At 38.6% G+C, this 123104-nt stretch overlaps 1 protein-coding gene and 1 long non-coding RNA gene across 4 annotated transcripts; one reads left to right on the top strand and one right to left on the bottom strand.

Moving 5' to 3' along the window:
- The first annotated feature begins 38948 nt into the window (after positions 1-38948).
- Positions 38949-116287, top strand: LOC141401586 (histone H2A, orphon-like). 3 transcript variants are annotated; one of them, XM_073981903.1, is made up of 4 exons: positions 38949-39204; positions 103459-103719; positions 114275-114513; positions 115810-116287. In XM_073981903.1, the coding sequence occupies exon 4, from the start codon at positions 115852-115854 to the stop codon at positions 116170-116172; it is 321 nt and encodes a 106-aa protein (XP_073838004.1). In that variant the 5' UTR covers positions 38949-39204; positions 103459-103719; positions 114275-114513; positions 115810-115851; the 3' UTR covers positions 116173-116287. The 3 variants fall into 3 exon arrangements, with proteins under 3 accessions (XP_073838004.1, XP_073838002.1, XP_073838003.1); XM_073981901.1 differs by having other exon boundaries at positions 115827-116287; XM_073981902.1 differs by lacking the exons at positions 38949-39204; positions 103459-103719 and having other exon boundaries at positions 114197-114513; positions 115827-116287.
- Positions 39982-50221, bottom strand: LOC141401587 (uncharacterized). Its single transcript, XR_012412397.1, has 3 exons — positions 49872-50221; positions 40185-40300; positions 39982-40121 (listed from the first exon to the last, which is right to left on the bottom strand). It is a non-coding gene; the product is annotated as an uncharacterized lncRNA (long non-coding RNA).
- Positions 116288-123104: the final 6817 nt, after the last annotated feature.

The raw sequence follows: 123104 nt of genomic DNA on the forward strand, positions 1-123104 counted from the left end.
AAATTTGGAGTCGATTTAGTAATGTCCGTCCCTCTGCCTGTCGGTCTGGATGGCGGGAGCGCATGATAACTCTCGAAAATTTGGCCTTCGTAATATTTTGTACCAACTTATTTTAAGTTTCAAGATGGGTCATATCGGTCAAAAACGTTCTCTAAAATGGTACGCACGACAACTCTCGAAGGCAGTAACTGATTTGTACATGTATACTTTGCACTACGTAATATTTCTACGAGACATAGATCAGATTCTACTATATACTATATCGGTCCACTCCTTTGGGGACCTCCCACACAAAATTTCGGATAAGTGCATTTTAAGAGCTCCTCTTCAATCGCTTTGATATTTTTATGCAAAAGTGTGTATTCGCTGGCCTCATTACGATGGTACAAGTACAAGGCAAGTCCATACTTCCTGTGAGAATGTTCCGAAAGTTTCAAAACCCCCTTACGGTCACCATTTGTAGAGGCTGTTGCGCACGGTAACTTTCGAACTGATCAACTACCCAACTTTGGATCTCGTAATATTTCGTGCAAACTTAGTATCAGTACCTAGATAGGCGATATCGTACCACTTCTTCATGTACCTCCCCCACAAGGGTTCAACATTTTTGTTGAGCACGGTAACTGTCGAAGGAAATAACCGTTTTGGTCCAAACTTTGACATCACAATATTTCTTTCAGACATGGATTTGATTCTAATATGCACTATATCGCACTATATCATTCCTTCATGTACCTTCCCCACAAAATTTCAAAATTTTTCGAAAATGTCCAGACATGTCGATCATTTGACATTTTGTTTCATGTAGTACATACGAGGGGAACTAGAAAACTTGCTGCAGTGTTGCCAGGCGTCATTTGACATTTTTAGGGCGCGTGCCTAAAAAATTAGGCACGAACATGCACGAACGCGGACCAAAATTTTTATGCACATTCACGCACAAACACTCACGCACGAAATTACAAAAAAGGAGAAATCGATATAGGTGTACATTTATTTGTTTTTAAAAAATATTCATATGTACTTCTAATTTTTCTATTCTTATTTTAAAACATTATTTTCTTCAAGTTAGACTTCAAAAGTCTAGTACGCCTTTCGTTAAGAATATTTCCAGATATGGAAAAAAATCTCTCGCCGGTTGCTGAGCTGACGAGTATAGCCAAAAAATTTCTGGCTATTTGTTTTAAATATTTTAGATTAGACTGTTTCCAAAAGTTTAAAACATCAGTCTGGCTAGATACGGCACTCGATAATATATATCAATTTCTGTAGCAATTGGAGACTTTTTAATTTTTCGTCGTTTTGTCATTTTTATCCAAAAACTCTGATAACACTGTGAACACAAATTTTGGGGCAGAGATAATTACTTTTGGGCATGAAATCCCTTGGTGATTATATTAAGAATCCCAAAGGACAGATCCGCCGTGAGTCGAACTTCCGCCTTATAGCGTGATGTAGTTTTTGCTAGAGAACCTCTAATGAGATGACACGTCTTCAGTCGAATCGAATGAGGATTATTTTCGACCTAAAATTTTCTGAGCGACATTTTTGCAGAACATTCCGAAGCTTAAAAACGTCATCTAGTGGTACTTTTATAGCGGCTCTTAAAATAAAGGACGAAAAAGACATTGACGGAAGCGAGTTAGAAGGTCGAAGTGCTCTACGAAAATAATCCTCATTCGATTCGACTGCAGACATGTCATCTTAAAAATAAGCTAAAGCAAGAGTGAACAAAGATATAACTCTAATTCCTGACGGCTTACAGGGTCTCTAGCAAAAACTTCATCACGCCATAACGCGGAAGTTCGACTCAAGGCGGATCAGTCCTTCGGGGTTCTAAATATACTCATCAAGGCCTTTCTTCCCCAAGAGGAATTTTCCGTGCCTCAGACTTTCATCTCCATTTGGTGCACAGTGTAATTGAATGTGAATGTGGCATTGTAATTTTCTGCTCACCATATGTTCTCACTTTGTATATCAAGTAACATTGCTTTTGCATAAGCTAATAAAAAATCATCTTTTTAAAAAACGGAAATAAAAACGTCCCTATTAGATGTGTCATTGTTGGTACAAAGCGTTTAAGCAATGATTGTTTAGTTTTAGCTTTCAAATCTTTTATGAATTAAGAGTCAATGGTATCAATTGAGCAGACATTCAAAAGTTTTTTAGACCAAAGGGCAAATTTGTGCATAGTAGGGTATTTTTCCGAGCTTAATGTATCGGAACACTCTTTTAATATTTTATGAAAACCCAATAGAAGTTCTAGAAATTAAAACTTTAAGTCAGATATACGATCCAATTCATTCTTTTCTAACAAATACTCTTAATCTCATTCTGGACTTGATATATGCTCTCAAGCATAACATATGTTGAATTCTAACGTATTCTTATATCTTGTTTTAACATTTTCGACAATTTATTATTTAGCTCCGAGTGTTTTATATATCTTACAACGTTTTTTTGGACAGTCAATCTGTTCTCTCAATTCGGGAAGAGGATGTTTTTCAATAACATCATCCAAAGAGAATATATTGCGTTAACCCTCAGAGTAGTTGTTGTATTTGCTTCTCTCATGAACAAAACAAAGGGCAAACAAACCTCATATTTTTCACTCATACTCTGGCCTCTCCATAACAAAACGGCAATAAGTACCAGACTACAAAAACGAAGCAAATAATTTTAGGAATATTTTGGTCGGTTTTATATTTCTGTTCGATGTTCGTGTTTAGTAAGGCATCTTGCACGACTTCTAAAGGTATACCAAAAATTTAGCACGATCGTGTCACATAGTGCAGATCGTGTTTAGTCGTGTCGTGCAAAACCGTGCCGAACTAAAAAACACGATCACGCACGGCCAAAAATGCATTCCGGCACGACACGCACAAACACGGCGTTTTTTGAGAAGGCACGAACACGCACTACTCACGGCACGACACGCGCCCACCTCTAACTCAGACCATGTGTTGGGTTGTTTGCAGTGGCTTGAAAAAATCACTTTGCAAAAAAACGAATTTACTTGTGAACATTTTTGTTCGATAATTTTTCACAAATTTCGATGTGGATAATTACGGCGAGAGTGCAACGATCAAATTAAATCTTAGCATGACGATAAAGGACCATCTGGTTAAATGAATTCAACCGTTGCCGACACTCGAAAAAAAACTAAGGTCGTGAGGGTCGCCCAAAATCGAACGTTGTGCTAGAAAAAAATAAAGCCGTGAGTTAACGGATAATACAAGATCGTCATGTTATATACCGTGAGATAGAGGCATCCTTGGGCATTTATTCCACCAACTGACATTTGATATTGCAAGAAAACCTGGGCGCAAAAATTGATTTTTCTCGCTAGATCCAGCAATATTGGTCAATCGCTCAAAAAAAGGCTCTTGTGGATTGGTGCAAAGAAATTGTGAATAAAAACAATCGCGGTGCTTCCGACAACATTTATAAGATCGTTACAGGCGACGAATCTTGGATCCATGCTTAGGAGCCCGAAGCAAAAAAGGAATCGACCGTGTGGGTCTTCGAAAGCGAGCAAAATCCAACGAAAGTTGTTCATGGAAGAAAACATTCGAAGTAAATGGTCGCATGTTTCTTCAGAAAAACTGACACCTGGCAACTGTGCGGCTTGAGAAATGTAGGAGGTTAAATTTAAGTGTTATTGTAGTGTTTGTTTGCATTAAATCTATTGAGAAATTCGAAAAACGAACAAGAGAAGTCGAATCGTTCTGCATCATGACAATGCGAGCTCTCACACATCAATTCAAACCAGCGCCTGTTTGACTGGACTGGACATGCTCCGTACAGCCCTGACTGGGAATCCAATGACTTCATTTGATTCCAGCATATCAAGAAAAAAGGAGTGGTCAACTATTTTCGTCCCAGGAAAATGCTGTAAAGGCGTTCAAAAACCATGTTTTGGAGGTGTCACAATCAAGCCACAGTAAACAACTCAACACATGGTCGTTTGTCGAACTGTTCTGAGTACGCTTAGGCTAAAAACTGTCAAACTTTCCAAAAAATGTCAAATTACTCCTGGCGATATTACGTGTTGCCTAAGCCAGAAAGTTTTCTAGTGCCCCTCGTATGTATGTACATATGTATGTACGTTGTTTCCTGAGATTATGAACCAAAAACTCTGTGGACAAAAACTAACATGATTGATGAGCACGATTACATATTAATTAACTATACGATTCGGCCGAAACTTTACGTATGTATGTTCGTACATTTCTTCTTCTTCTTCTTCAAACTATATTTTTCACAAAAGTTCAACATTTTTTGCTTACGTGCACTTAAGGTCAATTTCTTTTACAGATTATTTTTCCTTGGGGTTCTGTTTTCAGCGATATGTGTTTCGTGGGCAAGTCCATGTTTCCCGAGACCTTAAAATTCTACGGTAACCAACTGAATTGACTCCCAAAATAAGATCACTTCCAAGTTGATACAACCATAAAGGCCCACAACATTTTTGGGGAAAAGTAAAGGTTGTGTACCCAATATTCGGCAAAGCCGACTTATATTTTTTACTTACATATTTTCTTTTTGTAGATAGTAGATTTATAAAGAAACAGATATTAAATGAGAAGAGAATGATCCCACTTTCCTCATTCATCGACGATCTTATTCTCTTGATGTCTAACTAATCGCTCGCTACACTATACAACTGGTTTTCCAAGCCAAACTCATGTTTAAGAGGACTTTTATTATATCCGTAGTGTTACCTGGATGTAACTAAATTGTTATCATTTTTATTAAATAAACAAAACACCGCAAGATCATACCAGCTGGGCGATGTAATAAAAATCAATTGTGGAATACTCCAAATACTCCAGCCGTACTTCATGGCAAATTGTCAATGTCGAAATTCTGAACAATCACCTTGAACTCGCATTATGTCAATGGCCTTTTTTGTATTGCAAAATCGAAATTTACACTGCCGCAAAAACATTCCTTGCCAATTATTAATGAAATGTTCACAGATTTTCAGCTGTTAAGTAATCGAATCGTCATTTTTAGCATCTGTGCGCATAAACAAACCGTAATCGAAGTATGACACATTCGAAAGATGAACCCTCTGTGATTTACCAACAACAATGACAACAAATGTGGGGAAAAAGGAAAGGAAAAAACACACGTGTGTTTTTTCCAAAACATCCTACCAACTAACCAACCGACCGACCATTCATCCAGTCATCGACGTCCGTCCGTCCCCTAACATTTGTACTTGAATAATTGTTATCATCGCTCGCTACGCATATGTTTAACTGTAAAACAAAAACACAAGGACGTCTGTTCCTTCTGTGTGTGTGCGAGAGTTTTTGCGCCTGCGTTAATGCCTTTCCGTTTTATTTGCCACAAAAGTCTGTGTGTTTTTTGTCAAAAGCTGTTGTTCGGAGTTGTGAATGGTCCCGTTTGTGAAGCATGTGTCAACTTTTATAACCTCATTTGGTTTACAACCCTAAAATATGCCACATGTCCCCTTTTTACGTTATACGTACTATGTACGTTTGTATGTACCGCATGCCAACAGACAGACAGACAGTCAGTCAGACAAACACATTGGAACAAATGTAGGCATCAGCAAACGGGACTTTGTCCTCCTCATCACTAGCATATGTATGCTTTATGGTATGATGATCCCCTTTTCCTTGACATTCCAAATGCCAAGCCACATATGCTTGACACTTGGTGCACAGTGTTCGGAGGGAAGCTATTAAAAGTATTCACGGTAAAAAATACTAAAACATCCATAACTTATGGATGATAGGGGTAAGATTCGTGCTAAATTTGGCAATTGGAAATACAGCGGAATGGAGAAGAGGCGGGAGAGGTGGGATTTCAGGGATTTCTTTGATTCCTCTTTCAGTTTAGGTCGTCAATCAGGGAACTATACTTGTCATTGAAAATGTTCACCCATAAGAATGATAACAAGTAAACTGTCGGGAATCGGGAGGTACTGTTATATGGGAGCTATACCGAAACGTGGACCTATGTTGACGATTTTTAGTAAATAAGTTTCGTGACAACAGCGAACCTCAAATGTCAAATTAAATTGCTTAATAATTGTAACTAAACTCTTCAAAATGACGAAAATCGGGATGTACCGTTATTTGGGGGTTATACCAAAACATACATATGTATACCTACATACATACATATAATGACGATTTTATATCGTTATACCCTCCACCATATTATGTAACACATCGAAATATTTATCGGAGACCCTATAAAGTAAATACATATATTCTTGATCAGGGTAAATTTCTACTACTCCTAGGATGTTTGGTATTGCAAATGGGCTATATTAATCCACGTTTTGATATAGCTCCCGTTGTGGGTATGAAACTTTTCCACAGAAATTTGTCGGTATAGGTCTACGCCTTCATATAGCCCCCATAGGTTTTTGGCCTCAATATCCTACCGAAATAGCTCAAATTTGTCTTTGTTTGGGTACTCGACTTTCCCCAGAAATTTCTTGGTATAGGTCCACACCTTAATATGGTCCCCATAGAACGGTACCTCCCGATTTTCGGTATTTTGAAGTTTGTGACGTCAATATCCTACCGAAATTACTGAATTTTTACAGTGTTTTATTTAACTTGCCTTGGTGTGTGTTTAGTTCAAATCTGGTAACTCATTTTTAACACGGTTGCAGTTGACCAATCGAACTAAAACTTTGCACACTTCTCAGATTTGGATGACAATACACGAATATGAAATCAAAACCGATATTGGTCCATTTTTACACTGTTTTACAGTGTTTTATCTAATTTGCTTTTCAAATCTGGTAACTCATTTTTCACATAGTTGCAGTTTACCAAACGAACTTAAAATTTGCACACTTTTTAGATTTGGATGACAATACATGAATATGGAATCAAAACTAATATTGGTCCATTCTTACAGTGTTTTTACGGTGTCTAACTTGACCCCCTTTTCAAATCTGGTAACTGATCTTTAACACGGTTGCAGTTGACCAATCGAACTAAAACTTTGCACACTTTTCAGATTTAGATGACAATACATTAATATGAAACCAAAACAAATATGGGTCCATTGTTTCCTATAGCCCCCATATAACGGTACAACCCGATTTCCGGTATTTTGCTTTTCAAATCTGGTAACTCGTTTTTCACGCAGTTGCACGAGACCAATCGTACTTAAACTTTGCACACTTTTCAGATTTGGATGACAATACATGAATATGAAATCAAAACTAATATTGGTCCATTCTTACAGTGTTATTACGGTGTCTAACTTGACCCCCTTTTTAAAATCTGGTAACTGATTTTCAGCACGGTTGTAGTTGACCAATCGAACTAACACTTTGCACATTTTTCAGATTTAGATGACAATACATGAATATGAAACCAAAACCAATATGGGCCCATTTTTTCCTATAGCCTCCATATAACGATACCACCCGACTTCTGGTATTTTGAGGATTTTGTCTTCATTTTTAGCCCGAATTTGCTGTAACTTGGCATTTGGAGTTCTCAATAGTCCAGGAACTTCCCCACTAAAAATTGTGGACGTAGGTCAAGGCTTAATATAGCATCCATATAACTGTACCACCCAATTTCAAGCATTTTAATCTACATTTTCTGCTCAAATGGACTGTAATTCGGCATTTGGGGATCTCAGTGGTCAAAAATTGTATTTACTAAAAAGTTAAAAATAAAAAATAATTTAAAAAAATTAAGTTTCAGTGTTTTATTTAGAAATGCACTTAAAACTAAAAAATAATTTGTCGCTTAGCCTCAGTATATATATTCTTTCTCATGATAGAATCTCTCAAATAAAACGCTTGCCGTTTAATTTTGCCACCATTCATAATTTAAATGCAAGCGTTTTATTTGAGAGATTCTATCATGAGAAAGAATATATATACTGAGGCTAAGCGACAAATTATTTTTTAGTTTTAAGTGCATTTCTAAATAAAACACTGAAAGTTAATTTTTTTAAATTATTTTTTATTTCATTTAGTCTTCCATGGGGTTATAAAATATTCCAGAAGAGAATTATCAGTATAGGTCAACGTCTTCCTATCTATCCCACAGAATCGTACCTCTTGATTTCGGTATTTTGAAGGTTTTAGAAACATTGTCTTACCGAAATATCTGAAATGTGGTATTTAGTCTTCTTTCCGCCAGAAATTTGTCGGTAAAGATCGACGTTGTGATATATCCCCCATGTAAAGGTACCACCCGAATTTCAGTATTTTGAAGGATAGCCAAATTGTTTTACCGAAATTGCTGAAATTTGGTATTTAGTCTTCGTCATTGACGAAAGGAAACTAATTGTTCAATTTTATTTCAATACAACTAGTGGTAGAGGGTATAACAAGTTCGGCCCTGCCGAACTTAACGTCGTTCTTACTTGTTGATCAATATAATGTTCAAAGTCGATATAACGATGCCCGTCTGTCCGTCCGTTCATCTGTTTGGTGGAATCAACATATTGCAATTTATAAGATGGTACAGAAGTTTCTATTATTCCAAGGACGTTTTAGCCTCATTATCACGTCGAAATGGCTGAAATTTCATATTAAGTCTTCGTAAAGAGTATAAAACTTTACCCTAGAAATTTATCACTATAGGTCCAGGTTTTAACATAGCCCCAATGAAACGATACATAACTATTTTCGATATTTTCAAGGTTTTATCCCCATTATCACTAGGAAACGGCTATTAAATTAGGTATTTAGTCTATGCTAGGGGTCAAAACTTTCCTACAGAGAATGGTCGGTAAAGCTCCACGATTTGATATAGCCTCCATGTATTTTTTTCCACCTTTTTTGTGTTTCGTGAGTCTTTGCCAAATTTTCGAACCGAAATTTTGATACAAAAGTTTTACGAATATTCGAAAAATTGTTAAAGGAGTGCAATGCTTTGGTAGGCCTGAATATTTTGGTACTTTCATAAACTAGTACGTTCGATTCCGCCGAACTAAGAACATGCCATTGTTTTCCCTTACTGGAAGAATCGTCGTCTCGTTATGTAGATGGCCCCTGTTGCAGTTTCCAGAGCGGCATTCTGACAGGTTTGAATATTCTGGCACCGCGCAGCTTACCACAGGTCGATCCATCGCCTTGTATGTGTTCACGAAGGTTTTTCTTGGTACAGGTCCACACCTTAATATAGTCCCCATAGAACGGTACCTCCCGATTTTCGGTATTTTGAAGTTTGTGACGTCAATATCCTACCGAAATTACTGAATTTTTTCATTTAGTCTTCCATGGGGTTATAAAATATTCCAGAAGAGAATTATCAGTATAGGTCAACGTCTTCCTATCTATCCCACAGAATCGTACCTCTTGATTTTGGTATTTTGAAGGTTTTAGACACATTGTCTTACCGAAATATCGGAAATGTGGTATTTAGTCTTCTTTCCGCCAGAAAGTTGTCGGTATAAATCGACGTTGTGATATATATCCCATATATCGGTACCACCCGAATTTCAGTATTTTGAAGGATAGCCAAATTGTTTTACCGAAATTGCTGAAATTTGGTATTTAGTCTTCGTCATTAACGAAAGGAAACTAATTGTTCCATTTTATTTCAATACAACTAGTGGTAGAGGGTATAACAAGTTCGGCCCTGCCTGGCCTGCTACTTCAGCATTACCGTGGAAACGCCGCCAGGGCCCAACGCTTTGGATGATTTTGCTTTCCAGATGGCATTCGCAACATCATACATTGAAAATTGTCGTAGTTCATCCTTAGAATGAACTCAACAATCTTTCGATTAAAATACATAACTAGCGCACATCTTCAGAGCAGTAAGAGCAACGTCTCCAAACTTGCCTGAGGTTCTGCCGTCCTTCTTTCCATGGTCCGAGTGTCCCTTATTCGTTGCCCATTATTAACTTTTTCCGGCTCCAATGTTGCAACTCTTCACATTATTTAGCCACACGTTGCCACTTATGCTCACCGACCAACCTAAAAACGTCCAGTGTCAGCTCCCTAACTCTGGGATTACTACGAATGGGTCGACGAAGCTCATCACGCCTATTTCCTAATTCCCTCACCTCTGATGGGAAATTTGGTCTTACTTCGGCTATTCAACCATCAACTATATAGCGAGCGGCTGCAAGAGTGATGATGTTTTGGAACGTTCTCTCTGCTATACGAACATTATAAGGGTTAGGTAGAACTCTAAAGCGGTGATTAGTGAACTTTCTGAAACTAACACAATTGGCTTCCCCATGGTTGATGAAAGTGCGGCGTTCAGAGGTGATGAAATTGGGTGGTTTTCTGATGGAGATAATTATGTGGAGATGGTCTGACCCCAGAGAAACTATGGGTTACCAGGTGACGTCATTTGTCAGAGCAGGTAACACGATAATTATAAATGACGAACTGTGACACTTTCCGTTAATGATGGTAGGGGCGTTCTCATTGACCGTGCAAAACGTAGACTGTATTGGTTCATGCCTTCGGACAGCTCCCACACAAGATGTCAAAAAAGTGCAGTTTAGGGACATGTATCGGATCGTTTCCATTTTTTGCAATAGGTTGCCCTAGGGCAAGTGCGCGCTTCTTTGCAAGGCAGTGTAGTGAGGCAGCCCACTGAGTTGTTTATTCATTTGCTTCTCTCTCTCTCTCACGTACAGCCCTGCCAACATTTTTTCAATTTTTGGAAGATTGTTCGCTTAGATTAATCTTCTGTGATTCCCCACGGCGATCATTGGGTGATTGTTTACATTTTTTTCTTACCTTTTTCAAATGTTCGCCGTTGGGAATCACAGAAGACTCTTCTGGAAGAGCAACAGATGATTGTTACTAACATTTTTTATTTTGTTGCATATAATTCTCATATACACTTTCAACAGAACTTTGAACTTACAACAACAGAACTTTGCCATTTAAATGGCACGTATAATATTATGAGTATTGACAAACCACACATGTCCAGGTTTTGCCAAGTTTAACCAAAAGACAACATAGTGACTGAGGAAACAGTACTGAGTACAGTGTCTATAACAAATAACCACAACATAAAGGAATAATTAAAAACCATAACAAAGCTGAAAAGAAAACAAAAGCAGAAAACTAAACAACAAATAAAAGAAACAAAAAACAATTGTTCTATTCTTTTTTTTTAATTTTTCTTTACATGTTGATCTTCTGAAGATCTTCCAGATGATTAATCTGCGATTCTTCCTCGCGATTCGCTTCCAGGACACAGTTACTTTATGTCGGCGATTCGCAGGTTATCATTAGGCGCGCTCTTCCGCGATTGAATTGATCTTCCCCGCGAATCGCAGATTATCTTTAAGCGATTAAAAATTTGAAAAAATGTTTGCAGGGAGTGTTCGTGTACATAAACAAACGATGAACATCATGTGGTTGTTGTCTTTTTCACCCATGTATACACACATGCTTTAGTATTGATGGAAATATTATGGGCTGCGCCACCCTAGGGCCTCTACAATGACCGCCAAATTTTTTTGAACATGTTGGTATTTCTTGAAAAAATTGTTGCTAAAGCTCTACAAATCTTAACGGCACCTACTAAATTGCATAATAAGAAGGATAACATACGAATTAAGTATGCGATTTAGCCAAAACTTTGCACATCGTAAAACTCTAAAAAGCCCTACTGTGGCCAACTAAAATTGGTGGACGGTACCAAAACTTAGAAAACATTGTCCAAGGTACCTCAACCGCAAAAATTCAAAACTTTTGCGCTTTTTTGTACAGTGATAGTCGGTATTTTGCTGCAGGTAAAGTCTTTTAGAGAGAGCACATCACAACCATAAAAAGTAAAAAAGTGTTAAGTTCCACCATAAAACATTCTGAACTTAGACGAAATAATTACTTTCTATCCTGTCCACAATTTGAGGCGGAGATATTCTGTGACCACTGATACCTAAAAAAGGTAAAAACTGCATATAGAAATGTCTTCACTCGGCTGGCAACCTTATATGGGGATAAATCAAAGTGTGGACCTATGTTGATAATTGTCGGAGGAGATGTTTTGTGACCACTGTCAAATTACAGCTAGTTCGGTTAAAAATTGTAGGTAAAATTCTCAAAATACCAAAAATCGGGAGGTACCAAAACATGGACCTATGCCCGTAGCTTATGGAATATAAATTAGTTGATCACCAGGAACCCTAAATATCAAATTATAGCTAATTCGGTTTGAAAATGTGACTAAAAACGTAAAAATGCCTGAAATCGGGCGGTACCGTTATATGGAGGCTATACCAAAACGTGGACCGATATAGCCCATCATCGAACTTGACCTGCCTGCAAACAAAAGACGCATCTTTCCAAAATTGCAGCGTCCTATCTCCATTTTTGTGGATGCTAGAGTGATTACCACAGACGGACGGACGGACACGCATAGATCAACTCAGAATTTTACGCTGATCAAGAATATATATACTTTATAGGGTCGCAAATGATTATTTCAATGCGTTACAAACGGAAAAACAAAATTAATATACCCTCCATACTATGGTGGAGCGTATAAACAGTGAGTATTTCGGACATATTATGAGGAACCAAAAATACAAGTTTAAGGAAACCCCATTAGAGGAAGAAAAGAGTTAACATTACTTGATAACATCACGAAATGATCTGGTATTAGAGATGTTACAAACCTATTAAGCTTGGCGATAAGCAGAGAGACATTTGCGGATTTGCTAAATAATTTATGAAAACAAACTAAACTAAATTGTATTGGTTGCTAATATTCGAATAACGAATTTGCAAATAAAGAAAAAGAAGAAAGTTACCTCTTGTTCTTTTTTAATTGGTTTAACTTTGCTTTAAAGACAACTACAGTGCATATACATACATACAATATCCAACTCCGAAAAAAAACGTATGCCGAGAATATGTTCTCATTTTCACCGCTTGCTGGTCTGTGTCATGCTTGATGATAACCATGATCAACATCTGTACACAGTACATATCATCCTGGTTTGTAGGGTTAATCATATGCCGATGATGTTGATGATGATGACAATGATCAGCACACATGCTCTGCAGTAGTTCTTCTTATTTGCCACTGCATTTGTTCAACATATGATTGACTTGCAGCATGCACACTCTCCGCTACATACAAACATATTGCATATTGGTTTCCGCTGTATGGCATACTTTCGCTTTCAATGGAAGCGCCTACAAAAGTTGCAGGCAGGCACGACAACAACATCTGTAAAATGTTTTCCTCATGTGTTTTTACGCTCCTAATTTTACCCTTAAAATAGAAGAGAAACAGTAGCAAAAGCCGCATAAGACATACACACACACACGCATTTCCTTTTCGTTTCCTAACAATTTTTATAAAAATACACATTTGTTCAAAAAATTTCCATAATAAATCGGAAGTTGAATGATTTAACTATGGTCTGCATGCCCCTTGCCCGCCTGGCCATAAGTTCTTCTACAAAAAGGGCTTTTTATGTGATTAATGCAAAAGGCAGCTAGCTTGCAGGCCATTTTTACCACCCCTTCCCTCGCAGCAAAACTCATTGAAATGTGTTAAGTACCCGCCGCCATCGGCGTTGATGTCTTCTATGATGGTGTTCCACATGTGCGTGAAATTAAACGAATGGAAAAAAAGTTCATTAAAAATAAACTTTGCCACGACATGGCACTCTACCACAGATCGTCCCACTCTACCCACCCCACACCACTGCAACATATGTTTGCCTTAAAGGTATTGATCCGTGATAATGATGTGTGAATGTTCTTCATTATACGGGTAAACAGATTATATTTTTGGCTGGCAAGCATATTTGCTGCTTCTGGAGATTAAACAGATAATAACAATTAAATTGTTTGAGAAATATATAGACAAGACGAGGAACCAACACACAACATAGTACATTAAATTTTGAACTGCAACACATTCATTCCATAAGTAAGAAAATATTTTTATAGAGAAAAATTTGTGATCGATGGAAGACAGTCTCCTTATAATTATAAAAGGCAATTTATATTGTAGGTCTGGTCGGTTCTCACGTTATGATACAAATCAATTGGGAATCTGATTTTGTAAAGAGGCTGATGATGAAAAATGAATTCTGATGAAGAAAAATGAATTCTCCAATTGGTGACATACAATGCTGACCTAGTATCAAAGGTACTCTTAGGACGTTACTGAAATACCACTAAATAAAGGGATCAGATGGTAAAATATTCATTTTAATGGAATTATCTTCGGATTAGTTTTGAAAGATTTGGAAGTTAAAATTGTTTAAAAATATTTTTAAAATATGAAAAGGTAACAAAAGCGTTTGTCATGAAGAAATACAATTCAACGGCCAAATATCCATCCGTGAATGTATAAAAACACATTTGCATTTGAAAAACCAAAAGTTCTAGGACAGAGAAGCCATCCCACAGTCGATACGTCTGAAGACCTACTCAACTAATAGCGAAACCAGGTCGTGTAATTTGGTAACTGTGTGGGTTCGAGTCCTTGGCTTTCCTTTTTCACTTGCAAATATTGTCGATCATCAAGCTTAACTCTAAACGAGAAAATCAATAAAAAGGTAATAAACTCAACTATATGTTTGCAAAATTCAAAACTTTCCAGTCCTACCCTGTACTTGTGTTATATGGGAGCTATATCAAAACATGGCCCGATATACCCATTTTCAATACAAAACGTCGTAGGAGTAATAGAAACTTCTGTAGCAAATTATAAAGCTTCTGAGAGCTAGCTGTATAATCCCAGCAAACCAATCGTACCGACATCGTAACGAAATCGGAACAAAATTCAGACGATACGTCTGATATCTGATCCGAAATCGTAACGATATCTTAACGAAAGTTGTATGAAGTGGTTGACATAATTTCGGAACGAATGTCGTAGCGAAATCTGAAGAAAATCCTTGGGAAATTCGGAAATCGGAACGAAATCGGTACAAAATCTGAACTATTTCCTCTCCAAAAAATCGTTTAGAAATCAGAACGAAATTTGAACTACTTTGCTTCCGAAATTGTTCACACGTGTCGGTCATCAGACATTTGGTTCGCTGCGATGATTTCAACGTACATAAATATTTTGTAGGGTCTCCGAAGAATATATCGATGTGTTACAAACGGAGTGACAAATATAATTATACCCTCCATATTATGGAAGTATAACTAACAAAAGAGAGAACTGTAAAAAATTGGAGGCCCGGACCATTTATTTCTGCCACCGTTGAAAATTTGATGTTGCTTGGCCGGGAATCGAACCCGGTAATTTAGCATGCTTGACGAGCGTGCATACCATTACATCACATTTAAGTGCTTTATTTAACCAAAATAGCTGCAATTAGTATTTGTTCAGTCCCTTAAACGTTTCTCTACGTTTTGATATACCGCCATAGAGCGGTACCTTCAGATTTTCGGTATTTCGACATTATTCACATTATTCTCAGACCGTCGGAGCTATAACATATGTCTGCACAAAAATTTCAGTATAATAAATATATTGAGGTTATAATAAGTTCGGACAGACTTGACTCTGTTCTCACTTGTTTTTTAATTGTACTCCTTCTTCTTTTCGATTTTAAATTTTCACAAAAATAAATTCCAGTCTCTCATGTATTTGTTGCGTTGCCGAGGTAGGTGAAAACATTAACTAACCTGCACAATTGATCTGAGTTCACTGGACGCCCTCGCATCCATACCGTTAATTTTTGCTTATGGCCCTCTTAATTGCACTTTAGCAGATTATTTATCTAATTTTTATACCCTCAGTTAAGTTATTTTTTTTAAAAGTTCCATTCTTGTTACCGATGCGAGAGTGCATCTTGTAAACTTGGCCGAACTTAGGTCCGATTATTTTTTGGGGAATGAAATTGGACTCTCTGGATACTGAATAACCACATTCGGGCTGCAAATATTTGCAAATCTTTTGATGACTGCACTTTTAAAATAAGCGATTTTGCATGAAATTCATACAAATTTAGCTGTGCATTTGTATGGGAGCTAAATCAAAATATGGACCTATCTTGAGAAATTTTTGCAAGGAGGAGTTCTACCCCCGGAGACACTATAATACCATATTATAGCTAAATATGTTATTAAATATGGTATAACAAGTAAAAATTCAACGAATCGGGGGTACCATAAAAGGGGCTACATCTAAACATAAATCCGAATTGAAAATGTTTTGTAAGAAGATTTTATACGCAGTGAGAACACGGAATGCAAAATTACAGCCAAGTTGGTTTAAAACTGTGGTCATGATATTCAAAATACCTTAAATTGGGAGGTACGGTTACATGAGGGCTATATCAAAACGTGCGCCTATGTCCATAATTTTTGGTGGAAATATTTTGTGACCACTAGGAACCCTAAGTACCAAATTACAGCTAATTTGCTACGAAATTGTGGCTTAAATCATCAAAATACCGAAAATCTTAAGGTACCGTTATATGGGGGCTGTACCAAAACATTAGCCGATATTGTTCATATTTGGCCCATTATTACCCACAAGTACAAGCTGAGTTTGTGCGAAATTTCAGTGACGTATCTCAATTCGTTTGCAAGTTATGAATTTCGCGCCGCTAGATCAGTGCTTTCGACCACCGTGCGACGGTACAATTTTTTTTTTTTTTTTTTTTTTTTGTGGGCTCAAGTCCATACTTCATGAGATAATGGCATAAAAGCTCCAAGAAACCCTTACGGCACCAACTAAAAGAGAAAATCCGCAAGATAAGTCTCATAGCGAGTTTCTGATTGGTCCAAACTTTGTACATTGCATTATTTCATACAGTCATGTATAATAAGTGCTCCTCTCGGATCGTTTTTAGTAGGTTGTCCTAGAAGCGTGCACTTACACTTCCTTAGATTATGGCCCAAACTTACATACTTACTTACTTAGCTGGTCCATTACAGAACATTTGTTCCATAGACGGAACTAAGAAAAGATCTCCAATTCTCTCTGTTTAGTGCTTCGCTTTTTGGAATACCGCGCCATGTCATCTCTTCATCTACTTGTTTGCGCCATCTACTCTTTGGCCTGCCAATTCTGACACCGACATGTGGCTCGAATTTATACGCCTTTTTAGCGGGTTCATCATCGCTCATTCTTATTATATGGCCTAGCCAACGCAATCGTTGCATCTCGATACGTTTATCTATACGGATGTCGTTGTAAATCAGATACAGCTCGTGGTTCATACCACGTCGATATTCCATAGATCTTTCGAAGAATTTTTCTCTCAAACACACCAAACACTGTCTTGTCTGCTTGCGCAAGTACCCAGGCTTCGGAACCATACATCAGCACGGGTAGTATCAGTGTTTTGTAAAGCGTTATTTTTGTTGTTTGCATCTATTGGCCAACACAATTCTTCTTTTTATTTCTCAACTGATGTCGTTTGTTGTGTTTACGGCGGTGCCGAGGTATACGAAGTCTTTTACTACCTCAAAATTATAGGAACCAATTTCAACAGTCGGTCCTATCTCAATGGATGCATTGCGCGTCGACACCATCAACTTCGTCTTCTCGCCGTGTACCGCCAGACCCACTTTAGCAGATTCTCCTTCGACTTTCATAAAGGTATCGGTTTCTTCTTTTACTGATCGTCCTATGATGTCTATATCATCAGCATGGCTATTGGTGTAGATTGTGCCACTTCTTTTGACGTTTGCCTCTCGTATAACCTTTTCTAGTAGGATGTTGAAAAGATTACACGAAAGGCTGTCTTCTTGTCTGAAACCTCTTTTGGTACAAAACTCTTCGGAGAGGTTCTTTCCTACAAAGCCGAATTAGCTTTGCGGGGATACCAAATTCAGACATTGCTTGGAATAACTTTGAAAGTAGCGGGCTGTCGAAAGCTGCTTTATAATCGACAAAAAGCTGGTAGGTGTCGATCTGCATCTCTTGGTTCTTATTATTTCGTTGACCATGGGCTTTAGTCGTTTGCACAATATCCCTGACACTATATTGTAGGCGATAGGGAGAAGACATATGCCTCTATAGTTGGAGCATAAAGTATTCTATCCTTTCTTATGGTCGGGACACAGGATGCTCAGGCTCCAATCGTTGGGAGCTAACTAGCTGATGCATACACCTTATCAGCGTGTCGCCTCCGGTTTTAAACAGCTCAGCTGGTAGGCCATCAGCTCCTGCTGCCTTATTATTCTTCAGCCGGTTTATTGCTGTCTTTACCTCATCTTGGCCGGGTGGTATACATTCAATACCATCTTCTGGGATTGGATCTGTGGTATCTTCGTCGACTTCGCTACTATTGGATACCAACAGTTTGGAAAAATGCTATTTCCATATCCTTAGCACACTATCTGTATCAGTTACCAGATTACCTTATAGGAGGATGTGCCAGTTCCAAAGCCATCAGTTTGATATTTCACTCTTTGGTAGAATTTTCGGACTTCATTCTGTCTCCTGTACATCTCGATTTGCTCTCACTCCCGCTTTTCCGTCTCTCTCTTTCTCCTCTCTCCTTTTCTCCTGATACCTCTCTCGTGCGCTACACGTTGCTACTGATTGTAAAGTAGCCCTATATGCCGCATTTTTCTATTCGGTAGCAGCACGACACTCCTGGTCATACCAAGGATTCCTTGGTGGAGCTCTCTGGTATCCAAGTACTGATTTTGCGGCTGTTTGCATGGAGTGGGTAATCTTTTGCCACTGTCCTGATAGGTTGTCGGGACAAGGAGTGTTTTGATTAAGCAGTTGGGCCAGTTGAGTGGAATATGCTGTGGCTATCTGTTGTGATTGCAGCTTACCGATGTCCAACTTCCGTGTTGTGCCTGTTCGCACTTTGTTTGCTACGTTTAATCTGGTACGTACTTTTGCTGCAACAAGGTAGTGGTCCGAGTCTATGTTTGCACCTCGGAACGATCGTACATCCAACACGCTTGATGCATGTCTTCCATCTATCACAACGTGATCAAATTGATTTCTTGTTCTTTGATCTGGCGACAGCCAGGTGTCCTTATGAATATCGAGATGCTTAAATTTGGTACTGCTAACTACCATGTTTCTTGTAGCTGCAAAGTCTATCAGCCTCATACCATTGTCAGATGTTTCACTGTGGAGACTGAATTTCCCGACTGTTGGGCCAAAGATATTCTCCTTTCCAATTTTGGCATTAACATCGCCTAGTATAATTTGAATGTCATGGACAGGGCAACGGTCATACGTTTCTTCTAAGCGCTTGTAAAATATATCTTTGGTCTGTTCGTCCTTGTCTTCAGTGGGAGCATGAACGCAAATAAAGTTGATGTTGAAGAATTTTGCTTTTAATAGAATTGCAGCGAGTCTTTCATTCACTGGGGTGAAGCTGGAGACCAGATGTTTTAATCTCCGACCAACTACAAATCCGCAACCAAACTCATGCTTTGTGTCATGGCAGCTATAATACAGTGCGTCACCTTTAGGTGTTGTTGTGCCGCCTTTCCCGTTCCATCGTATTTCCTGTATGGCAGTAATGTCGACCTTGTACTTTTCAAGTACATCTGCCAATGCGTAAACTGCACCTTCTCTATAAAAAAAGTGCGAACATTCCAGGGGCAGATTCGCAGATCATGGTCCTTAAAACGTTCACGCGGTTCGTCAACTTTAGAGGGGTTTGTTTTTCTTTTCTTTCGTTTTTTCATAGTAAGCTGTTTTTACTAGCGGAGGGTTACTAACCCGACGCCCAAAACCAAGTTTTTTAACGTTCTTATGGGTGAACGCGCGGCACATGTTAGCTCACTACCTTTCACGGGTGTTGAAGGCAGTTCCCCAGGTGACACCACGGGGAAGTCAGTGTCCACTTGAGATGAAAGAGGAACCAAGATAAATCCTGGGCTTTACCATGTTAAAGCCGGTCAGGACCGTTCCTTGGTATCTTCCATCCCATACGTCACCCAAACAGCTAAAAAAAACCATGCCGGCACATACTAAAATGGTCAGAGATTGAAGGTATATCTCAATCAACAAAGCTGACTGATACTTTCTTCCTTGTTTAAAGTTATGATCGACCGACAATGTCAATGTCCTAAGCATAAGCTGGTTTTGTGTATAATGTGCCATTTCTATTTACCTTTGCATTTTGCAAGACTTCCTCAGGGGGGATATTGAAAATATCACACTAGAGACCATACGAAACTTCCGAATAATTTGGTACAGTCTCTCGTACTTCCCAAATTTATCTGAGGATCGGTTGGTGGTAATATCATGTAAAGTCATACGAGTTTGCGAAGATACCGCATTCTGACATGGTCATGAAGAGATAAATTTGAGTTGAGATCCAATCCTCAACTCAAATTTATCTCTTCATGACCATGTCAGAATGCGGTATCTTCGCAAACTCGTATGACCAATAGTTTGGAAAAGTGATATTTGTATAACCAGAGCGCGATATCAGTATGTAGGAGTATATTATCATGCTCATTTCTATAGGAGGACGGAATTGTGCCATCAGTTAGATTTTTCAATATTTGGTTGAATTTTCAGACTTCAGTGAATTCCTGGACAACATACCTGGACGTACAATGCAAAAAGTTAAATCATATGTACAAGTGATCTGGAAGTGCATCGAATTATGAATTTTCACTCATTTTTACAAGAGCGTGACTACTGAAGATGCACTCCATTGCACTGCATTTTAACTGACCCTCTGGCGTTGCATTTTAACCTTTGGGGTAGAGTAGGATGCAGTCCAAAGCACGTGTTTTAATACAGGCATTCTGCGGAATGTGTGCAAGCCATTACAAAATATCCCAGAACAAATAAAATACATTTATTATTTGTGTAAAACAAAAATATAAAGAATTTTATTACATTAACACAAATTATGAAAATTCTCAATCGCAACCATGCGTGTTTCCTGCGCTCTCCATTTAATCCAAGCTGAACTGTTTTTGCTTCATCTGCTAAATGGGTTTGATATTGTCTTTCCATCACCAGTTAGGATTTCGACATGTACTCCAACAGCACTCCTTTGGGAAATTTCCTTCTCTTGAGTTACCGGAAGAATGTTCACATATTAAATATATTTTTTTTATTTTATATTAACAAATTTTTGGAAATGTTAACACGCATATCTCTTTTTAGAAAATGTATGCCGCTACCTGTGGAGATGTACAAACTGATTTATGTACTTGTAGGGAACTCTAACAACTGCTAATAAAATGTAGCGAACGGAGTGCCTTTTTCACGACTCCGTTTGGACTGCATCCGGGTGCTGTTAAATTGTGAGGAATTGGACTACCATTTTCACGACTCCGTTAGGCTGCATCCGGATGTTGTTAAAATGTGACAAGTGGATGTGATTCTTTGGATGTATCCAAATGCGGTTAAAATGTGAGGAATGGAGTGACTTTTTCACGACTCCGTTTGAATTGCATTGTAACGTGACCATTACATTTATTCCTTTTCCTTTAAAATATTTTATTTTGTGGTTAACCCACCTCATTATATGCCCCACCTTAATGTGCATATTTCTACGAGTCCCGCTATCTATGAATTTACCATTGGTCAATACATGCTCTGCAATGTTCATAAAATACCCTCAGTCATAACACTCGATGTAATGGAATTGTTTTACTTCGGTGCATATAAATGAGAATCATTTCCACAGTGTGTGAATATAATTCTCATTCGCTTCCTTTATACCCACATAAGTATTTCGGTTTTGGACACCAGAGGTCGGGAAGTGCTGGAGTTAACCGAAGATATACGAAGTTGACGTGTGGCAGTGTCCGCAGTCGCCTGGTACCCAACACAACCGAAGCTTCCTGCGATTCGTTCGCTTCCGCGACTCGTTCGCTTCTTTTGTATGCACTGCGATTCGTTCGCTTCCGCGATTCGTTCGCTTCCGCGGTTCGTTCGCTTCCGCGATTCGTTCGCTTCCGCGACTCGTTCGCTTCCGCGATTCGTTCGCCCCACGAGAACCACCAACCCGACTACCACAGCCGAATCCAAAGCCGAGTATCATCAACCCGAAGACATCAACCCGAGTCTCTTCAACACGACTACCCTAAGCATAGTATCATCAACCCGAGTCGCTTCAAAACTACGCTAAGCGGAGTATCATCAACCCGAAGACATCAGCCCGAGTCGCTTCAACACGACTACTCTAAGCCGAGTATCATCAACCCGAAGACATCGGCCCGAGTCGCTTCAACACGACTACGCTAAGCCGAGAATCATCAACCCGAGTCGCTTCAACACGACTACGCTCAGTCGAGTATCATCAACCCGAAGACAGCAACCCGAGTCGCTTCAACACGACTACACTAGGCCGAGTATCATCAACCCGAAGACATCAACCCGAGTCGCTTCAACACGACTACGTCAAGCCGAATAACATCAACCCGAGTCGCTTCAACACGACTACAAAACCCAGAAGCCAAACAAGCCGAGTCATTGGGTGCGAGTACTACAGCCGAGCATCAACGTAACGACCACTACCACTGGGTACGATCAAGCCAACACCTGCCACCAGCGCTACAACTACAACTTTACCAACATCACTCTTTCTCGTGTCGCCCGAAGACGAATGACTACGAGCCCACAGTAAAGTTCCACCCAGCTGAGACGAATAACCACCATACATAATTGCATATTTCACATAAGTATCCACATGTTAATCATTAATTAAGCACCAAGGGGTGATAATAAAGAATTGAATTGTCATCACTCGTGTTTTCACTTAAGGTTTCGTGGGTCCTTGAGTTGACCCTGGCTGCGACTGAACTCACCTCAGCCTTAGACAAAACCTTCGTTATATATGCCGTGAAGGAACTAGTTCACATTGCACTACTTCCAATTTATTTTGCTGGGTTAGTACAGATTTGGTAGCCTTGTTATGTTGATGTGTTATCGAGACACAACTTTTTTAAGGGGATCTGTTCGTGTGCTGGGACGTCACGGCGTTACTGTACTATTTTTATACCCTACACCACTATGTGGGGAGGGTATTATAAGTTGGTTTTGGCCAAACATTTTGTAACGCATCGAAATAATGGTCGTAGACCCATACATACATATATATACAAAAATTAATATCTCGACGAGCTAAGTCGATCTGGCTATGTGTGTCCGTCCGTCTGTCCATCTAAACTGTAATCACGCTACAGGTCGCAATTTTAATCTGATCGTCACCAAATTTTGGGCGTTGATGAAGGTGCCGAAGGGGAAGAGGCTTATTGATTTGGGTCGGAATGGGCAAAATACCTTTTTGGATAAAAAGTCATCGTTTTATTTCAAACCTAATATAAGCTTCTATACGGGGTATATCAAAAGCAAAACCTGCTAATGAAAGTAGAAAATATCACCTTTGCAACGATGTAACGCAGGTTGTCATAGATGGTCAAACCACGAAGATATCGCAATAGCCGCTAATAGAACACAACATTTCATTTTTTCGATTTTAATAATAATGACGAATATCACAGCTTTGGATTGAGACCTGCCAAAAACAAAGTCTGACTATGAAAGTAGAAAATCCCATCTTTACAATGATGCAAAGTAGGTTAGCGTAGGTGGCCAAATAACGGAGATATCGCAATAGCCGGTAATACATCCCATTTTTTCCATTTTTTGTAACCACGCTACAGGTCGCAATTTTGATTAGATCGTCACGATATTTTGGGTCACACAGAGGAAAAACCACTTGATTTTGGTAATGGTCGGATATTATTCAAGGGTCGGAATGTGAAAAAAAAACTTATTTGGAGAAAAGTCCAACGTTTTATTTCATAGTGAATATCTCTCTTCTGTATGAGGTATATAGAAAGCAAAACCTGGCAAGGAAAGTAGAAAATATTACCTTTACAACGATGTGAAGTAGGCTGTCATAGGTGGTCAAACAACAGAGATAACGCAGTAGTCGGTAGTGCATCCATTTTTCCAATTTTTGTGCAATTACAGGTCGAAATTTAGATTGGATCTTCAGGAAATTTTGGGGGTTGATGGGGGTCTCACAGAGAAAGAAGCCTATTGATGGTTGCGTACATACCACTTTTCCATTTTTTATTTGAGTTGTACTGACGATGCACTTAAATGTGTTTCAACAAAATTGACCTCTAAAACCGAATACATTCAGAGCAAAGACGCTAAGCTATCCCAATTTTAATATTTTGAATTTTACCAGTCAAAAGCTTATGCACAGGAGAAGTGGTGTAGGGTATCACATAGACGGTCCCGATCCGACTACAGCCTTGGCTCACTTGATATAATTACACTGTGCAACACGAAAATTATTAACCATATTCTGACACCGCGCGATAGAAGACCAAAAAAGAGAGGACACGTGTCTCGCCGTTTTTTCGTATCTCATCAACTTTCACGGTTACAGGCCTCCAAAGGTTTGAGGTTTTGATGTAAAAAGGGTCATTTAGTCAGGACTATATCTTCCAAACCGTTAGGAAATTTGAATTTATCTCAGAGGGAAAGTTGTAGCTCTTGTCTTAAAGAACCAAAATTGTGAACAATTGCGGCTTTATCCTCTTTTCTCGGCTTCTGCTCCATAGATACTAAACCGTTCAAAATTCAAGAAAACAATCAACCACAATAGTGTAGCAAAGGCATCAATAATCTGGAACATGCGAAATGTCTATGAATGATTCTTAATGGTAAATATAGCAAAACTCTTTTAAAAATATTAAATTTTTACACTTTTTTCTCCGATTCTGGTCTACAGATACCGAATCGCCCAAAAATTAAGGATACCGTCAACCACAAAAATTTACCTAAGATTTCAATAAACAACTTTTTAGAACATATGAAGATTCTAGGAATGATTCTTAGGGCTGAAATTCACGAGCAAATAAATTATTTTTAACATTCCCCCTGCTCAGGTTTGGAAATAACAAACTGTTAAAAACTCAAGGAAATATGAAAGGTTTGTTATATACGGATCTGAACAGGAAACAACGATTTGAAATAATCGAATTTTGAGCTTGAAGAATCGTTCCTAGAATATTCATTTGTTCTAGAAACTTGTTTGTTGAAATCTAAGGTACATTTTTGTAGTTGGCAGTATCCTTAAGTTTTGGGCGGTTGCGTATCTTTGGACCAGAGTCGAATAAAAAAGTATAAAACTTGGATATTTTCAAAATATTTTTTCTATCTTTATCATTAAGAACCGTTCATAGACATTTCGCATGTTCCAGAAAGTTGTTTATTGATGCCTCTGCCGCACTATTGTGGTTGATTGTTTTCTTGAATTTTGAACGGTTTAATATCTATGGAGCAGAAGCCGAGAAAAGAGGATACAAATCGCAATTGTTTTGCTATTTTGACCATTAAGACCTGTTCCTTCAGGGTTCGTATATTCTAGAAAGATGTTTATTGAGATCTGAGGTACATTTTTGTTGTTGGTTGTTTGCTACAAATTTGATCGGTTTGATATCTGTATAATAAAACTTGAGAAAAATTTTAATAGAAATTTTACCATGGCGATTTTGACCTTGCAGATGAAGTTTAATGGATTATATGTGTTTACAATGTTCTTCTTTAAGACAAGAGCTACAACTTTGCCTGTGAGATAAATTCAAATTTCCTAACGGTTTGGAAGATATAGTCCTGACTAAATGACCCTTTCTACATCAAAGCCTCAATCCTTTGGGGGCCTATAACCGCGAAAGTTGATGAGATAGGGAAAAACATCGAGGCACGTGTCTTCTCATTTTTGGTGTTCTATCACACTGTGGAGTCAGAATATAATTAATAAAACATGACTCAAAAAATTACACACAGTGTTATATTAGCTTTATGACCCAGGAAGTTTTTATTGAAAAAATTATATCTAACGAAGTCCCATACTAGTTAAAATCATCAGGTATATTACATGTGACTAGGCAATTCTCAACATTTGGAACTCTTACTTAGAAGCACAATAATTAATGTATATTTAATGTACGATGTTTATAACATAATTGTATTTGAATTTGACTTGAATATCTTCTCTTTGGTCTTAACATACATATTTACCATACTGCAATTACATATATGCAATCTTGCAATTGAATAAGGCGACATTTAATAGTAGTGTAGGATTAGACGAAGAAACGTTTTTGAGACCGACATTCGCTCACATTCATGCTGTATAAAAATATTTTAAGGTGTTGAGTTTACGGTTAATACTGCAACACTTAAAACTAAACGAGACATTAATTATTCAAATAAAAAAATGTGCAAACAGCCGATGACGATTGCTGCTACAGCTGCAATTCGTCAGCTGTAGACAAACAGCAACAACAACATGTTTTAATTTGTATAATAATTACAGTACGAAAATGTGTGTGTAATTAAATGTGGCATTAAATTAAATTAGTCTCAAATAAAATTTGTGAAAATTCCCCAGACATGTGTAATTTTTCATCGCTTTGCCACTGCTGTTGTTGTTTTTTCAATATACTTCAAGTCAAAGCAACCTGCCAAAACGAACTGAAGCTAATAATGGCAAAACACACCAGTTTTATGTAAAATCAAATCCACCCATAATATGTAAATGACTGCATCGAAATCTCAACATCTTAAAAAAGCCTATCTGAATTGCCTCTTAAAAAAGTTACAATGACACTAAACCTTTGGAAAAGTTCAAGGCTTGTTGAACACATTCAACATATTGTAAATTCGTAATGATCGATGATGGTTGGTTGATATTTGAAATGCAATAATGTGCATTTTTCATAATTGTCTCTTAAACATTTTGTCACTTTTTGCTGTGATCTAATAAATTCATTACAATATTATCTATCGATCATGGCCAGTAGAAAGACATTATTAGAGTCTATCAATTGACAAGCGTAGAATGATTACAAGTCTAATATCGTCATAATCATCAGTACTAGGATTTGCCATATGTATTAATTTAATATAAATAAATACTGTTGTTGTTTTTGTTATCTGATCCATTGAAAATGTAATACAAATGGTAACACCACCTGTTCGAATAAAACATTGGCAAACATATATACTTACAAATGAATGCAATTCTTGAGCGATAATGACATAACAAATACCCTGTATCGAAATCAGTCTTCACTGAAGACTTGAAATCTTCTGCAACAAAAAGTGTTCATGTCTTCTATGAGACCTTCAAGTCTTCTATGAGAAGACCATTAAGTATTCTAAGAGTAGAATTTCAAGTCTTCTCTGAGAAGATCTTCAAGTCTTCTCTGAGCAGACCTTCAAGTCTTCTCTGAGCAGACCTTCAAGTCTTCTAGGAGAAGACCTTCAAAGCCTTCTTTGAGAAGATATCAAGTCTTCTCTGAGAAGACCTTCAAGTCTTCTATGAGAAGACCTTCAAATATTCTATGAGAAGACATTCAAGCCTTCTATGAGAAGACCTTCAAGTCTTCTCTGAGAAGACCTTCAAGTCTTCTATGAGAAGACCTTCAAGTCTTCTATGAAAAGACTTCAAGTCTTCTATGAGAAGACCTTTAAGTCTTCAATGAGAAGACCTTTAAGTCTTCTATGAGTAGACCTTCAAGTCTTCTCTGAGAAGACCTTCAAGTCAACTCTGAGAAGACCTTCGAAATCTTCTTTGAGAAGACTTTCAAGTCTTCTCTGAGAAGACCTTCAAGTCTTCTCTGTGTAGACCTTTAAGTCTTTTTTGAGAACACCTTCAAGTCTTCTCTGTGTAGACCTTCAAGTCTTCTATGAGAAGACATTCAAGTCTTCTATGAGAAGACATTCAAGCCTTCTATGAGAAGACCTTCAAGTATTCTATGAAAAGACTTTCAAGTCTTCTATGAGAAGACCTTCAAGTCTTCTATGAGAAGACATTTAAATCTTCGATGAGAAGACCTTGAAGTCTTCTCTGAGTAGACCATCAAGTCTTCTATGAGAAGACTTTCTGTCTTCTACGTAAAGGACTGCAAGTCTTCTCTGAGAAGGCCTTCAAGTCTTCTCTGAATAGACCTTCAAGTCTTCTATGAGAAGACCTTCAAGTCTTCTATGAGTAGACCTTCAAGTCTTCTCTGAGAAGACCTTCATGTCTTCTCTGAGATGACCTTCAAGTCTTTTCTGAGCAGACCTTCAAGTCTTCAATGAGTAGACCTTCAGGTCTTCTCTGAGAAGACCTTCAAGTCTTCTATGAGTAGACCTTTAAGTCTTCTATGAGAAGACCTTCAAGTCTTCTATGAGAAGACCATCAAGTCTTCTATGAGAAGACCTTCAAGTCTTCTATGAGAAGACTTTCAAGTCTTCACGACTTTATGAGAAGACTTTCAAGTCTTCTATGAGAAGACCTTCAAGTCTTCTATGAGAAAACCTTCAAGTCTTCTATCAGAAAACTTTCAAATGTTCTACGAGAAGACCTTTAAGTCTTCTATGAGAAGACCTTCAAGTCTGCTCTGAGTAGACCTTCAAGCCTTCTATGAGAAAACCTTCAAGTCTTCTATGAGAAGACCTTCAAGTCTTCGATGATAAGACCTTCAAGTCTGCTCTGAGTAGACCTTCAAGTCATCTATGAGAAGGCCTTCAAATCGTCTATGAGAAGTCTTTTAAGCCCTCTATGAGAAAACCTTCCAGTCTTCTATGAGAAGACTTTCAAGTCTTCTATGAAAAGACCTTTAAGTCTTTTATGAAAAGACCTTCAAGTCTTCTATGAGAAGACCTTCAAGTCTTCTATGAGAAGACATTCAAGACTTCTATGAGAAGACCTTCAAGTCTCCTATCAGAAGACATTTAAATCTTCTATGATAAGACATTGAAGTCTTCTATGAGAAGACCATCAAGTCTTCTCTGAGAAGACCTTCACGTATTTTCTGAGCAGACCTTCAAGTCTTCTATGAGAAGACCTTCAACTCTTCTAAGAGAAGATCTTCAAGTCTTCAATGAGAAGTCCTTCAAGTCTTCTTAGAGAAGACCTTCACTTTTTCTCTGGGAGGACCTTCACTCCTTCTCTTCTATGAAAAGACCTTTAAGTTGTCAATGAGAAATCTTTAGAGTCATTTATGTGAAGATCATCAAGTCCTCTATGAGAAGACCTTCAATTTTTCTATGAGAAGACATCTAAACCTTTTAAGATACGACCTTCAAGTCTTCTAAGATAAGGCCTTCAAGTCTTCCATGAGAAGACCTTCAAGTCTTCCATGGGTAGACCTTCAAGCTTTCTTTGAGAAGCCCTTTATATCATCTACGAGAAGATTTTCAAGTCTTCCATGAGAAGACTTTCAAGTCTTCTAGGAGTAGACCTTCAAGTCTTCTCAAATCTTCTATGAGGAATCTTACAGTTAAAATATGTGAAGACCATCAAGTCTTCTATGGGTCCTCCACACTTCATGTCTTCTATGAAAAGACCTTCAAGTCTTCTATGAGAAGACCTTCAAGACTTATATGAGAAGACCTTCAAGTCTTCTATGAGAAGACCTTCAAGCTTTCTTTGAGAAGACCTTTAGTATTCTCTGAGAAGAACTTCAAGACTTCTCTGAGAATACCTTTAAGTTTTCTCTGGGAAGACCTTCAAGTCTTCTATGAGTAGACCTTCAAGTCTTCTATGAGAAGACCTTCAAGACTTCAATGAGAAGACCTTCAAGCTTTCGTTGAGAAGACCTTTAGTCTTCTCTGAGAAGAACTTCAAGTCTTCTCTGAGAATACCTTCAAGTTTTATCTGAGAAGACCTTCAAGTCTTCTTTGAGAAGACCATCAAGTCTTCTATGAGTAGACCTTCAAGTCTTCTATGAGAAGACCTTCAAGTCTTCTCTGAGAAGACCTTCAATTCTTCTATGAGAAGACCTTCATGTATTTTATGAGTAGACCTGCAAGAAAATCTTAAAGTCTTCTATAAGAAGACATTTATTCTACCTGTTTTGGTGTCATTAAAAGGCAACTGATCAATCTGTGCTTTTCTTATTTCTTTTCACCTTTCCCTCAATGTAGGGCATCACCAGCAATATGTTGGTGTTTCCTTTTTACCTGTCGCCTGACAGTGCTGACACCTGATTTGTTTTGTCGCTTTGACAATAAATCAATGCAAAGAACATAAACTTAAGATGACAAGAACAACAAGATATTGCCGTTATTTTACAGCTGAAAAGATGTGAATAGTGAACGCGATAGCGGCAATAAACGTAGATGGCCAATGCAAAAAAAAAAAATCATAACAGACAGAATGCGACCGATAAAATATATGGCGTCATAAAACTTAACAACAAATTACCAATCATTACGCCAACAAGCTAACCAAGCGGCCGGACGACAAACCAACCAACCAGCCAACCAGCTAGCTAACTGGTCAACTAACAAACCTCCATTGCAGTGGAGGTATTCTCACTCGGTCGATAAACATTAAGAAAATCACCCGGCGAGATCTACCCCTAAAGGGGAGTAACGAAATGGCAAATATGAAGAATAACTATGATTATTAAATGGACTCGGCACACTTGTACCGGAGCGGATGGATGGATGGATATGCCATCATCTAAGTTTGTGCTAGAGGTAGGTAAGATGAAGTCAAAGTTGTTGCTTCCTCATTGTGAATGCTTTGGCAAAAAAGAAAACAAAAACACCAACAGCATCACTACAACGATGAATGTCCGGTCGATGTGCCGCAACTTGGCGAGATTCTTCTGAATGTCGTCGTCATTGTGGTCATTTTTGCACAGGTGTCAATTAAATTGATTATCGAAGTGTTTATCGTTACACAAAATTTTCCATTTGCCAAGGATGATCGTTCGAACAGGTTATCGTTTCAGTTTCTTAAGCTAGATAAGGCTGCTGCTAGTCGCCAAGACAGAGAGATAGCATTTTTTCCGATTTTGATTTTCTGTCTTCGGTTGGCGATTAAAAAAGGTACGAATGCGCAGAATCATGTAGCGACCAGATGGTTTTATAATTAATTACATCGGCATGTTTTTGCTGAAGCCGCGATTAACTCGGAATTCAATTAAAATACACTAAGTTTTAATCAACAAGAATTATATCCGCTTAATATGGTAAGTTGTTGTATTCGGGTTTTTTGATACTGAAAGGAAGATACAATTTCGAACATTTTATTTTGTAGCCAAATATGGTGGGATCGAAGAAGTTGTGGACTTGAAAATCTTGAAAAAAAAATTTATTTTAAGCCAATAGATTAATTCGTGCGACACCTGTTCAAATTTGCAACGGGTAAGAGCATATCGTTGATCTAATGAAGGATTGAATTAGAGATTAATACACAATACTGAAATGCACTGTGATTAAACTCTATGAAGAGTGCCTCAAAAATAAATTTGCCCCAAGCGAAAACTGCAAAATTATCCACAAAAATATGTGTGTAAAGTGGTGATTTTTTTCATTTTGAGATAATTTTACATAATTTTTTAGGGCATAATTGCATTTTAAAGGGAACGAAGAAACTTGTAAGCGCAAGGTCAACCAAATTCAATATTGTTTGAGCTTGGGATGATTTATGTTTAAATTGTTATACCCTCAGCATATATGCTGACGAGGGCATAAACAATGTGGACGAAATTCGTTTCAGACAATTTGAAGTCGATTTAGCAATGACGGACCCGTGTTCTGGCTGGCTGGTGCGCACGATAATTCCCGAACGGATGAACCGATTTGGTCCAAAATTTGGCCTTCGTAATATGTTGCCCAAACTTAGTTAACCCATTTCGTACTTGGTGTTCGATTTTCGGAACAGTAAAATCACTTTTTTTTTTCAAAAAAATATTTATGGCTGAAAAAGGTTAAACTTTAAACAAGTTTTGGTATATGTATAAAGTCTAATCTGTCAGCAAATAAAAAAAAATTGTTCCCTTGAAAACCCCCCTCCCCCTCTATGTTAAGGGTAGATTTTTGAAACCTATATTTTTTGATACTTTTTAAATTAGTTTTAAAAAATTGTAAAACAAATTAAATTAAAAAAGTAATCATATGGCTTTATTGCCAATATATGTAGCCGTTTCACAAAATATAGAGAACTTGATTTACATGCGCAAGCGCGACTTTACAGATGTGCAAAGTTGACTGTTCGAAATTTCGAACGCTGGTACTTAACCTACATATCTATGGGTATATCAAAACGTGAAAATTTACTTACAAATTGCGGGGAAAATTTATTATAGCACCATATAACACTAAATACTAAATTTCAGCCATTTCTAAAGGATAGTGCGACTAAAATCCTGAAATACCCTAAAATCGTTAGGTACCATTCAACGCAGGCTATATAAAACGTGGAGCTATGCTGACAAATTTCTGGAGGAAAGTTAAGTAGCCTCAAAAAAGACTAACTATGTATTAATTTACAGCCATTTCTGTAGGATAATGCAGCTAAATCCTTGAAATCTCCCGAAAATCGGGCGGTACCGTTCAATGCAGGGCAATCCAAAACGTCGACCAGCGCTGACACATTTCGGGGAAATTTTTGTAGGTCCAAAGAAGTCTCAATACCTATCATATAGTGACTTGAGAGAACCATATTTCTCGAACTGATCAACCGATTTGGTCTAAAATTTGGGCTTCGTCATATTTCGTCCAAACTTATTTTAAAAACAAGTGAGCAAAGGCTTTAGTCGGAACGGGGCCGACCATGTGATACCCTACACCACCACCCCTGTGTAAAAGCTTTTTACTGATAAACATTTCTTTTAGGGAATATATAGTCGGATACCACCAAACATAACATGCCTCTTTCTCTCTGTGACCCCCATTTGTCTCCACATGAGTTCTTCCCCATTCCCCATACGACTATCGCAAAAATCAATAGGTTACTTCCTCTGTGGGGCCCCCATCAACCCCCAAAATGTCGTGACTATCCGATCAAAATTCCAACCTGTAGCGTGATTACACAAAATGGACAAATTGGATATATTACTGACTTTTGTGATATCTCGGTTGTTTGCCCACTTACGCCAACATACTTTGCATCAATATTAAGGAGATCTTTTCTTCTTCCATAGGCGGCCTTTTTTTGGAATACTCCTACCAGAAGCGGAGACTTTTCTCCACATAAGCTTTTTGCTTATTCCGACTCCTGAATATTATCCAACCATCACCAAACTTTAGACTTCTTCCTCTGTGGGACCCGCATCAACTCCGAAAGAATTCGTGACGATCCGATCAAAATTGCGACCTGTAGCGTGATTACAAAAAAATCGGAAAATGGGTTGCATTACCGAGTATTAGAATATCTCTGTTGTTTGACCACCTACGACAACCTACTTTACATCGTTGTAAAGGTGATATTTTCTACTTTCCTTTTGATGTACCTCTTAAAGAAACAGAGCTATTGGCTTTGAAATAAACCGTTGACCTTTTCTGCAAATAAGTTTTTGCCCATTCCGACCCCTGAATATTATCCGACCATCATCAAAATCAATAGGCTTCTTCCTCTGTGACCCCCATGAACTCCCAACTCCCAATTCGTGACGACCCGATCAAAATTGCGACCTGAAAAATGGGATGTATTACCGACTATTGCTATATATCCGTCATTTGGCCACCTCCGCCAACCTACTTTGCATCATTGTAAAGGTGGGATATTCTACATTCATAGTCAGGCTTTGGGGAGCTTCCAAAACCCCAACTAAAGCTGTGATATTCGTCATTGGGTTGTATTAGCGACTATTGCGATATCTTCGTTTTTTGCCCATTCCGACCCCTGAATATTATCCGCCCATCATCAAAATCAATAGACTTCTTCCCCTTCGGGACCCTCATAAACACCAAACATTTGGTGACGATCCGATCAAAATTGCGACCTGTAGCGTGATTACAAGGTTTAGATGGACAGACGGACGGACGGTCACACATAGCCAGATCGACTCAGTTCGTCGAGACATTCATTTTGGTATATATAAGTATGGGTCTACGACCATTATTTCGATGCGTTACAAACTTTTTGGTGTAGGGTATAATGTCACTAAAATGGTATGCACTATATCTCTTGAGGGAGGCAACTAATTTGGTACAAACTTTGGATCACCTAATATTTTGTCCACATTTAGTTTAACTTCTAAAATGGTCCATATCGGTCATCTCTTAGGGTACCTCCCTCACAAAAGTTCAACATTTGTGATTATGTGCAATGTATACCGATGCTGTTCGTTATGGTCCTGTTTACAGCAATATTATGTTTTCCGTAGACAAGTCCATGCTTCCTGGCATACTGGTGCAAAAGTTATACGATGACCAACTAAAATGACTAGTGAGCGCTATATCTATTGAAAGGATATGACTCCCAAAATAAGACACACTTCCGTAATGGACTATGTCGGTCCATACCATCAAGTACCACCTCCGCAACACTTTTGAATTTTAATCCTAATCAAAATTGTTGTCGGCATGTGCAAATGTCGAAAAAGGGCGACAAAATTCTGAAAAGATAAATGCATTCAATCTGTCCGTAGATGAAAATTTCAATTCACATAGGCTGAGGGTATATGTATCTCTGTCGGCAAAGCCAACTGATACTTTTTGACTTGTTTGGGTGAAATGTTTAGCATTGTTCCTGGATCATGTTTAAATTTTAATAGCAGGTAGTCCTTATGTTCATGACTACAACAGCAATTTTGTATGGGGGAAGCCAATATTTCCCGAGATATGGGCTCCGAAATGTCCCAATATTTAGATCCAGTACCCAGTATGGGTACTTCCTCCTTCTATGGAGCTGGACAGGATACTGACGATAGCCGAGAATCAGAATATATTACATAATTGTAAGTTAAGTTTCCTAATTAATCTGGCTCAGGATCTTTCTCCAGTTATAGGAATGGGTTGTCACCAAAAAGTTTCCGGAGGGTATTTGAAAAGGCGCATTGTCCAAATATTTGGATCCAGTACCCAGTATGGGTACTTCCTCCTTCTATGGAGCTGGACAGGATACTGACGATAGCCGAGAATCAGAATATGTCACATATTTGTAAGTTAAGTTTCCTGATTAATCTGGCTCTGGATCTTTCTTCAGTTCTAGGAATGGGTTATCACCAAAAAGTTTCCGGAGGGTATTTGAAAAGGCGCATTGCTCCATGTTAGACAGATGTTTTGCAGGATGTCATCGATTCTTGCTTTATAGGAATTTAGACAGGTCCACAATCCCGAACGTAGTTGATCCAAAACTATTCTGCTTTATCGTGGCTGTTGACGCTCCTCAGTTGCGATAGATGGGGATGTTCACCGGGGACCGCATTCACACAATAGTTGCAACTTCGACTACATATGTGTGAATGCTACACAGAAAAAATCCGACGATAAAAAAATTATCATATTGACGAAATTCGATAAAATTATTTGATCACAAAGTAAAAATACAACTGATGAAATATTTCACATATTGAATAAAATATTTATCGATTTTTTATATTGAACTGATAAAATGGAATATGTGCAATATTTTGATAAATATTTTTTGTCAATATGTAAAATATTTTATCAGTTGTATTTTTACTTTGTTATCAAATAATTTTATTGAATTTTGTCAATATGAAAATTTTTTTATCGCCGGAAAATCGATAAATTTTTGATTAAATCTTTGAATTTTTTTATCAAATGGCTAAAATTTGGTCTCCTCCTGTGGATGGTATACTGCAGACATGAGGAGGCAGTATGTTGCAGTTTACAGGGCGGCATTCTGACAGGTTTGAATATTTTTCCATGGTGTTGCATTGGCGCCGCATAGCTTACCACAAACCGACCTATCGCGTTATATGTTATCAACAAGGACAGATAAATATCTGTACCCCAGGTGCAGCCGGCTAGGCAATTGAAGGCCTTGTTACTACATCTCTGCTTGTCGCTGATAGCTGTGGCGTGCGCAAACGACGTGTCGAATATGACCCCTAGAAATTTGGGTTAGTAGGTGTTGGAATTCTGCTACTATCGACTATTAAATTCAACTGCAGTCCATGTGGTGGACAGAGTGGCCGTAGATTTATTGGCGGATATTTGCATATTCCTCGAGTGAGGAAAGCTGGTAAGATCAGTCAAATAAGTGTTCAGCTTTTCCGAAATGGCATTAGGGAAGGTGCTCGACGCTAAGATCATACAATCATCCACATACGATCAATGCCTTCTGGAAGGGGATGGAATACAGCAAAGGTAGGCGTTAAATATTCTGGAGATATTATCCCACCTTTGTGAACTCAATGTTTCAACCTACGGGGCTTGGACTTCTTGTTCCTGACGTCCGCACATAAAATTGATTTTTCAGTGTTTCAAACTTGGTCGGAGAGAAGTCTGTTCAATATTCTCAAACAGAGTTGAGTGCTTGACAGTATCAAATGATTTTGATAAGTCGAGCGCTACCATCAATGTTCTATCTCACGGCTTAGTCTGCTTGAGTCTTCTACTAAAACCTGTCGAGATGGTGTGAAGCGGTGTTGTCGTGATGTGTTGCTTACGGAACCCATGCTGATGATTGGTAACGGGATACCTATTTGTTGACGCTGGGGAGGAGTAAAGCCTCTGGAATCTTTGCTATGGGCGACAAAAACGATTCACCTTTGCACTGGCTTCCTTGATGGCTTTCGCAACATCATCCATTCTAAATTGTGGTGGTTCCTCCTCGATAGGAAGAAATTTAATCCGTACTAGGTAGCATCCTGTCGCCAAAAGGGACTAAGGTCCTATCTTCCTGAGTTCGAGAGTGATTTAACCGTTGCCCACAATTTGCTTATTCCGGCTCCAATGTTGCAATTTTTTCCCACTTCGTAATAGCCGATCAGCAGGTACATATATGGCGAGCGGCTGCAGCAGTTAAGATGTTTTGGAACGTCCTCTCTGCTACCCGAACATCAGAAGGGTTGGATAGGTGATTAGTGAACTCTCTTTAACTAGGTCAATTAGCTTTCCCATGATTGATGAAAGTGCGGCTTTTAGAGGTGACGAAATCTGGCGGTCTGCAAATGGAGACAACTATGGGGAAAGAAGAGAAACGACGAATTGCCATGCGGCGTAATTTGTCAGATCAGATGGGACGATGATTATATATGTCGAACTGTAACACTCTCCGCTAATTCTGGTAGAGGCTTCCTTATTGGCCGTGCAAATCCGCTCTGGTCATTGCCGAGAACCGAATTCCACAACTCATAAAGAGTATTAAGTCCCGTAAGACCAGATGGTTATAACCTTTCAAATACGGGCTAATGTTGCGCATATAACCTGGAGTACAGTTAGTTATCGGCGGGACGCATATGTTCAGCAACTCTACCCCGGCAGCTTCACCCGACTGATATCCTCACACATTCCATGTACGGGTTGTTAAAGCCAGACTCAAGCGAGATAGGTCTGACTTATGAAATCCACTATTTCCTTGGTCTTACCTCGGAGTCCTTTGCAATTAAATTGCAAAAAGGATGCATTTTCAGGATGCATTTCCGTGTGCGGGTGCTGTTGGAGGAACTGCGGTGAGTTTCGTATTCTAATGACGACGACTCACAGGCTGTGTTCACGCAGCATACAGCAGCATAGTCCCCCACATGGACTAATCCAAAGCAACTTTTGAGATGCGCCCACTCCAGGAATCTATTGCATCTCACCGAAGTTTGAGTGTGGTGGATGAATTCTATGTTGTTTGCAATTCAACGAGCAATAACCACAAAAACTCTCTTATCCGCATCACCTCATTTGAGGTTGATGATCTTCAAACTTATCGAGGATGAACACAATGGACCAAAGGCTCTACGGGTGAAGCAGTCACCTACAATATTAGATGGCTGTGTATCCTTAAACTTAACATATGGGCATGCCATGGTCCTGGCTAATTTTTACGTAGCCTTCGGTAACAATTCTGAAATATTTTATGAACAGCCCTTAAACTGTCCCTAACCAAAAAGGCTCTAAGAGTGCTGCAGTATTTTAAAAATTTTTTTAAAGGCAAAATCCAAGGCATTTTTATATAAGCCAGGGACGAGCTTCTTTGCTTAGATCGTATAGTGAGGGCGCCCACTGAGTTGTTTTTGGATTAATTTTCAATAACAACAATGTTGTTTTTGTAGATTTGTTAGTCCCAATTTACATTGGGCGAGTTTACTTGCGGCAATTGTCATTTTGTAGGAGAGAGAGGTGAGACATATGGTAACCCTTTGCCTCTCAGCACCCTCTCTCACCCTTAAGTACATTAAGCAGTGGGCTCATATAGCCCGAACGTGAAATGGAAAAATTAGTACGAACTTGACATGGTCCCGTTACCAATTTCGAGAGTTATCGGTCGGACTTGGCTCCAAATTCCCATCGACTCTAAATTGTCCGAAAAGGTTTTGCCCTTAATATTCTTTCAATAAGGCACATTTCTGATCGTGACAAAGTGTATACCCTCTAGCCATAAGGCTGCGCATATAAATATGCATAAAATTCTTGAATATGGGGGGATGTACGAATGGATTAGCTGCACTAGACTATTTTGCGTGGTCGTTGTCACCTCGCAACATGACTAACACTCAATGAATAATGAATGAATTGCCTTGACGATGATGGTGATGATGATGAGGATTTTGGTATTATTTCAATGAATGACTTGGCATAAACTTAAAAAGGAGACAAAAAAACTATTTTTAGAAATCAAATAAATGTGCCGGTGGCAATGATTCGATCGGTGGGAGCATTTGTTCAGTGGCAATTGTTGTCTTGCAAAAATGTGTTTCGTTTTTTGTTTTTCTTTTATTTTTTGAATGGCACATTGCCTGGCAATTAGCTTTGTTGATGATGATGGCAACAACAACAACAACGAAATACAAAACTACAATAGAATAGAATTCAATTGAATGTGAATTGAAATGCAATGCATTGGATTGCATATAAAATACCGACAACAGCAGCAGCAACCGAATAAAAATAAATATACATTGAAATTCTAAGCAAAAGTTCTTTGCACTTTTGCAGGGTGTTAAAAGAGCAACAACAATAATAAAGCATTACTTGCATGCAACAAAAGCAACGATAAACAACAATTGCTAGCGCACAGCTGCAATTAAAATTTGAGAACAATAACAACATAGAGGGCAGGCAGTCGAATAACAAGTAGCTCATCATACACTTGGCGGCTTTTTGTTTTTTTTTTTTTCTTCTTTTTCGTATAGCATTTAGAAAATGACCAATATAAGTTGGCACCTCCTTGGAGGGTGCAGTAGCGAGATTCCAATTTAGAACTTACTAATACAAAACAGTGCAAAAAAAAGTGAGCGTCACACGTTTCACAAGAAACAAGTGCAAAATTTTGGTTGACCATGGACAGTGACCTCGAATAATGCAAAACGAAAAATAAAAGGTCATAAAAATCGACCGTGCATAAAAATACCTATTTTCTTTGCCGTTAAAATATTTCACAAAAACTTTTAAATCCGATGTAAGTATTGTCGGTCAGTATATTATGTCGGTATGACTGATTACCCGGTAATTGAATACACTTAACATTGTTTGGGAAATTAATGAGGTGTCACCTGGAGAACAATTTTGACAAACACTAAAGGTTACTATGTATGTGTGCTGAGCTTACTATAAAAAAGATTAAAGGGAAACAGAAGAATAAAGCCTACTTATACAGTAGGGTGACGTAGGGGATTTATCTTGTTCCCTCTTTCATCTCAAGTGTACACTGACCTCCCCGTGGTGTCAACTTGGGAGCTGTCTTTAACACCCTTTAAAGCTACACACAGAGAAAAAAAATATGTTCGACCCAACAATATTCCAAGAGGCAAATATATATTGTTAACATATTGTTGGATTCCATATGTTGTATTGTCAATCCAACAATCGTTATTGCCACACTGGACTAATTATGTGTTCTAAATATAAATATTGTATTGTCATTTTGACACTATAATGTTTTGGACCAAACATGTAGTTACGATAGTTTTGGTTAGAAGTAACAATATTTTTTGTTGCAATTCACAATAGTTTTGGTCCAAATGGACATTAAATATTGTTAGAACTTACAATTGTTTTGGTCAGAAGTAACAATATTTATTGTTGCAATTCACAATAGTTTTGGTCAAAATAAACAATAAATATTGTTAGAACTTACAATGTGTTACATTTAAAAAAATTATAAAAAGTTTCATTTTATTATTTATTTCATATATGATTTTAAAAAAATTTAAATAACACTGATTTGAGATAATTTTAATTTCGATTGACGCTAATTTTATTTAGTTTAAAAAAGATTCGTCTCTTGATGTGCAAATAAATCATGTTGGCAAACTATTTCTTCTGATTTATTCGGTCAGGAAAATTGTGAATCCAAGTCGTTAGTAGAATTTGAAGCTAAATTTGAAAAAAATGTGTTAGAAATGTCGATTAGAAAAAGTACAAAAAGAAGATACTTACTAATTATTTTTCTGCCCAAAACAAAATCGGTTGAAGAAATGTATTTATTGCTGCACCAAATTACTGAATATAACTGGCTTTAGAGAGTATTTTTATTAACAACTAGCAAATGCCCGCTACTTCGTATGCGGAAAGGGAACAAAATATATATACAAATTTTTTAATACGGGAATGGTGAATACTGGAGATTCTGTTGTACTTAGGCCTATTTTTATTACCAATATTTTTTTATTGTAGTCAGAATTTACTTAAAAATAAACTGCCGTATCGCATCCCTACACAACTACCATATTTTTTATTTCGAGTTTCCAAAACTACGTATCATATTGCAAATTTCAGATTTGGCTATAACCCTTCACTAACACAGCATTCCCTTCCAGTACGAATTTCCAGACACCAAACTTTATCTCACCCCTTCACAACAACAATCACGCACATTTACAATGCAAGGTTCTAGCATCCGTTAAATTTTCGGCATTCAAAATGGCCATAAAAATCCACGTTTTCGTATATCCCCATATATATTGTCCAATTCTCTTTAAATTTGGATCTTGAATACTCAGAGGATATAAAAGTTTAATTTAAAAATGTCCATTTCAATCCACGTTTATTAGAAGAGATATTTTGAAGATTTAGAGTATTTTGAAGATATTCTGCACATTTTCCAACCGAAATTCGGAATTTGTGTCATGAAAGGTTAGAAAACCTTTTTTACTTTTTCACGGGTATGTCAACCGTATATAACGGAAAATTAGTTTGTAGGCATTTCAATTTAGGCTTTTTTTATTATCAGGGGGTAAACAACATCTAGTTAACAAAATTGTCGCAATGGACCACGTTTTCAAATTAACATACCAAAGTGGTCAGAACAAAAAACATTTTTGAAAAGATACTTCACGTTTGAGTACTTAATTTCAGTACATTATTTAGAAACTCCTTGGCGTTAACATCAAATCAATGGAACAATATTCAGTTCAATTTTTCAAACTCAGAACTTTTTCTCAAATTTTAAAGTAATCTTCATAACAAATATATTTTCATTTCGTATTTTTTGTACAAATAGCGTATTTCCAAATTATATAATCCCAGCTATAGTACCTTAACCGCTTACACAATACCAAAATGGTTTTGGTACCAACATTTTACCCATCTCTTTGTATACATAGGTAAACGTTTCAAAAATTACTTCCTTATATACAACATATATCCTAATCCCAATTCACTTCTCCAGCTTTATATGTTCCCCTGAAACCCATAAGAGTACTATTTAGTACTTTTTGTATAAATAACTACGAATGTTCAAAATCTCCACCCTACCTCCACTCTAAACACCAATTGCTAATCTAATACCGAATTTCACAATTCCAGTTCTACCCTTTACAAAATCACAAATTGTACAAAATTCTATAACATATAGCATATAACAAAAGGTATTATTTAGCAGTTTTGGTACACGATTTTCCAAAATGTAATTTCATATCTCAGCTCTCTTTTCCAAAGCTAACTCCATATCTCAATTCTATATTCCAACAGTAATCTTAATTCCAAATTTCAGGATTCCAGTTCTTCAAATGCAAATCCAAATCATACTAAGCTCACTACCATTTAGGACTTTTCAACCTTTGGTACATCTTTCTTACTCTTCATCAGTGACCCCCAATCCAAATTTCAGGGTTCCGGCCCTATTCGTTAACACATATCCAAATTGTACTATATTTAGTACTATTTAGTACTTTTAGTATACTTTTAATTCGAATTTGCAAAAAACCTTTCTTTTTTACTCTCCATCAGTGACCTTCATTCCAAATTTCAGGATTTCAGCTCTATTCGTTCACCCAAACCCAAATTGTACTAAATTTAGTACCATTTATTACTTTTCGTACTCTTATAGTTCGAATTCCTGAAACCTTTCATTTTTACTCTTCATCAGTGACCCTCATTCCAAATGTTTGTATTCCAGCTCTATCCATTCACCCAAATCCAAATTGTACTAAATTTAGTACCATTTAGTACTTTTCGTACCCTTATATTTCGAACTTCCAAAAACCTTTCATTGTTATCCTTCATCAGTGACCCTCATTCCAAATGTTTGTATTCCAGCTCTATCCATTCACCCAAATCCAAAGTGTACTAAATTAAGTACCATTTAGTACTTTTCGTACCCTTATAGTTCGAACTTCCAAAAACCTTTCATTGTTACTCTTCATCAGTGACCCTCATTCCAAATGTTTGTATTCCAGATCTAGCCGTTCACCCAAATCCAAATAGTACTAAATTTAGTACCATTTAGTACTATTCGTGCACTTATAGTTCGAATTTCCAAAAACCTTTCTTTGTTATTCTCCACAATTGACCCTAATTTTAAATTTCAGGATTCCAGCTCTATTCTTTCACACAAATCCAAATTGTACTAAATTTAGTACCATTTAGTACTTTTCGTACCCTTGTAGTTCGAATTTCCAAAAACCCTTTGGTACATCTTTCTAACTCTTCATCAGTTACCCTCATTCCACATTTCAGAGTTCTAGCACTACGCGTTCGCGTAATACAAAGGGTACCATATTTAGTACCTTTTGGTAGTTTTCGTATACTTCCATTTCGAATTTCGAAAAATCCAGCCTTATCTCACCCCTACACACCAACAGCAACCCACACTAAAAATTTCAAGTATCTAGCTTCAGCCGTTTCGTCTGGGCGTTGATGAATCAGTCAGTCAATCAGTCAGTCACTCACCTCACTACTCTTTTATATATATAGATTTCCACTTCAGCTGTCGGTGATTAGTTTTATGTTTTCTCAACTAAATTTAAAAAGTCTGCAGCAAAACAATCCTTAACTCGCTAAATTAAACAAATAGCATCATGAAGTTAGTTAAAAACAGACACACAAAACTATGCAATAAAAACAAGTGTCAGCAGTAGTCGTTTCTTTGGTTTTCATTGAGCATGCATTGCAAAAATTATTGGACTGTTGCAACGCGCTCTTTGTATTTGAAATTAAAATAGAATTCCGACAATTCGTTCACAAAAACACAAAGTAAAAAAAAACTATTTCTATTCTCTCTTCGTATAATAAGTTTCAACCACCTTTTTTTGTTTTTAGCTCTTCACAAGCGCACACACACATAACAACTTACATACAATAGTAGAAGAAGAGATTCAAATGAGGTGGTGTCAAACAACAATGAAAAATAATATTGGTAAGAGTTTTTGTCAGAAGTAACAATATTCATTGTTACAATTTATAATAGTTTTGGCCAAATGGACCATAAATATTGTTAGAATTCAGAACAGTTTAGGTAGAATTAACTATGTTTACAATAGTTTTGCTCAAAACTACAAACGCGCGTTGTAAACATTATTTAGCACCAGCTTTATGCATATCAACATTCATAAGGGCACATGGCTGTCTCCGGAGCAGAAAACAAGAAATCAAATTGGATGACATTCGTCGAGCATGTTGGATGTACGTTCGTTCCGAGGAAAAAACATAGACACAGACCACCACCTTGTTGCGGCAAAGGTACGTACCCGGTTAAACGTAGCAAATAAAGCACGAACAGACACAGCACGAAAGTTAGACATCGGTAAGTTCACAACAGATAGCCACAGCATATTCCACTCAACAAGCCCAATTGCTTAATCAAAGCACTCCTCGTACCGGTAACATATCAGTACAATGGCAAAATATTGCCCACTCTATGCAAACAGCCGCAAAATCCAAACTTGGATACCAAAGACCTCCACCAAGGATCTTTGTGATCTTTCGCATTTTGATAAAATAATTTTGATAAGTTTGCCTTAAATTTGCGGAATAAACGTGTTCTTTTCCAATGTACATTGTTCAAACAAGTAAAGTTTTTAAAACGTTACGACGGGAGATTTTGTTCGGAAATATTAAAAAGACGGTAATGACAAGAAATTATAAGGATCGAATTAATTTTTCTAAACTTCCACCCTCCGAACCACCTCCTCTGAACTTCCCCTTTCCGAACTCCCACATTGAGAACCATCGCCCTCAGAACTTCCACCCTGCGAACCACACACTTCTGAACTTCCAACCTCCGAACCACCCCATTCCGAACTTCAAGCCTCCGGACAACCCCTTCCGAACCACCCCACAAATCGATGTTTCTCGGTTTTACACTAAGACTAAACCCTATTTCAGAGTTTTTTATTTAATTTTTATTTTTTATTTTATTTAATTTTTAATTTTATTGTATTTTACTTTTATTTTATTTAATTTTGTTTCGTTTTATTTTATTTTTCATTACTCATTATTTTATTTTAATTCATTTTATTTTATTTTTTTATTACTCATTTTAGTAACACCAGTTTCTCTTCATTTTTGTTCTCGCGTCCCATTTTTACGTGTCATATTTATCATTGCCAAGTAGAAAATAATGCAAAAATAATCAAATGTTCTGTGGAACATCCACACTTTGCAAGATAACGGAGAGATTTAGCAAGATGGCGGAAAAATGAACCAAGAGAGCACAAAACCTTGCGAAAGAGAACAGTAATACTAAAATTTCCTAAGCGCAAAGAGAAAATGAAACTGAGCATTTTTCCAAACTGTTGTATACGATAGTAGCGAAGACGACGAAGATACAACAGATTCAATCCCATAGGTATTTTTGGACAGGAGTAAATCCTCAATATTTTTGTTATGTGCGACCAAAGCGAAATCGGTCTGTAGGATTCATATGTGCTGACATCATACACGCAGAGAAAAAAATATGTTTGATCCAGCAATATTCCAAGGGCAAAATATGTATTGTTAACATATTGTTGGATTCCTTATGTAGTATTGTGAATCCAACAATCGTTTTTGTTATATCCAAAAATAGTTTGTGTCAACTGAACAATATTTCTCTCTTTTCTTCGACAATTTTTCTCTTCTCTCGTTATTCGATGCCGTGTTGAAAAAATGTTTTTTGGTGAGTTGTGGTGTGTTTGTATGACATGCTGCCTTTATCTTTGTTTTTGTGTGTATGTATACCAACTCTTGTTTTTATTTGTTTCTATTTTGTTTCATTCTTCTTCTTTATTTCATTCTTCTTTCCTTTTCATGTTTGTTATGGTGTTTAATTATTCCTTATGTCGTGGTGGCTGCTTGTGGCCTTTTGTTTGTCTTTGTTGTCAGCTGAAGTAGCAAACCATGTATTGCGTTCATAAATGCTCGTAATATTGTACGCTATATTTATATCAAAGTTGTGTGGAAAGTGTATATGAGAAGTATATACACTCAAATCAAAAAATGTAGTATCTGGTTTTCAGGGCTGACAATATGTTTTGTAAAAAATTTAGATTATGATTGTTCCTACTATCGGTATTGTTAACGATTTTTACAATATTGCGGAAATTCGAAAGTTGTTTTTGTTTTCTATGTTCGGAACAAAATATGGTATTTTTGGATTTGGATTACAATGTTTGTACAAAACAAACACATTATTGGAACCAAAATAGATATTTTTGTTCCAACAAAACCGAAAAATATTTTTTCTCTGCGTGTAGTCTGGCTTCAGTAGCGGTACCACCCTACTCATTTGACAGACTTCGGATACGATGTGGCTCATCCAGCTGTTTCAGCATTACCATTGAGATACCGTTAGGGCCTAAAGCTTCGGATGATTAGCGTTTTTAATAACATTTGCAACATTATCCTTTGTAAATTGTGGAGGGCCCTTCTTAGAGGGAAAATATCTAATGCGACGATTAAAATAACATGCGCAGCTCTTCGGATCAGTCTGCGTAACATCCCCAAAGGTGACTGAAGTCCTTCTGTCCAGGGTGACTTAATCGTTGCCCATGACTCACTAGTTTCGGCTCCGATGTTGCAAATCTTGTGTGCCAACTCCCTAAATCTGGGGTCACTAGGCTTGCCTCGACGAAGCTCATCACGATCGTTTGCTAGTCCGGCCGCCTCTACTGAGAAATTTGGTATCACTTCGGGTATTCGACCAGCAGGTACATAATGAGCGGTTGCAAAAGTGATGATGTCCCAGAACGTCCTTTATGCTATCCGAAGATCAGAATTATTGGACTGTTCTCTGTAGCTGTGAACTCTCTGAAACTGGGCCAATTAGCTTACCAAGGATTGGTGAAAGTGCGGCGTTCAAAGATGATAAAGCCGGGCGGTGACCAGGAGACAAGGTGGTTGTACCTTGCGAATCTGCTCAGCCACCGATACACCCATCTGGTCGTTACTTAGGACCGAATGTCACAACTCATGATGAGCATTGAAGTCGCCAAAGACCAGTAGGTTGTGAGATTCCGAAAGCGTTAGTTACAGCTATTAATATTCGTTATGCTACTCTACCTCGGAATTACCTAACCTTTAGAACCAGATTCAAGGGAGATTGGTCTGTATTGAACAGATTGCTGCAACAGGAAATCAAGTCTTCCACGCCCACTTGTGGTACCATCCTTCCTCAGTGCGTTGTGACTATCACAACGCTGTAAGATACTCGTACAGTTGTTGTTATAGCAACGCAATTATGTTCGTTCATGTATTATTGCAGTTATCAGGTTCTGGTTCCTATGTATCCAGACTCAAGAATTCTGCAACCTGGACTGGTTGTGTCCATAAAGAATTAGGAGACAGGTGAGTGAGGTTAGCAGGGCAGCTAAACAAATGCAGCGTGTCGTGTGGTCCCCATGTGGACCCAACATCAATTCGGATACAAAATGAATTAAGGCGGCTGCTTCGTCCAGATCTTAACTGGGCTAAAACCACTCGAGCATAACTTGGCAGCTGGCGTTCTTCTGCAGCGACGCATGGGGGGTGGCTACCCACGTACGGAATTCACACTGTATCTCTGTACTGCCTACGCTACTGCATCAGTGTGAATGCTATCTATGCCTGCCTGATAGGCTCGGTTTTCGTTTTTACCTTTGGACTTCTTTCTCTTGATCATGAAGATCTCTCCTGGCGTGCCTGGGAAAGGATACCTGTCCATAAAATCTTGACAGGGATGCTCACCATCGATCTTATGTTCAGTTGGTGTCTCCGTCGTCCAAATGTTGAACAGTGTTACAGTGGATTTAGTGGAGGTTATTTTCATATTCCTTAGATGGAAGAACTGCACTAGGCAGCTATGTAGACATTTAACCTATCACATATTATGTCATCGATGATAGGATCCGACGACAAGATTGTACAATCAGCCGCATCACGATCTCTTTGCCGTCTGGTAGGTGTGGGATTTCAGAAAGGTAGAGGTTAAACAGTTTCGGAGATATCTTCCTGCCTTGAGGAACTCCCTGTTTCATTCTTGGGTCCACATCCAACGTTTCAAACACGGCTGGAGGGTAGTCTTCTCTATATCCCAGAACAGCTTCACATGGTTGACGGTATCGCAGGCCTTCGATGGGCCAAGAGCCACCATGACTATTCGGTCGCACGATCTGTTCTATTTCAGTTATAGTGATATGTGTGGATATGGCGTGTAATACTGTTGTAGTACTATGCATTTCATCCAGTTGCTTAAGCATTACCATTGATATACGGTGTGGGCCCAACGTTTTGGGTGCTTTTGCGTTTCGGATGACGTCTGTAATATCGCCCATCCAAAATTGTGGCTGTATCTTCTCGGCTACAGTTGTTGTTGAGCTTGGTTCCTTGCACCGCCGCAACCATGATATTCTTCCGACTCATAAAGTCCAGTGCACCCACTTCCGACATACAGTTAGTCAACTATATTATTGCAAACGATGAATTTTCAAAAATTTAGATATTTAATTAGGAATTACTACAAGTAATTCTTTCAATAATGTTGGGCTTTTTGTAAATATCTGTTGATTTACTAGTTAGTGACAACATCAAGCCAATAAATGCAGAAATCGGTCGGAAATAACAAAAACAGCGGGCAAAATGGATAGGTACATGGTTTTTGTGGTGTCAACTAAATAATTGCAAAATGATTGAATGTGCAATAAAATCGTAGGATTTTCCCCGCGATTTTTTCCAATTAAAGATTTTTATGACTTTTATGGTATGTGGAAATGAAGATCCATAATTTTTGATCATAAATAAATTTTTGTGTGTGTAACATAGACGATATATTCAGAAAAAGAGAAAGTCTGGTAAAGGGTTGCGGAAAATATGCTACATTTGGTCTATTCCAATTATAATAATGGTAAATCCGAAAGAGAAATCCTTAAAGTCACCTCTCGTAAGCTGAGAAGTGTATACAACAGCATTTACCGCACCGAGAAAGAGGACAGGCTCAAACTGAAGGCGTTACAAGGCAGACCCAAAATAGTAACCACGCGAATTGACAGGAGAATGATTAAAGAAATTGACGAAAGAACCCAAAGCAGCACCAGAAAATTGATTTTTTTAATTAAAAATGATTTTGAAATAAGTGTGTCACATGGAAAAGTCAGAAAAGTGCTACATAATAAGAAGCACTCATCACGAGTGACTAGGTAAAAACCATTGCCCTTCCAGCACAATATATTGAAACTATTCAGACTTGTTACAGACTACTTTTCACGCCATCTTTAGTATCGGCATATCGTTATATTTTCTAATGAAACTAAAATTATGCTGTACTGTCACGATGGGTCTCAAAAAGTATTGCGAAAACCCCTTTACAGCAATGGAAAACAAAAATTTAATACATACCGTAAAGTTCTGAATACTGTTATTTATGGTATGGGGTTGTATACCATGCAGTGACGTTGGTAACATCCAGATTTTGGAGGAAACAATGACAGGGGATGTTTATTTAGAATTTTTAAAACATGATTTAACCAAAAGCGTCAAGAAATTTAGGCCTGTTGGCCCTGAAAATTCAAACAAATTGCAATATAAGTACTACCAAGACAACGCCCCTACGCATAAATCTAATTTATGTAGGACTTGGTTGTTATACAACTGTACAAAAGTCATTAACACCCCTTCCCAATGTCTAGATATTAACCCCATCGACAATTCATGGGTACACCTGAAGGAAAAAGTCGGGAATAGGCCGCCCACTAACCTGGTGGACTAAATAAAATGCAATAAGGAAGAATGACAAAAAATACCATTGGAATATGACATTACGAAACTTATTTATTATATTCAGATACGTTTACAAGCTGTTTCTGATGCCAAAGGTGGGCATGCAAAATATTATAACCAACTTTTCGAAAAATACTGTAAAAGACTGAAAAGTTGTGAATTTTGCAATTCTTTAGTTGACAGTGCAAATAATGAGTTGTTTTCATTTTTGTTAATTTTAAGAAAATGTTTAGTGAAATTTAGCTGCTTTTTATATTATTATATTAATAAACATCTGTAAGAATTATACTGTTAACAAAAATATTAAAATTTATATTTTTTTATACCAATTAAATGATGTTTTATTTCAAATTTTGTAATAATTTTGGTTTTGCAATAATTAAGTTGACTAACTGTATATTGCATCTCATGGATGCGGTGACAAACAGAACACATGCATGAAATTAAGGGAATCTTTCGTCTTAAACCTTTTGAATTGGGTTTGAATTCATTATGCTCCTAACAACCCACTGTACCAAATGGAGGGCCATCGAACTAAATACTATAGAACAGAAAATGGGTACTGGCATAAAAAATGAACACCGGCACTTGCTAAATTCTATTGTTATTGGCTGACACTCAAAATTTTTGTGTTGATATTTTAATTACAAACAGCGACAACAACAAAACAACTACCATTATCCGAGTGGTGCAGCAAGAACACAGCCATACATACTACAGGCAATCTGGCTAGAGCTTTATGGCGTTTATCTTAGTTCGGATGTTGTTGGATGATGACGACAATCTAAGCAGCTGGTTGTTAATGCGATGTCCGCAATGTATTGAGATGTTGTTAGGTTGTTTGTTTGTTTTTTTCTTCTGTTTCTGGTCTGTCCGTCGTTTTGAATTTTCACAAATGTGGCGCCCTCTTTCGATACGTGTTGAGGAGCATAGTGCCACAATCAGCTAGCCAGCCGGCAACAGCAGCGGCAAACTTACAGCCGCCACCGCCCGCCGCCAATACAACAATAAATGATTATGCGATTTCTTTCCGCTGATAGAGTAAAACCAACAACTAAATAGAAATAAACTGAAAGATTGTTTTTTTGTTTTGGTTTTTAGATTCGCGTTCTTATAAATTATAGAAAAAACGCGATAGAAAAACGCCACTAGCAACAACAACAAGAACAACAATCACTGGTGGCTAGCTGGCGGCGGCTGCAAATAATAATGCATTCGTATTCGCATTCAGTTTTATTTTTTGAGCATTTATGCACCTGCAGCGCCGTCATGCATCGCCACATGTTTTGTAATGAATTCTCGCTCCGTTGTTTGGCGCTGTTTTCATGTTTGTTGTTTTTTGTAGTCTTGCTTTTGTTTTTGGCTATGCTTATTGTTATTGCAGATGTTGGTGCTATATGCGTTGTATTGTGGTAGTTGTTGTTGTTGCTGTTGTGGTTAAATGTATCTCTAATCTAAGTTAATTCATACACATGCCGTGTGATAGTCACCTGCTAGTATTTTTTTTTCTATCTAGCTGTGATAGACCATTTAAGCATACAGCTGAACACCCCAAAACAACTTTCAAGTCACACACAAAAAAATGTGGGAGCTGCTTTCTTGAACATTTGTTTCTTGGTTGGTTTTTTGCTTTCGACCGTGTGGTAATTGTAAGTGACTGCATATGTATGTACAATGTTCGTCTGTGTGGTGTTGCAATTCTATTTACGATAAGTGAGTGATTCAAATGCATATTTCACATGATCAATGTGTCCAAATATAGATTTTCTTTATAAAACAACCATAAAGAAAATGGTTGGATGTGTGTGGACCTCACTAAATATCACTTTTTCAATACAAAACTCCTTACTTACTTACTTAGCTGGGCCATTACAGAACATTTGTTCCATAAGCCGAACTAAGAAAAGATCTCCAACTCTCCTTGTCATCTCTTCATACACTTGTTTGGGCCATCTAATTTTTGGCCTGCCAATTCCGCGTGCACCACCATGCGGCCCGAATTTATACGCCTTTTAAGCGGGTTCATCATCGCTCATTCTTATGATATGGCCTAGCCAACGCAATCGTTGCATCTCGATACGTTTATCAATACTGATGTCGGTGTATAGCAAATACAGCTCGTGGTTCATACGACGTCGATATTCACCGTCAACGCAGATTGGTCCATAGATCTTTCGAAGAATTTTTCTCTCAAACACACCAAGCACAGCCTTGTCTGCTTGCGCAAGTACCCAGGCTTCTGAAACATACATCAGCAAGGGTAGTATCAGTGTTTTGTAAAGCGTTGTTTTTGTTTGACGAGATGTGGCTTTATTCCTAAACTGCTTACTAAGCCCGAAGTAGCATCTGTAGGCCAACACTATTCTTCTTCGTATTTCACAACTGATGTTGTTGGTTGTTTTTACGGCGGTGCCGAGGTATACGAAGTCCTTTACTACCCCAAAATTTTAGGAGACAACGTCAACAGTTGGCCCGATCTCAATGGACGCATTGCCCGACTACACCATTAACTTTGTCTTCTCGCCGTTTATCGCGAGACCCACTTTAGCAGATTCCCTTTCAACTTTTTCAAATGTATCAGTTACTTCCTTTACCGAAAGACCTATGATGTCAATGTCATCGGCATAAGCAAGTAAAATATGGCTGTTTGTATATATTGTGCCACTTCTTTTCACCTTCGCATCTCGTATAACCTTTTCCAGCAGAATGTTGAAAAGATCACACGAGAGGCCATCGCCTTGTCTGAAACCTCTTTTGGTACCAACTCTTCGGAGAGGTTCTTTCTTATTTTAACTGAGGACCGAGTATCAGTTAATGTCATTCTACAAAGCCGAATGAGCTTTGCAGGGATAGCAAATTCAGACATGGCCTAGAATATCTTTGAACGTAGGGGTCTGTCGAAGGCTGCTCTGTAATCGACAAATAGGTGGTAGGTGTCGATCTGCATCTCTTGGGTCTTCTCCAGGGTTTGCGGCTCGGTAAATATCTGGGCAATGGTGGATTTAGCAGGTCTAAAGCCGCATTGGTATGGTCCAATTATTTCATTGACCATAGGCAACACTATACACTATCTTGTAGGCAATAGGGAGAACACGTATGCACCTATAGTTAGAGCATACACTCTTATCTCCATTCTTGTGGATAGTGCACAGTACTCGCCTCAGTGTGTCGCCTTCGGTTTTGAAAAGATCGCCTGGTAAGCTATTGGCTCCTGCTGCCCTATTATTCTTTAGCCGGCTTATTCCTGTCTTTACCTCATCTTGCCATTCAATACCATCTTCTGGGATTGTATCTGTGGTATCTTTGCCGTCTTCGCTACTATCGAATACCAACAGTTTGGAAAAATGTTCCTTCCACATCCTAAGCACACTATCTGTATCAGTTACCAAATTACCTTGCTGGTATCTACAGGAGGATGTGCCTGTGGCAAAGCCATCGGTTTGATGTTTTACTCTTTGGTAGAACTTTCAGACTGCATTCTGGCTACTATACATCTCAATTTTTTCACACGCCCGCCTTTCCATTTCTATCTTTTTCCTGCAGAAAATACGTTTCTCTTCTCTCCTTTTCTCCCGATACCTCTCTCGTGCGCTAGGCGTTGCATTTTTATCTTCGGTAACAGCACGACACTTCTGGTCATACCATGGATTCCTTGGTGAAGGTATCTGGTATCCATTTATGGATTTTGCGGCCGTTTGCATGGTGTGGGCAATACTTTGCCATTGTGCTGATATGTTATCGGGGCGAGGAGTGCTTTCATTGTACCCTCAGCCTTTAGGCTAGAAAGGGTACAATGTGCCTCATCGATATAATGGTTTTATAACCCAAGTATGTTTGGACGAAATGTGTTACAGACAATATGGAGTCGATTTAGCAATGTCTGTCCCTCTGTCTGTCTGTCTGGCTGGCTGGTGCGCACGATAACTCTCGAACGGATCAACCGATTTGGTCCAAAAGTTGGCTTTCGTAATATTTTGTCCAAACTTAGTTTAAGTTCGAAGATGGTTTATATCGGTCTACTCCCGGTACCTCCCCCACTAAAGTTCGGAAATGTTCGGAAAATTTGTGCGCAGGATAACTCTTGAAGTAAGTAACCGATTTGGTCCATACTTTGCACATCGTGAAATTTCTATCAGACTTAGATGTGGTTCCAGTATGGACTCAATCGGTCCACTCCTTCGGGTACCTCCCTCACAAAATTTCGGAAAAGTTCAGTTTAGGGCCCGCTCTCGAATCGCTTTGATTTTTGTTGTAGCAACTTATATTTACTGCTCCCATACGACGGTCGAAGTTTCATCAGGGGCAAGTCCACACTTCCTGAGAAAATAGCTTGAAAGGTAGAAAAAAGCCCTACGACACCGTGTGTAGTGGTTGGAGCATAAGATAACTCTCGAACGGATCTGCCATTTCGGTCCAAAATGTGGCCTTCGTAATATTTTGTGCAAAATTAGTTTAAGTTCGAAGATAAGCCATATCGGTCCACTCCTTCAGGTACCTCCCCCACAAAAGTTCAAAAATGTTCGGAAAAATTGTGCGTACGATAACTCTTGATGGGAGTGACAGATTTGGTCCATACTTTACACATCCTAATATATCTACCAGGTATAGGTCAGGTTAAAATATGGATTATATTTGTCCACTCCGTCGGGTACCTCCCACACACATTTTTGGATAAATTCACTTTAAGACCTGCTCTCGGATCACTCTGATTTTTGTTGAAGCAACTTGCATTCGTTGCCTCAATTACGACAGTAAAAGTTTTCCAAGGGCAACTCCTTACTTCTTGAGAAAAAAGCCCGAATGTTGTAAAAACCCCCTATGGAACCATATGTAGTGATTGGAGAGCTCTAACCGAATACTGCGTTCGTCCACACTTTGGATGTCGTAATATATTTTCGAATATTAGATGAATGCGAAGGTGGAAGGAGTGGATCTTCCGATACCTCCCCCACAAAATTTCGAAAATATTCTCTAAAATGGTACTCTAAATATTGTCGAAACTCAGTTTAAAAAGGCCCTATCTATCGATATCCCCCCAAATTTTTGCGTTTTAATCCTATCCATATTGTTTGTAAAACCCCCCAACATACGTATGTTTTTTTTTTTTTTGAAAAAAAAGTATTTCAATCCACACAGGCTGAGGGTATATCTCTGTCGGCAATGTCGACTGATTCTTTTTTACTTGTTAATCAATTGAGCTAGCTTGAGTGGAATATGCTGTGGCAATCTGTTGTGTTTGCAGCCTGCTTTTTTGCTGCTTTATTTGCAATGTTTAAAGGGGTACGTACCTTCGCTACAACAAGGTAGTGGTCGGAATCTATGTTTGCTCCTCAGAAAGATCGTACATCCAACGCTCGATGAATGTCTTCCATCTATCACAACATGATCAATTTGATTATTTGTTCTTTGATCTGGAGATAGCCAGGTGTCCTTATGAATATCGAGATACTTAAATCGGGTACTGCTATCTACCATGTTTTTGCAGCTGCAAAGTCTATCAGGCTTATGCCATTGTCATATGTTTCACTGTGGAGACTGAATTTCCCGACTGTTGAACCAAAGATATTCTCCTTTCCAATTTTGGTATTAAAATCGTCTAACATAATTTTAATGTCAGGGGCAGGACAACGGAAAAAAATTCATCTAAGCGCTCGTAAAATATATATTTGGTCTGTTCGCCCTTACCTTCAGTGGGAGCATGAGCGCAAATAAAGCTGATGTTGAAGAATTTTGCTTTTAATCGAATTGTAGCGAGTCTTTCATTCACTGGGGTGAAGCTGGAGACTAGATGTTTTAACTTCCGACCAACTACAAATCCGCAACCAAACTCATGCTTTGTGTCATGGCAGCAATACTACAGTGCGTCACCTTTAGGTGTTGTTGTGACGCCTTTCCCAATCCATCGTATTTCCGGTATGACAGTTATGTCGGCCTTGTACTTTTCAAGTACATCTGCCAATGCGTAAACTGCACCTCTCTATAAACTGTGAGAACATTCGAGATGCAGATTCGCAGATCATGGTCCTTAAAACGTTTGCGGGGTTCGTCAACTTTAGAGGGGATTTATTTTTCTTTCGTTTTTTCATAGTTGGCTGCTTTTTCTAATGGAGGGTTACTAACCCGACGCCCAAACCCAAGTTTTAACGTTCTTATGGGTGAACGCGCGGCACATGTTAGCTCGCTACCTTTAATGGGTGTTAAAAGCAGCTCCCCAGGTGACACCAAGGTGAGGTCAGTGTCCACTTTATGTGAAAGAGGGACCAAGGTAAATCCTGGGCTTTGCCATGTTAAAGCCTGTCAGGGCTGTTCTTCTTTCATCCCCTACGTCACCCATTTTTCACAGTCTTAGAAATTATGGAATTCCCAAGGAATAAGACGTATAGACCGTCCTAAACTTGGAGTCTCTGAAAAGAATCCGAGTTTAAAAACACAATTAAAACATATAATAATAGAGTAGGTTAGAACAATCTTCCAGAATCACTTTATTCCTAAGTGGAATAAATTTAATTGACGACACTTTTTTCTCAAATTAATTCTATGTACCTATACTTGCATATGTGCATATAGTACACATTTTATATAATCTATAGAAAACACAAATATAATACGCTAACAACACACACACACACACACTCATACCAAACCATATTAATTTGATAATTTCCAATAATAAATACCTACCTTCGAATCTAAAAAATAAGTAAATTGAGATTTAAATATCCTCTAACACAGGCAGTCGATGTAAATCCCATGGTTACACATGCGGACACATTTTCCATAATAAATGACAACAATTATCGTTGTTGACATGGGCATAAATTACACATGTATCCCGGCAACAAACATAGATTTGAAATAAAATTCCAATAATATCTCTGGTAAATCGTTTGAAAGAGAGAAAAAATTGCAATATTTTGTTACAATTTAGTTAAAATAAAAATGAAAAAATAAAAAACAGTTTCTTGGTTGCCAAAACCAACATTTGCTGCAATATGAATGAATTTATGTTACCTGGGGAAGGGTGCGACGACAACTGTGAAAAGAAATACCACCGATTTAAGTTGAGTTCATTTACAAAACAATCGCCCAGAAATCATAGATAATTTTTCACATTAACCCAGTAGAAAAAAAAACACTTGGAAACAAAATATTGTTAAACTAAATACATGTGTATTTCTGTCTGGTCGTTTGTCTGTCTTGCGAAAGTGAACTTAAAAGTTTAGTTCAGTTTTTTTCTGAAAATAAATACTTTAGAAATTTTGAAAGAAAAATATATATTATAGATAGAGATTACTACCATATTATAATAATAGTCCCAATTTACATTAGGCGAGTTTACTTGCGGCAATTGTCAGTTTGTGGGTGAGAGAGGGTGTTGAGAGGCAAAGGGTTACCATATACCTCACCTCTCTCTCCATCAAACTGACAATTGCCGCAAGTAACCTCGCGTAATGTAAATTGGGACATACAATTGTTGAAATATTTTAAAATGCCGTGGTAGCCGCAGAAAACATGTTGTACAGAGCTCCGAAATACTCGCTCAAATTTTACTCTCGAGTTCGAGCGGGAGTACTCGCGCGATTAGAAAAAATAAATCGAGTTTACTCTATTTTTACTCGACACTCGCGAAGCATATTTCAGACTTGCTCGTTTTTACTCGCGAGTGAAAAGCGTTTGAGAGTACGAGTACTTGAAGAGTATGAGTTTAGCAAGAAAAAAAGAGTGGGTGTAATAATGCTCGAAATAGAGTACGAGTTTACTCGAAGAATAAAATCGAGTAGGAACAAGTAAGAACGGCGTTAAGTTCGGCCAGGCTGAACTTGTTATACTCTCCACCACAAGGTGTATTGAAGTAAAATGGAATAATGAGTTTACTTTCGTGTATGAAGAAGACTTAATACTAAATTTCAGCAATTTCGGTAAAACAATGTGAGGCACCATTCTATGGGGGCTATATCAAAACGTCGTTCTATACCGACAAATTTCTGACGGAAAGTTATTAGGCTCAAAGAAGACTATATACCAAATTTCCTATATGTCGGTAAGAGAATGTGGCTAAAACTTAAAAAATACCGAAAATCAAGAAGTACGCTTCTATGGGGGATATAGGAAGACGTGGACATCAGTATAGGTCCACGTCTTCCTATATCCCCACTACTCTTCTGGAATATTTTATAACTCTTGGAAGACGAAATAACGAATTTCAGCCATTTTGGTTGGATATTGACGTCACAATATTCAGTATTACGAAAATCGGGGGGTATCGTTCTATGGAAGCTATATCGAAACGTGGACCTATACCGACGAATTTTAGTCAGAAATGGGGCAATATGAAAGCGTGGATCTGTACAGACATATTTCTGGCGAACAGTTTTATATCACATTGAAGACTAAATAACTAATTTAAGACATTTTGTTGAATATTGAAGACACAACCTTCAAAATACGAAAAATCGGTAGGTACCTTTCCATGGGGCGTAGGCATATGAAGGGGTGGACCTATACCGACAAATTTAAAGGGGAAGTTTGAGTACCCCCAACGAAGTCTAAATACCAATTTTTAAGCCATTTCGGTGGAATATTGAGGCCACAACGTTCAAAATACCGAAAATCGGGAGGTACCGTTCTATGGGGGCTATATGAAGGCATGGACCGATACCGACAAAATTCTGGGGGAAAGTTTTATACCCCTTAAGAAAACTACGTACCAAATGTCAGCCATTTTGGTAGGATAATGAAGCTAAAACCTTAAAAATACCGAAGATCGGGAGGTACCGTTCTATGGGAGCTATATGAAGGTGTGGACCGATACCGACAAAACTCTGCGGGAAAGTTTTGTACCCTTAAAGAAGACTACGTACCAAATGTCAGCCATTTTGGTAGGATAATGAAGCTAAAACCTTAAAAATACCGAAAATCGGGAGGTAACGTTCTATGGGAGCTATATGAAGGTGTGGACCGATACCGAAAAAATTCTGGGGGAAAGTTTTATACCCCTTAAGAAGACTACGTACCAAATGTCAGCCATTTTGGTAGGATAATGAAGCTAAAACCTTAAAAATACAGAAAATCGGGAGGTACCGTTCTATGGGAGCTATATGAAGGTGTGGACCGATACCGACAAAACTCTGGGGGAAAGTTTTGTACCCTTAAAGAAGACTACGTACCAAGTTTCAGCCATTTTGGTGGGATAACAAAGCTAAAACCTTAAAAATACCGAAAATCGGGAGGTACCGTTCTATGGGGGCTATATGAAGGTGTGGACCGATACCGAAAAAATTCTGGGGGAAAGTTTTATACCCTTAAAGAAGACTACGTACCAAATTTCAGCCATTTTGGTGGGATAACAAAGCTAAAACCTTAAAAATACCGAAAATCGGGAGGTACCGTTCTATGGGAGCTATATGAAGGTGTGGACCGATACCGACAAAACTCTGCGGGAAAGTTTTGTACCCTTAAAGAAGACTACGTACCAAATGTCAGCCATTTTGGTAGGATAATGAAGCTAAAACCTTAAAAATACCGAAAATCGGGAGGTAACGTTCTATGGGAGCTATATGAAGGTGTGGACCGATACCGAAAAAATTCTGGGGGAAAGTTTTATACCCCTTAAGAAGACTACGTACCAAATGTCAGCCATTTTGGTAGGATAATGAAGCTAAAACCTTAAAAATACAGAAAATCGGGAGGTACCGTTCTATGGGAGCTATATGAAGGTGTGGACCGATACCGACAAAACTCTGGGGGAAAGTTTTGTACCCTTAAAGAAGACTACGTACCAAGTTTCAGCCATTTTGGTGGGATAACAAAGCTAAAACCTTAAAAATACCGAAAATCGGGAGGTACCGTTCTATGGGGGCTATATGAAGGTGTGGACCGATACCGAAAAAATTCTGGGGGAAAGTTTTATACCCTTAAAGAAGACTACGTACCAAATTTCAGCCATTTTGGTGGGATAACAAAGCTAAAACCTTAAAAATACCGAAAATCGGGAGGTACCGTTCTATGGGGGCTATATCAAAACGTGCACCGATATATCCCATTTTCAATAATAAAATCTTCTGTACCAAATTTTGACTCTCTATCTTTAAAATTGCGAGCTGTATCTTGATTTCAACAGACGGACGGACGGACATGGTCAAATCGACATAGAATTTTATGCTGATCAATAATATATATACTTTATAGGGTCTCCGACGAATATTTCGATGTGTTACAAACGGAATCACAAATTTAATTATACCCTCCATATGATGGAGGGTTGACATAATTTCGGAACGAAATGTCGGAGCGACATCGGATCGATTTCGGTCAGATTTTGTAAATCTGACGAAAATCCTTGCTAAATTCGGAAAGAAAATTTCTTCCCGACATTCGTTCCGAAATCGGAACGAAATCGGTACAAAATCTGAACTATTTCCTCTCCGAAAAATCGTTTAGAAATCCGAACGACTTTGCTTCCGAAATTGTTCAGACGTGTCGGACATCAGACATTTGGTTTGCTGGGTATTTTTTACCGTTTGTGTGTTCGTGTGTGTGTGGTAGGGAACAGTTGTTGATGTTGCTGTGGACTGAAGGTGGAAAGGGCGATGCGATGCGTTACAAAGTTGTTGGCCAAAATCAAATTATAATACCTTCCCTACATAGGGGTGTAGGGTATAAAAAATACCACCAAGCGGGGAACACTGTCCTGATAACGAAAAACAAGTTTTTTTTAATTGATTATGCCGTTTAGGGGCTTGAACGTAGTGCCGAATGTCACCCCAAAATTTTGACCTGGTCATCAACGATAGCATCATTGGTATAATTAATCGATAGTACTTGCTTATAATCATGTCTTGCCTCACATTTTTATTTCAATATTTTTTTTTTTACATTATTACCACATGGTTGTGCCGATCACCCAATCCTCGTTATAGTCTTGTATTTAAATTGTAAATCTTGTAATAACAAAGAAATTCATGTTATTTGAAATGTTGCAAGTTTGGAATTGGTAATCAGCAACCAGGAACCTGCCACACTTTGGTTTTATATTACAATCAACTGTGGTGCATAAATAAAGCGAATACAAAACAAAATCAATGAAAACAAAACAAAGTAGCAAAACAATCCAAAAACAAAAAACACACGTCCAACAGCCATCGTCGTATGGTGTCCCCAAACAACTGCGACTAGACACGGAAACCAAATCCATTTTGCATTTTTTCTCCCAACTTTTGTGGTGAATGCTAAAATTTACGCATTTTTTACACGCATTATACGATTGTGGCAGCTATAAATGTCTTTGTTGTAATGCCACAAACGAGTCGATAGTCGTCTATATATGGCTCCATGGCAAGCATGCGCCTTTTTTATCGCTAGGAAATATCACAACATTTATATTGAATGCAGTTGTAGTTTCGTCGTAGGTGCATTCAAAATTATTTCATTGGCAAATGGAATGGAAATTCAAGTCGTCCATTTACAACAGGGAAAGGGGAGAAGGGAAGGACAATAAAACACAGGCCAAGAGTTACACATAACTAATGGCGTCTATAAAACCAAAGAATGAAAACAAAAAACAATCAGTTTGAAAATGATCTTAAAATATAGGCATTTTTTCCTGAAATCATGTATGGCAAACGTTAACATATAAATTACTTTGCTAAAGCTATCAGATCTATCAGCCTGGCAGCTAGTCAAAATGCTCTTGAGTTCATATCAACTTCTAGAAGTTATCTGTGATCTGCATAAAATAGAAAAAAGAAAAGATAAATGTTCTTGCCAAATGTGCATTGTGGACAATTTCGTTGTTAAAGGATATCCTTTTTGTGATAAGAATTCAATTCACTATGAATTCTGGGAATTTTTTGAATCGCTTGTGTGTGCAAGAGAACTGTGTAACTCAAGAATATGACAATCAATTTACAACAATGTTTCGTATAGATTAATAAAGAATTATGTATTTACAGGAGACAAGAGACATTTGACAAGTAAAAAAAGTATCAGTCTGCTTTGCCGACAGAGTTATACCCTCAGCCAATGTAAATTGAAACTTTCAGTTATCGAAGGTATTTAGGGTTTTTACAACTTTCAGGCTGTTTTCTCAAAAAGTATGGACTTGCCACTGAAAAAATCTTTCACCGTCGTAATTGAGGTAGCGAGTGCAAGTTGCTTCAACAAAAATCAAAGTGATTCGAGAGCAGGTCTTAGAAATGTAGCAGGAGTGGAGAAATGTAGTCCACATTCGAACATGATCTATATCTGGTAGATATATTAGGATGTGTAAAGTATGGACCAAATCGGTCTCTCCCTTCAAGATTTATCGTGCTTACAATTTTTCCGAACATTTTTGAAGTTTTGTGGGGGAGGTACCTAAAGTTCTCGATCCACTACTTTATGGCTTATCTTCGCACTTAAAGTATGTTTGCACAAAATATTACGAAGGCCAAACTTTGGACCGAATGGGCAAATCCTTTTGAAAATTATCTTGCGCTCCACGGTGTCAAAGGGGTTTTTTGTACAGTGAAAACAAGTTGCTATAACAACAAGTAAAAAAGTATCAGTCGGCTACCCTCAGCCTATGTGAATTGAAAGTTTCATCTACGGACAGATCGAATGTATTTACGGTTTTATCTTATTATATATAAAGTTCAAAAGTGTTGCGTAGGAGGTACTTGAAGGAATGGACCGACATAGACCAATATGGAAGTGGATTTTATTTTGGTAGTCATATCTTTTCGATAGATATCGCGCCCACTAGTCATTTCAGTGGATATAACTTTTGGTTCAGTAAGCCAGGAATCATGGACTTGTCCACGGAAAATATAATATCGCTGTAAACAGGACCAAAACGAACAGACCCTAAAGTGCACTTAGACACACATTTTGAAGTTGTAGACCGGTATTGCCCATCTTCGAACTAAGTTTGGACAAAATATGACGAAGGCTAGATTATGGTCAAATCGATTGATCAGTACGAGAGTTATTGTTTTCTCCAGCCACTACATATGGTGCCTTAGGGTGTTTTTTTACACCTTTCTGGCCTTTTTTCTCAAGAAGTATGGACTTGCCCCTGATGAAAGCTGTCGCGTTATATGGGGGGCAGTGAATACAAGTTGTTACAGTAAAAATCAGAGCGATTCGAGAGCAGGTGCTAAACTGAACTTTTCCGAAATTTTTTGTGGAAGGTACCCGAAGGAGTGAACCGATTAAGTCCATATTAGAACCTCATCTAAATCTGGTAGAAATTTTACGATGTGCAAAGTATGGACCAAATCGGTTATACCCTTCAAGAGTTATCGTGCGCACAAATTTTCCGAACAATTTCGAAATTTGTGGGGGAGGTACCGGAAGGAGTGGACCGATATAACCCATCTTCGAACTTAAACTAAGTTTGGCAAACATATTACGAAAGTCAAATTTTGGACCAAATCGGTTACTTCATTCAAGAGTTATTGTACGCACAAATTTATCGGTCCACTCGTTCCGGTACCTCCCCCACAAAAGTTCGAAAATGTTTGGAAAATTTTTGCGTACGATAACATTTGAAGAGAGTAACCGATGTGGTACATACTTTGTATATCGTGACATTATTATCAGACTTAGATGAGGTTCCAATAAGGACTCAATCGGTTCACTCCTTCGGGTAAGTACTTACCTACTTACTTACTTTGCTGGCCCATTACAGAACAATTGTTCCATAGACCGAACTAATAAAAGATCTCCAATTATCTTTGGTTTGTGCTTCGCTTTTTGGAATACCCCGCCTTGTCATCTCTTCATCCACTTGTTTGCGCCATCTATTCTTTGGCCTGCCAATTCTGCGTGCACCGCCATGTGGCATGTATTCATACGCCTTTTTAGAGAGTTCATCATCGCTCATTCTTATTATATGGCCTAGCCAACGCAATCGCTGCATCTCGATAAGTTTAACTATATTGATGTCGTTGTATAGCAGATACAGCTCGTGGTTCATACAACGTCGATATTCACCGTCAACGCAGATCGGTCCGTAGATCTTTCGAAGAATTTTTCTCTCAAACACGCCAAGCACTGCCTTATCTGCTTGCGCAAGTACCCAGGCTTCGGAACCATACATCAGCACGGGTAGTAACAGTGTTTTGTAAAGCGTTATTTTTGTTTGACGAGTTGTGGCTTTGTTTTTAAAATGCTTACTTAAGCCAAAGTAGCATCTGTTGGCCAATACAATTCTTCTTTTTATTTCACAACTGATGTCGTTTGTTGTGTTTACGGCGGTGCCGAGGTATACGAATTATTTTACTACCTCAAAATTATAGGAACCAACTTCAACAGTTGGTCCGATCTCAATGGACGCATTGCGCGTCCACAACATCAGCTTGGTCTTCTCGCCGTTTACCGCCGGACCCACTTTAGCAGATTCTCCTTCGACCTTCATAAAGGTATCGGTTATTTCTTTTACTGATCGTCCCATGATATCTATATCATCAGCATAAGCAAGTAACATGTGGCTATTGGTGTAGATTGTGCCACTTCTTTTGACGTTTGCCTCTCGTATAACCATTTCTAGCAGGATGTTGAAAAGGTCAAACGAAAGGCTGTCTCCTGAAACCTCTTTTGGTACAAAACTCTTCAGAGAGGTTCTTTCCTATTTTAACTGAAGATCTTGTGTCAATTAGAGTCATTTTACAAAGCAGAATGAGCTTTGCGGGGATACGAAATACAGACATTGCCTGGAATACCTTTGAACGTACCGGGCTGTCGAAGGCTGCTTTACAATCGGCAAAAAGGTGGTAGGTGTCGATCTGCATCTCTTGGGTCTTCTCCAGGATTTAGCGCTGGATAAATATCTGGCCCTTTCTTATGGACGGGACACAGGATGCTCAGGTTCCAGTCGTCGGATACGCGTTTTTCCTGCCTGATGGAGCTAACTAGCTGATGCATACACCTTATCAGCGTGTCGCCTCCGGTTTTAAACAGCTCGGCTGGTAGGCCATCACCTCCAGCTGACTTTTTATTCCTCAGCCGGTTTATTGCTGTCTTTACCTCATCTTGGCCGGGTGGTATTCATTCAATACCATCTTCTTGGATTGGATCTGTGGAATCTTCGTCGACTTCGCTACTATTGGATACCAACAGTTTGGAAAAATGCTCATTCCATATCCTTAGCACACTATCTGTATCAGTTACCAGATTATCTTGCTGGTCTCTACAGGAGGATGTGCCAGTTCCAAAGCCATCAGTTTGATGCTTCACTCTTTGGTAGAATTTTCGGACTTCATTCTGTCTCCTGTACATCTCGATTTGCTCACACTCCCGCTTTTCCATCTCTCTCTTTTTCCTCTCTCCTTTTCTCCCGATACCTCTCACGTGCGCTACGCGTTGCTACTGATTGTAAAGTAGCCCTATATGCCGCATTTTTCTCTTCGGTAGCAGCACTACACTCCTGGTCATACCATGGATTTCTTGGTGGAGGTCTCTGGTATCCAAGTACTGATTTTGCGGATGTTTGCATGGAGTGGGTAATGTTTTGCCACTGTCCTGATAGGTTATCGGGACGAGGAGTGTTTTGATTAAGCATTTGGGCCATTTGAGTGGAATATGCTGCGGCTATCTGTTGTGATTGCAGCTTACCGATGTCTAACATCCGTGTTGTGTCTGTTCGCACTTTGCTTGGTACGTTTAATCTGGTACGTACCTTTGCCGCAACATGGTAGTGGTCCGAGTCTATGTTTGCACCTCGGAACCACCGTACATCCAACACGCTTGATGCATGTCTTCCATCTATCACAACGTGATCAATTTGATTTCTTGTTCTTTGATCTGGCGACAGCCAGGTGCCCTTATGAATATCGAGATGCTTAAATCTGGTACTGCTAACTACCATGTTTCTTGCAGCTGCAAAGTCTATCAGCCTCATACCATTGTCAGATGTTTCACTGTGGAGACTGAGTTTCCCGACTGTTGAGCCAAAGATATTCTCCTTTCCAATTTTGGCATTAAAATCGCCTAGTATAATTTTAATGTCATGGCCAGGGCAAGATACCTTCGGGTAGGTACCACACAAAATTTCGGAAAAGTTCAGTTTAGGACCAGCTCTTGAATCGCTTCGGTTTTTGTTTTAACATCTTGTATTCACCGTCCCCCATATGGGGCAAAACCATACTTCCAGAGAAAATAGCCTGAAAGTACAAAAAACCCTATAACACAGTGTGTAGTGGTTGGAGCGCCAGATAACTCTCGAATGGATCTGCCGATTTGGTCAAAAAATTGACCTTCGTCATATTTTGTCCAAACTTAGCATAAGTTCGAAGATAAACCATATCGGTACACTTCAGGTACCTCCCCCATAAAAGCTCAAAAATTTTCGAAAAAATTGTGCGCACGATAAGTCTTGAAGGGAGTAACCGATGTGGTCCGTACATTACACACCCTAATATATCTACCAGATGTATATGAGTTTTGAATATGGATTATATTTGTCCACTCCTTTGCGTACCTCCCACACAAAATTTCGGATAAGTTCACTTTAAGACGATAAAAGTTTTTTCAGTGGCATGTCCATTCTTCTTGATAAAACTGCCCGAAAGGTGTAAAAACCCCATAGCACCATATGTAGTCGCTGAAGAGCACTATAACTCTCGAACTGATCAACCGATTTTGTCGAAAATTTGGTTTTCGTCATTTTTTTGTCCAAACTTAGTCTCAGTTCGAAGATAGGCAACAAATTCCGGTACTTCCACATCAATATTTAAAAAATTTCACTAAAAATGCAAAATGGAATGCACGATGTCTCTTGAAAGGTTCAACCAATTTGTTCAAAACTTTGGATCTCCTAATATGTTGTCCAAATTTATTTTAACTTCCAAAATGACCGATATAGATTTTTTGGTCCAAAATTTATTCGATGACCCACTGAAATGACTAGTGGGCGCGATATCTATCAAAAATAAGATCAACTTTCGAAATGCACTATGTCGGTCCATTCCATTAAGTACCTCCTCCCCAACACTTTTGAATTTTAATCCTAATCCAAATTTTTGTCGGTAAGTTCAAATGTCCAAAAAGGGCCACAAAATTCTGAAAAGGCGCTAAATCCATTCGATCTGTCCGTAGATGATAATTTAAATACAGAGCATAGGATAGAGAACTCGGACAACTTACAGCTGATTCGGTTGGGAATTGTCACTACTGCTACACCAAAATATTGTCTACGACAAAAATGGTTGGTAGTCTCCCTAGCTGGTTCATAGGAAACTCGAAATTTCAAATTGCAGCTAATTTTGATAGAAAATGTGGCTAATAGGAAGGTACGTGGAATAGGAAGGTAGAGTTATAAGTAGACTGCGGAATTTTATGCAACCCCTATTTCTGATCCGATTCATGTCAAATTTTGGGACTGGGCCTATTTTTGGCTTCTGATTATATTGCAATCGGAACCTATGACATATACAGAATTATGCATATATATACACATTTTTTATGCAACAAATATTTCAATAATAGGTACAAAAATGTTTGTATGTACAATTTGTCTGTTTAATTTTTCTTTTCAAACAAGTCAATAAAATAGAGAAATCTATAACCACAGCCTCATCCTTCAAAACACCGAAAATCGGGAGGTATCGTTCTATGGGGACTATATATAGGCCTGAAAGAAAGGAAAGCTGTTTACCCCCCAAGGAAGACTTAATTCAAAATTTCAGTCATTTTGGCGGGATATTGAGGCCACAACCCTCAAAATACCAAAAATCGGGAGGTACCGTTCTATGTGAAGACGTGGATCTATACCGAAAAATTTCAGATGGAAAGTTTTAAACCCCCAAATTTCAGCCATTTCGAAGGGATATTGAGGCCACAACCTTCAAAATACCCGAAATGCGGTGGTACAGTTCTATGAGGGCTATCTGAAGACGTGAACCTATACCAACTAAATACCAAATTTCAGTCATTTCGGTGGGATATTGAGGCTACAACTTTCAAAATACCGAAAATGGGGAGGTACTGTTCTATGGGGGCTATATGAAAACGTGGACCTATACTGACAAATTTCAGGTGGAAAGTTTTATACTCCCAGCGAAGACTTTATACAAAATGTCAGCCATTTAAGTGTGATGTTGAGGGCACAACCTTCAAAATATTGAAAATCGGGAGGTACCGTTCTATGGGGGCTATATGAAGACGTGGACACATTATGACAAATTTCAGGTGTAAAGTTTCATACCTCTAACGAAGACTTAATACCACATTTCAGGTGGGATTTTTAGACCACAAATCCTTGTATATATTTTATGCAAATATGTCAAAATATGCACTATATGCAAACATTTCTGGGCCTACTTCGTTTTATTTTGTGATAAAACGAGTTTCTGTCTAATCAGATTTTATCTACGACCATCCTAACCATATATGCATTTGCATAGGATTCCGCTATCTAGTTATAAGGGACTATAGCAGAATAGACTAGAGAACTCAAAATGTAAGATTTACCGCTTTGGTAAATCTGAACTAAGCTTGGAAAATATATTCGGGCCCTTTCGAGAATTATCGTGAACTCCAGCTAGACGGACGACTTTAAATTGTTATAAACTGTTAAACCATTATTTCGATGAAGAAAATATGGATTTTCCCAAGGAGCAAAGTTGAACTGTAGTACTAAGATGAAGGAGTGAATCATTTAGTACAACTTCGAATTTTATGTAAGTTTGGAAGAACTATTACGATGTGTAAAGTTTGGACCAAATGGAATACTCTCTTCGGGAGTTATGCTGCGCACTGGTCATTTCATCGCATGGTTTTTGCGCTTTAGGGTAGTTATCTCAAAATATAAAATTGCCCCCGAAAAATTATACCGTCGTGTTAAGGGCCGCGAGGGCTACCTGCTGTAAATAAAAAAACTCAAAACGGCCTAAACACTTTTTTAAACTGCAGTTTTATGAAAAACTTTTGAAATAATGTATCAGAGCGTGGACAAAATATGTAGAACGAAGTGCAAAATTTGAACCAAATGGGTTAATACCTTCGAAAGTTATCATACGAATCAGCCAGCACGAACGACCGTCGGACCGTATCGACTCCGAATTATTTGAAACTGATTTCGTCCAAACATACTTGGGGTCTAAAACCATTATTTCGACGTGGAAAAACCAAAAATGTTTTACAACGATCAATCCGAGTTTCAACATTTCAGAATTCGCGATCTGTTGACATATTCTAATATAATATGACTGGATTTCTTAAAAAATAGGTCATTAAAAATAATTTACGTGGAAGCTGCGTTGTCATCAATGTAGAAAAATTCATAAAAATGGGTTGAAGCCAATAAGTTTTTTTTATGTTTCATTCCTATTTCTGGCTTTACCTTACATTTCATGGACATATATTCAAAGAATGAATAAAAGAATTCTCCATGGGCAACATTATACTAGTTTATGGTTTTTCAATATATTTACTGTATTTACCTAAAAATTGACACTGACAATTTGAAGCCAGAATTTCGGGGTTTTCGACTTTTTTAATAATTCGGACGTGCAACATGTTAATATTCAAAACTCATAAAAGGTTTACAAAACAAGATTTTACGCCGTTTAATGTATATCTCATAAGAGTGCTCCGCACAGCATCCTAGTAATTGGAGTCCGAAGGCGAAAATTTGGTGCGTAAATTTTCTTAAAATGTCTATTTTTTGCGTGTAAAATTTACAAGTGTAAATCAATTTCCTTTCAACCACGCGAGAATTTAGTTTTTTAGTGACGTATCTAATGAGCTCGTTTTTATACTCTCAGCATTTATGCTAACGAGGATATATACACTTTCATACGGGCAAATTGTGCCTCATCGAAATAATGACTTTAAACCCCAAGTATGTTTGGACGAAATCCGTTTCAGACAATTTGTAGTTGATTTAGCCATGTCCGTCCGTCTGTCTGACTGTCTGGCTGGCTGGAGCGCACGATAACTCTCGAACGGATAAACCGATTCGGTCCAAAATTTGGCTTTCGTAATATTTTGCCCAAACTTAGTTAAAGTGCGAAGATGGGTTATATTGGTCCACTCCTTCCAGTACCTCCCCCACAAAAGTTCGAAAATGTTCAGAAAATTTGTGCGGAATTAATTGATTTGGTCCATACTTTGCACATAGTCAAATTTCTATCAGACTTAGATGATGTTCCAGTATGGACTCACTCGATCCACTCCTTCGGGTACCTCCCACACAAAATTTGGGATAAGTTCAGTTTAGGACCTGCTCTCGAATCGCTTTGATTTTTGTTGTAACAACTTGTGTTCAGTGTCCCCCATACGACGGTACAAGTTTCATCACTGGTAAGCTCATACTTCCTAAGAAAAAAACCTATGACACCGTGTGTAGTGTTTGGAACGCAAGATAAATCTCGAACGGATCTGCCCATTCGGTCCAAAATTTGGCCTTCGTAATACTTTGTCCAAACATAGTTCAAGTTCAAAGATAAACCATATCGGTCCACTCCATCAGGTACCTCCCTCACAAAAGTTCAAAAATGTTCGGAAGAAGTGTGCGCTCCATAACTCTTGAAGGGAGCGACCGATGTAATCCATACTCTGGAAATCCTAATAGATCAGGTTCGAATATGGACTATACTTGTCTACTCCCTCTGGTACCTCCCACACAAAATTTCGGATAAGTTCACTTTAAGACCTGCTCTCGAATCACTGTGATTTTTGTTGAAGCGATTTGCATTCGCTACCTCCATTACGACGGTAAACGTTTTTTTTTTTTTCAGGGGCAAGTCAATATTTCTTGGAAAAACTGCCCGGAAAGTGTAAAACCCCTTATGTTACCATATGTAGCGGCCACGATAACTCTCGAACTGTTCTACCAATTTTGTTCAATATTTGGTCTTCGTCATATTTTATCCAAACATAGATTCATGGGGCAATACCGGTCCACAACTTCCGGTACTTCTCTCATATATTTAAAAAATGTCACTAAAATTCTAGGACGATGTCACTTGAATGGGGCAACCAATTTGGTTCAAACTTTGGATCTCCTAATATTTTGTCAAAATTTAGTTTAACTTCCGAAATGGCCCATATCGATCCTCGCTAAGGCTACCTTCCCCACAAAAATTCAACATTTGAGTCTTTGTGCAGTTAATTCCTACGAATTTCCAAAACAACCTCCATAATCAACCCTTCACTTCAATAGTTATCTTAATTACAAATTTCTAGATTCCAGCAATATCCGTTCACCTAAATTTAGTACTATTTAGTAATTTTCGTACACATAAGTACGATTTTCCAAAACTGTTTTAATCCTACACTTCGACAGTAATATTAATTCCAAATTTCAGGATTACAACGCGATACGTTCACCTAAATACAAATTGTACCAACTTTAGTACCATTTAGTACTTTTCATAAACATAAGTAGGAATTTCCAAACCCACACTCCAACAGTAATCTTAGTTCCATATCTCAGGATTCATGCTCTATTTATCCACTCAAATCCAAATTTAGTACCTTTTAGTACTTATCGTACCCACAATTACGAATTTTCCAAACTTTCTCAAGTCTACAGTCCAACAGTAATCCTAATTCCAAATTTCAGGATTCCAACTCTATCCGTTCTCTCAAACACAAATTGTAGCAAATTTAGAAACATTTTTTACTCTTCGCAACCGTGAGTACGAATTTTCAAAACTACCTAAATTCTAAATTTCAGTATTCCAGCTCTATCCATCCACCCAAATCCAAATTGATTATTATTAGTTTGTCAGCCACACAAATTAACCATTTTAAGTACATTTTAGTACTTTTCGCACCTTTCTAGTATGAATTTCCAAAAACCAAGCCTTATCGACCACCTTCGCCCCAAGACTAACCACACCCAAAATTTCACGAATCTAGCTTCAGCCGATTCATCATTTGTGTCTAAGTGCACCTTAGGTTCTGTTCGAAGATCCTTTGGAAATGTATACAGATGCTGTTCGTTGTGGTTCTGTTATCCGTGGACAAGTCCATGCTTCCTGGCATACTGGTCCAAATAAGAAGACCCTCTAAAATATCTATGACTCCCAAAATAAGATCCACTTCCATAATTTACTATGTCGGTCCATTCCTTCAAGTACCTGCTCCGCAACACTTTTGAACTTTAATCCAAATCCACATTTTAGTCGGCAAGTTGAAATGTCTAAATCGTCAAAGCAATATCCCTTTCTTTTGGACGGGACACAGGATGCTCTGGTTCATATTGTCGGGTACGCGTTCTTCCTGCCAGTTGGTGCTAACTACATAGCTGAGGCATACACCTTATAATGGTGTCGCCTCCGGTTTTGAACAGCTGGGCTAGTAAGCCATCGACCCCTGCTGCCTTATTATTTTTTAGCCAGTTTATTGCTGTCTTCGTCTCATCTTGACATGGCGGTATACACTCAATATTATCTTCTTGCAATGGATCTGTGGCATCTTCGTTGTCTTCTTTAGTTTTGAATACCAACAGTTTGGAAAATGCTCTTTCCGAAATCTGCTATCTGTTAAAAGATTAAAATTCTCGTCTCTGCAGGAGGATCTGCTTGTGGTAAAACCTACAGTTTAAGGATTCACTTCTTTGAAGAATTTTCGAACTTTATTCTGGCTTCTGTATGTAACGATTTTTCCCAACATCCGCTTTTCTATTTCTCTCTTGTTCCTGCGGAAAATACATTTCTCCCTTCTTCCCTACGCGTTGCTACTGACTAGAGCAATGCCGTTCTCTGGTATTGTTAAAGTTACGAAGTTTTTCGGCAATTCACACATACACGATCCGAACACAACGAAAGAGCACACAAAAGAGAGCAAATGTTTTGATTTGTTTTTGTTTTGCAGCATACGTGCATACAACCATACTAACACACTGTCAAAATAGCAAATATTCAGAATTTTGTGTGCCCTCTTCTTGGTCGGCAGTGCTGTAGAGCAGCATACACTTCTGTTCATACATTGGGTTTCTTGGTGGAGGCCCCTGGAATCGAAGTATGAGTATGGATTTGGCGGCTGTTTGCATGGAGTGGGTAATACGAGGAGGAGGAGGACGAGAAGTGCAATATGCGGTGGCTGTATGTGGTGATTGCAGCTTTTTCATTGTTTTTCTTTGTGGTTTTTATAGTGTAATGTTTTTTGGATAGTGGGGGTTACTAGCACAACTTCCAACCCAAGTTTTTATCGTTTTATCGTTTCACGCCCACACCTTTCAATATTATTACCTCTCGATTTCTGAACCATTGTTCGACGATTGTCGGTAATGCTGAATCTCACTACTGGTTTACAAATTATCTGTTGCTCTTATTGCTGTCTGTTTCACTTTTAAATAACCTCAAAAATTATAGCAACATGCCCGACATGGTATATTTATTACACACTTTATTATGAACCTCTTATTAACGATATTATCGCCACTTGTAATTACCACCGTTCATCGTCCATTAACATTTTGCAGTAATCGCAAATATTATTAAATTTATTGCAAATTAAAAACATATTTCTCATCATTTGTCATTGACCAATTTCGAGTATAACACCTTAGTTATGAAACATTTAAGTATGGCTCATCTTTCATTTTATACAGACAGACAGATCTTAACTCAGTGCAGGTGGCGGTGGGGTGGTGACCTTTTTTTCACAATTCAATTGAAAAACACTTCAGTTATATTGAGAATTTTGATTGTATGCAAATAGCGGTTCAATCAGCAACCGCCATCATCATCATCAGCAACACAATTACCTTATGTCATTTTTGTTTGCCAATTTATTCATTTGAGATCTTTGCCAACAACAACAACAGCAGCAAGAACAACCACAATGACTAAGCAGCAAAATGCAACGGCTAAGCTCGCCAGCTAGTTATCGATCGATCCTTTGCTCCGCGTCATCGTCATCAACGTTGTTAGAGGACAAAGTACATGTGTACAAGTCAATCGATCTCTATGGCAAAGGAATAGCTGATGAAGTTTGCGGCTCAGATGATGTCTCACAACCTTAAATCTCAAAATGCAAATGAACACATTAAAACAATTGTATCTGTCTGACATTATCAATAAATGAAAAATGGATAAATTTAAGCTGGCGTGTGAAATTTTCACAATAGTTAAATTGCAATGCAATGCAACCGGCAGAAACTTAACCACCAGCACTGCATGACATTAACGTCTGTGGCACATGGATAAATAACAAAAATATGTTAGATAATCCATGACCGGCACCACGGTTAGTAATACTAGGTCACGATTTCGAAAATATCAAACCGTGAATGTGTCATACTTAACACGTAATTAGACTGCAGATTATTCTAATTGATATGGAGGAGAACAGCAACAAATTGGGTGGGAAGAGTTAGTCATTTAGAGAGGGTTACATCAGTAAAAAAGTTTCTGAATTGAAGGGTTCTCCTTTTTGAGGAAAACTTGAAGGAGAATAAACATTGCAAAAAGAACAATGATTTTAAGCTTAATAGAAATAAAAGAAGAAGTCATTTTAGGATGAAGAATAAGAACGATAAAACAAGAATAAACCCCCCAATAATATTCTCCGAATCTGCAAATGGAGTATCCAGACTCTATATACACAATGTGAGCTTTGCACACTAGATCACAACACGTCAAAAGATGACACAAACCAATTAGACGGAACTAAAACTAAACTACAGATTCAGCCAGTTGACCCACTTTGCGTACTTCTTCCTTTATAAGGGTATTGCTGTACCTAACCCAAAGTAATATTTAACGGCAAAGCAAAGCACAGGCATAAGTCACTTCCACGCAGCGGATTTAAACATGGTTGTATTGTATCGTTTTTCTTGTTGGGAACAGCATATCCCGAAAAGCCTGCTTCTGGTCCTTGCCAGGAGGAAACCCCAGGACCAATTTATATGTGCTCAGTTTGTCACATGCGCATCCACCACACTCAAACTTCGCTGAGATGCAATAGAAGTCGGGTGTGGGTGCATCCCAGTGGTTGCTCTGAACAAGAAATGCATCCTTTTGCAATTTAATTGCAATAGACGAGACGACGTGAATTTAATGAGTCGGAAGAATAACAGGTTGCGGCATGCAGGAAACCTCAACATAAGATGCAGTTGTTGCGATGGTTACAACGTACTGAGGAAGGATCGCAGCAGAATTGGAGGTGGGGGATTAGCTTTCCTATTGCACCAGTCTGTTCAATACAGACCTATTTCGCTGAACGTGTTGCTGAACGTATATATCCCTCCGATAAAGAGCTGTACCCAAGGTTGTTGGTCCAATATTAGCCCGCTTTTGGAAGGTCATAACAGCCTGGTCTTGGGGACTTCAACTCTCAATATTTTAGTTGATACTGACCAGAATTTCAGCAATTATGTAAAATTGTCTATATTTTATCGATATTGATGCTCTAGGTGGAGTTCAAAAGAAAAGATCTACTAGTTTAGGGCTACAATATTCCCAAAAACAGCAAGGCCGATAAATGAAAAAACCTGTAGTTTTAGCCCGGTATAGATGAGGCCATAAAATTTGAACTGGGTCTAGCAGGACATAACCCTACTAGGTTTTTTGTAGTCTCAATATGTACTTTCAAAAAATGCATACTAGAAGTTGTTGGGTGACGTAGGGTATGGAAGATACCAAGGAACGGTTCTGACCGGCTTTAACATGGCAAAGCCCAGGATTTACCTTGGTCCCTCTTTCATCTCAAGTGGGCACTGACCTTTCCGTGGTGTCACCTGGGGAACTGCCCTTAACATCCGTTAAAGGTAGTGAGCTATGATGTGCCGTGCGTTCACCTATAAGAACGTTAAAAACTTGGGTTTGGGCTCGGGTTAGTAACACTCCCCTAGAAAAAACAGCCTACTATGAAAAAACGAAAGAAAAGAAAAACAAACCCCTCTAAAGTTGTCGAACCCCGCAAACGTTTTAAGGACCATGTTCTGCAAATGTGCACCTGGAATGTTCGCAATCTTTATAGAGAAGCTGCAGTTTACGCATTGGCAGATGTACTTGAAAAGTACAAGGCCGACATTACTACCATACAGGAAATTCGATAGATTGGGAAAGGCGTCACAAAAACACCTAAAGGTGACGCACTGTATTATAGCAGCCACGACACAAAGCATGAGTTTGGTTGCGGATTGCATTGCTCCGGTCCAGACTGCATTGAGATCGTAACGTATGCGGACGATTGTACGATAGTGGCGTCAGGTACCTTCCCTGATATCATTTGTGAAATTAATAACTTCTATTTGACTGATTTTACCACCTATTTCCGCGCAAGAAATATGCAAATATCTACCACTAAAACTACGGCCACTCTGTTGACCATATGGATTGCAGAGGTGAGAACAGAGTTGAATGTCATGGTCGACGGTAGCAGAATTCCGACCACAAACAACCCCAAAATTCTAGGAGTCACATTAGACAGCATGTTCATGTCGTCAGATAATGCCACAAGCGACAAGCTGAGATGTAGGAACAGGTCCTCAAGCCCCTAGCTGGCAGCATTCTCGGTGTGCAGATAAAGAAACCTTGTTTACCACATCTAACTCGATAGGTCGGTCTGTGGTAAGCTATTCGGCACCAGATTGGTCCGAATATAATGCAACGCGATGGGACAAATATTCAAACCTGTCAGAACGCCGTCCTGAAAACTGCAACAGAGAGTCTCCTCATGTCTTCAGTGGACCATCTTTGTATATGAGGAGACAAAGATTCTTTCAGTACAGCAACACAATGGCATGCTTTCGTTGCTGGGATGCAGTACTTGCTGGGATGTAACCGTCACCCTCATCCATCTTAAGGACCCCCAACCCAGGCATGTCAGGAGAGGACCAATCAGAGGAGGACCAATGAGAGAAGCCTATACACAGATGGAGTCGCAGATGCCATAAACAACAATCGTGTGAATGCTGTCCTCGGAAATATTCCCATCTATCGCAGCTGTGGCGACAAACCAGAGTAATTTTGGCTAAATTACGCTCGGGATAGTGCACCCGTCTGAATTTTTATAGGGAAGGGTCGATAATACCGTGCAAAACATCTGGCCAGCATGCGGCATAGGCCCTCACGACACACTGCACGTTTTCAACTGTGGTTACATAACATCAAAGCAAAGTTCCTAGAACTGGATAAATACTCAGAACCAGATTAAGCGCAAAAGCTAATTCACAAACATAAAATAAAAAAACTGTTGCAACAAAAACATCATACATCAGTTTCGTAACACCAATACCGTTATCGCCAGCATCCTATAAATAACGAATCATGCTACAAATTCCTTAACCACATATTCAATATTCCGACATTTCCTACACAATTAATTGGCATAATTATATCATTTATTTTAGGTAATAATTTCCATAACATCGAAGTCTGTAGCTAATCTTAGCTACCGTGTTTTAGTAATTGGAATACATTATGGAAATGCAAGCGGAGGCTTCACTCATTCCACAAAATTAACACCACCACCGTGTGATGTGATGACAGTAGCAGAATACAGTTTGACACAGACCATGTTTAGCTCGTTGATTACAATTGGAGATCATTGCAATATTAGACTCCCACATGCTTACATATGTACGAATATCGCTAAGTACGTACGGATATACTACTTATAACCCGTTCAAAGTACAAATGATCTGTATATGCCTGATTGTTGGCTGTTGTTGTTGATTTACACATCTGTTTGTGCGACAAACCAAATCCGGGGTATGGAACACTTATTTAATGTGCAATCGCAGACGACATCTGATGTCACATTAAACACTTTGTGGTTGTTGTTATTGTTTTTTCTTCTTCCTCGTCTCCTATTTTTGTAATGATATGAAATTATATTTATCTGTTTTTTATGGCATCCATAACAATTGCAGCTGCAACTGCATAGTCAAGATTAATACTCGTCATGCGGTTGTTGTCATTATAAGCTTCTTCCGCTCACAATGGCACAATGGGGGGAATTCGTAATGAATATAATTGGAGGCAAAGTTTTTTTTTAGCCAAGTAAATAACGTTGATTATTTACTGAGCTATTCTAGAGGTTCTCAATACGAGAACCTTGTGCCTGAATAAAAGAAGATATTTGTTTGTTTACCAATGGACCACCAGATCTTCTTATTTAAGACCTCTAGGGCTTTTCATAGAAAACCACGTCTCCTAACAAAAGACCACCAGGTCTTCTTACGGAAAACAACTTTGTCTTCTTATAGAAAACCACCAGATCTTCTTAAAGAAGGTCTTCTTATAAATACCGCAATGTCTTTTTATAGAAGACCACAAGGTCCTCTTGTAGAAGACCACCAGATCTTCTTACAGAAGATCACAAGGACTTCTTATAGAAGACTACAAGGTCTTCTTATGGAGGACCACAAGGTCTTCTTATAGAAGACCACAAGGTCTTCTTATAAAAAACCACAAGGTATTCTTTTAGAAGACCACAAGGTATTCTTTTAGAAGACCACTAGGTCTTCTTATGGAGGACCACAAGGTCTTCTTATAGAAGACCACAAGGTCTTCTTATAGAAGATCACAAGGTCTTCTTATAGAAGACCACAAGGTCTTCTTATAGAAGACCACAAGGTCTTCTTATAGAAGACCACAAGGTCTTCTTATAGAAGACCACAAGGTCTTCTTATAGAAGACCACAAGGTCTTCTTATAGAAGACCACAAGGTCTTCTTATAGAAAACCACAAGGTATTCTTTTAGAAGACCACAAGGTCTTCTTATAGAAGACCACAAGGTCTTCTTATAGAAGACCACAAGGTCTTCTTATAGAAGACCACAAGGTCTTCTTATAGAAGACCACAAGGTCTTCTTATAGAAGACCACAAGGTCTTCTTATAGAAGACCACAAGGTCTTCTAATAGAAGACCACAAGGTCTTCTTATAGAAGACCACAAGGTCTTCTTATAGAAGACCACAATGTCTTCTTATAGAAGACCACCAGGTGTTCTTATAGAAGACCACAAGGTCTTCTTATGGAAGACCACAAGGGCTTCTTATAGAAGAGCACCAGGTCTTCTTATAGAAGACCACCGGGTCTTCTTATAGAGGACCAAAAGGTTTTCTAATAGAAGACAACCAGGTCTTCTTATAGAAGACCACAAAGTCTTCTTATAGAAGACCACAAAGTCTTCTAGTAGAAGACCACATAGTCTTTGAATAGAAGACCACAAAGTCTTCTAATAGAAAACCACATGGTCTTCTAATAGAAAACCAGATGGCCTTCTCATAGAAGACCACAAGGTCTTCTTATAGAAGACCGCAAGGTCTTCTTATAGAAGACCACAAGGTCTTCTTATAGGAGACCCCAAGGTCTTCTTATAGAGGACCACAAGGTCTTCTTACAGTATACCATCAGGTCTTCTTATTAAAGACCTTTTGGGCTTTTCATAGGAAACCACTTTTCCCTACAAAAGACCACCAGGCCTACCAGATCTTCTTAAAGAAGGTCTTCTTATAAAGACCGCAATGTCTTTTTATAGAAGACCACCAGATCTTCTTACAGAAGATCACAAGGACTTCTTACAGAAGACTACAAGGTCTTCTTATAGAAGACCACAAGGTCTTCTTATAGAAGACCACAAGGTCTTCTTATAGAAGACCACAAGGTCTTCTTATAGAAGACCACAAGGTCTTCTTATAGAAGACCACAAGGTCTTCTTATAGAAGACCACAAGGTCTTCTTATAGAAGACCACAAGGTCTTCTTATAGAAGACCACAAGGTCTTCTTATAGAAGACCACAAGGTCTTCTTATAGAAGACCACAAGGTCTTCTTATAGAAGACCACAAGGTCTTCTTATAGAAGACCACAAGGTCTTCTAATAGGAGACCACAACTTCTTCTTATAGAGGACCACAAGGTCTTCTTACAGTATACCATCAGGTCTTCTTATTAAAGACCTTTTGGGCTTTTCATAGGAAACCACTTTTCCCTACAAAAGACCACCAGGTCTACTTACGGAAAACAACCGTGTCTTCTTATAGAAAACCACCAGATCTTCTTATAGAAGACCACAAGGTCTTCTTATAGAAGACCACAAAATCTTCTTATAGAAGAGCACAAGGACTTCTTATAGAAGACAACAAGGTCTTCTTATAGAAGACCACAAGGTCCTCTTATAGAAGACCACAAGGTCTTCTTATAGAAGACCACAAGGTCTTCTTATAGAAGACCACAAGGTCTTCTTATAGAAGACCACAATGTCTTCTTATAGAAGACCACAAGGTCTTCTTATAGAAGACCACAAGGTCTTCTTATGGAAGACCACAAGGGCTTCTTATAGAAGAGCACCAGGTCTTCTTATAGAAGACCAAAAGGTTTTCTAATAGAAGACAACCAGGTCTTCTTATAGAAGAACACAAAGTCTTCTAATAGAAGACCACAAAGTCTTCTGATAGAAGACCACATAGTCTTCTAATAGAAAACCACATAGTCTTCTAATAGAAAACCAGAAGGCCGTCTCATAGAAGACCACAAGGACTTCTTATAGAAGACCACAAGGTCTTCTTATAGGAGACCACAAGGTCCTCTTATAGAGGACCACAAGGTCTTCTTACAGTATACCATCAGGTCTTCTTATTAAAGACCTTTTGGGCTTTTCATAGGAAACCACTTTTCCCTACAAAAGACCACCAGGTCTACTTACGGAAAACAACCGTGTCTTCTTATAGAAAACCACCAGATCTTCTTATAGAAGACCACAAGGTATTCTTACAGAAGACCACAAGGTCTTCTTATAGAAGACCACAAAATCTTCTTATAGAAGAGCACAAGGACTTCTTATAGAAGACAACAAGGTCTTCTTATAGAAGACCACAAGGTCCTCTTATAGAAGACCACAAGGTCTTCTTATAGAATACCACAAGGTCTTCTTTTAGAAGACCACAAGGTCTTCTTATAGAATACCACTAGGTCTTCTTATAGAAGACCACTAGGTCTTCTTAAAAAAGACCAAAAGGTCTTCTTATAGAAGACCACAAGGTCTTCTTATAGAAGACCACAAGGTCTTCTTATAGAAGACCACAAGGTCTTCTTATAGAAGACCACAAGGTCTTCTTATAGAAGACCACAAGGTCTTCTTATAGAAGACCACAAGGTCTTCTTATAGAAGACCACAAGGTCTTCTTATAGAAGACCACAAGGTCTTCTTATAGAAGACCTCTAGGCCTTTTTATAGAAGACCTTAAGGTCTTTTTTATAGAAGACCTTAAGGTCTTTTTTATAGAAGATCTTAAGGTCTTTTTTATAGACCACAAAGTCTTCTTATAGAAGACCAGCAGATCTTCTTATAGAAGACGACAAGTGCTTCTTATATAAGACCACCAAGTCTTCTTATTGAAGACCACCAAGTCTTCTTATTGAAGACCACCAAGTCTTCTTATTGAAGACCACCAAGTCTTCTTATTGAAGACCACCAAGTCTTCTTATGGAAGACCACCTTAGAGAAAACCCTCAGGTCTTCTTAGAGAATTCCACCAGGTCTTCTATAGAAGACCACCAATTCTACTTATAGAAAACCACGTCTTCTCATAGAAGTTCAGCTGGTCTTCTTATAAACGTCCACAATGAGTTATTGACTGAAGACTTTGATGCCTTTTTTACGAAGACCTGGTGTTCTTCTATGACTTGGTGTTCTTCAATGAGAAGACGTGTTTTCCTATAAAAACATCTTGTAGTCATCCATAAGAAAACCTGGTGGTCTTCTGAAACAAGACTTGGCGGTCTTTTATAAGAAGAACTGATTGTGAAGACCTGGTGGTATTCTATAAAAAACCTGGTGGTATTCTATAAAAGTATCTGGTGGTCTTCCATAAGAAGAACTGGTGATCTTTTTTAAGAAGACCTGGTGGTTTTCTATAAGAAGACATGTTTTCCTGTAAAAAAATATTGTAGTCTTCTACAAAAAGACCTGGTGGTCTTCTATAATAAAACACATTCAAGAACTCCTTGTGGACATCCATAGAAAGACCTGGTGGTCTTCTATAAGCAGAACTGGTTGTCCACAATAAGAAGATCTGGTGGTCTTCTGTAAGAAGACATTATCGTCTTTCGTTAGAACACTGTGTGGTCTTCCATGAAAAGTCATTGTGGTCTTCTAGATTCTAGAAGAATCTAGAATCTAGAAGAAGGCCTTGTGGTCCGAAAAAAAAAATTATAATTGCCATCACATTAAATATATTTAAACAAATGCAATTTTTATTTTCTTTTTTCGGTTTCTGCTCCATAGAAATTAAACCATTCAAAATTCAAGAAAACATTCTACCACAATAATATAGCGAGTATATCAGTATACAACTTTGTGGAACATCAGAGCCTGCTACGAAATGTTCTTAAAGGTCAAAATAGCAAAAAACTTTAGAAAATATTCGATTTTTATACTTTTTTCTCCGATTCTGGTCCATAGATACCGAACTACAAAAATGTACCTAAGATCTCAGTTAACAACTTTCTAGAACATATGAACATTCTGGGAGCGGCCCTTTAAGCTCAAAATTCCATTAGTTTTACCCATTCTTTCCTGGTCAGGTCCGTAAATAACAAACCTTTCAAATTTTCTAGAGTGTTGAACAGTTTGTTATTTCCAGACCTGAGCATTAACCATAATATAATTGTTAGTGAATTTTGAACATGAAGGACCGTTCCTAGAATGTTCATATGTTCTAGGAAGTTGTTAACTGAGATCTTAGGTAAATGTTTGTAGTTCATTTTATTCTTGAATTTTGAACGGTTCGGTATCTACGGACCAGAATCGGAGAAAAAAGTATAAAAATCGAATATTTTCTGAAGTTTTTTGCTATTTTGACCTTTAAGAACAGTTCATAGAGAGCTCTGATGTTCCACAAAGTTGTATACTGATATATTTGCTACATTAATGTGGTTGAATGTTTTCATGAATTTTGAATGGTTTAATTTCTATGGAGCAGAAACCGAAAAAAGAAAATAAAAATTGTATTTGTTTTGCTTTTTTGACCTATAAGAACAATTTCTACAGGATTCGTATGTTCTAGAAAGTTGTTTATTGAGATCAATGGTACATGTTTGTAGTAGGTTGTTTGATTCAATTTTGATCGGTTTGATATCTGTAGGCCAAAATCTGAGAAAAAATTATAACGGAAACTTGACCTTAACGATTTTGACCTTGAAGATAAGGTTGAATGGATTTTATGTCTTCACAATTATTATTCTTTAAGATGAGAGCTACAACTTTGCCTCCACGAGTAAACAAAAAGTCTTAGCGGTATAGAAGACATGAGCCTGACAAAATGATCCTTTTTGACATTAAGGCCTCAGGTCTTTGGGGGCCCATAACCGCGAAATTCGAAGTAACAGGGAAAAACGCCGAGACACGTGTCTTTTTATTTTTCGTCTTCTATCACGCTGCGGTGTCAGAATGTGGTTAATTTTTTCGTGTCGCATAGTGATATACCCATTGTGCAATATCAGTCAATGACTCACTGGCAACTTATTCACTTATAAAAATTGTAAATACCTATATAGACATACTTAAATATGTATACATATTTCAACGCACACAAATTGACACACTTCAGTGACTAGTGTTTTACATTTGCAAAATTTTCAGTCACCAAAAGTAGTGACTCCAACATTGGATACATTTGTAGATTTTTGTACTGCTATCACCAGCATTCACATGATGAGATTCTGATGCCACTCGTCGTCGTCGTTGTAGCTTTTGAGGGGTGGCCGCATCATAATAATACCTCAGTTGGTGGAGGATTGTCTTAAGACGACAACTAGTTGATGGTGTTTGCAGATTGTTAATGATGATGAAGCAATAAAATAAATTTCAATTGTAAACTGAGATATGTAAACAGTCGCCTAAAGCAACTAAGCCACCAATACGTTCGTAGAGATGTATGTATATGTATTTTTATATATTCACATGCCAGACAAATAACGCCTTCATCATATTTACATAAAAATGACAAAATAATCGCTACAATATGCATCAGTGCGAAAATTGTTTGCATAGTTTTTGTGGTGTTTGTCCGTTGTAGCTGTTGATGACATTTCTACAATTACGATATGACACGGTGATCTGGCGACCGCTACAATTTAAATATCAGTAGGAAAATCTGCTACCGATGCAATAACTAGGCAGATAGTGAATGATAAGATGTCCAACTTGAAAAAGTAGGGAAACTTAAACCAATATGGATCTAGAAACAATACAAATGTTCCTTAATTGTGGAGGGACTTGAGATAACTCTGGCCAGAAAGACCAAGAAAATTTTGAAAGCAATATAAAAATACTACATATCTTTATTAACTTCTGTATCTCGTAGAAAAATCTGCTCAGTTTGTTGTTGTAACAGTGTTTGTTGCAACATATGTTTTGTAACTTCATTCTGCTTAATCTGGGTCTACCTCCAGTCCTAGGAATGTGGCTGCTTCGATAAATGTAAGCACAGATCTACTTGAGTTAGTTGACTACGTTTGGCGGGGCAGTTGAAAAAGTGCAGTGTGTCGTGCAGACCTGTGCCATATGCTGGACAGATGTTTTGCACGGTGTCATCAATCCTTGCACTATAGTAATTTAGATAGCTGTGCCATCCTGAGCGTAGTTAAGCCAAAACTATTCTGGTTTGTCATGTCAGCTGATATTCCTCAGGTGCGATAGATAGGTATGTTCTCCAAGAATCGTATTCATACGTTACGACTGCATCCGTATGAATGCTATTAAAACCTGCTTGATATGTTTTTTTCTCTCTGGTAACGCTGGGTCTCTCTTTCTAGATGATGAAGATCCCTCCCGACATGTCTGGTGATTAGAATGGCTCTCACGGCCCAAGCAAGTACTGCAACGAAAACATGTCATTGTGTTGCTGTACTGGAAGAATCGTTGCTTCCTCCTGACGGTGGTCCACTGAACACATGAGGTGGCCCCCTGTAGCTTTTCTCAGGGCGGCATTCTGACAAGCTTGAATATTTTTTCATCGCTTTGCACTTATATTCGTGGACCAAACTGGCGCCGAATAGCTTACCACAGACCGACGTATCGTGTTATATGTGGAGAACAAAAATACTTTATCTTCATCCTAAGTGCTCCCGGCTAGGGACTTGAGGACCTTGTTCAAACATCTCAGCTTGTCGCAGATGGCTGTGGCTTGCGCGGGCATCTTCCCGTAATGCTGGCGATTGTGACCCCTAGAATTTTGGGATAGTTGGTGGTCGGAATTCTGCTAGCATCGAACATAACATTCAACTCTGTTCTCGCCTCTGTCGTCCATGTGGTGAACAGAGTGGCCGTAGATTTAGTGGCGGATATTTGCATATTCCTCGCGTGGAAAAAGCTGGCAAGATCTGTAAAATAAGAGATCAGCTTTTTACAAATGACATCAGGGAAAGTACCCCGTCTTGAGGGGGTGGAATACAGGAGAGGTAGAGGTTAAACAGTTCCGGAGATATCACCTCATTTGGGAAACTTCCTGTTTCACTCTACGGGTCTTGGATTTCTTGTGCTGAATTTTACGCACTACTGGCTTCCACATATATATTTGATTATCCAACGTTTCAAACTTGGCCGGAGGGTTGTCTGCTCTCAAGCAGTGTGAAAACTGTTTCTGGATAGCTGTTTCTAACGCTGGGAATGACTAAAGCCAGAAGGGTCTTTGCTTCAAGCCACAAAAGCGAAGTCAACCAGTACGATTCACATTTGTTGGAATCCTTTCCTGGCTTCAGTAGCATGACCACCCTGCCCATATTCGAGACTACGTAAACGATGTGGGTGGCAAGCGACAGACAAACTTTAGTGAGATACTCCACTCCCGGCACATCCAGCTGTTTCAGCATTATCATGGAGATTCCATCAGGGACCAACGCTTTGGATGATTTAGCGTTCCAGATGACCTTTGCGACAGCATGAATTATAAATTGTGGTGGTTTATCCTCGGCATGAAGAAACCTGATGCGACATAATACTCTTCTCTTCGCCCAGTCACTCCCGGTATGCTCGACAAACTATCAATTGAAATTAATTGCGCACTTCTTCCGATCAATCAGAGCAACCTCGCCAAACGTGACTGAGGTCCTATCTTCATTCCTTCTTTCCAGAGTTCGAGAGTGACTTAATTCACATATTCCGGCTACAATGTTGCAACTCTTCAAATAATTTAACCACTTGTTCCGTTTATGTTCACCGACCAACATGTTATCTTCCAGTGTCAGCTCATTGACTGCGGGGTCACTGGGGTTGGTACGACGAAGCTCATCGCGCTCATTTGCTAGTACCGTCGTCTCTGCTGGGATGTTTGGTCTCACATCGGATATGCTACCAGCAGGTATATGGCGAAAGGTGCCAGCAGTGACGATATCTCGGAACGTCCTTTCCGCTACTCGTACATCAGAAGGATTGGGCAGATCTCTGAAACGGTGATTGTGAACACTCTGAAACTTGGCCACTTAGCATTTCCATGATTGTTGAAAGTGCGGTATTTAGAGGTAAAGAAATCTGGCGGTCTGCTGATGGAGACAATTATGGAAAAATGGTTTGGTCCAAGAGAAACGACGTTTGTCGCACCAAGTGACACGATGGTTATGTCTGGCAAACTGTGACCGTGCAAAACGTAGAACTGTCAATCTGCTATGCCAGCACTATACCTCTCTGATCATTTCCGAGGACCGAATGCCACGACTAATTATGGGCATTAAATTCCCCAAGACCAGATGTTTATGATCTTCCAAAAGTGGGCTAATGTTGGGCCTATAACCTGGAGTACTGCTATTTATCCACCGGATGTATACTTCCAACAAGTCTAACTGGGCAGTTCCACACCTGACTGCTACCCGCAGATATTCCATGCACGGGTGATTAGCGGCAGGCTTAAGCGAGATAGGTGTTTATTGAATAGGCTGGTGCAATACGAAAAAGATGATCCCCTACCTCCACTTCTGGTGCGATCCTTCCTCATTACGTTGTAAACTGCAGTTGTTGTTGTGCTTGGTTTCTTGCACCGCTGCGACCATAATATTCTTCCGACTTCCACTTTTTCCGATCTTACCTCGGAGTCCATTGCAATAAAACTGCAAAAAGAAGCATTTTCTGGGATTGAAACTGGTATCAGGTTCTGGTTCCTCTGTATCCAGACTCAAGAATTTTGCAACCTGGACTGGTTGCGTCCATAAAGATTGAGGAGACAGGTGAGTGGGGTTAGCTGGGCAGTTAAATAAATGCAGAGTATCGTGTGGTCCCAATCCACATGCTGGGCATATGTTGGGTATCGTGGCGTCAATTCTGGCCCAATACGAACTGAAGCGGCTGCATCGTCTGGATCTTAACTGAGCTAAAACCACTCGTGTTTGCCTTGGCAGCTGGCGTTCTTCTGCTGCGATGCATGGGGGATGGTCTCCAAGTACGCGGCATTCACACTGTATCTTCGTACTGCTTGCGCAACCATGTTGGTGTGAATGCGATTCAATGAAGGTCTATCCTGACGTGCCTGGGTGGGGGGAGCCTTTCCATTGAATCGTGACAGGGATGTTCACTGCGGTAACACCCAAGCAGGTACTGCAGCGACAACATCTTATTGTGCTGACGCATCGGTAAAACCTTGGCCTCCTCATGAAGATGGTCCACTGGTGTCATGAGGAGGCACCCTGTTGCAGTCCTCAGGGCGGCATTCTGGCAGGTTTGAATCTTCTTCCACTGCGATGCTCTAACCTTTGCAGACCACGCTGACGCAGCATAGCTTACCACAGACCGGCATATTGCATTATAGGTGGTCAACAAGGTTTCTTTATCAGCACCACAAGTGCTGCCGGCCAGCAAATTGAGAACATCTACTTCTGATCTTATTGCAAATAGCTGTGGCCTGCGCTGACGGCTTGAACATGCTATCGAACGTTACACCCAGTATTTTAGGGTAGTTAGTGGGAACCTTATCTCAGCCGTCCATGTGGTGAACAGCGTGACAGTGGATTACGAGGCGTATATTTTCATATTCCTCAGAGGGAAGAACTGCACTAGGACCCGACGTCAAGATCGTACAATCATGCGCATACATCACGATCTCTATGCCATCTGGAGGGTGTGGAATTTGAGAAAGGTAGAGGTTAAACACTTCCGGAGATATCACCCCTTCTTGGGGAACTCCCTGTTTCACTTTACGGTTTTTGGACTTCTTGTTTCTAAATTCTACAAACGATTGGCGTCCACACATATAGTTGATAACCCAACGTTTCAAACCTGGCTGGAGATTAGTTTTCTCTATATCCTCGAACAGCTTGGCATGGTTGACGGTATCGAAGGCCTTTGATAGGTCAAGAGCCACCATGACTGTTCGGTCGCACGGCCTTTTCTGGTTCAGTCCTCTACTGATATGTGTGGATATGGCGTCTAATGCTGTTGTAGTACTATGCATTTTCCGAAATCCATGTTGATGTTGGGCAACTGGAAAACACCTTCTCATCGTAGGGAGGAGTAGCGCCTCTAGGATTTTGCTACTGGCGATTCACTTCTGCTGGCATCCTTGCCAGGCTTCAGTAGCGGGACCACCCTGCCAACTTTCCAGGCATCTGGTACAACATGAGTGGCTAACGATATGTTGAGAACACTTGTTAAATACTCAACTCCAGGTTCATCCAGCTGCTTAAGCATTACCATCGACATTCGGTGCGGGCCCAACGCTTTGGATGATTTAGCGTTTCGGATGTCATCTGCAAGATCGCTCATCGTAAATTGTGGTGGTACCTCCTCGGCTGGAAGAGCTCTTCTTATACGCCGTAGCACACTTCTCTTCGCCCTATCACTCTCGGGGTGCTCTATGAACTGCCGGTTAAAATAACACTCGCACCTCTTTGGGTCAGTTACTGTAACGCCGTTGAAAGTAAAAGCCGTTATGTCATCCTTCTTTTCCGGACTCGAGAGTGATTTAACCGTTGCCACAATTTATTTATTCCTGCACCAATGATGCATTGCTTCAAGCCTTTTTCCGCTTATGATCGCCTACTAACTATTGACTTCAAAAGTAAGCTCTCTGACGGTCGGTTCTTCAGGGTTCGTACAACGAAGCTCATCATGATCATTCGACGGGGCTAGCCTCTGCTGGGATATTCGGTCTTATTTCGGGTATTCGAACAGCAGGTATGTAGCGAGTGGCTGCTGCAGTGATGATGTCCGGGAAAGTTCTCTCAGCTATCCGAGGATATGAGGGGAAGGACAGCTCTCTGAAGCTGTGATTGGTAAAATCTCTGAACCATTGCCAATCAGCTTACCCATAGTTCAGGAAATTACAGCGTTCAGAGGTTATGAAATCGGGCGGGCTATTTACGGAGAGGATGATAGGAAGGTGGTGCTAGCCAAGGGAAATGACGGGTTGCCAGGATACGTCATTTATCACAATGGTGATATCTGGCTAGCTGTGGCAATCTCCTCCAATCCTCGTAGGAGCGTCTTTATTCACCGTGCCAAACGTGGAGATATCAATTTGCTCGACCAGCGCTGTTATTATGTGTTTGTGTTCGTGGCCGCATTCATTGGTTATTCGTGGTGCATTTGCTGGTAAATTATCCTGCTGCATTCTCTGGTCTATATTCTGTACATTCAATACCATTTGACATTGGTTCTGTGGCTTTGTTTCTACATATGTGGTTTACTCTCACATAAATATTTCCTATTACAATGACCAAAAACTACTTTACTTGGTTACACTCTACGTATTTGTGTAAGGTGATCTAAGGTGATCTTGTTAACAAATAAATGTCTTGATCTTATTCATGCGATAAATTGTTAAATGTTGCAAAATAAATCGTGCGAAACGAAATGAAAACGAATAATAAAATTAATAATTTTATGTTGCCCCCTACAATCAATTACCTCGCAAGACAAGTGTTTAGTGAAATGATTTAAGAATCCATTTATCACAAACTGTAATTATTATATTCTTATCTTGTACCATTGCGAATAGGTACAAGCCAATTATCATTAATTAGAAAATATACGAGGGCTGGTACATGCAAAAGGGAAATTCTTGCTGTTACTGATCAAAACAATGTTTCTTTCAAATTATAAAAATAAATCGTAGTAGATTCGAAAACGAAATGCAGAAAAAATAGTGTGCTTAATAATTCTAGAAAAAATACTTATTACAAAACCCACGATCTTAACAAAGGCATGTCAATTGGTTAATTGATTATTTGTTGGCAACTAAAACAAGTAGTTACTAAATGTAGTGACAACAGCTTTAACTAAGTATTATAGTGATCAAAAATTATAATGGGTTAGTAAGGAGTTTTGTAATGAGTATTTATGCTGTGAAAATATGTAATTATAATGATTTTCATACATATTTTATGCTGAATAAATAAAAAATAGGGTTCCTTTATTTTTGCTGCCACCTTCGCTGTTCATATGCATACGGATATGTAATAAAGCCGAACACATGTAGAATGAATTATGAACAATTGGGAATACATTTTACTACTTTTAATGTGATTCATATATCGAAATTTAAGTACAATTGTATTTCTTTTTCAGCACCACAAATCTGCAATGCTGTCAGTTCTTGTTATTGTTTGGGTGAATGGTTCCGGGATTACTGTGAATTGGTTGTATATTGTATTAATGTTCGTTTCCTACAATTTGCGTAATATGAATATTTGTTGTTGTACTTAGCGGGTAAAGTATGAACTGATCAAACAAGAGCGCTATAAATCGGAAAGGAGAGTGTCACAGATCGCCAAATATAACCATAACCTGTTCTGACAAATGACGTCAGCTGACGACCCGTCGTTTCTCTTGGGTCAGGCAATCTCTTCATAATTGTCTCCATCAGCAGACCGGCCGATTTCATCACCTGTAAACACCACACTTTCATCATCAAGCATGGGAAAGCTACTTGGCCTAGTTTTGGTTAGCAGAGAGGACGTTCCGAGATATCATCAGTGCTGCAACCGCTCGCTATATAACTGCTGGAAGAATACTCGCAGTGAGACCAAATTTCCTAGCAGAGGCAACGGGATTAACATTGGAGGCGTGATAAGTGAGTTCTGAGCCCAAGAAACCAGGATAGAAGTAAGATATGACCTCAGTTACGCTTGGAGACATTACGCTGCCTGATCCGAAGATATGCGCAAGTAACTTTAATCAAAAGTTTGTCGAGCACCCCGTACATTACAGGGCGAAGAGAAGAGTATTACGTCTCATTAGATCTCTTCTTGCCTAGGAGAAACATCCAAATTTTACAACGGATAATGTTGCGAATGTTGTCAGGAACGCTAAATCAAACAAAACGTTAGGTCCTGATGGAATCTCCATTGTAATTGGAATCTCCCGTAATAAAGACTCTTGAGGCCTTACTTCTCCCTAGCATCAGAAATATCCGGTTAGCGATAACCAAAAGTTTTTGAAAAATTAAAACTTTAAATTTTGTTATTTTTCTCTTTCGAGACGAGCTGATTCATCAGAAGGTTTTTGTAAATGAAAAAGAATGTCAGAGAAATTGTCATCACAAACCACTACACTACATGTTACGCACTTTGGTGAGAAGCGCTCATCAGGTGTATTTTGTGCGGCAATCTGATTATGTTTCTACCCTAAATTTTCCCTTCTATATATACTGAATTTATTGCAAATTAGCAATTAGGAATTCAATACACCGGTTTTTTTAAGCAGATGGCATTGCCAACTCTAACAATCTTATTCATTTACGAGTTTTTTTTATACCCTGAGCATTTATGCTAACGAGGGTATATGGTAATATTCAAAAATGTTTTACAATCGTTGAAGTTGAGGTTCACCATTTGATAAGTCGCAAACTGTCAATATATTTTATATAATATGAATATATTTATATTAATTGAAGTGTTTTAGCCGGGGTCTCATAATATAGACCATAATAAATAAATTACGTGGAAGCTGTGTGGTGGTAATATAAAAAAATGGGTAAAAATGAAGTTAGAAGAATACCCCTTGGACAACATGGTTCTAATGTATGACTTCTCGATATATACAGTGCATCCCCCTTAAATCTATGCTGAAATTTTGAAGTTTTGAAATCGGGGTTTTTTGAATTTTTCTTATAATTGGAGGGCGCAACCAGATAATGACCTAAACTATTTATTGGATTGTAAAACTCGTGATTCCACGTCGTTTGATGTATATCTCATGAGTGTGCTCCGTACAGCTCCCTAGTAATATGAGTCCAAAGTCGAATTTTTGGTGCGTAAATTTTCTTTAAAAACTTATTTTTTGGCTTCAAAATTTACAACTGTGACTCAGGTACCCTTGAACCCCGCGTGATTTTAGTTTTTTTTCCGCGCCGGATTTAATGAGCCCTACCGCGATCGAATCCATCCACTAAAACCGCTGATATAGATACCCTGAAAATAGGAAAATAAGCAAAATTTTATTTTGAATAATCCGCATACTAAACCGCGATTTCCCTTAAAATTTTTTACATAAATGGAATCCTTTATGCGCTATTATAATATTTGTCAAAAAGGTGAGCACATGCGCCTCATGCGAAGAGCACATGCGCCTCAACTGATTTTAACTATTTCGCGCGTTATACGGTTTTTAACTTTTATGTTTTTTCTTTGATTGTAATATCAATATCAGTATTTATTTATTTATTTTTCCTAATTCTATTGCTTATCACACTAAGCAAATATAGTTTCACGATGATAAACTATCTTCCTTGAAGAGGTTTTAGCAAAATAATTCAGGTTTTGTTTGGAAATTTAGCGAAATAGTAGTATAACTCCCAAAAAATGTTCTCAAATTTTTCGTATTAAACCAAAAAATATATTCTTGAAATAATGTTCCAACAATAAACTTTGTATTTTGTTGTAGCTGCAATATGCAATTTAAAATCCTAATCTATAAAATTTTGGTCTCACATTTTTCTGGACATTGTCTAGATTCTGTACGTATTTTTAATTTATTTTTTAGAGATTTTTATGGACTCTGAGTTAGAATAAATAAAATTTAATCCAAGATTCCTTTTTTATTTTTTTATTTTCCGCGAAAATGAAAATAAATTTAGCAAATATTTAGGCGTCTACGGATAGATATTAAATGTTGTTACCGATTTATATATACATTTTGGTTTTACAACACAAAGGGAATTTTTAAATATTTTTTCTTTATAAGGGAATAAAACCCCGCATAACTTTTGGGCGCAGCATCCAATTTTGTGAACGTGAACAGATTTGAAACCACGATTTTTTTCCTAACCCATGTACCAAAAATCGTGAATGTGCTTGTAAAAAAAATTTTAATTTTTTTTCGATGGAATTGTAAAGGAAATTTGAAATTTACCATATACACTTTCATACAGGCAAAAGGCGCCTCATCGAAATAATGGTTTTAGACCCCAAGTATGTTTGGACGAAATGTGTTTCAGACAATTTGGAGTCGATGTCCGTCCGTCTGGCTGGCTGGAGCGCACGATAACCGGATGAACCGATTCGGTTCAAATTTTGGCTTTCGTAATATTTTGCCCAAACTTAGTTTAAGTTCGAAGATGGGCTATATCGGTCCGTTCCTTCCGGTACCTCCCCCACAAAAGTTCGAAAATGTTCGGAAAATTTGTGCGCACGATAACTCTTGAAGGGAGTAACCGATCTGGTCCATACTTTGCCCATCGTGAAACGTGTACCAGACTTAAATAAGTTTTCAATATGGACTCAATCGGTCCACTCCTTAGCAAGATAACTCTCGAACGGATCTGCCGATTCTGTCTAAAATTTGGCCTTAGTAATATTTTCTCCAAACATAGTTTAAGTTTGAAGATAAGCCATATCGGTCCACTCCTTCAGGTACCTCCGCCACAAAAGTTCAAAAATGTTCGGAAAAATTGTTCGTACGATAACTCTTGAAGGGAGTAGCCGAATTGGTCTATACTTTACACATCCTCATATATCTACCAGATATAGATCAGGTTCAAATATGGACTATATTTGTCCACTACATCCGGTACCTCCCACACAAAATTTCGGATAAGTTCACTTTAAGACCTGATATCGAATCACTTTGATTTTTGTTGAAGCAACTTGCATTCGCTGCCTCAATTACGACAGTAAAAGTTTTTTTCATGGGCAAGTCCATACTTCTTTAGCAAACAGCCCCAATTGTTGTGGTTGGAGATCCACTTCCATAACGATCAATGTCGATCCATTCCTTTTAGTATATCCTTCGCAAAACTTTTTATCTTTAATCCTAATCAAAATTTTTGTCGCTTCAAACGCCCTAAATACATACGTATTTTGGGAAAAAAATTGTTTCAATATACACAGGCTGAGGGTATATCTCTGTCGGCAAAGCCGACTGATACTTTTTTACTTGTTTAAAAAAGCTTTTTGTACAGAAGCTTTTTTTATCGAATTACTTTATAAATAATATTTTATGCAATGTTAAGTTAATACTCATAAAAATATCATGCAGGGATACGAGGTTGTAAAAAAGTCATAACCCTAATATCCACCAAAATCAGTTGAGGACCGAAATAGAACAGGCCGTGTGACCGAACAATCATTGTGGCACTTGACCTATCTAAGGCCTTCGATACCGTCAACCATACCAAACCGTTGGAGGACCTAGAGAAGACTTTCCTCCAGCCGTTTTTATTTTTATTATTATTTTTTTTTTTTTTTTTTTGAAACGTTTTTGAAACCTTTTAATCAACTAAAGGTGTGCAGTACTCACTGTGTACTAGGGCTATAACCAAAAACATACCTCGCCAGTACCGTGTGCGGAATAGGGTTATGACTTGTTTACAACCGCATATCCCTGTATCATAGCGTGATGAGTTTCTACATAAGATAACATAAAATCTTAAAAGTTTTCTTTAGTCCACTCCACGCAGTTGCGACGCAAACTTTAAAATGAGATTATATCAAAACGAGAAAATGGCGTATGGAATGATTCCGCCCACTACCTATATTGAGTATAACGTTCGATAGCATGCTTAAGTCATCCGGGCAAGCTACAGCTATTTGCGAAAAGATCAGGGGTAGAAACAAGGTCTTCAAGTCGCTGGGCGGTAGCACTTGGGGTGCTTGCAGAGAAACCAGCTTGACCTCTTATAAAGTAAAAGATAGAGCCAGTGTGGTATGCAAATGTAAGCCTTAGGCAAGAACATTCAAACCTGCCAGAATGCCACTTTGAGGACTGAAAGAGGGTGCCTCCTGATGACACCAGTGGATCACCTTCATGACGAGACGAAGATTTTACGAGTGCATCAGGACAATAACATTTTGTCGATACGGTACCTGCTTGGCTGTATCGCCGTGAGCATCCTTGCAATTATCTAGTGGAGGGGCTTACTCTTCGTAGGCACTTCAGAAAATATCTTCATGATCTAGAGGGACAGAGAGAGGTCTAAATGTACAGGCGAGGATTTCTAGATCAACGAGCCTATCAGTCTGATATGAATAGAATTCACACCGATGCGGTTGCGCCGGCAGTAGTTCATCGTAGCAGAAGAACGCCAAGGCAAACACGAGTAAATCATACATTTGAGACCGGAGCCAACTACCTACGCAATCTGTAGCTGAAAAATTACTTTTTTTCGATTAAAAATCAATAAACTGTTTTTATTTTTATACCCTCCACCATAGTACAGAGGGTATATTAAGTTTGTTTTTCCCCCTTGTACTAATCATTTCCGACCCTATAAAGCATATATATTCTTGATGAGGACAAAATTCGGAGTCGATCCAGGCATGTTCGTCTATTCGTCTGTTGTAATCACAGTGGCGTCCGCAAAAATTGAGCTAAAGCGCTTTATTTTTGCACATGAATATAATTTTCCATAGGCCGGTCAAGTTTGAAGATGGACTATATCGGTCCATGTTTTGGTATAGCTTTCATATAACGGTACCTCAGGCGCACCACACTTCTCCTTTATTAAATTGTCAACATAGGTCCATGTTTAGGTATAGCACCGATACAACCGTACCTGCCGATATTCTGTATTTTTAGGATTTTAGATAAAATGTTTAACCGAATTAGCTATAATTTGACATTTAAGGCATTTAGGAGTCACCACACTTCCCTATCAAAAATTGCCAACATAGGTCCATGTTTAGATATAGCCCCCATATAACAGTACCTCCGGAGTTCCGGTATTTTGAGTCTTTTAGCTACATTTTTACTGAACTGCCATAGTTTGACAATTAAGGTTCCCTGAAAACTTCTCCAACAAAAACTGTCAACATAGGTCCATGTTTAGGTGTAGGTCCCATAAAACGGTACCTTCCGATTTTTGATATTTTAAGGATTTTAGCTAAAATTATTAACCGAACTAGCTGTAATTAGATATTAAAGGTTCTTAGGGGTCACAACAATTCTCCATCAAATAGTCCCCATATACAGGTACTTCCCGATTTTCGGTATTTTTAGGGTTTCAGCTACATTTTTTGATTGAGGGTTTAGCTACATCTTTGACTAAACTACCCGTACTGTGACAATTGAGGTTCTCTGCAGTCACAAAACTTCTCCACCAAAAATTGTCGACATAGGTCCATGTTTCGTTATAGCTCCCATATTAAGGCAATACTAGCATTTTAGCTGCAATTGTTAACCCAACTAGCTGAATTTTGACATTTGAAGTTCTCAGTGGTCACAAAACTTCTCCAACAAAAATTGGTTGGTTTTGGTAGGGCCCCATAAAACGGTAGCACCGATCTTAGGTCAATTGTATATACATTTTCGGCAGTGGTTAAAAACCTCTGTATCAAAAATTATGAACATTGACCCACATGGTATTAAAGCCTCCATACATTGGTACCTGGTTGAATTAGCTAAACATTTTTCCACATAAATTTTTAAAAATTAATTTTCCTAGAATCTTCATATGTTCTAGAAAGTTGTTTATTGAAATCTTAGGTACATTTTTGTAGTTGACGGTATCCTTATTTGTTGGGCGGTTAGGTATCTTTGCCCAGAATTGGAGAAAAAAGTTGAAAAATTGAATATTTTCAAAAGTTTTTTTGCTATTTTCACCTTTAAGAACCGTTCATGGACATTTCGCATGTTCCAGAAAATTGTTCATTGATGTCTTTGCTACATTATTGCAGTTGTTTGTTTTCTTGAATACTGAACGGTTTAGTATCTGTGGACCAAAACCAGAGAAAACAGGATAAAAAATTTTGACCTTTAGGAACCGTCTATACAGAGATCGTATTTTGTAGAAAGATGTGTTTTGGGATCTGAGGTACATTTTTGTAGTTGGTTGTTTGCTTCAAATTTGATAGCTGCAGACCAAAACCCGACAAAATTTTTAAAAGAAATTTGACCTTGGCGATTTTGACCTTGCATATGAAGTTTGATGGATTATATGTGTTCACAATTTTTGTTCCTTAAGACAAGATCTACAACTTTGCCTCTGAGATAAATTCAAAATTCCTAACGGTTTGGAAGACATAGTTTTGAAAAATGACCCCTTATTACATCAAAGCCTCAAACCCTTGGGGGCCTATAACCGCGAAAGTTGATGAGATAGGAAAAAAACGGCTATTTTTTGGTCTTCTATCACGCTGATCAGAATATGGTTAATAATTTTCGTGTTGCACAGTGTAATTATTCCATAAAGGTTCAGAATATTTCATGGCGGGAGGTACAATAAGCTTGGCCCGGCCGAACTTAATGCTTTTTTACCAAGGGTTAACATATGTTTACTTGGGATGAAGAAGGTACTTTGCCAAGATATGGTTGAACTGGACATTACCTAAATTATATTGGGCGTTGTGATATGACCGCGTAGTGTGTATGTCAGCGGGAAGACTTACACTTGGGCAAATAAGTTTACCTCCAGCTTTCATGTGGAATATGCCAGTTCCAAAAATTTTACCATTTCCAGCTAATATTTCAATATGCTTAAAAGCAGGATCATTAACTAAAGTTTGGGAGAGAGTTCAATTAGGAAATCGGTTACTTGGTGCACACCTCAGGGGGGAGTAATTTCATCGCTACTTTGGCTCTTAGTAATAAATGAGATACTGAAGGATTTCGAAAACTTGGGAACTAAGATCGTTGCCTATGCCGAGGATATAGTCAGCCTTATAAGCGGGAATTTGCCTCAACACTGTCAGAGCTTATGCAAAGCGCTCTCTGTAGACTATACATATGGGCCAAGCTCAACGGACTTAGCATAAATCCGACAAAAACTGAGCTCGTACTTTTTAAAAGAAGGAGGGAAATCGAAAGTCTCCCACTACTGGTTTTGGATATAGATTAAGTCTTTCAAGGGAATAGAATTAAGCCTTTCAACGGAAGCTAAATATTTTTCCTTGACCATCAATTACGATGGATTAGGAACATTGAGGAACGCACAACGAAAGGTTTGATCGCACTTTACTCCTGCAAGTATTCAATTGGTAAGAGTTGGAGGTTAACACCTCAGGTTATACATTGGATATATAAAACTGTGGTCTGTCCCGTCTTAACATATGGATGTCTTTCATGGTGGCATGCGCTTTGTACCAAGTCAAACCAGTTAACGATGGATAAAGTACAACGCGCAGCATCAATTCTCATCACCGGCGCCGTCAAGCTGTACTAAATGCACTGCTGAATATTAAGCCACAAAATATTCTAGTTGAAAACATCGCAGCCAGAAGCGCATTTAGGCTCAGGGAGATAATGTGTTGGAGTGAGTCACGTTCTGGACACGCTTTTATACTTCACAAAGGAGGAGACTTTATGGAGATAAGTGATTATCTCTCACCAATAATGAATTTCAAAACTGCTAGGATCTTGATTCCAACTAGGAGTGACTGAACTCATGGAATACCACTTCCTCAAAGCCACCTGTACAGATGGTTTCAAAATGGAAGAGGTCACAGGTGCCCAAATCTTCTGCGAGGAACTCGATGTAAGCCGGTCTTATAAGTTGAATCAGTTCTGTAGCGTCTTTAGCCATGGTAAGGGCAGATCGAGCCCGGATGTAGGATCTCGAGGCTTATCTGGCCGCTTTTATGAGATCAGAATTGTGGTAGGGGTAATCACGGGCCACTGCTACGTAAGATTCAGAACTTGTCTGTGGGACAGTAGTGTCGATTACTGCAGGCTATGTGAGGATGAGCAGGAGATGGAATCCATTTAGCACATACAATGTTATTATACTTACTTTACTTAGGTGGATCTGCTTGCGCACAGAACATTTGTCCCATAAGCCGAACTAAGGCTTGATTTCCGCCTCCCCCGATTTCTTGCAATATCTTCCCAGTTTGAGGAAATACCACGGGCTTCGATGTCACATTTCACCTGTTCTTTCCATCTGAGTCTTGGCATACGCCTTTATTGCGGGGGCATCGTCGTTCATTCTTATGACATGACCAAGCCAACGCAATCGTTGTAGCTTAATACGTTTAACTATGTCAATGTCAGTATATATCCGTTATAGCTCGTGGTTCATTCAATTTTTCTCTCGCACACACCAAGTACTGCCTTATCTGATTGCGCAAGTACCCATGCTTCGGAGCCATACATTAGCACAGGCAATATCAGTGTCTAGTAAAGTGTGATTTCTCGAGAGGTGGCTTTGTTTCTAAACTGCTTACTAAGTCCAAAGTAGCATCTATTTGCCAATATTATACGTCTCCTTATTTCTGAACTGATGTTGTTTGCTCTATTTATGGCGGTGTCGAGATAGATGAAGTCGCTAACTACCTCAATGTTATATTTCCCAACTTCCACAGTTGGACTGAATTCAGATGATGTATAACGCGTCGATACCATCAATTTGGTTTTATCGCCATTTACTGTCATCCCTGCACTGGCAGATTGTTCTTCAACTCTTACAAAAATAGTCCATGCAACTTCCCAGCGAACCAATCGTACCGACATCGTAACGAAATCGGAACAAAATTCGGACGATACATCAGATATCTGATCGGAAATCGTAACGATATTTTCACGAAAGTTGTATGAAGTGGTTGACATAATTTCGGAACGAAATGGCGGAGCGACATCGGATAGATTTCGGTCCAATTTCGTATCAAAATCTGAAGAAAATTCGGAAAGGAAATTTCTTTCCGACATTCGTTCCGAAATCTGAACTATTTCCTCTCCGAAAAATCGTTTAGAAATCGGAAAGAAATCTGAACGACTTTGTATCCGAAATTGTTCAGACGTATCGGACATATATACATTTGGTTTGCTGGGTTGTTCCGACCGACCTATGATGTCGATGTCGTCGGCATATGCGAGTAGCATGTGGTTTATCTTGTAGATTGTGTAATTTCTATTCGCTTCTGCATCTCGTATGATCTTCTCCAGCAAGATATTGAAGAGATCGTTTAAAAACTCGTTTGGTGACAAACTCTTCAGAGAGGTTCTTCCCTATTTTAACTGATGAACGCGTGCCTGATGTCAAAAGCAGCCTTGTAATCGACAAAAAGATTATATGTGTCGACTTGCTTTTCTTGAGTCTTCTCCAGAATCTGCCGTGGACTTGCCAGGTCTAAAACCGCATTGATATGGTCCTATTTCTCATTGGCTTTTGGCTTTAATCGTTCGCACAATACACTGGCTTTTACCTTGTAAGCGATGGGGAGCAGACTTATGCCTTTATAATTAGCACACACTGTTTTATCTCCCTTTTTATGCACGGGGCATAGGATGCTCAAATTCCAGTCGTCGGGCATGCGTTCTTCCTGCCATATCTTGATAACATACATACACCTCATCAGTCCGTCGCCACCGGTCTTGAAGAGCTCTGCTGGTAGCCGTCAGCTCCTGCTGCCTTGTTATTTTTCAATCGACTTATTGTCGTCCTAAGTCATAGCGAGGACTGGGCAGTATACATTCGATTGCGTCATCTGGAATTAGTGCGGATACCTCCTCCTCATCGCTGTCATTTGTTACCAATAGCATGAAAAAATGCTCCTTCCATATGTTAGGTACACTTCCTGTATCTGTTACCAGGTTCCAATGTTCGTCCCTAAAGGAGAATGTGCATGTTACAAAGCCATCAGTTTGATGTTTCACTCTTTGATAGAATTTTCTGGCTTCATTTTTACTCCTGTACAACTCGAGTTCTTCACATTCGCGCTTTTCCATTTCTCTCTTTTTTCTGCGGAAAAGACATTTCTCCTCTCTTCTTTTCTCCCGATATCGGTCTAGCGTGCTACGCGTTGCTACTGATTGTAAGGTAGCTCTTTGTGCTGCTTTCTTCTCTTAAGTAGCAGCACGGCACTCCTCATCATACCATGTGCTCTTTGAAGAAGATTTTTTGTATCCAAGAACTGTTTTTGCGGCTGTTTGCATGGCAAGTGCAATCCTTTGCCACTGTTCTGGTAGGCGCATGGGGTGCTAATGTTTTACAACTGTGTTAGTTGAGTGGAATATGCTGTGGCCGTTTCCTGAGATTGCAGTTTTTCGATGTCCATTATTCGGGCTGTGTTGGGGCGCATTATATTCGCTACGTTCAGTCGGGTGCGTACCTTAGCTGCAACAAGACGCACGACGCATGCCTTCCATCTATTACAACACGATCAATTTGGTTTCTTGTCATAATGATCTGGTGACTTCCACGTAGCCTTGTATATGTATATCGGGATGCTTAAACCTGGTGCTTCTAATTACCATGATCCTTGCCGCTGCGAAGTCTATCAATCTCATTCCGCTATCGTATGTTTTACTGTGGCGGCTGAATTTACCGACAGTCGGGTCGAAGATGTTCTCCGGTCTAATTTTTGCATTAAAGTCGCTTAGAATGATTTTAATGCCATGGGCAGGGCATCTCCAGTCGCTCGTAAAAACTATCTATGGTTTGCTTGTCCTTATCTTCGGTTGGAGCATGGGCGCAGATAAGACTGATGTTGAAGAATTTAGCTTTTACCCGAATTGTCGCTAGCCACAGCCAAATTTTCGTCTGGTCTCGTGGCAGCTATGGTATGCGAGTAATACGCCACCTTTTAAGTTTGGTATTGGTGGTGTGGCTTTCTCTTTTGTCCACCGTATTTCTTGTATGGCAGTAATATCGGCATTGTACTCATGAAGTACATTCGCCAAGGCGCGAACTGCATAATCGGAATTTAATGTTCGAATATTCCCTGTTCAGATTCGCAAATCATGGTCCTTAAAACGTTTGCGGGGGTCCTCCACATTTGGGGGGTTTGTTTCTCTTTTCCTTTGTTTTTATACCCTCCACCATAGTATGGAGGGTATATTAAGTTTGTTTTTCCGTTTGTAACGCATTGAAATACTCATTTGCGACCCTATAAAGTATATATATTCTTGATCAGGGTAAAATTCTAAGTCGATCTGTGCACGTCCGTCCGTCCGTCCGTCTATGGTAATCACTCTAGCATCCACAAAAATGGAGCTAGGACGCTGAAATTTTGGGAAAATGCGTCTTTTGTTTGCAGGCAGGTCAATTTCGATGATGGGCTATATCGGTCCACGTTTTGGTATAGCCCCCATATAACGGTACCCCCCGATTTACGGTATTTTGACATTTTTAGCTACATTTTCAGACCAATTTAGCTATAATTTGACATTTAGGGTTCTTAAGTGTCAGTAAACTTATATAACAAAACTTGTGGGCATAGGTCCACGTTTTGGTATAGCCCCCATATAACGGTACCCTCCGATTTACGGTATTTTGACGTTTTAAGCTACATTTTCAGACCGATGTAGCTATAATTTGACACTTAGGGTTCCTAAGTTTCAATAAACTTATATAACAAAAGTTGTGGACATAGGTCCACGTTTTGGTATAGCCCCCATATATCGGTACCCCCCGATTTACGGAATTTTGCCGTTTTTAGCAACATTTTCAAAACGATTTAGCTATTATTTGACATTTAGGGTTCTGAAGTGTCAATAAACTTACATAACAAAAGTTGTGGACATAGGTCCACGTTTTGGTATAGCCCCCATAAAACGGTACCCCCCGATTAACGATATTTTGACGTTTTTAGCTACATTTTCAGACCGATTTATCTATAATGTGACATTTAGAGTTCTTAAATGTCAATAAACTTATATAACTAGTGGACATAGGTCCATGTTTTGGAATAGACCCATATAACGGTACCTTGGTATAACGGATTCCGGTATCCCCATGTAACGGATTTTCGGTATTTTGAGAATTTTACCTACAAGTTTTAACCGAATTATCTGTAATGTGAACATTTGACATTTGAAATTCTTAGTGGTCACCACACCTCTCCACCAAAAATTGTCAAGAAAGGTCGATGTATTGATAATGCTCCCATAAAAAAGTACCTCCCGATTTTCAGTAATTTGATGATTTTAACTACAATATTAAACCGAACAAGCAGTAATTTGACATTTGAAGTTCTTAGTGGTCACAACACCTCTCCATAAAAAAATTTCAACATAGGTCCATGTTCGGATATAGCTCCCATATAACGGTACCTCCCAATTTTCAGTAATTGGCAATTTTAGCTAAAATTTTTAGCCGAACTAACTGTAATTTGACATTTGAAGGTTGTAGTGGTCACCACACATCTGCATCAACAATTTTCAACATAGCCCCAATATAACGATACTTCCCCATTTTCGGTACTTTGAGGATTTTACTTAAAATGTTTAACCGAACGTAGGTCCATGTTTTGGTATAGCCCCAAAACAAACCTCCCGATTTTCCGTACCTTAGCTTTATTTTTTGGACGAACTTTCTGTAATTTGAAATTTAAAAGCCAACAAAAATTGTTCACAAAAAGTTCATATTTTCGTATAGCCCACATACCTCCGAACTAGCTGATAATGACATTTGAAGTTCCCACGTTATGTACCGATTTTCGGTATTTTGAAGATTCTAGCTACAATTTTTAACCGAATTAGGAGTTATTTGACATTAAAGGCTCCCATCAAAAACTGTCAACATAGGTCCATGTTTTATTATAACCCCTATATAACGGTACCTCCCAATTTCTAGCCCACCAAAAATTGTCAACATACATAGTTAGATATAGGCACCATAAAAAAGGGCCTACCGAATGAAACATTTTATGTACATTATCTGACATTTTAACGAACCCACTTAAAGTTGGGGACAGGAATGAAAACTAATTATTCCATTTTAGTTCAGAATATTTTATGGTGGAGGGTATGAAAAGTTCGGCCCGGCCGAACTTAACGCTTTTTTACTTGTTTCCTACTATTGTTATTGCCCAATGTTAAACAACACTAGACACAGACTATTCGGCTACTATGAGTTCTCTTCTGCCTCAGACATCTCCAGCGTGGACCCATTAGTGATTGTTATTTTCTCAAGAAGTCTTAAATGGCTTTTGGGAAGGAACTCCGAGCGTCTTTAAGCTTACAAAAATTGTTTTCTACTTTTAACACACCTTTCATTCTATCTCTTCTTTTCTACTTACAGGATGAACACAATGGACCTTTGGTCTCCGAGTGAAGCGGCTGCATTTATTCCAGTCGCTCGTCCTAAAACCTAATATTTCAATATTGACGTATGACTATGCCTTTGTGTTATACTACCTTCATATGGCTAAAAGGGGACTATCTTAAAGGAGAAGGAGATAATTTTTTGTAGTTTCCGCTGTCCATAACACATTGTTATCGATAAAGATAATATTGATTTCCACGAAATTTTCCTAAAAATCATATGTGTGTATTCGTAAATGTATGTATGCAATTTATTAACCACTAATTGATATAGACACTTGATAACATTCCGACCATAACATTAACAACCGATAAAAATTTGCCATCAAAATATTTACCCAAACGATCACTTTTGGGTGGAACTGATAAACGATGGAGATAAGAAACACCATGAAGAACACATTGCCATCGCCATCGTCATCATCGGCGGCAGCAGCAATATTGCAATCAGCAACACCACCAATACCAAAAAATACACAAAATTTCAGTTTGTCCACATTTGAAATGACGACTTCAAATGCCAAATAAACAAACCAGCCAGTCAGCCAACCACTCAGCCAAAAGCCTTAAGCAAATTCTGAATTTTTTGTCTTGGTAGCAGACAGCAGCAGCAGCAGCAGCAGTGGCACTCCAAAAAACCAAAACCGAACAAACATAAACTAACACTTGTTGCGCATAACCACTGCAACAAGTGGCAAAACAGCGGCAACTGGTCGTTTGTTTGGATTTTTTTCTCTCCTCCAGACATTTACTTGTCGCAGTGGCAACTAAGCTTGTACTAACTTTTACGTTTGTAATCACTGGACATAACCGCATACTACATGAGAAGGATACACAAGACACGCAGCTAAAAGTGTTTTAATAGTTACAACCATAAAAAGAAATAAATGTCTGTAAAAATTATTTAAATTTCATACTTGAGGATGGGTAGGGGGAGGGAAAAATGGTGGCCAGACCAACTAAAGCATGAATGCAATGCAAAACGCAACGAAAACAGATCAAAATTGAATTATTACCATTTAAAGGCATATGTCGCATTGGTATCCGGTTGTCGCTTGTTAAATAAACTCACATCTAGACCGTCACCGTCGTCGTCTAGCGACAGAGCGCATAATTCAGCATTTAACTTCTTGCTGGGGTTTTGCTGCATGCCCCATGTCGCATAGCTCATAGTTGAGATTGTAAAGTAAATGTTATGGCATACAACATTTTTTTCCAATATAACCAAATAAGCGTAGCAAAAACGCACACACGGATAAACATTATAACAATCGGCATGGCTCCACGCACTTTTATGCAAAAGCTGTAATGCTTCAAATTTGCGTTTTTATTTTATTTAAGGGGGACTTCAGGTCCTATATGGACATCACTCATTTAGATTTTGATATGCAGTTTCAATTTTTTATGGTATATTTTTTATTCAATTTTGCATATCAGACACAGAATTACTACAAGACCAAATGTTTGTTTCCTATTTAGATGCAAGTGTTATGTGCATGTATGTGTGTAGTGATGAGATGGAATGTATAACCCGGTGAAAGATTTCGAAGATATTTTAATGGAGGAAAGTGAAGAGAAACAAGTAAAGTATCAGTCAGCTTTGCTGACAGAGATATACCCTCAGCCTGTGTATATTAAAACAATTTTTTCCCAAAAAACGTATGTGGATCTCCAGCCACTACATATGGTGCCATAGGGGGTTCTTACACCCTTCGGGATGTCTGCTCAAGAAGAATGGACTTGCCCCTGAAAAAATTTTACCATCGTAATTGAGGCAGCGAATGCAAGTTGCTTCAACAAAAATCAAAGTGATTCGATTGCAGGTCTTAAAGTGAACTTATCCGAAATTTTGTGTGGGAGGTACCGGATGGAGTGGACAAACATAGTCCATGTTTAAACCTGATCTATATCTGGTAGATATATTAGGATGTGTAAAGTATGGACCAAGTCGGCCACTCCCTTCAAGAGTTACGGTACGAACAATTTTTCCGAACATTTGTGGGGGAGGTACCTGAAGGAGTGGACCGATATGGCTTATCTTCGAACTCAAACTATGTTTGGACAAAATATTACTAAGGCCAAATTTTGGACCGAATCGGCAGATCCGTTCGAGAGTTACCTTGCGCTCCAACCACCTCACACGGCGTCATAAGGTTTTTTTTGCAGCTTTCGGGCTATTTTCTCAGGATGTGTGGACTTGCCCCTGATGAAACTTGTACCGTCGTATGGGGGGGGGGGGGGGGCAGTGAATACAAGTTGCTGAATTAAAAATCAAACGAATCGAGAGCAGGTCATAAACTGAACTTATCCCAAATTTTGTGTGGGAGGTACCCGAAGGAGCGGACCGATTGAGTCCATATTGCGAACTCATCTAAGTCTGGTAGACATTTCACGATTTGCAAAGTATGGACCAAATCGGTTACTCCCTTCAATTTTCCAAACATTTTCAAACTTTTGTGGGGCAGGTTCCGGAAGGAGTGGACCGATATAACCCATTGTCGAACTTAAATTAAGTTTGGACAAAATATTACGAAAGCCAAATTTTGGATCGAATCGATTGATCCGTTCGAGAGTTATCGTGCGCTCCAGCCAGACAGACCGACGGACATTGCTGAAACACATTTCGTCCAAACATACTTGGGGTCTAAAGCCATTATTTCGATGAGGCATATTTTGCCCGTATGAAAGTGACCTCGTTAGCATAAATGCTGAGGGTATAAAAATAAAGCTACAGGTTCTGAATAACACCGTTCAGGACTAAGTTTCGTTTCTACTTACGTGTATATGACAGGTGCAATAACAGTTAACACTAGAAAAGATGAGGACACGGTAAGGTTCTAAGAACATTTCCCACGAGCAGCCTTGAAAGGACAAGTGAGGACTTTTCTTATATCTATAAGTGCAACCCGATTCTTTTCTTACTTCAATTATAAAGAACCTTCATCTGCTAAAGGGGTTTTATATAGTCTTCCCATCACATGTTCAGATTTCGGCATGAACTCCAAACGCACTCCATTTAGAAATTTTCTTCAGGTCAATTGCCGCAAAGTGTTCGCAGTTTTAAATTCGTTAAATGGCTGCGAAAATGTATGGTATGAAGTGTTTTTTTTCCCGACTTCGTTTGAATTGTTTCAGAACATTCCGTGAAAAGACTAGTCTACATTGTGCGATTTCCAATTTATTTTGCTGGGTGGTTAATTTTGAAACGTATATTGCAACGGGATCCAGAGAGCCTAATGTCCGCTCTGTACTTTGAAAATTAAGTTCGATTGGTACGTACCGTAGGGAGAAGCCTCATTGGCAAATTGTCTACATATTTAGACCCATGTTATGGTATAGCCCCCAAATAACAGTAGCTCCCGATTTTTGGTATTTTTTGACCGAACTACCTGTTATTTGACATTAGAGGTTCCAAGTGGTCACAAGCTTCTCCATTTAAAATTGTTAATATAGTTCCATGTTTTGCTACTGCGCTCACAAAACGGTACCTCCCGATTTTCAGTAATTTGAGGATTTTAGCTACATTGTTTACTGAAATTGGGTGACGTAGGGGATGAATGATATCAAGGAACGGTCCTGACTGGCTTTAACATGGCAAAGTCCAGGATTTATCTTGGTCCCTCTTTCATCTCAAGTGGACACTGACCTCCCCGTGGTGTCACCTAGGGTAGCTGCCTTTAACAGGGTTAGTATCCCTCCCTTAGAAAAAACAGCCTACTATGAAAAAACAAAAGAAACGAAAAACAAATCCCTCAAAAGTTGACGACCCCCGCAAACGTTTTAAGGACCATGATCTGCGAATCTGAACCTGGAATGTTCGCACTCTTTATGGAGAAGGTGCAGTTTACGCATTGGAAGATGTACTTGAAAAGTACAAGGCCGACATTACTGCCATACAGGAAATACGATGGATTGAAAAAGACATCACAACAACACCTAATGGTGACGCACTATATTATAGCTTCCATGACATAAAGCATGAGTTTGGTTGCGGATTTGTAGTTGGTCCGAGGTTAAAACACCTGGTCTCCAGCTTCACACCAGCGAATGAAAGACTTGCTACAATTCGAATAAAAGCAAAATTCTTCAACATCAGCTTTATTTGCGCTCATGCTCCAACTAAAGGACGAACTGACCAAAGATATATATTATGAGCGCTTAGAAGAAACACCGTTGTCCGCCCATGACATTAAAATTATTCTAGGCGATTTTAATGCAAAAATTGGACAAAAAAAATATCTTTGGCCAACAGTCGGAAAATTCAGTCTCCACAGTGAAAGGCTAGTAGACTTCGCAGCGGCAAAAAATATGGTAGTTAGCAACTGACTGTCTCCAGATCAGAAAACAAGAAATCAAATTGATCACGTTGTGATAGATGGAACAAATTCATCGAGCGTGTTGGATGTGCGTTCGTTCCGAGGAGCAAACATAGACTCGGACCACTACCTTGTTGCAACAAAGGTACGCACGCGCTTAAACGTAGCAAACAAAGTACGAACAGACACAACACGAAAGTTAGACATCGGCAAGCTGCAATCACAACAAATAGCCACAGCATATTCCACTCAACTAGTCCAATTGCTTAATCAAAGCACTCCTCATCCCGATAACATATCAGCGCAATGGCAAAGTATTGCCCACTCCATGCAAACAGCCGCAAAATCCATAGTTGGATACCAGAGACCTCCACCAAGAAATCCATGGTATGATCTAGAGTGTCGTGCTGCTACCGAAGAGAAAAATGCGGCATATAGGGCTATTTTACATAGCGCATGAGAGATATCGGGAGAAAAGGAGAGAGGAGAAACGTCTTTTCCGCAGGAAAAATAGGGAGATGGAAAAGCGGGAGTGTGAAAAAATCGAGATGCACAGGAACCAGAATGAAGACCGAAAATTCTACCAAAGAGTCAAGCATCAAACTGATGACTTTGGTACAGGCACATCCTCCTGTAGAGACCAGCAAGGTAATTTGGTAACTGATACTGATAGTGTGCTCAGGATATGGAAAGAACATTTTTCAAAACTGTTGGTATACAATAGCAGCGAAGACGACGAAGATACCACAGATCGAATCCCAGAAGATGGTATTGAATGTATACCATCCGGCCATGATGAGGTAAAGACAGCAATAAATCGGCTGAATAATAATAAGTCAACACGAGCGGATGGCTTACCAGCCGAGCTGTTCAAAATCGGAGGTGACACGCTGATAAGGTGTATTCATCAGCTAGTTAGCACCATCTGGCAGGAAAAACGAGTACACGACGATTGGAACCTGAGTATCCTGTGCCCCGTCCACAAGAAAGGAGATAATACTGTATGCTCTAATTATAGCGGCATAAGTCTACTCCCTATTGCTTACAAGATCGTATCAGGGATATTGTACGAACGACTAAAGCCAATTGTCAACGAGATAATTGGACCATACCAATACGGCTTTAGAACTGGCAAGTCCACCATTGACCACATATTTACACTGTGGCAAATCCTGGAGAAGACCCAAGAGATGCACCCCCTTTTTGTCGATTATAAAGCAGCCTTCGACAGCCCGCAGCCTTCAAAGGTATTCCAAGCCATGTCTGAATTTGGTATCCCCGCAAAGCTCATCCGGCTTTGTAAAATGACTTTAACTGGCACTAGATTCTCAGTTAAAATAGAAAAGAACCTCTCCGAAGAGTTTTGTACCAAAAGAGGTTTCAGGCAAGGAGACAGTTTTTCGTGTGATCTTTTTAACATCTTGCTAGAAAAGGTTATACGAGAGGCAAACGTCAAAAGAAGTGGCACAATCTACACCAATAGCCACATATTACTTGCTTATGTTGATGAAATAGACGTCATGGAACGATCAGTAAAAGATGTAACCGATACCTTTATGAAGGTCGAAGGAGAATCTGCTAAAGTGGGTCTGGCGGTAAGCGATGAGAAGACCAAGTTGATGGTGTCGGCGCGCAATGCGTCCATTGAGCTTGGACCAACTGTGAAAGTTGGTTCCTATAATTTTGAGGTAGTAAAAGACTTCGTCTGGAACTTTATTGGCCAACAGATGCTACTTTAGCTTAAGTAAGCACTTTAAAAAACAAAGTCACATCTCGTCAAACAAAATAACGCTCTACCCGTGTTGATCGATGGCTCCGAAGCCTGGGTACTTGCGCAAGCAGACATGGCAGTGCTTGGTGTGTTTGAGAGAAAAATTCTTCGAAAGATCTACGGACCAATCGGCGTTGACGGTGAATATCGACGTCGCATGAACCACGAGCTGTATCTGCTATACAACGTCATCAATATTGTATCGAGATGCAGCGATTGCATTGGCTAGGCCATCTCATAAGAATGGATGAAGATGAACCCGCTAAAAAGGCGTATAAATACGAACCACTTGGCGGTGCACGTCGAATTGGCAGGACAAAGAATAGATGGTGCAAACAACTGGATGAAGAGATGAAAAGGCGCGGTATTCCAGAGTGCTAAGCAACAAGTAGAGAGAATTGGAGATCTTTTCTTAGTTCGGCCTATAGAACAAATGATTACAGAACATTTGTTCTATAGGCCGAACTAAGAAAAGATCTCCAATTCTCTCTACTTGTTGCTTAGCACCAGCTAAGTAAATAAGTTTTACTGAAATTGCGGTAATTTGACATTTGACGTTTGCAGAGGTCATAAAACTTCATGTTTTGGCATAGCCCTTATATAACGATACCTCCCGATTTCAGGTGTTTCGTAATATTTAGCAAAACTTCTCCACCGAAAATTGTCTACATAGGTATAGCCCTCATATAAAGGTACCGTCCGATTAAATACATTGTTAGATACATGCTCTGATCTAATTTAAGCATTTTGACGGAAAACTTCTCTACCTAAAGTTGTGAACAGGAAAGGAAAATAAATATTCCGTTTTAGTTCAGAATATTTAATGATGGAGGGTAGATATAAAGAGTTGGGTCCGGCCGAACTTACCGATTTTTTACTTGTTATAGCTGAGTTCGACCGGGATGTCATCGTGTCATCAATCCTTTCCCTATATAAATTTAGACCATCCCGAACGTAGTTGAGCCGAAACTACTTAGGTTGTCGTTCTGATGTTTTTCAGCTGCACCAGATGGAATATGTACTACACGTAGTTATTAATAGCTCCTACTACTGTATCTATGGGAATACTATATTCTTGCTTGATGGACTTGCTGATCGAGGGGTTCAGTCTCATATCTGTGGACCTCTCCCTATATAATGAAGATCCCTCCTGGCATGCTTAGGTAGAGGGTCCTCTCCACCATATGGTGATTAAGATGGCTCCCACGGTAACACCCGAACAAGTACTACAACGAGAGCTAGCACTTGTACTGGAAGAATCGTTGTCTCCTCATGTACATAACGATATGAGGAGGCACCCTGTTACAGTTCTGACACGTTTGAACATTTTTACCATCGCGTTGGACTTGTATTCGCGGTAGGCCGCATAGCTTACCACAGACCGATCTATTGTATTATAAAGCGTTATTTATCTGAACCAGAAGTTCTGCGGACTACCGACTTGAGGGCCTTGTTCCTACACCTCAGCTTATCACACATAGCTATGGCATGAGAGTACGACGTGAACATGCTGCACAATGTGGCCCCTAGAATCTTGGGGTAATTGGTTTTCTGAATTCTACCATCGACCATGACATTTAACTCAGTGCTCACTTCTGCAGTCCATGTGGTGAACAGAGTGGCGGTAGATTTAGTGGCAGATATTTGAATGTTCCTTGGGTGGAAAAATGTAGTAAGATCAGTCAAATAGAATTCAGCCTTTATTAAATGACATCACTGAAGGTACCCGACGCATGCGTTGCGATCTCAACGTCGTCTGGAGGAGATGGGATATATGAGAGATAGAGGAACTCCCTGTTTCACTCTACGGGGTCTGGACTTCTTGTTCCTGAATTCCACGTACGACTGGCGTTTACACATACACGCAGAAAAATATATGTTAGAAATATGCTTGGATACAAAAAAACTATGTTTGGGACCGCTTGCAAACAAATATATGTTTGGATCCAAATATATTTTATTAATATATCTCAATTTTATTTGGTTGGGCACCAACATATTTTTTATGTTAGAACTTAGGTTTTATGGGAGGAGAGAGGATTTTTCCAAAGAGCGTAACAACAGGTCTCATAATAAAGAACTGTTTTTATGGTGCTATATAAGACGTTGAAGGGACGACGGGAGGGTGAAAAAGTTTGTTTTTCCTTTGGTGGTGTGTACTCGCTATACTGCACCCAAAAAATAGTTGTTTGCACCCAAACATATATTTGTTTTCACCCAAACATATATTTGTTTGCACCCAAACATATATTTGTTTGCACCCAAAAATATATTGGCTTGCACCCAAACAAATATGTGTTCGCAAGACCCAAAAATATGTTATGTTTGCGACTGTTGCAAACATACATATGTTTGCTGCAAAATATGTTTGGGACATATGTTAGAGAGCCTTTTTTCCTCCTTGTATGATTGTTATACAACGTTTCAAACTAGACCAGAGGGTAGTCTGATCGATGTCCTCAAACCGCGTGGTTTGCTTGACAGTATAAAAGGCTGATAAGTCGAGCATGCCAACACTGTTTTATGTGTGGAGATGGCGTGCACCCATGCTGATATTCAACAACTGCATTGTATTCCTGATGCTAGGTAAATCCTCAAGAGTCTTGTCTTGAGATTCCCTGCGGATCCAACGCTTGGGGTGATTTAGCGTTCCCAATGGCATTTGCAACATCATATCTTGTAAAGTGTTGTGGTTCATCCTCGGAAGGTAGGGGTAGAGTCAGCTCCATGACTCTGGGGTCACTGTGGTTGGATGGACGGAGCTCATTACGCGGATTTGCGGATTTGGGCAGTTCTTTGATATGATTTATGAAAATTACGCGCTCAGAGGTTATGAAGTCGATGCTGATGGAGACAATTATAGGACGAACGCATGTCCCAAGAGAAACGGCTTGTTGTAAGATGAGATGACGCATTTTTCAGACAAGGTGACGCGGTGGTTATACCTGCCGAACTGTGCACGGTGCTTCGTAGTCCCAAACACACCCTGATATGCCCCCACTCTCAACATATATTGCATCTTACTAAAGTTTGAGTGTGGATGTAACAAATGACCACATCTAAATTGGTCCTAGAATTTCCTCCCTCTCATCACAAAATTCCAATTTACAACCGATTCGGTACAAAAATGTGACTAAAATCTTAAAAAAGTCTTAAATCTGGTAGTACCCTTATATGGGGCTATACCAATACGTTGATCTATATTGGAAGGAAGTTTTGTGCCTGTTATAATGTCTTGTTCCCCTCACGATGGCTCAATAAAAAATTACACTTCGGTTTAGTAATGTGGCTAAAACATTCAATGTATAGAAAATAGGGGGTACCGTCCTATGGGGGCTATATAAGGACGTCCCTGTTCTAAACCGAGAAATTGCTAATGGAAAGTTGTATACCCTCAACGATGACTTAATACTAACTTATAACCATTTCGGTGCGATATTGAGGCCACAAAATACTAAAATCGGGAGGTACCTTTCTAAATACAAAATTTCAGCAATTCCAGTTTAATAATAAAACCTTAAAAATACCGAATAGAGAGGGAATATATTATGGGGGGCAATATGGCCCTTATAACGGTCCATCCTATATCGGCTAATTTCAGGTGGAAAGGTTTAAACCACAAATAAAGACTAAATGCGAAATTTCCAACCTTTAAAATAACAAAAATCGGAAGGTATCCTCTTAAAGGGGGCTATTGGCTAGCACGCCGATTTTCGCTTTTTTCCATTTTTTTGCGTTTCTGCCAATTTTCCGTTCCCGTACATTATGAAGAAATGTGTATGTGAAACTCATTTTCGACAGTTTGCTCTTTTGACCTTTTACCATTAAAAAGGTACTGGAACGGTGCTTTTATTTGTTATTTTTACTGACCTTAAGCCAAGTGATCAGAAGAAGTTCGCAGATAAATTTAAAAGTTTTTTTCGGATAATTCTCAAAATTTTTAATTATTATTTTTTAGGGAATACCACACTTCCATTGTCAATGGTCCGAAAGTACTAAAACAAAAGGCTACATCGCACCATAGGTTTCGATTGGACTAACCGATTTGGTCCAAACTTTGTATAGTCCAGGTTTTGGTATAGCTGCCACATAGCTGTATCTACTTATTTCAGATATTTTGAATGTTTTAGACATTCATATGTTCCTAGTTTGCCGTTTTATATAAATTATGTACTTCTGATATTGGACCTCATGTTAGTTAATCAGTTTATTTGAACCTCCGACTTAAAATATAAAACTTATATCATACAACGAGTTAATTAGTTCCTAAATTGTTTGCTGGTCATTGTTTGATGTCAAACCCCAAACGAATAAAATCAATTTTGTATGCCTTTTTGAATGTTTCCCGTGTTAGTTGTGATTACTTTGTCTTCAATTTAAGTTGGTCGATTATGTGTTCGTTCGTTTGCAAAAAAAAAACGACGTACTTTTTCCAAACATAGCATTACAAACATGTCACTGCATCAGATGCAAATATGGTGAGACATGACATTTAAGTGACGTCTAAATTTAAGTTCATTCCAGCGATGTCGATGTCGTTGTCGGTCGTTAACCAAAATGGAATTATGTAGTTCCACCATTCCCCATCTATGACGGTTCATTGTACAAATATTAATAAAATGTATTTCATACGCATATTTAGCAGTGCAACAGACAGATGTCGGGTAAGTTGAACTACAACAACAACTGATCATTTTTTACGGCAGTTAAATTAAACATTTTCTCCAAACATATTGCTGAGATTGACAATCTGGTGACATTTGATTGATTACTAAGCGAGTTTGTGAACAATCGGTCGATCGATCGATAGATCGAACCCAACAACTACAAATCTAATTGACAAAAGAACAACATCATTGGCGGCTAATTGACAAGAGTTATTTGTTTGGGGTCATGTTTACAGTTATAACCAAGACATTGCGGCACTAATCATCGAGCTGTAAAGGTAAGTTGTTTCTGTCATCAAGTTTGTTTTTTTTTTTTAATATTTGCAAAGAATTTAGGGAACAAATCTAGTTTAGTAAAAACTCTCCGATTTTTTTGAAATTTTTTCCAGAGGTAGGTATTTTTACGCTGATTACGGGAATATAAAATTTTCTTGGGGGACGGACCCGGTTACCCGGTTATTCGACCCGAAAGTCCGGGTACCCGGTACCCGATAGACCCGGTTCTACTGAACCGATTCTTACAAAATGGGTATCGTTGGAAAGCTTATGAAAATACCTATCCAACAAGTGGTCATATGATGGGGTTATCTCCAGGGGTTCAGAAGTTATAACCAAAATACCTCTTTTTGGACCCGGGTTTTTCCATAAAACCCTCAAAAAGTCGAAAAAGGACCCATTATGGGTGCTCAATTAATTCACGTAATTTTATAGCTCATACTTCAACCTTTCCAAAATGGTGCCATTTGTTATAATACCTTCACTGGGTCCAGAGTTTTTCTGAATTCATCACTTTTTTTAAGTAAATTTTTTTCTAAGTAGCCGGCCTTCGGCCGGGGATTTAAGACTTTCTCCTATGGACAGGTTCAAATCTAGGGAATGGGAACAACATTTTCTTTTAAATTATAAATTTTCTCTAAGTAGCCGGCCTTCGGCCGGGGATTTAAGACTTTCTCCTATGGACAGGTTCAAATCTAGGGAATGGGAACAACATTTTCTTTTAAAGTATAAATTTTCTCTAAGTAGCCGGCCTTTGGCCGGGGATTTAAGACTTTCTCCTATGGACAGGTTCAAATCTAGGGAATGGGAACAACATTTTCTTCTAAATTTTAAATTTTTCTCTCATTCTAAGGTCAATATCTCTGGACCCAGTGAAGGTATTATAACAAATGGCACCATTTTGGAAAGGTCGAAGTATGAGCTATAAAATTACGTGAATTAATTGAGCACCCATAATGGGCCCTTTTTCGACTTTTTGAGGGTTTTATGGAAAAACCCGGGTCCAAAAAGAGGTATTTTGGTTATAACTTCTGAACCCCTTGAGATAACCCCATCATATGACCACTTGTTGGATAGGTATTTTCATAAGCTTTCCAACGATTTGTAAGAATCGTTTCAGTAGAACCGGGTCTATCGGGTACCGGGTACCCGGACTTTCGGGTCGAATAACCGGGTAACCGGGTCCGTCCCCCAAGAAAATTTTACATTCCCGTAATCAGCGTAAAAATATCTACCTATGGAAAAAATTTCGAAAAAATCGGATAGTTTTTACTAAACTAGATTTAAGCCGAATTTAGTGGTATACTGTTTGTAGGACCAAGTTAATAAACAAACAACAAATGGATAAATCGAAAACTAAATCCAAGAAAAAACATCGCAAATCGAGTTCTAGTCGTGCTGGTTTGTTGTTTCCAGTGAAACGTATACGCCATCTACTGTGCACCGGGGAATTTGCAGAACGCATTACCATGGGATCAGCAGCATATTTATCGGCTGTTATGCAATATTTAACAGCAGAGATTCTCGTTTTGGCTGGAAATGTGGCTTCGGCTAATCGTAAAAAACTTATCATATCTAGACACTTGCAAACGGCCATAATGAACGATCAAGAATTGAAGACCCTTTTAATGGGTGTAACATTTGCCCAAGAAGGATCTTGAATAAATTTATATATCAACAAAATATTTTAACACACATATTATTGTTTTTATGGTAAAGATGGGTATTATTAGAGTTTACTAATATTCTGAAACAACTACCACACTAAAAACTTTGTACAGCTTAGGTATTCTGAAATAAAAAATGTACGATTTTCCTGCCCAAACCAATTTTCTGTCGTCGCCGATAGTTATTTTTTATGGGATTCGGTTGTAATCATGCTGGATCTATGGAAACCAAAAAAATAGGTCAAAATATTGGAAGGTGTGGACGTGGCGTGCTCCTAAAGGAGAACAAATTTCAAATGTTTTGGAAAATATGTAATTTTTTGAAAATGTCTGGAGGAGGAATCAGTTATTTCTCTAAGTCCCAATTAACATTAGGCGAGTTTACTTGTGGCAATTTTTCTCGTTCCTTTTTAAACTTGCCTCTTGCGTTTATAAAAGGAAATTCTGTTCCGACAAGTTTTGTTTTCAAGACAATGAAAATAATGTCAAATACGAAAAATATAAAATGAATTGCCTGAGAATTGCCGGTACGAGCAATTTTTTTCATTTCCATTCCCCTTACGTGTCTCTTCTACAAACTGGGACTTGCCGCAAGTAAACTCGCCTAATGTAAAACTAAAACTATAACAGATATTGTGTTCATTGTTACCGTACTGTTTACACGAAGAAAGCTATTTAATTTTGCCTCATGTACTACATTTTTGTGAAACTCCAAGTTTAGTAAACCAGAACTTTTAGGGAACAGCATGGAACAAAGTTTCGTTTTCGCAGAATTATGTAAGAGATTGTTCTCTTCCAGCCCATATATACTTTTGTACTTGTCCCGTACAGCCCAGACCATTTAACTTTTTTTAAATTTATTAAAATTACATGGGTAAACATGTGTGTGTGTATTCCATACCGTTTCCCACATAGAGGAAAAAAGGCCTCTCTAACATATCGTCGGCCATTTGCCCGTTTTGAGATAATCGCATTTTAACGTTTTTGCGCAATAACTACGTGGGGCTGACTTAAGAAAATACTTATATTTTTGACTTGAAATATTAATAATAGCATATAGAACATATTTGCAAAAATATAGGGGAATATGTATTGGAATAAAAAAGTTATAGAGATTTTTTATAAAAAAAATAATTTTTGTCGATTTGTTCCATATCCACACTTATGGCACAAATGTGAAATATTGAAAATCACATGGAACAAAGTGACAAAATTTTTTTCCATTTTTGCTTCAATAAATTAAATACTTCTAAAGCGAAAATTCAAGTTTTGATTTTTGAAATGTGTTTAAAACTTGTAAATTTTTGAAATATTAATTTCATAACTGAAAAAAAGTTTAAGCTTTCGCGTCGATGCATGGATATCTCGGAAACTAGAGCAGGTAGGAGAATGCCGATTAGAAATTCCGAAAGAGCATACCGGAAAACCCTAGAAACCACCTGAGTCAAAAATGGCATATGGACGATATGTCCCAAACATATTTTGCAGCAAACATAAACATGATATCAACAGCCCCTAACATAACGTATGTATGTTTAATATGTTTAGGTCCTGCAAACAAATATGTATTTGGGTGCAAACAAATATATGTTTGGGTGCAAACAAATATATGTTTGGGTGCAAACAAATATATGTTACACACTTTATAAATGGTGGTGGTTGTTTCCTTTATTGAAATGCATAGAAATACCAAACACAAAAACAACAACAGACGCATAGGCGCATAAAAAATTCAAAAAACCAAGAAACACATAACAGACTTAAAAAGAAAACTGAATAGAATCTATATATGTAAAATAGACATTTGTTTGTACGTTTGTTTATTTGTTTGTGCCTTATAGACTCAAAAACCGCTGAACCGATCCTCCTGAAATTTTTAGGGTATATTGCTACATCGAAAATAGGCTACTTCTTTTTTTAAATTCCGCGTTGAGCTGGAGATATAGCATCAAAACCGGAGGTACCTCCAAAAATTTGCCACCGTTGAAAATTTGATGTTGATTGGCATGGGATTCGAACAGCAGACCTTCTGAGTGCAAGGCCGACGTGCTAACCATTGCACTAGGGTAGCCCCCATGTTACAGATACACTCTCCAAATTTGGTATATGTGACGGAATTTGATGTAGAAATAAATTTACCAAAAGATTTTCAAATCAGTTCAGATTTGGATATAGCTCCCATTAACATTTCCCATTTCGGGCCGACTTCCTTATTTCATGCACCAAACACGCTAGGTATGTCCAATTTCAATGAAATTTGGAATGTGTGACGCAATTTAGTCTATACATAAATGTGCCAAATTATATTGAAATCGGTTCAGATTTGAATATAGCTGAATTTTTATATGTGTGATGGAATTTAGTCTAGACAAAAATGTGCCAAATTATATCAAAATCGGTTCAGATTTGAATATAGCTCCCATTTATATGTTCGGCCGTTTTCCTGTATTTGATGCACCAAACACGCTATATATGTCCAATTACGCTGAATTTTGGGATGTGTAACAGAATTTGTGCCAAATTATATCGAAATCGGTTCAGATTTGAATATATGTAGCTCGACCGATTTGAGGTATTTGATGCACCAAACCCGCTATATATGACTAATTTCGCTGAAATTTGGAATGTGTTAAGGAATTTGTTCCAGAAATAAATGTAACTTGAATATGGCTATCATATATATTTTCGAACGATTTCCTATATTTTATGCACCAAACACGCTATGTATGTATGTTAAATTTCAATGAAATTTGGAATGTGAGACGGGATTTGCTCTAAGAGGAAACGTGCCAAATTATATCGAAATCGGTTCATATCGGAATATGGCTCTCATATATATTTTCGGTCGATTTCATGTTTTTGATACGTATGTATGTCCGAATTCAATAAAATTTTGAAGAAACTCAGAAGTCAGTAGAAGATATCATTATATTCAGAAGTACATATAGTTGTGAAGGAATAGACCAAGTTTACAGTTATTAAATATCATATATTTTAGACAAAAAAATAAGTCCCCTTTTTTATTTATTTATTGTTGAATACCTACACAACAAGATATAAAAATCTTATAATTATAGTGCAGGATTATTTAAGGAATATAATATCCAAACTTACAGTATCCAAATTTAGGCGTAGAAAAATTATAAGAAATGTAATTGCAAATATAAATATGAAAGATTATTACAAATTTAGAGAAATAAAAGATTAAAAAAATAATAATAAGGAACGATTGAAACTTAATTTATCGAAATGGGTTTTTGGGTTTTGCTTTATTAAAATTTTATGTAAGAAAATTAAGGTTCGAATTCGCAGATATGTGTTAAAAGTGCAGCCGTAGAGTGATTTTGCAAAGATTGAAATGTGTTGGGATCTTCTCAAGCCATAAACATAACGAGTAATATCATTAAACGTAACATTTAATTTACCTTGACTCAACGAGTCGCAGTTGGCAAAAAGTTCACACCCATAAATTAGACCTGGCACTAGATAAGTTTTAGCCAGTAGTAAACGAACTTTAAAATGCGTAAATGGTTGTGTCGCCCATAGTGCACGCAATTTCGCAAATGTTAGTCCTTTACATATAAAAGAAATTAAAACTATCTTCAAACCTGGTTCTATTCTTAAATTAATTCAGTCAGGTAAATCTAAACCCAATCTGTAAAAATAAAGAGAAATTAATAGCGTAAGATTATAAGGCTTTAGGAGGAGTTACCCACTAAAACATACAAAAATACCATAGTAGCTCCATGACAGCCATGAGTGGGCTCTCCTATATTGATACGTTAAAATATACAAAAGTTAATATAATTAATATAATTATTTAGAAATATAAATATAAAATATAAATGCATCGTTGAACGCTTCTCGTTAGTTGTGAAATAAAACACATACTCCTCAAAATTGAAATCATAAATACATCGAAATATTTGTTCCAGACTTAGATCGAATTCCAATATGGACCATATCGATCCACTACTTCAGGTACATACCACACAAAATTTCAAAAGTTTCGCAAAAGTGTAGTCTAAAGACATGTCTCGAATCGTTTTCGAAAAAATGTTGTGATCGTGGCCACTTTTACGACGGTCGGGGTCAAGTCCACACTTAATGAGATAATGGATAAAAATCTCTAAACACCTCTTCAGACGAACTCAAAAAACTGATGAGCACGATCCCAAACATATATCGCTTCAGAGAGCTGACCATTTCTGTAGATTCTCGGGTTGCTGAGAAAATTTTCCGGCACATCATCACAGCTACAGTTGCAAGGATGCCTGCGAAAGTGAATCGTACAGGCCGATTTCGCTTTTTTCGCCCGAAGCAAAGACCCTTGAGGCCTAAGTCCTTCCCAGTATCAGGAATACCTATCAAGCAGCACAGTACGCCATCTCCACATATATTTGTCAAGGACTCAACCAGAGACCGCAGTGTGAACAGTGATGGTGGCGCTTGACTTATCAAAAGCCTTTGATGCAGTTAGGCACTCCTTGCTGTTTGGGGACATTGAGCAAACAACCCTCCGGCCAAGCTTGAAACGTTGGATAGTCAATTATATGTGTGTGTGATACCTCCGGTACTGTTTAACCTCTACCTTTCCTATATTCATCTCCCTCCAGACGTCATCGAGATCGTAACGTATGCGGATGATTGCACGATCAGGTACCTTCCCTGATGGCATCTGTGAGAGACTGAACGCCTATTTAACAGATCTTACCAACTTTATCCACGAGAGGTATATGCAGATTTCCGCAACAAAATCTACAGCCACTCTGTACACCACATGGACAGCGCAGTTTGGAAGAGAATTGAATATCGTAGTCGACGGTAAAGAATTCCAACCACAAATTGCCCCAACATTTTAGAGGTCACATTCAACACTACTTTCAAGTTGTGCGCACACGCCACAGCTATCTGCGACAAACAGAAAAGTAGGGGTGCCTCCTCAAGTCTTCAGTGGGCCATCTACATGAGAAGGCAAAGATTCTTTCAGTAAATCAACACAATGAGATGCTTTCGTTGCAGTACTTGCCTGGGTGTTACCGTGAGAACCATCCCAATCACCATCTGCTGCTTAGGCCCGACACATTCAGGCATATCAGGAAGGATATTCATGCACTAGACAAGGAGGTCCAACAATATAGGAGAGAACCCCTAGATCGACAGGCATATCAGGCAGGTCTGAATAGCAGTTACACGGACGCAGTTGCTAATGCCACAAGCAAATATAGTGTGAATAAAGTCTTCGGAGTACATCCCCCATCTATAGCATCTGAGGAGTGTCAGCTGACACGACAAACCAGAGTAGTTTTGGCTCAACTACGCTCGGGATATTGCAGTCGCCTAAATTCTTATTGTGCGGAAATGGACCGCGCCGTGCAAGACATCTGCTCAGTATGGGGCATGGGCCCGCTCGACACAAAACACCTTTTCAACTGCCCCGCCAGACTTACTCATCCAACTCCAGTGGATCTGTGGTTGCATCCCATCGAAGCAGCCACTTTCCTGGAACTGGAACCCAGAGCCAGATTGAACAGAAGAACGAACATACAAACATAATAATAAACACTGTTACAACAACAACCGCAGAGTTAGGGAACTTACTCTTGACGTCAACAGGACCAATGCAACATTAGTACAGGTTTGAGTGAATTGGTTAATCAGTACGACACTCCGTGTGGTCTCTGGTATCCAAGTATAGATTTTACGGCTGTTTGCATGGAGTGGGCAATACTTTAACATTGTGCTGATCGGGACGAGGGTGCTTTGTCCATATTTACATTGGGCAATTTTCCTTGCGCCAATAGCCAGTTTGTCGGTTAGAGAGGTTGTTGAGAGGCAAAGTGTTACCATATGCATCACCTCTCTCTCCATTAAACTGACAATTGCCGCAAGGAAAATTGCCTAATATAAATATGGACGTTCATTAAAGTGGAGTACACACGATCAGTTTTGACTGTCAGTTTTGTTCAAATAATCGGTTGCTTGTCAGTGTGGGCCTTCATTTTTGTCAGTCATCAGGCAACCACAAAATATTTTGTGGTTGCTGGACAGTTTGACATTTATCGATATTTCCGAAAAATCGACAGTCAAAACTGATCGTGTGACATAGCTTAAACAATTGGGCTAGTTGAGTGGAATATGCTGTGGCTATCTGTTGTGTTTGCAACTTCCGTATTGTCTGTTTGTAATTTATTTGCTACGTTTAGAGGTACTTACTTTCGCTGCAGCAAGTAAGTGATCCGAATCGATGTTTGCTCCTCGGAACGATCGTACATCCAACATGTTCAATGAATGTCTTCCATCAATCAAAGCGCGATCAATTTGGTTTTTTGTTTTCTTATCTGGTGACAGCCAGGTGCCCTTATGAATATTGAGATGCTTAAATCTGGTACTGCTATCTACCATAGTTTTGCCGCTGCGAAATCTATCAGCCTCATTCCATTGTCAGATATTTCATTGTGGAGACGGAATTTCCTGACTGTTGCGCCAGAGATATTCGATATTCTCCTTTCCAATTTTGGCATTAAAATCGCCTGTCCACTAGATATGAGAGAGGGACCAAGATAAATCCTGGGCTTTGCCATATTAAAGCCGGTCAGTACCGTTGCTTGATATTTTTCATCCACTACGTCACAACAAATATTCACATACAGTTAGTCAACTATATTATTGCAAACCATGAATTGTTAAACATTTTGATTTTTAATTAGAAATTACTACAAGAAATTCTTTCAATAATGTTTGGTTTTTTGTACATATCTGTTGATTTACCTGTTAATGACAACATCCAGCCAAAAAATGCAGACATCGGTCGTAAATTACAAAAACAACGGGCAAAAAGTATAGGTACCTGGTTTTTGTGGTGTCAACTAAATAATTGCAAACTGAATGAATGTGCAATAAAATCGTGGGATTTTCCCAGCGAT

The sequence above is a fragment of the Musca autumnalis genome, unplaced genomic scaffold, assembly GCF_047663935.1.
Source record: "Musca autumnalis isolate F117 unplaced genomic scaffold, ASM4766393v1 scaffold_4, whole genome shotgun sequence".
In the NCBI taxonomy this organism is placed as follows: Eukaryota; Metazoa; Arthropoda; class Insecta; order Diptera; family Muscidae; genus Musca; species Musca autumnalis.

What these genes read in the sequence shown, in the direction of transcription:
- LOC141401586 (XM_073981903.1), top strand. Translation starts at nt 115,852, where the DNA reads ATGGATAAATCGAAAACTAAATCCAAGAAAAAACATCGCAAATCGAGT.